Below are 144,179 nucleotides of genomic sequence, written 5' to 3'. Positions count from 1 at the left end.
CACTTGCCGATGACATTCACATATTCACTAATTGATATTAGTACCTGTCCTAGGCTTCAGCGATATCAATGATGGTGAGCAGGATTTGTCATTGTTCCCTTGATTGCATTATGATTCTTAATAATTTTATAATGTGTGGAGGTTTCATCGTAACTTCCACAGCAGTTGTTGGGACTAAGTTGTTAGCCTGGAATTCTTCTATTTTCTTGATATTCATATTGTTTCTTCATTACAAATAATTCAGTGTATGTGATTCATCCACATAATGAACCAGTTAGTAGCTCATTTGTTAGATCTACATCTATTCAGGGCGGGAATACAAAAAGACAATCTGTTTTGCTTTACTTCAGGTTGTCGACACTATAGCTTTCTATTTGCAGCAAGTCAGGAACGGTCACTAGAAGTAGAATTCAAATGAAAAGCAATGATACCTCATTTCCCCCAATTGTTAGAGGTTTAAAGGTCAACGCCATTGTTTTATTTCAGTTAATGTAACCCATTGCTATTTTCTGTTTTTTTTATTCATATCATACAGCACCCTAAACAGCGCCCTTTTTTTACTCATATCATACGGCACCCTAAACAGCGCCCGTATACTTGCTACAAATAAAAGGTAATGGTAGGAGTCAAGATTTTGAGGGCAAGCTATTATTTGCTTGATATCAATCAAGTGTAACACAATTTATATTGATATGCGTGGAAAGGAAAATATATTGAAATCAGTTTGAGGAACATGTTATAATCATTGTTTTAATAAATATGTTTTAGATGTACAAATAAAACGTCTAACACTATATATAATTTATTTGCAAAATGTCTTCATCACTGTCAAGGAAGAGGTCATCATCCCCGTCCTCATCGTCAGTAGCGATGTCAGTGATGACTAGTTCCACGCTCTCATGGTATTGTCCGACTCCTGTTTAAACAAATCATTTATAACTAACTAACCTCCTCAAAATGAGGGGATTGTGTAACAGACCCTGCCCACACTTCTGGGGTGGCCGAGTAACTGTTACCCACTATAGAAATAATTGCCTATTCACACTAGTAAATCTTGCCACGGATCTTCTCGCTTGTAGACAAAGTGGCTAGCCGTAGCACAAATGCAGTCTTGCAACCACGGGGACAATTCCATATCGTGCTGGTCATTATCGAATTTGTTGAAGCCTAGACTGCGTAGGCATATCCATTCACCTTAGTGACTTACTACCTACCTGGTCGATGGGTGGAGTCTCATGACGTGATATTATATTTACGTCACAAATTGTCTTAGGATCCTTGTCTGTGATTTTTATGGTTCCGGCATCGGCGACTTCATTTTACTCTATAAATATCAAAACTATCGGATTTGGGTACTAAATAATACAGTACTTGCCAAATTAGTAGGGTTATAAAATATACACTTGCCAACTTTCACCTTTATCCGATGCTTTGATAAAAAGGTGTTGCCGAAAAACTGTTTCATTGGCTTTGAATCCCTTAGTACAGTAATAGTAAAATAAAGATAACACATAAGTAGGTTGTCACATACTCATGCTTCTATTTTTACCTTGTATCAGCATTGATGTTAAGTTGTATTGCCATGCTATTTAAATTTGCCAAGTTCCGTAAGTTTTATTCCCTTTGCTTGTCAGATCTGAGAGCATCTAACTTAGTGATGGTTCTGACTTCTGATCTCACATTTCCTGGTGACAGTTCATATTGCTTGGATAAGCCTTCCATAAAAACCTCTTCCAAGTCCTTTGGCCTTATACAATCTTTACATCTCCCTTGCAGATTATCAGGCAAAGCCATAGGGTGGGTGACTTGGATATACCTCCACCCTGAAGTACACGGTGGATTTCATGGTTTGGTATGATTTCATGCCCTCAATTTCATATCAGACTTATCTCAGCAACATTGATTTACCATCAAGCTTCTCTTAAGTCATTTTTCTTTGCATGCTTTTGCTCAAAAAAGAAACTTGCCAAAAGCCAAAAATATTTTATGCATTTTTGGGACAGCAGCGAGCTTGCAAAAGACTTTGAGCCTCAAAATCCTAAAATTGACTTTGTTCATTGCTGCCTCAGTTCCTTTTTGGGCTTCTGTTATACATGTTCTACCAAGTTTTTCTACCCTTCAGGGAGGTATCCTTGAATACCCTTGACATCATTATTATTATTATTGTTAATGATTCTGAATAGAACGGGCTTATCAGTCGATATATAAGGGGTCCCAGGTTGCTGATGGAAGAGGATCTGAATTTTGATTATCTCTTATGGCCTGTCCACACTAGCGGGCATGCCTGTCGGGCACTTCCAGCTCTTTGTAAAATCCAAAATTGAAGCAGTTACCAGATAATCGTGACGCTCTGGCTCAATACAATCGGTTTAGTGAACGTGGTTATGGGAACAGTGTTTGCCCGTTGGGCAGTGCCTGCCAGTGTGGACAGGGCTTTAGGGGATTAGTGCCCCTGAACAAAGCCTTGTCCCAGACATTGATGGTTCTACCCATCTCTGTGTGCGCATTTTGGAGACAAGGAGGGTTGTTCAAGTTGGATAGAGGCTAATGATGGGTCTGCTCGCTTGGCTCAGGGATGCCAGTAGGAGGCATTCTAAGTGCTACCAGTGGGAGGAGGAAAGTTTCCTGGATGGTAGTAAGGCTAGGCTTTTCCTGTACAGTATATTGTCCAGAGCCTCTTAGAGGCAGAGACGGCATTGATCAGCCATACTGTCATTAACCCCAGTGTTGGAAATTATATCACTTTTAGTTTTCTGTAAAAGAAAACTATTGTGATGGCTTCGTCTGTCCCCCTCAGATCTCAAAACCTACTGAGGCTAGAGGGCTGCAAATTGTTATGTTGATCATCCACCCTCCAGTCATCAAACAGACCAAATTGCAACCATGTTGATAATGTTTTTGCTTTATTTATGCAATTAAGGCTAGCCGTAGATCATGTGAATGGCAGTGCTTTCCGGAGGTGTGTGACACACCTTAACTTGACCGCATCTGGGGAGCAACTAAGCCACTGGCTGGTCATAGGATAATTTTATACAGCATTATACATTGTAAATAAGCCCTGATTGCGCCAAAGAAACTTCTCTGCATTTTTTATTTGTTTAATATTATAAGCATTCTTAGCACGATTATGTATGATGCCTTCTTTAACGTGGAAGGAGATTCTCATGGAAAATCTCATTGTGGTCATGCCAGTGTAAGTGCTAAGGTATTCTCAGACTGGACATCTGTACTGGTAGGCCACATTAGAAGGGGCTGGGTTGTTTTTCACAATCACGCTAGTGGATCTCTTGCTTTTATAGTAAATTACTATTTTGATCTTTTTCTCCAGATTCATAAGGCAGACGTTCCCTCCTATGATGTTGTGAAGGGCACACTCACTCTCTGAATTTTGCATGAAATGCATCCTTTAAAAAAGATAAACTATAATGTAGGTGGGCATCAGTATCAGTTTTATGCATTTGTCATACAAGTTGTGCATTTACTGTACCATTCTTTCTTAAGTTGCATATGCAATTTGTCGGGGAAATTGGTTAAATTTTTAATGTTACTTGGGCCTCACTGGTCTGCAGAAGGCTTTCTTCAGGGAGCAAATTTCTGAGACACAATGTAAAACTCTGAAATTTATGATTCAGCACTAGTACCAGATGCATGATCATTTCAAAACAATTTTTATCTCCAATATGTTGCTTATTTCTTGGTCAAAAATCTTGTTTCCACATTTTAAAGCAGCATTGCTTGTTGACTTGACAAATGTTCCATTTATTTACCTGAATTTTTGCCGTACTTTTTGTTTAGGAATCAGTAATAATAATAATAATGGCAAGGTATTCAAGCATACCTCCTTGAAGGGTAGAAAAACTTGGTAGAACATGCCTAACAGAAGCCCAAAAAGGAGCAGTGAGGCAGCAGTGAACACGGTCAAGCAGAAATTATATTCTTCCTTGTATAGCATTTTCTGCATGTTGCTAAGGTTGTGGTGTACCAATTTCTGTTGACAGTAATCACTTCCAGTAAATTTGTCCTTTGCAGAGGTTGTGACCTTTCATTTAGATTGTCTAATTGTCTTCCTGTTGAATGTTGTTTTGACTTTTTGAGAGTCAGACCACTAAGGTGCACTTTTAGGATGCAGTTTAGAATGAGGTATGGCTTTATCTGCAACATGTGTTTTGTTGTCTTTGAGATGGCACAGATACAGATTATTTGAATTCATGAGCTTTTCTACCAGATTTCCTGTAAGATCTGGTGATATACAATGGTTCTTAAACAAAGGAAAAATAACTGAGCATTAAAACTGCTTTGGAAATTACCTAAGACGCTTGGCACTTGCATTATCAAGGGTTATCTTCTGTTGCACCCAACACTTACAGGAGGTACCTGGATTTCTGAGGTCCTCATTGGCTCCTCTGTCCATCATTACAGGACTGCGGATCACCCATGTCTTACTATTCTCTTCAGAGGCTTGTGGTTCATCCTCCCTCCAGATTTGTGACTTACTTATGCTAGTTATGAGCTGGTATAACTACTTTTTGCACTAATATTTTCTATACAGATCTATTATTCATATTCCTCACAGCCCTTCTCCTCACGTGTTGGCTTGCAGTTAGTGAGTTTTAACTGGACGTGCAAAGTATGACTACTACTTTCAGCTTGTTGGCGTGACTGGGTCAATTTTACATGGAGTAATGGCTAAGTATGTTCGATAATTTGGTTTAAACACTTATTGTAAAAATATTGTTTAAAGCTAACCAGAGCTTACCTTATATAAATTACTCAGTCTTATACATTAATAATGTCTGAATGTGGAAGCACTGCTGGCTAGTGTAGGATTACTACTTAAGGATGTTTGAATTTTTAACTTGACCACTGTAAATCATCCTGAATAACTGCAAAGTTAGGTCAAAACATAGCCAAGGTTAGAAATTTTCAGCCCTGAACCAAATGTACGTTACTGATTTTCCTGAATTACAGGTTATTAAAATTTTTTAATACAGTACCATACACAAATGAGGACAAAGTAAAACTCCAAAGTAAAGATTTATGCAGCCTCAACTGTATTTCATAAATGGTAAATAAAAAGGACCATTGATATGAATAAGTGTAAAGTATATTTGGATTACCTTTTTTTCTACTCAAAGGAAATAATTATTGAGTACCTTTACTCACAGTAGCCTTATATCTAAAATACTTGTCAAAATTTGGTGCAAAGAAAAAAATTACAAAAATCAATAATAAATTAAGACCCTGAATCAGCGATGCTGCAAATATAAAATTTGGTACAATAAAACTTATGTAATACTGATGAAAATGTGTCCATAAGAATTGCACCACTTATAAAAATAATTAGGTCGTGAAACTCAACCTCTTAGTTGCTATCATCTGCATGAAACTGCTATTAAATCCACATGCACATACTATACAATTAAATCTAGACCTACACTAGCTATGTGCTAAAAACTTGCAAAACTCTACTAAATGTGAACGAACATAACTGCTTTTGCTTTGAAAACATTTTTGAGAATCAATTTTGAGATCAATGTTTTAAATGTTCAATTTCTTATGATCAACAACGTAACTTCCAATTTCTGTGAAAAAGACTGTAGTTCTGCTTGTGTTTACATTTAATACTGTATTCCTAAGCACTGACATTTTAGCACGAAGATTAAAATTGCACTGAAATCTCCACATCCAATTTAGAACCCACTAAAACAGGTTTTATTTCACTTGAATATCTGACAGTATTACAAAAATGAGGTACTAAAAAAGAAAGCAAAATTATTACAAAGACGACCTGGGTACTGAGCAATATGCTGAAAAAGCCTTGAGACTATGACAGCAAGAAAGAGCATTATAACAAGACAGCTAGACATGAGTCAAAACTATTACTATTATATTGTACATTACAGACAAGAAAAATTAAGTTATTGTGAACTTTGTGACCTGAATGAGAAGTGAAGGGAAAAAAGGCATAACACTCAGTTAAAGGATTTGGATTAGGGCCACCTGTTCTGTTTTTGATTAATTTTGGTCATTTGTAACAGATCCAGATTATAAATCTCACCTACCTAGCTTCATTATCATCACAATTTTTACTTTTGTTGTAATTTTCATGTACATCTGTACATACCAAAGTATATAGGAAAGGCCTGGTAACCTCTTTCCAAATAAATAAGTATACGTATGCAAAACTGTGTACTGGAAGATCATACACAAATTTTCACTTTCTGAAACTACTTAAACTACAAAGGCACACATACACTTATCATTAACTCACACTCCTGAGCAATTAATTGGGAAAGTGTCATGGTTCCCTTGGTGAAATCTGTCAACTTGTGCATATTCACAACTAGAAATCAATTTTACACTGGTATGTATGCCTTACATGGAGCGCCTATGCATTCTATTCTCAAGCATTAAGAAGTACCACCTGCACAACCGAGTTATACCGATGTACATCTTTACAAAAGCTGCTGAAATATCAAACACTTATTCATTATTCATAAACAATGAACAGAATCCACATCAAAATACTTCAGTCAAAAGTACATGCTAATGCAAAATGCATTTCAGGGAAACACAAATCTCAGAAGAAAACAGTAAAGATGTGTTTTACATTAGACATGCAGTTGTCTCAGGTGTTCTATTAACCTTGAATTACTACTACTGTACAGTAGTCTAAGATGTATATTGTCAGTTTACACCAATTTAAGACATATACACTAATTCAAATTTTAAAAGTATCAAAAACAAACAAAAGTCACTGTCTGCCTTGACTATCTAGAGCGATGATGTGATTTCTGGCAATGATGCATACATAAAATCTGATTTTTGACCAATACTATCTTCAAATTAACAAAGGCAAGATTTTTGGAGAAAGAAAATTCTAAATCATGCATGAGTAAGTATTCTAATGTCAGGTACCTTTCCAAAAAAACCAAGTGAATACAAAACATCAGTGGTATAGTACAGTACTTAAACAAAGGGAGATAATGTAAACATTAGAGCCTAAATAAATTAATAGTTCTTTGCCAGTAGAGTTACAGAAAACTATATATTAAAAGGTAGCCATACATAATGCAATTAATGAAACCAGGTTTTTTTTTTTTCCACTAATATGAGAATAAATGTGGTTTGCCATGTGTCTTGATTTTTCCACAATCACTCATTCACTAATACTAATTTTTCCACAATCACTCATTTGCTAATACTTTTAACACTTGCCTTTACTTAGTCACAAGTCCACATTAGCATGACTTATATTTCCTTTCATTTGAAGAGGTTTATTGAAGAGGAGAAAAAATAAATAAATATACACAGTGAACATTAACTGCTTTGGTCTTACATGTCAAAACCCCAAGAATATTTGGACAGCAGTATTTAAGGAAATCTTAACATTTCGAAATTATCTACATTTGATCAAACCAAAATATCAAAATGGAAAACCTTTTGTAAACTATGGCAAACCCTAATAATTTAACAAAGTAAACAAAAACATGATTGTTTATTGGACTTCCAATGAATTTTTTTGTAAAGTCTCCAAGTTTATCAAAAGGGAACGTACTAGGAACGGATGACTGCTCTCTTGTAATCCTTGGGGCCAATTACAATATAAAATCAAAGAATGTTTTCACCACTTACCTGAAAAATGATTTGGCTCTAAAAATTGCCCTGATGTATAACTTATTAGCAGATACACCTTAAATTTAATATCTACGAAAAAATAATTATATATGGTTTATATGTATACACTTCTGCTTCAACAAGGTGCAATTATTATGGAATAAAAATCCATTGTCACTAAGAAGTGTGGGCAAAAAATCTGTAAATAAAATGACCTTGAATGGACTTGCTTGTACAACATTGCAATCTAACTTTTCCCTTTTCCCCTAAATAACCTGCATTCTGGTTTCAGTGAAAATACCAATCAATTCTTTATGAAGCACTAACAGAAAGAATAAAAATTTTAATTTTTTTCATAGAGGCACTCACAGAAAGAACAGGGTGTACTACAAAATGTTAACTTAATAACAGCAGCATCTTCATCTACTTTTGTGTATGTTCCATGAGCTGTAGAGTTCACTTGTGTAACCTTTAATGACTTCCTTTATTAAACATTGTTAATCTAGGAATATTTCAACATGGAATGTATAAAAACTTCAGATAATCTTTGCCAAACAGAAGTAAAAATAAGACTAGCATAACAATGCCAGGAGACAATTTTAAGGTGAACCAAAAACATGAGCACCAACACCAATGGCCGGAGTTAGAGAATCCCATTCACTACATTTGCAGGATAATCCTTAGATTTTCAAAACCAAACCTAGTTCCTACTCCTACCACAGGAAACTTACATCACAGCACTTTTACGACTTACAAAACCTTTGCTTGATTTCTAGAAAAGCCTGCATTGGATCAGTAAGTTTAATTACTAATCTGAATTTTTTTTTTTTTGCATTCATAAAAAGAACAGAACTAACGTTGTAACATATAAAATGGACCCAATCTTGTAGTAGTGCCATATACAAGACAACTACCTAGACATCAGTAGCACAACAGAAATTATATTTATTCCTGAAAGAAATCTCATCAACAGCTTTCCTTTCATTTCGTACATCTTCAACACCAAAACTGTTGTATTAGCTGATAACACCATATATACAAAATGAAATATTGGTTAATAATTTTAATGTTAATGAACAAAACAATCCTTCAACTAGTGTAAGACCTTGAATGAAGTATAGTCTTTTGTGACAGTCATCCTGCTGCCTCCTTAGTAGGTGCAAGATTTTCTTATAAGGTAAAATAGGACTGAAAAAACATTAAAAATAAGATCCCAAAATAACTCTCCTACTCACACCGATGTAATGTTGCTTTCTTATCAATGGTACGCTACCTTCTAATCTCACACCACAACCACTTTCATTAAGGTTAAGAGATAACTCAACAATGATATGCAAATGATTATAACCAATTCACCAGCAAGATTTTATCATTAAAGAATTAACCAGAACACTGAGTTTAACAATTAATCTCAAGGAGTTGCCCAAAAAGGACATCTAGGAAAACTGTAATTCTCATACATCTTGTCAAGTTTGATAATTATAAAAAGTGTCTTACTTAAGACAGAATACAGTAGTTAATACCTCAAGTAATTGTCACACATCACTACAGTAAACCGAGTGATTCTTTGTATCATCAAAGAACATCCTACAGTATAAAACTGGAAAAGTTAGTTCTGACTATCATACGTTCCACATTAGTCAGATTAATCAAAAGGAAACTCTTAAGCATTAGAAATACTCTATTTTTGGTAAACATTTCACTTTGGAATTGTCAAAAAAGGTGATTGCCGCCATGCATAGATAACACTAGTATCTACCCATTACTTAGGACAATTTGAACACTTAACTTTCTCTTGGTTGGAGTCACTACCATTACCAATGGCACCACAAAAATGGCTTACAAGGTGACCTCCTTCAACTTGGACAGGATTTCTTTATCCTTTTCAGTTTCATCTCGCACCAACAACATAGTGTGACCCATCCCACATGTGACTTGATAAACATGAGCACCTTCCAAGGATTTGACTTCTTTTGGCTGAGTACTAGATTTGACATTTTCTCCAAGACCCTGAAAAAATAAATAGCAATGGTTACTACCATACTTATATGTATACCCAAAACACTTAAAGGCTGGCCTGTAAGATTTACACTTATTCAATTAAAGTTATGCAGCACTTTCTAAATACCTTGTACAAAATTACTTTCTAAAAATTATAATTACTGGATAAAAGAAGTGTGTAGTAACTACTATTTTTTGTACAATTTTCTTTTATAAATTATTCACCTGTTAAAGGTTACAAGAATTTGGTTGTGCTTAAATTCAAGAAAAAATCTGCTTACTGCTGTTTGTAATACTGAAGTTAAACTTCCACACATGTGTAGTATGTTATTTATCATTACAGTATTCATGTGGGCTAGATTTTCTGAAAATATCACAAATCCTAATTTTAATAACAAAAAAATAAAAATATTAATGTCTCAGAACTTTCAACTGTATAACTATGTCTTTTACAGTATTTGCCATTTCAAATATTATAGATATACCATATCTGTTGCATTCTAAAAAGAGCATAAAGTTCAATAAAATGCATATCCCACAGCACTGAAATGGCCACTTCCCTGACTTAACAATTTCCTTGATTCATTTCTGGTCACCATTAAGTTTGTTTTGCATACCCTGATTTTCAATCCTCTCCTCTCCATTTCACTCTTCCATCTATTCAACATTGCTACTTCCTTGGATTCTTCTGTTAACCCTGCAGGGGGATCCTGCTCATAATCTGGCTTGCAGAACACACAGTTGCATCCCTTAGACCCCATCTGCATTGCTGTATATGTTCTCCTTTCCACCCAATCTCTTTGGTCTCTTCTCACTCAGTGGTCTAACTTCTGTGACTTCACCCTGCCCATTTTCAGTGATCATTTAAGGACAATCTATTAGGCAAAATGTAAGGGATTCTAGCTAAGTGACTAGGTCTCATTAAACTTCTTTATAATAATAACCTGCTGTTAACATTAGATCATCTGCAAATGTCAACTCTCAGGGGACTTTCTTTTCTGTAGTCTACGTACTTTCTGCCGTTAGCACGATAAACGGCAAAAGATTTTAAAATGTTGGACCCTAACATTTATTTAAATTTTTTTTAGTATCCCTGTCAATATTCACTCTAGATCTCATAATTTTTTAAAGCAACATCAGTCCTATAAACCATTCTATATATTGCCCATCTAACTACTTGTCTTGGAACTTTGATAAATGCCTTCTCAAGGTATACATATGACCACCTCTTCTTTGAAGGGTAGCTTTCCTGTAGCCAAAGCATTATATTGGCTCCTTCAGTTGTTGATTTCTCTGATATTACAACCAAACTGACAATTGCTTATTTTAAAAAGTTTGCTTAACCTACCCTAGATCACCTTTCTGGAATATTTATGTAGCATGCTCATGCAATTTTATTATTCTAAAATTTTCCCACTTTGGTGTATCTCCTATCCCTTAGTATATTACTAAGGTCATACATTTTTTCCCCTCTTCTAGTCTTATCCCTGTCTTTTAGGTTTATCACCATTTCTTCTATTGTTACTGCTACAATCAATTGTTACTCATGATCCAGGGGCTTTTTCATTTACACTAAAAGCTTTCTTAACCCATTAAATTGTTAAATTCTCTCTCTCTCTCTCTCATAAAATACCAAAAGCTTCCTAACTCTAGAAAAATGTATATATGAAAATCTAAGATCATCATCTAAAAGGATAAATATGCGGTATACTAAGCCATGAAGGTAATTCAACACAAACAAAAAATTCAGGAAATGACATAACATGATGAGTAGTTCGAAATATATGCAATAGCTTGAAATACTATCATGAAAGCTGTATGAGAAAACTAGGAAAAATCAAACCTATGTCATAAACTTGAATACAAAATGCTATATTTTCCAAAAAATCATCTGGTCTTCTATCCACTCATCTTTCACAATATTATGGAAAGATTTTTCTCGAAAGGTACTTCTGTCCTTCATCATATGTGTACCTGAATGTGCTCATGCTCTACCATTATTAGTCGACTATACTAAGCACACTATGGCACACCACTTCCTTCTACACAAATTGTTGGTGCATTTCTCCAAACATTTCCTTAAAATATTGACTGCACTGATCACTAACTCGCGAAGGGAAAATTTAATATTTAGTATTTCAGATAAAGTAACATTTATGGTCTCCTCGCCAGCAATCAGTCTAGAGAGAGAGAGAGAGAGAGAAAGAAACTTCTATCCTAGTTATAGTGGCAAGGACAAATTCTTACCAGTTCTCCATATGTAGGTGAGGGACCCCAAGCTATTACACTTTCATCTGCAGCAACAACTATTGAGGTAGTTGAACAACCTACTGACCGAATATCCCAACCACAAAGGTCTTGCAAGGGTTTAGGATACATATTAGCTTCTCCAGTACGCTTTGTCTGGCCCCACAAGAAAGGACCCAAGAGACTGATTCCAATTGTGTATGTGGAGCCACAATAAATTTTGGTTACACCACGATTATGGCCATCAAAGTATTTTATCAAACGTGGTACATACTCATCTTTAGGTTCGGCATGACCTAATCTTCCATAACCACCAAAGCCCCATGAAAATGCCCTCTTCTTAGCATCAATTGCAACCTGAAATTAAGAATAATTAGAATTAAACTTTGCAAAAGTTTTCTTTTTAGATTACTCAACCTATAATTTACTTTTAGAAATTTCCTTTGTCAAAACCACACTACACACAGGACACAACAATTGAGTGAATAAAATACTTACTGTATGATTAGCTCCACATGCAACATCCACAATTTGTACATCTGTAACAGGGGTGGGGTGACCATCTTTACTGCGTTCTACAAAGATTGGAACTCTTCTTGGTGTTCTTTCATGCTGAAATGCAAGCTTGTTGCTGGTCAGGAAAAATTTGCCATCTGTATTATGCCCAAGTTGGCCATATTCAGGTAACCCAAAGGAATAAAGGTAACCTTTTTTATCAACAATCATGCTGAACTCTCCTCCACATGCTACCTGTTAAAGAATAAAAAAAAAGTGTCAATATCCCCACCCATTCGCTTGTAATTTTACCTTAAGTAATCATGTAATTTACTGAACATAACCGTTCCTTACCATGTAACTTCAAAATATGTAATTTTAGTTTTACAATACATTTGTCAAACTCTAGACAATGCACTTTCTGTCAAACAGACAGAAAAGCAACCAACTGCCTTGCTTTTCATGTATTCTGGACTGCAAGTGGTGGTAAATCAGCAAGGCTAGCAAGAGAGAACTTTTTGTGATTAACAGGTTTATAAGGAAATCAATCTTGTTTTTCAAAATCAATATTTGTTTCTACACAAACCCATCACTCATACATAAACCAAACTGCAAATTAAAGGGGTTGAGCTGCTGAATGGCCCAGAACTGACTGTGTGTGTTCAAGTATAACAGTAAAACAAGACACTTTAGTTTCATACCAATCTGCAAACATTAACCAACTAAAATGAAAAGGATGAAGTCTACAGTCCCCAAGTGCAGTTGATACTTCATGTCCTAATGAATGTGTAACAAACAATTTGTGAACTACAAGCATAAGAAAAGAAGAGAGAAAAAAAGAAAAAAAACTAATGAAAGTTATTTGATGGGATACCATCAAAATGTAGTTAACATCACAGTTACACTTATTATTCTGGTACATTTTTCCTGTGAGTCTGATACTTCGAAGGTAAACAGGAACACCTCTAACCAGGCACAGAACAAAGATGAGAAATGGCAAAGAGAGTATTGGCCCAGTCCTGGCTAACTTTATTTTCGCTCACTGCCCCTAAAGCCAGTAGCAAAAAGATATGCTTATCAAGTTCATACCCTTAGTATGAATGCCTTTACCCATGAGTGTATGAGGATTACCATCTCAAAGACACAAAAGCCAGAAGACATAGTTTTCAAATGTAAAATTAAGATAGGATGTCTCGTCCAAAATTCACCAGAAAGCTAAGCAGACTCTTCAATACATGCATACGGCCCTATTCAGGGGTTTAAAAGTCTTTCACATTGCCCCTTCAGCTCCACTGAAGTACCACAAGTGGTCCACAAAGCATGAAGAGAACAGACCTATTTTCCTTACAAGGTAAGTATATCACTTTTGAGAACATGTAAACATATATGACACGAAATGCAGTGGAAAAAATGTGATCAAAATAGATCACAGTTAACTTAAAACGAACTAAAAATGAAGAAAAAAAGTATGATAAAAAAATTTTGTTCAATACACTTGTGGGTATGTATGGCATGTTGACGTTAAAGGCCCTTTATTCCTGAAAAATGTGCTAAATTGCAACATGCACTAAGAACTTTACCTAACTCAAGACTTTCCAACCAAGAACTTTACGCACTTTTGACTCTCCTCACCATGTACTATCACTTGTACATATGACCAAAAAAATAAAAACCTGCATACCTAAAGAAAAAATACATGCAGTCTGCAATCTCTTTCACATTAATATGACTAGATTGTAATCATCACAAGGTACTCAAGAGAGAGAAGCTTAAGTATTTCTCTTTTTCCAATATACCAACACCCATCACATGTTTTTGCTCCCTATTGTTAATCTCTTAGGCATCAAGCCAAACTGACCATTATCAATTTTGGTTATATTTCTTAGCCTTTCTACATAGCATACTCAAGTAGTATTATTACCCTGTAATGACTACACTGCAGTGTAGTGTATTCCAATTGGTCCTGGAGCTTTTTCAGTCTTCATCTAATGTCTTTTTAAGACCATGAAAGTGGGCATATATGACTAATGGGCTTGTGATGATAGTACTCAAAGACATCTTTCTGGTCGATGAAGATTTAAAAATTGATGCCTGCAATACAACCAAACTTACAGGAAAAAGTGCAACCTACCTTTGTGATTCTTGATTCTTTAAAGCTTATCCTGCATGGAACATTGATAACAGCAATAGTATTTCCAGTGCCACACTGACCAGACTTATTGTCACCACAAGCAAATACAGTTCCTCGATCAGTTAAAAAGAGTGTGTGATTGCGGCCAACTGCTGCCTGCACTATTGTGAAATCTGAGAGACTGTCAACAGGAACTATTCCTGCACGATTTTCAGAATCACCAACTCCCAACTGACCTTTTTCATTACGACCTGCAGAAAAATAAAAATTACACTTGGATCAGTTTGACGGTGCCTGTTTTAAAATTACACATACATCAGTTTTATGGTTCCTGTTTTAAAAGTCATGTGGGTAACAGAGGTATCGATGTTCACGTCTGGTGTCTAGAAAAAATATAATATTTTGAAAGAACACAAACTGCATTTTTCCTTAATCTACAAACCTGAAAACTTTCATACGAGTACTCTTTGGTGAGTTGGTTAAGTCAATGAGATTTGGTAACAAAGTAGTTGCAAATACCACTGACTCAAGGACTGGTCCTTACACATTACTTGTTTCAAGTGAGAACAATGGTCGCCCCTAAATGTAGGGCATTGCAAACATGAGTTAGCTAAGGACAACATAAATTTACAACAGGATTTTCCATCCTTCTCTGCACAAGTAAAAGGCATGACATTGCAGGATTGCCTAAAAGCATACATGTCAAGATTAATACCCAAATTACAATTAAAATATTAAGAAATGTTGCCAATATGAGGAAAAAAAAATTATAGCTCAGAAAGCGCTGAGAAACAAGGGCAACTGTTACTGTGACAACATAAACAGTGATTTGTTTTCACATATAAGAATTGGGCAAGGGTTAAAAGGTTAGGATATACAGCCCTTACACAAGACAAAAAGAACCCTGTACAACAACTACACATTGCAAATTACCAGAGCTTGAATATTACTGAAATTCACGGAAAATTACCAATACTTAATGCAATGGGACTGAAAACAAAACGGGATATTCAGTTGTTAGCCATTAGGTAAAAAGAAAGAAATATACAACTCACTAAACACTAGGCATCACACTAAAGGGAATAATGGTGAACAAAAATGAATTGAAAATAGTTAATTATCAATGGCATGGCAAAAACTACCCCAAAAACACCACACTGGACTTGAGATGAACAGAGGCAAAACAGTGATGCTTAGCGGACTGATGAGAGTCCACTGGCATGTGCTCAGTGGAGTTTTTCTTTCCATCTCTGTAACTGGTGTTTCTGGGTGCATTTTGTGGAAAAACATAGGTATATGATCAATGGCTTTGTAATAATATAACTGATGGTGTTAACAAATAAAAGAAAAATCCCACTCAAAATGAAAAGTAATAAGCACCTGAATTTCAGCAATATTCATGGGTAAACTACTGTATCTGTAAGTGCAAATATAAATGTGCTTGCATTAAGTGCAGTGTTTACTTATAACAAAAGAAATACAAGAACACAGTCTTACCAACAGTAAATGCCTTTCCCTCCTCTGTTATAATAACAGAATGAGCAGCAGTACAGTGTGATGCAACAAAGGCAACTTTTATCCCTTTAAATGTTGAAATGTGTTTAGGAACAAAGTGAATCAAAGATGGAACACTGTTCAGATTTCTTCGGCCTATGTATTCCCACTGAGCACATCCTGTGAAGAGAACAGTTCCACGTTCTTCAGGTATACTGAGCCTCTGAAATATCAATAAAACATATATTACAAATTAAAAATCAACAGTAATTTATATATGTTTCGTAAACTATTTATTAAAGCACTTCCGTGCACACTTCTTACTTAGAAGTTCAGTATATTTGAAATCAACATTTCTTCAAACCAAGATACATACATTACCCTTAAAAAATATAAACAATGTCTGGAAATCACTCTTACACCTAACCACATTTCATACAACATATGAGAAATTAAATTCTGTCTAATCACATGCTACTGTATACTGACTGTTTAATATTTAAAAAACACACATGAAAAGTCCTATTCATACAATAAAAAATGCTCCACATAAAAGAAAGGTATAATGATTTTAAAAATGCAGAAAATACAAAGTTTTTATAAAAGAATTTATGCACTGGGTCCAGAAATGTAAAGTCAGACAATGTAGCTACCATTTTGTACTGGATTTTGGTATATCTGCATTAAAAATCAAATAAACATTTCCTCAAGAGTGTTTGCAGGGCTTATAGAAGACATATTGCAGAAATAATTATTTTTCCAGTATATCATATGAAAATTGTGAGCTCAGGCCAAAGTATAACATTAGCTGAAACCCTGGAAAAAATATGTAACACTTTCCTTTACTGATGTGCACATTTAATCAAGTTTGATTAGTGGCTAATAATTTTACCAAAATTTGAGTAAAATAAAGACAAAGATATGTTTCAACACATGATATATATAGCCTAAACTCAAGCAGCTAGCCACAGGTTTTGGACAATGTGAGGATTTCATCAATTTTTGTATGCCATACCAAAAAATAACAAAACTTTTATCAGACCTGCATACAAATATTTTCAATGAAATGTTATGTTTTTAATGTGGTGAGAACAAAATGCGAGTGCAAAATGTTAGCTATTCAGTACAGAATCAGCCGAAAAATGCAAATGCACTCACAAACAGTGTATTAAGCCCCCACCTTCTGTTCAATTTGTTACATAATGCAAAACCCCTCTAAAAATTAGCACCATTGGGATACATCTAAATAGAACAGGAGTTATAATAAATGTTAATCAACATAACAACTGTAACTTTCAAAACATACTTTACACATGTATTCCATTCAATCCTTTTGTAATATTTTGTTCCACAAAATTTCTCATTTAAGAAAACTAAAATAATTTGTACCAAACAAATTGTGTATATGTACAGTACTATATATAACATATTATGTCTGGCAGTAGAAAACATGGAGGTGAAAGGCTGAGTAATATTGTTCATAAATGTTGAGAAGATATCCTTTGAAAATTTTAGACCTGATTTTGTTGTCACACTCAGAAGTCTGTAAAATAATGAAATCAAAGAAGCTGGCAGCTGCCAAGAACTGGCTACTTAAGGCTAACCAAAGATCCTTCAATTGCTACAAGTGAGCACTGGTGGGGGTGCCTGTGAAGTACAAGCTTCTCCAAGGATGATCAGCCAAGCTAAGCTGCTTGTCCCTGTTGTAAGACAACACTCAGCCAAAACTTGACAGGAGAAGAGCACACACATAAAGACACATCTTCTCAGGACATAGTTTCCCCATAAGTTTCAACTTAGTCTGAGATGAAAGGTATGAAAGTCAATGCCTTTCCCCCTGACACCAACGATGGCTAGCCCTTTGTCCTCTCATCTGCAGATGAGATTCAAGTGGCAGCAAAGTCACCAAGCGTGTTCACCCAAGGTTGAACCATGGATCTCAGCTCTGTAGCCAAGATAGAAGAAACTTCTTGTCACAGGCTTTCCAAGGGAAGGTCACTACAGCAGGAAAACTTCTGAACTGTGGAGCATACTGCTAACCTTATCCAAGACACTGTGCAAACAGCAACTATGTCTCACCCTCAAAGTGTACTCTAGTTTGCTGTATTGACAAGACGGGTTCAACAAAGAAACAGGTGATATCTTCAGTCCTTGCAGATTCCTAAAAAGCATGAATTGAACTAGTATTATGCCTATTCTCAACTATGGAAGTCTAATATACACTTCAGCCTTACATAAAACATTAATTCTCAACTATGGAAGTCTAATATACAGTTCAGCCTTACATAAAACATTAAGAAGTCAAGATCCAATTCATAATGAGGGACTGAGAATATGCACTGTAGCCCACGCTGACTGTGCAAACTACCTCTACTCTTCATCCTGACAAAGTAATAATGTGCAGTGTAGCAAAGGACTTACTGACAACAAAATTTTGATCAGAGAACATTCATACACATTCACTCACCACCCTTCCCAATAGAATTGAATAGAATATAGAATTTAAGCCAAAGGCCAAGTGCTGGGACCTATGACTCAGAAGGTTTGAAAGGTGTAGGAGGAAGAAAACCTCACAGTTGCACTAAAGCCAGATGGAAGAAAGAGAATATGAATGGAGGTACAGTAAAAGAAATGAAAGAGGTTGCAGCTAGGGGCCAAAGGAACGCTGCAAAAACCCTTAAGTAACGCCTACAGTGCACCACGAGGTGAACTGATGTCACTAACCCAACCCCCCCACAGGGCCTTCCCAATAGCACCAATATAGTACTGTGTAAACAAAAGTTTTTCCTCCAGCAAAAAGAATTAATTACTCCTTGGACTATGCAATAAATATGAACTTGTATGCACACTTGAAGTAGTTATTTGAAAACTATGCATATAGGCTAACCCAGAACATAAACAACACACTGTAGAATGCATATCAATGAGGCCAAATCTTTGTCAAGCATGAGATTTCCAGCTGTATCACCCAAAAATACCTGACAGTTTTCCTTCCTAAAATTGCTTATTTTTTCACGATAGAATTGTGTGCAACAGGAGCAGACTTTAAAATAATTTAGGTATACTACCACATACTTATAATTTTTAGCGAATCTACAAGAACTATAGAAACCCTTCACAACTGGCCTATAGTCCGAAAAATATCCTTACACAACAAATAAAATTTTCACTTCACAAAGTACCGTAAATAAAGAATGGTAAAAATGTAGAAATTTGTTGGATTCCTGCCCTGTAGGCTTTAAAAGAAATGAGGAAACTGACAGACCAACCAAAGCTACAACTATACTTTAAAAAGATCACACATATGTTCCTATGGTAATGACATATCATATCTAAAACCCATTATACTCAACAAATGGTAGAATACATCAAACAATGAACATGATGGAAATCAATTAAAATGTATCAAGCCCAGTGTTGGAATATGGAATTCATCATATCAAAAGGTCAGACACAAACAGGTAATTCTGACATATCATAGAACTGGTCACTCATATGACACATGGATATATGATGAATAGCCCACATGATCCAATGCCTGTATGTACAAACTGTAGAATAGCAGTAACAATTCAACATTTTTTGTGTGAATGTCCAAAATATAATCAACAATGAATGTCAGGTGCTGGAAAAATAGCAGCTAAAAGAAATTTTGTCAGAATCTCTGTCACTTCCAAGTAACCCCAATTATAAAATTTTTTAAGAGCTGCAATTTAGTGGATGAAATCTGAACATTATCATTAACAAGGACAAAATCCTTTGGGGCAGTTACCTCAATGGTATGGTTAAACTGCTTAATAATGATAATGTGGATATGAAAGATTTGACCTGGAGGTACAACTGCCAAACCATTTGCTGAAGCCGACTCATTTACATTCCAGCAACTTTTATAAAACAGACCAAAACTGAACTACAGTAATAGAGACTGCAGACAAACAGTCACATGCACTATTGTGTAAGCACATGCACACATCAGGAGTCTTAGACAGACCAGAAACAACCTGAGTGCCTGCACAATCCAGCAAATGCTGTACCTAGTGATGCTGAAATGTGGTAACCTGTTAAAAGTACGTAAACCCGTTGTCTACACAAACAGTACTGTCAAGAGTAAACCATGTTTACACGTGTATGATCCAGGGATCATGCACACATATGCACAATGAGTTATAAATGAAGCAGACACTGCCAAGGGGTCTGCCCAAACAGATCATTACAATATCCACTGTTGTGCAAGAACCTTCAGTCTGCATGTCCACAACCCAGGGACTGTGCAAACTCCAAGTGAGAAAGTAGCGCCATCCCTTCTCCACATACTCCAATAGAAATGCCAAAAGAGCAAGAATCCAGGGAATTCCTCATTCTCTGAAGGAACAGGGAGACAATGGTTCATGAATCATTTTAGAGAACCCACTGTCACTCCTACCTTTGGCAGACTTCCCACCCAAAGGTGAATAAATGTGTTCACCAAACCTTGGAGAAGGAAGGAGATAATTTAAATTTGACAGGACTTCTTGTAAGGGGGTTTCTTCCTAAGATGGGGCAGAAGATAAGGAGGAACAGGAGGAAGAGCTCAATTATGAGGATGGGGAGGAAGATAGACACTTGCACTTCACCAATTATGTCCACGAGACTTGCTTGCCTCAGATAGAGTAAAGATGTGGAAGAAGCAAAACACATCACATGAGGAGTATGGACTGTGATAACAGAGGTATAGCTCCACAGGAAAGATAATAGCTATAGGAGGCACAAAAGTACTGAGTTCACCAGCAGGAGCAACAGCAAAAGATGGGTTGCCCAGAATACAGAGGGACAGAAACATCTCCAAGTACTCCAGTGACGCAGCCAACAAAGCACGGGCAGGCAGTGGCAAACCACAAAAACATACACACACACACAAGGGGGGGGTCCATGATGAGGAAGCCGAAAAGATATGGAAGTATCAAAGGCTCCAAAGACCCTGTGAACATCTTTCGCTCTTCACTGCTTTATAAACATCTCCACTATGACTGTGACCAGCCAGCACACGTCTCTCAATTTATACTGAGGACACAAGCCAGCCACATATCAGCTCATGCCCATCACACTTTTGTTTCCCTCCTGCAAAAGCAAACAACAACACCATATACACTGTACATGGAAAAACATCTTTAACTTTAAGACAAGCAAAGAGCAAACACACATTCACAACCAAAAACAGGGCAAAGAAAAAACTCCTGGCATATGGCATGTTAAGTGTGTGAATCTCCCCTTTAACTCACCATCCATCAATTAACCACCTCGTTACCAAGCTTCAATAACTGTATCCAACTTCAGCTGAGGAATATTCTTATATAAAAAGCCATGGTTTATATTTCCAAAAGAACAAAACTTTCTTATTTTCAGATCATCATTTCTATAAAAATAATTATTTCTGATATTAAAATAGTCCCTAAAAATGTAAAATGATGGTTGATTATTACTCGAGAAGATTCTGATACCAGTTATGACGGATAAACTGGTCTCCTGTTTGGTCCCAGAATCCAATCCGTGACACTGACTATCCTCCTCCGGGCAGTTTGCAGAACGATGGGAGCAGACTCTAACACTACTTCCAAGCGGAAGTTTAGTTCACATTTGTGATGTTTAGTTTAGCACTACTTAGGGGCTTCGTCCCAGCCAGGTCAGGCATGGTGCCATGTCAGGGTGGGAAGGTAAGGTCTGGTTGGGTCTGGACATGGTACTCTTCGAAAGTTAAAGTTTGTTCTTGCTGGCAGAACCTGTCTTTCTATCAGTTAAGAATATACACCATTAGGAAATGAAATTTTTGGGTGTTTCTAGTAGCCTAATTATTCTGCTCAATAGCCAATAGGCCTAGTAAACAAATTACAATGCTGAGTCAGGCTGATTGAATTCAACCAATCAGCCTGAATTGTTGTCAAGGTCCACCCAACTTCTACCTTAACAGCCTGTTCATTTATCATTTTTATCATGATGTCAAAGCATACACTAAGGCATCCATGCAGAAAAGAGAAATCATAGCCTAAATTAAAACAGGCTATGAAAATAAGAGGTGTTTACAGGACCTCAACAGGTTTCCAATAAAAGTGGGGAACACGATACTATGATGCTACCTTAATTTAACCTGTGCAGTAAAGTGTTAACAGCAAACCATTACATTACAGCTAAAACAGTTAAGCAAAGGAGCTTCGCCACCTAGCTTACCTGCTGGGACGTACCCTATGAATTTGCCTTGTTTCATAGTGTGAGCTGTTGGTCAGTACTGTCCATAGGATTAATTTTGCTGTTAAATAGCTAGCAAATTTCCTGCTAACCCTGTTTTACTTACGTTACATAAGGCACCGACCAGAATATACTAGCCCAGGGTCGAATGTACAAAAAAGAAAAAAATGCTAACCTCGCCGAGCGTCTTAAAGGGCAGCCTTAAGCTCGGCCGGTTCCTTCATTGCACCTCTTAAATTGTACATCTTATCTACTGCATCAAAGCACATTACCTTCTTCTCTGGATCCGATGAGGAAGCTGTATCCGAGGCGACACTGTCTTGACTGGTGTCATCTTGCAGGAGCGATGCTTCTGCAGATCCCTCGTTAGCCGATAGCGGCGGATCTTCTTTCAGTTTCTTAGTCTCTTGCTCCTCCTCATCCTCTGCTGGTCTCTTCTCCGGGGTCATCTTGGGGGTTTAAACGGCGTGAAACACAGAAAGACGGCGCCGCGAGAGAGACTCTGTATCGACACTTAATTTTTTTTTACTATAAAGGCTGGCTGAGCTGTTGTCTTCCCGGCACCCGACAAGCGATGAGGCACATAAGCAAATTGTCCGAAATATTTCATTAGCGACTTCTTCTGCTACACTTATAATTCGTATTTTATTTGAAATATTATTATTTTGTTCAAATTAACTATTCTGTGAGACAAAAAATAACATTTTAATAATAATAACGTAATTATATATTATATTATTTAATGATGATATTATTATATTTATGTTTATTTATGCATATACATTTATGGAAAACGTATAAAGACCCACCAAACAGCACATTTTATTACAATCTCATTCACATGGAGTATCTGCCTTAAAACGAAGTTACAAAATAAATTTTAAAACCATTTATGAAGTGTAATAATTTAAAATGAATAATGATGCATTTAAAGCCGTGTGAACTGTTTCAAATAAGCCACTGACGCTTCCCTTTTCTTTTGTTTACGTTTAGCGTCATACACAGCGCGCCATCTGTGCCTGTCTCTCTTTCCATTTCATTGTGAACTTACCTCGTAAAAAAAAATCAAAGAGAATACTACCATTCACTACTAGATGCTGAATGACAGTGCTCATAACAAGTACTAGACAGTATTACTTAAGATAAGCTAGACTCGCTAAAAGCAAAATGGTGATAAACTAAGCTATTGGTTTATTCATAATGTAATGTTATAGAAAATGTTACATTTTCAGGATGAACTCGCAAATAAATTTGCATGTCCGAGTGAAACATTTCGCTGCACTTTATGTTTCAAAGGACATTGACTTACGATGGGGAGGGGCATCATATAGTAAAATTATGTCACAGTGATACGTCCTGAGGCTTGTTGATAAGTGTAATTTTCCTAATTCGCTCTTTACTTTTTCGTAACACCAAAAATCACTTTACGTAAGACATCAATCTTCTTGGAAGGTAATATCCCACTAATGCGCTGAGCCTCCGATAATACTGAGAATACATATATTCCAGTGTTACGCGGGAATTGTTATATTTTACAACCTAAATTTCTTGAAATGGTTTGTCAGAGTTCATGTGGCAAATGTGTTGAAAGTGAGCGGAAAATCGCAGGTGTGTCGGTAATTTTGTACGTTTTCCAGCATTATCGCCATGCAGAAAAAGGACTGTGTGTTTTCACATGCATTGATTTTATTTTCATCCATACCAGATTAACTTTACATGTACTTGTTTGTTTAATGTAATAACATTGCTGATCTACCTGTAACTCAAGCTGAGCTAGATCAGTTTTTTTTTTTTTTTTTTCCAAACCATCTTTGTACTTACATTGTCTGCCATAATTATGATCTACTGTCAGGCCAGGTGGTTAAAATTAAACCTAAAAAAAATGAGTGCTTAGATTATGTTTAATGAACAGTTTCTTTTGAACTGATACCTAGAAGAGCGTGACACCGTTTGTATTCCTCACGGAGAATTAATCCTATTGAATAGGGAGTCCATGTAGAAAATTTTCAAATTTTGAATGTGCTGTGTCTGTCTGGTATGGCACTAACAACTTTTACAGTACACTGCAAAAGCAACTGCTTAAAAAAGTCTGTAAATACAACCCTTATTCGGTTGTTCCCTATGCTTAACAATAGAAATAATCTTGGTATTAGTCCATTCTTTAGTAATCGAATTTCTCAAACTGTGCAACTGAAGTGTGATTTTGCCAGAGATTGGATTACTGTATGAAGTACACACTCTTCTACCTATTCTAGATTAGTTTAATTTTACTTTCACTTTTTATTCTATGAAACGCTTATTTATAGTCTATTGTTAGTGCTATTACTTTGAAATGCCTACCTGATATGTTAGCAATTTTATGGGTATCATGAATTCTATTTCCATTAATTAAACGAACATATTTTGGCAGATTGGCAAGCCCCATTAATTTTTAAATTTCTGCTACGGCACTGAACGCAGTAGCCTATTTGTCGGTGAATGAACACTACTAGAAACACCAGCCGTTTACCTCCAAGATCGGATTCTTCAAAGTAAAACTTATTTGCAAAATTACTTTAATGAGGGAAGGGCAATTGGTCAGTCGTCCTCACTGTCCTTAAAAGGACTCTTTCACATCGGGATTCCCACATTTTGCTTCATTGCAACAACTCTACTGTCTTAACAGAAGGGGATTGGCCAGGTTGCCTACACTGTTTTATTATGTCTGTGAATGGTAGATCCTTAAGATGAGGGACCATTTTCTGTCACCCTCCATGTCGTAGAAATACAATGTAACCTATGTGGGCAGATCGCCTGAGCAAGTCATCACCGTTTCAAGAGACAGCTATCTCTAAACAGATTCTGCCACTTTGTGTGCTCGTCTACGCTTACCAACGTATTGTTTCTAATCTAGGCTACTTTAGATCCGTAACAGTTGTGGGAGATAACTCTCATGGCCTGGTATTTAATTATTCCGCTTCTGTGTTTTCCAAAATAGTTCCTTCAGATAATGGCTTCCAGAGCGTTTCCTTGTTAGAATTTGTTTTGGTTATTACCATTTTGTAGTAAAACCTGACAAATGAGCAAATTCTCTATCACTCCAGTGAAATAGAGATAAAAGAAAACTAGACATTTCCTTCTCTTCAGTATTGAGGAAATTGATTTTTTATTTTATCTGCTCTCACTTCCCTGAAGGTCTATTTTAATACCAAAATTCAAGGTCTACTTAATAAATTACATATCTTGAAAATTTGAGGACTTGATATATCGAAACTGATAAAGATTCTACCGAATTTAATTTTCGTTCCCTGGAACTCTTTTTATTTTTTTTATTGATAGAATACCACAAACTAGACTGATTTGACCTATTTTAATTCATAACTAGATTTATCATTCCATGACGTGTACGGTTTTTTTTTTTAAAGATCGTGCTTTTCAGAGGAGTTAGATAATCACTGATAGGAATGACTAACTTATTATCTTCATTTCCTTTCATGCCGACAAGGTCAGGGATCCAATACATTTCACATTTCCACTGATTCCATGGAACTTATAAAATAAAAACTAATTTGCTTCAATGGCAACTGGTCAATAAAAATTATGTATTTCCCAATTGGTACTTTTGATCATGATGGCTGGTTTGATTTCACAGGCCTCTTCTTTGAAATCAAAAGCTCTCTCCCGTAGAGAATTTGCTTCAAACAATATGGCTGGATATTCTACACTTGAATGTCTTGGAACAGTAGGTTATAAACTGTACTGTGTTATTGGTGGCGTTCCAGAGTATATGCTTAGTTTTTGATAAGGAATAAAGATGAGCACAAGTTCATACCCGACAAGTAGTCCAAGGAGAAAGTTATACTTGTGGAATTTTAATCCTTATAATGATTCAATAAGACAGTTAACTCTAAGGACTGGAGGATGATTATTCAAGAAGTCTCTGTACAAAATAACTTGTTCATAGTTTCACTGCACTTCAAATATGAATTGGAGGGCTAATCACTCTCAATGTATAATGTATTAAAGAAAAATTTTTAAGGCCAGCAGATTCTCATTGTGAATACGCTATTTCTAATTTGGAATCAAATGTTGATAGACAGATTCAACTTCCATAATCTGGTATTGACATCATTGCTTCAAATAGCAACACTGAACTGTATGTCAAGACAGTGTGCTATTCTTAGGTCCCTATTCTACTTCTTCATATTCAGCTATAGGGTCCCTTCTATAACCTATTATCATTGTGAGGTAATACTTTTATGTCCAGAGATTCCTTGACTTCAAATATGCAATTCCTAATACCTGCTGGATACAGGTTTCATCAAACCACCAGGGTCCTGTTTCCATAGCGTAGTTTTGGCATATTGCTACCACCTGACTTTGAATCACTTATCCCTTCCTTTATGCTGTAATTCTTAGATATCAGAAGAGCTAGACTTGTGATGGGAGATGGAATTTAACACTTAGCCTTATAACATTGTCACAAAAATCAAAGCACTTTAGTGCTTTCTGTAGTTTTGAAATTTGATAAATGGGTCTAAAATTCTCCATTTAAAATAAACTTTAGTCAATGTGATTAAAAAGACATGAAACTCTACTTCCTTTAAAAGTGTAATGTTCTTTCTGTTGGGCCATATTTTCACAGCAAGTCATTCGTGAACTTGCCATGCTTATAAATTGGCCCTTCTTTCATAGCAGAATTTCAAATGATTAAGTGAGCTGCCCTATAAACAGTTGTCAAGTAAATAATAGTTTGACACAGCCTTTCCATAACCAATTTCCATGAAGCAGCTACATGTAAAATATGTATGGCCAATACTTGCCTAAAGTTGGTTGCTCCTGCCCCTATATAGTATTTTAGGTACCAAAGTAATTCTCTCTCAGATGACCTCTTGTAAATTGTGAATTTCTATATATTATTGTTGAAAATATGTACTAGTTTAAAGAGGGTATTTCTAGGTCCAGATACTTTCCCCTCAGAGGCTAACAAGACACATTTCACTCTAATTTAGTCTCACTTGTGATATCACTACTCACTCTGATAAGTAAAATAGTTGTTATCAAACAGTGAGTAGTGTCACAAGTGAGATAAGTAAAATAATTGTTTACTGTATTTTAACATAGAATTAAACTATGGTTCATGTCCATCACCTGGACAAATGTCTTGGGTTTAGAATGAAGGAAATTAATATTCAAGTATGAGAGAGATTTTAAAAATCTAGAGACAATACTAGCAATTCCTAGAACGTACATTAAAATGTTCAGTAACAACAAATATTGAATATTTTAAGCTTTATTGTACAGCACTGAATACATCATTACATTTACATTAGTATGTATATTTTTTTTATTTTTTATAAAATTAATGATCAATATGATCATACAAAGGTGAAAGGTTTAATCTGCAATTTATCAACTTCTATATAAATGTTTTAGAAACAAATACAGTACCTAAAATAATTATTCTTTGAAAAAAATTCCATACCGTATATGAACTATATCACAACTTAGGCATGAATAACAATAACAACTTGAAGTTCAAATGCAACAACTGCAAATGATTTCTATTTTCTATGCCAATCTACATCCTCCATTAAATGAAAGATGTTACCTATATTAAAAAAAATAGGCAATAGGAGAGCCAAAATTGCACTCACCACTTACCATAATGTGAAAAAATACATTAAATAAGAACCTTATTTTGGTACAGCATGAATGCAAATCAAGACACCAAGTTACCAAACTCTGATTATACCTGAAGATGGTGCAACTGGGACCCTAAATAAGTGTAGATTGTTCTTTTCAAGATATAAATATAACACACTTCTATTTCCTTATAAATTAAAGGTTTACTGTATTGGAAAAATTAGAGCTCAGTGCATCATCAAAGCAAACTTAGTCTGTAGCAATAACTTAGGTCATATTCATAACAGTAAATATGTTTGGTGAATTGAATTCTTAAGGCAAAAAATTAAGAAGGCAATTCCATTTACCTTAATGTAGTGAAAACATATTTGTGGCAAAAAAAAATGATACCCTAAGAATATCAACCATAAAGCTTCAAACACTACTTACTAAGGAGAACTTAGTAAACAAATTTGTTAGCTAGGATGAGATGAGATCAATTATATGAATGAAAAAATGACAACCACTAAAACTAAGACCTCCTGCAGTATGCCTCACTGTCAAGAAAAGCAGTTTGTACGCCACACTGTCAAAATGTACCATACCTTTTCCGGATCCAAAATTCACTTCTATAAATTATTTTTGTTACCAAGTGCAAGGCATCATGGCTAGTGATATTAGTACCATGAAAATGAAAATGGTATAGACAATATGAAACAATTTTTCTGGTAGTTTATAATTTAAAAAAAAAAGTTAAAGCTATGGTGAATGCAAAAGTGCACATTATTCTTTTAAACATATGGAAAATGATTGAGAAAAAAAAAAAAATTGGAAATTTAGTTTTAAGAAATTAAACTTGAATATTTCAGAAATTTGCAAAGAAGACAGCAAACTGGATTTAAAAATATTATTAAAAGCATCCTAGTCCCAGGTGAAGGTGAAATATCTTTCATAAACAAAACCTTGAGAAATAATTCCATTTATTCCAATATCACATCAATATCCTACTTCATTTAATAAAAAACTCACCATCCGGTACAGAAAGTTTTTAAGTTAGGTAGTCTTATGTTTTTGAAAAGGATCATGACCAGAAATTAATGCTTTATTTTGCGCTATTTAAAAAAAAAAGTTAAAAATGGTGCTGGGACTCCTAATCTCCTGTACAATATACTGTACAAACAGAAATAATTTTCATCCTAGGAAACCTCAAAACATTTTCCGAATACAGCATCTGGTGGACAATGACAAATCAGTGTTCAATGAAATCCCAAGTTTCTAGTTTCATAATAAGCAGCTTATTAAAAGTAACCCGCCACCATCACTTGTAAAAATTTTAAAGGGATTTTCTGTATAACAATCTACAAACATCTTGCACTGGAGCAGATAACTTCCAAAATTTCCTTAGTCTACACTCCAAGCAAATTTGATCAAACAGGAGTGTCTGATAAATGCAAAGAACTTAAAACATATAAACACTACAGTTAAATGGCAAAATGGTACATCAGAAACAGACTGACAAATTTCAGGTCAAGCCTCAATGTATATAAACTTGAATAACCTAAAGTGCTGATTCATAAGTGGTTTGATGTGAGGAGGTAAGTATATTTTTAGTTTGTTACTTTTCATATGATCAAAATGTAATCATTCTATAAGTTATGTACTCTATTTATTGCAATGGCAGTGAATTCTCATCTTCAAATCTTACTCTACCTCTGAAATCAATGTGATCTGTATTCACATCAACAACCATGCATTTCTGTCATAATGGCCTCAAAATTTAAATTTTCATATCCATTTTCAGCCTTCACTGTGCAAGAATGATCAATCACTGATGAAAACACAGGCAATACTTTTGTTGGAGATGTGGCAGTCATTTGGAGATTTCTTACAGCAGGAAATACAGTGCGGCTCACAGGATCAAACTCCACACCTATAAAAATTTAAAAATGTGGAAAATTAGTTTTAAAGCTTACAATATATAATTTGCTAAAATGCACTTATTCCTTGCTAAAGACTATAACCTATTAATTTTTAAAATATACTGCTTGCTTGTACAGACTGAAAATAGATCATAAGTACTGCAATACAAAATTGCACCAAGCTGATGGGTTGCAGAAACAGTATTTTTAAACCTTCCAATTAGTTTTATTCTTCAAATGGTCTTTTGATGAAAAAAATTGGAAACAAATATCAGTGGTACTATTAAACAGTCTACCAGAATAATATATGTGGAAATGACTATGATTTAAATATATGAAAGGAAAGCTTACTTCACAAATGTATTCTTTGCTTATCTGTACACAACCCTCTTGCTTGCAGCAATGCAAATAGCAATATGATTTAGTTTCATGTACATCCCTAAAAAAAACTAATTACTGCACTCTAACCTAAAATCTAAATATGATTTACAACAATAAAAATATCATGTTTAGTAGAGACAGATTGTTAAATGGCAAACTGTCTCTCTCTCTGCTGCTGACCATCTTCATCAAAAGCATCCTGTAATCTAAGTCCTATGCAAAACTGTGAAAGGTATGAAAGCAATGAACAGTCAAATTTCTATGGTCAATTTTAAGTTATTAAATCAAACCCCACAAACATAATGATCCTTCGGCATTCTTCATCACAAATTTTGTCAGGTTAGGTGTTAGAAAAGTTCTTCATGAACTTTCGTCTTTCCCATACTCTCATCTATACTGTTTCTGTGAATCAGTTCCCCATTACTTCTCTGATTAACTCCTCTTTTATTTTCATCACATGCTTAAATCACCATCAATTATCCAGCCTCTGAACATCACATCCCCAGGTACATCCTCATTTTTGACACTACTCTCCCAATGCACTTCAGCTGTGAATCTTAGGACTACAGTATATGAAATCTTTCTCTCACATCAGTAGAAGCTCTTCACTAACTAAACATGACCCAGCTCTGATTTAGATATTCACTTTACATCTGTCATAAGGGTGCCTTCCTCTGCTTGTTATACAGATAAAACCTCAAGTATTGCTCACAGGAACTTCTTGAGTGTATGGCTGCACCAATCAAGAATACTAATACTGTGTGGAAGTCACAAGCTGGATGGTCATCTAACTAGATCATCTTCCATTCTATTTACTTGAAAATTGCAGAACTCTGTAAATTCTTGGTTATTTCTAAATTATAAGTTGCTTCCCTTGAATTCAAGAAATGGGTTTGTTATCAATTGAAGGGTAAATTCCATTAACAGGTTTTTTTTTTAGTAGGAACTGGCATACAAAAGGTCTCTCCATTAAGCACATACCATGCAGGAAAAAACTGTTTTTCCAGGTGCATGGTGACATCTAATGGAAGTAAAGTCCTTACTTCTGATTTCACCATTCCACAATCTTCAGTATCCATTTATCAAATAAACAAATAATCTGGTATTATCTTAAAGAAGCTTTAGTGGATGTATCCTGACTGAATCACAGAAATGGTGAAACTGTTTTCTGTTTGTTCACTTATGCCTGATGGCAATGCTTACACTGGACCAAGAGAAACAAATAAGTTTCCTAAAGCATTCAATATTTACAAAGTTCTCATTATAATATGTAAGCTTCCACCTACAGTCTATTTACTAAAATATTCAGTTACAGTAAGTTCATTAACATATATTGGTCATCAAAAAATCAATAAACCAACAATGTTAAGGCACTTAAGTGTTACGTACACAGATTCACTTACATTTCTCCTTCTCCAAATTCAAAGCTATTAAAAACGGGAAGCATTTTGTAACAAAAGTTTTTCATACAGCCTTATTAGTATTCACCTATATTTGTGTCCCAAATATTCCAAGGTTCATCGGTCTTTTAACTACAACACAGAAAGGCAATCCCTCAATGCACATGCATTACATGGATCCATTTGTATTTCTCATATAACCACACTTTTCAGATACACTGATTAAAGGCACAATGACTTGCAGAACTGGAAGGGTGGCTAACATATAATATACAGTATCGGAAAAATTTTTTGTGTTAACAGATTGTTTTATCATAACACCATTGACCATATGCAGTATATATATGCTTGAAATGCTTTTTTAGGAAGAAGGCTGAGAAGCTGAATGCCTTTAGAATCAGAGTACCTGAGTGCTAAGGAGTCAGGAACAAAATTTCTTGAAGTTTAGGTATATATAAAAAAAAGTAAAAGTCCAATTTTCCAGCATCCTTTAGTCTGGAAAATCTGCTGGTACATTAGTTATGCCAAAAAGTCCCATGCTGGATTAAAGCTGCCAGTCTGGCACCTTTCCACCAACTGCTGCAATTTACAAATAGTTAAGAATGGTTCCACATTCTAAGTTTTGCATTACCAAATATCATAGCAACAGGTTCTCACTCAGCTTTATTTGGACAACAAAGGCAATATTTTAAATGATGTATTACAGCCAATTCTAATATCTGAAGTTCTTAGGCTCAGATATCAGATATACTTCACAATATCTTATGTGTGCATGCAAACCTATTTGAAAGTGACGCAAAAAACTATAATTTGTTAATGTGAGCTTTTGTGATAAAATGAGCCTTGAGAACTGTACACAATGGACAACAATTCTGAAATAAACACAATAAATACTGGTGTAATAAAAATCCTATCAAAACTACAAGTATGTTTGCTGATCTTTTCAAAGCATGTGCTTGGATACTGATAATGTACCCATCGTTAACCAAACCCATGATTAAGTAAAAACAGAGGCACCTTCATTCTTTTGCTCTCTCTAATGATAGTTCTCTAGATTATTAATTTGTTTGATATGAAACAATATTAACGTAGTATTACTCATATTCTAGAAGCCTTTACAGTATGTACAGTGTGTCTGTATGTACATTAGTAGCTATGTCTTATAACCATTTACAGTTAAACATAGTAATAAGACATTTGAAATAACACAAGTAGTACTGAATATGTCAATAAAAAAATATATAGCAATACATAAGGTAATAATGAAACCAAACTATTTGGAACGTGTCTGTGTACACACATTGTTTTGATAATGTGACATAAATTACAATCAATCAACATGCCCATCAATACAGTACAGTACAGTATATCAAAACAATTTGCACAAAACTGTTCACCCACTCTTCTACTAATGATGTGTGGTCATATTTTTTTTTCTCTCTCTCTCTCTCAAGAATGAACTGTAAAGCAAGGTGCCTCTATCTGTCAAGTCTTTCAAAACTGAAAGGGAAGTACACTACCAACATGCAACACAGTACCTGGAAGTCAGTGTCTCTTAACAGAGCAGTGAATGAGATATGGAGATGAGTTATGATGAAGTGGATGAAGAATCCCAAATTTCTTCATCACAGGTAAAAACAAGGCCCACCAAGACTACCAGTCCCAATGAATAAAAGTCTATCTGTGAGAAATGCCTGTCAAATAAAGGCAAGAAGGATACCTGTACTTAAAATACAAGCTATATCTACACTATGCGTAATAGCACCCAACGTAGAGAGTGCTATAACTTCATGATCTGCACCCTATCTATTCTGCTTTGCCATCCATAACATTAAAATAGACTCACAACATCACCTGGCTAAGCCCACTGGATACATTCTTTGTGACCTCTTTCTTCCTTTAACCCATGAGGAGGAACAGTATGGTGTCGCCTTCTCATACAATGTGAATCTCTCTGACCCATTTTAAAGATGCACAAGTCAGTGTAAAAACCATCTTCAATCTAAGGCACAGCAAAACTTCCAGAAGTGGTTCACATAGAGGATTCTTAAGTGGTTAAGCAGCCAACAACATACCACCTGAAAGTGCTCATTGAGTGTCCGCAATGCCAATGTTTAACCTACTTTGAGCCCACAAAGTTAAAAAGCAAGATAATGGAGATAGAAAACCTGAATCAAGTAATGTGTAGGAAGCTGGCAAGCAATGGTATGGTGGGGTTCACTGAATCAATTGCCCTGCCACCACTCTGACAAAATCTTTACCAACTGAAGACCTGCAAGATTTTGCAATGGCAGCAAAGCTTTCTCTGAAAATCCTCTATCTCCAAGGACATGCTGGATAACCTCCAAGTGTGAAGACAAAGGATGTTCAGGCTGCTGTGGAAACCTTGGAAGTGACAATGCTTGAGGAGTTTCTTCCAACCTGCGAGGCTCCTCAGTTATTTATCAGATATCATCCTTGTTTTGATGGTGAGGAAGATTCATCAGCAAATGCACTCCTTTACCACTGTCCTTGCTATATCCTCCTCTGAGAGCAGCAAAATCATTGGTTGGGTAACTGTTCATGGTACATCTCAAAGACGATAGGCAGCAAACATAACTGACCACAGCTAACGCTATAAAGGAGGTGTGGTTTCTATTAATGGAATAGACATCAAAGCATAATAAGTCAAAGGTGGAAGGCCCTTACAAATAAGCTGGGGCATTAGTGAAAGATACAGCCAATAACCACAAACAAACCACAAGATCAGAACCTAGCAAAATAAGACATAATAGCAGAAAGGTAAAAAAAATTTATTGCACTGGAAAATGTTATTAGCAATAGAACAAACATCATTGATTTAAAAAGTACTTAATATAGAAAAATCGGGTACAATTACATGCAGAAACAGACAATTTACACACTAGTACCAAATTCCCCCCAAAAATACTACAAAAAATACAAAACATCCTTCACAAATCAAACAAAGCAGATCAATAATAATAGAATGACAAGCCCACAAAAAATACAAGTAAGTAAACTGAGGCAGCTACAAAAATACAAAAAATCCACCAAAATACAGTGACAAAGCAGAAACATTGAACACAAGAATGAAGCAAATACTGCTTGTACTGTAAGAGCAAAATTCTCAGGGTGATCAAAAGCTCATTGCTTAACAACAGCCTTACCTTGCGACGGTACGGGCAATCTTGGCACTTGAATGGCAAAATAGAGGAAATCACTACTCTATCATTTCTCATGTAAACTACATTAAATATGACTGAAATAAATGGGCATTAACAAAATACAAAGCATATCACTCAGCAACTGGTGCTGGTACGGAAACCTCTGAAGTAATTGCTCAAGAAGCACAAGTAAAGATGTTAACAGTATGTTAACAGTACCACAGGTTTAAAAAATGTGAGGCAATTGGTTGAGATATATTTGTGGATCCAGATTATGCATGTGGACACTACCTTCTGTCCGACTAACAAAAGACTTTTGAACCTTAGAATATTCAGGACATAAACATAGGCATGTATATGGTTAATGGGGTTGTGATATAGGCAAATTCTCATTTTCAGGGAAACAGATGATTTTTTGAAGAAAAGCTGTAATTTTCAATTATGTGATGCAGAAGAAACCAAGGTAATACAATGGAGGGCAGAAATTGCACAGTGGAGATAACTATTTAAAAAAAAAAAACAAATGTTATAAAGCACAGCACCTGAAAATGTAAAGAACACTACAGTACTTATTTCATCTGTACTCTCAATTGCCTTATAACAGATACTTATCTATATAATATGACATCGTACCTTACCACTGAAAAATTTCTTAAAACTAAATACTTACAATGTTTTTTTTAACTATGAGGTATTTTCATTCGGATTATAAAAATTAGTTAAATATTTCTTGTTTCTATTTGTTAGTGGTATAACTGGCAAATTATGTTTTTTGACCAGTCAGATACTTCTGTTTGCGATGGCCCAGAAAATTAAAGTAATGATAATGATACTAAAAAGTGGACTGGCAACTTAAGCCTACAAGAAGCTCCTACATCGAACATGAAAACCCAGTCAATATATATGTTCATGTCATACTGTACAGTTGTGTATATTACTCATAATACAGCACTAATGTAATGACCATAACAAGTTCCCATTACAAAAGTTGCTTAAAATACTAATTACTGTTCAAAATGCTGAAAAAAATAAATTTTATATAGATTCTTAGGACCATTTGAGAGCAAAAATGAACATTTGTACATTTTTTTTTTGCTGCAAACCCATGCCCATTCATAATGGCATTTGCAAAATGAGATTTTCACCTCCTTCTGTTATTAACTTGAATGTAATCATAGTAATATTGTAATGTTAGTTCCTTCAAAGGCCAAAGTCACCTAATCAACTCTGGTTCATTCAGGATAAATATCTGGCAATAAAGCAATTACAGTACTTCCACATGAGCCTTGTGCTTGTAAATTCCATCAACTACGTTCATTTTGAAAGCACCTGCCTGTTAAATCCTGTTAAGAATGAGGATCCAGCTCCCAAAAAAGAAGCAGTAGTTAGAAAAGCATCTTAAAACCTTCCCTAAGCTAAAGTTGTTTGCCATTCTGGATTTCACAATTACAAGCCTTTCCATGGCACGCCTTGCCCTCTGGACTAGGAATTCATCATCAGAAAAGTTAAGTTCATGGATCATTCTGCATAAATAGCCTCCATCATCATAACTTCTCAGCACAATAAAAACAGCAGTTATACAAGCCTTTCTAGCAACTACGGAGACTCCATCATCTACTGTCTGTCTAATTAAGCTGCCTGTTATGCTGGGTGAATTATTGCATTCTTAGTTCTGCTTCTCTTCTGATACATGATACTTAATCAGGCTCCACTATCACTCACTGGCCCTGTATAAGTAGTAATTTTTTATCCAGTAATGTTTATAATTTGACCCTTGTGTATTGGTAATCTTGATCAGTATAGGTTATTACTATTATTGTAAAGTAGTTTAACGGACCACCGAGTCACAATGCTAGACACTCATAGGGTCACTTGCTCAAAAGGATTTTTTCTCTCGTGAGAACCAAAAGTGAAACAATGTAAAGCGAGGGAAGTTGGAACACTGAGTGAGAAGGGATCCAACGAGTACATGAAAAGTACATCACAGAAAGCAATGCAGCTCAAAACAGGGATGCTATATTTAGTTTTATATGAAAATACCACTGAACCTGTGGTACCATCTACAGTGCTGTGATAGTATACTGTAAGTGATACATCCCTAAAGAGACTAGAGAATCGAAGTTTAGACTTTGATTCTTCCATTCTGCTTTGTTCTCTCCTTCCAACTTTATTCATGCAATAGGTGGTCTTTTTGTCAACTACTACAGCCAAGAGTGTCTGGAATTTTGCCTTAGTCTGGGATGTTTAGCTCTTGGATTTCATTATTTTGGTAACTACAACAACAAACATGAAAACTAGTTACCTTCAGCTGACTTACAAAACCAGCTACATGGTACTGGTCTAGGCTCATTTACAGTTTTATTTATTAATCCCTTAAATTGCTCTCTAATGATTAATAACTGATAATTTTGTACACTACATGCTTTCAAAATATTTTCTTAATTCAATACTTGTCTTTTAAATATGTTATATTCCATTACCTTCTTGTGAGACATTAAAAAACAACTAGACATTACTATGACAGAAAGCAGGGAAAAACTAACTCCCTACACAACAGCAAAAGAAAAAAAAAATAAATTTGACCATAAATTTTTGTATGTTCTTGAAAACATTACACTATACATAATGCTAAAATTCTTGTAAAATAAAATGGACAAACTACAAATATTTGTGTCAGTATTTTGGCAATAAGTCTTTCACAAATTGCATGCTGTCCTATGATACATATTTAATTACTAATTCAGCACAGGCATAATAAACGTAATAAGCCATATGTTAAGATCTAAACTACTCACATACAAAATTAAGGTGACAATTAATGATATACTATACCTTAAAACATGCAAAACTGTCCTATAATCTTCTTCCTCTTCTAAATCAATCTATATAGTGATCAGTCCCAGTAAAGCTATAGATTTCACAGCCATGGGTTTCTCTGAGCATTTCACTATATAGATTATAGACTGGTTCATCACTATGTTCCTTTAAAGAGGAAAATTTCTTGATTTCATATGAGCTTTCCGCATCCATGTCAGAGGAAGATTCGGCAGTCATGTCAAAATTTACAAATAAATCCTTTGGTGTATAAACGCTATGAAGTTTAGCTTCGGAAAGTTCGTGTAATCGCTCACCACCTATGTTTGTTAAATCACAAAAAGGAACTCGGGTTTCTAGGGAGGTTGACAAAACTTGTGAACTGGAGATGCTGGGATTAACCTTTAACAGAGGGCCTGTAACAAAAATAGCAAAACTTACCTCAAGCTTTATGAAAATTTCAAAAGGGCACAGCTGCAATTGGCAAAGGGAAAAAACCACCTTGAAATTTCCCTTGGTAACACAAAATACAACACTAACAAGAAATTATTTCAAATTCTTCAATCTAATCCTTAGGGAATTAGATAATGCCAGTCATCAAAAACCCTGATTTCATTTGTTACTTCTATGGAAAATGTATCTAATTTCTCACCACTAGCCACAATTTTAAAAATTACACTTGGTTAGTCAAGAATAAAAATGGTTTTCTGTTAAATGACAAAACAGAAAGACCATTCAACATGAAAAATTTCCTTACAAGATTATGAATATTTACCTGTATCATTTATAATACAGTACTGTGCTTAAAAAAGCCTACACTATGCCCAGTGGTTACATTAAAAAAAACAGCAAAATTGGATTACAATGTAAGACAATACAGGTCTCAGTACAGCTTTACAGATCTCGCAATCTTAACATGATTTTCATATCAAAAGTCTCAAACTCTAGCCTTCTCATTTTTTAGCCATACTTATCTTAGCTAGCATAAGGTCCTGATCCATAGTAAATACAGCAAAAAATGTTTTAGTGTCCTTACATAACTGAACTACAAAGCATGGTCCACTGATGATGGAAAATGATGGAAACACGAACATAAAAAGCTACATTTACACGAATACCTCATGTCTCACCTTTTCCCCTTTATTTAAAAGAAATGGATGGTAAATTAAAAACTGATGTACAACTAGAAAAAAATAATATTCTTTTGGGCTATGTACAAACTACAGTAATACATCTGTACTCAAAGGTTAAAATGATACATAAATCTCTAACAAACTAACTATATACAGCACTAACAAAAGTGCACATAGAAAAGTAACTCTTAAAAGGAATAACCAAACAGAAACTTACTGATGCCTTCTCTTTCTTATCAGTATAAGAAATTATTATGCAGCATACACACCAAACTGAAGTGTGTCTATTAGTTTCACTGTCTTCCTTATGAAACAAAGTTCACAAAGGTTGATGAATCAACGAGAGAACTTGAAATGATGCTTTCAGTTACTTCCCAATAATATTTATTCACAAAACCTTAAAAAGAAACATGCTTCTATAGCTGAAGCCAATGTTTCTTCATTTAGTTACCAGGTCAAGATACTCAAACCTTCAGAACTGCTGGCCTCAAAAAGAGGAGGAAATCTTCATACTCAGCTCTTTATCAGTTTAACGCAGACCTTGGAAAAGAAACACCTAATAATTGAACACCAACAAAGATATTTGTAATGCAAACTAAATCAAGATATCTTATTCCCCGGCATGAAGATCCAACCAAAAATTTTGAAAAAAAAAAATATATATATAATAATAATAATAATAATTAAATAAATAAAAAAATAAATAAAAAATAAAAAATGTTGCATTTCGTAGCAAACTTTTACTGAACAGAATGCCCATATGTGAAAAAGGGAAACAGAAAATATACACTATTTGTAAAACTAAACACTTCATCAATGGTATACACCATTCCCATGATTAGCTGTTAAAACAAATGGATACAATACCTGTGATCATACCACTGCTACAAATAGCACAGATACTCCAGTCAATTAAACACCAGCAACTACCCAAAACTCATATAGTATAAGCTGTTCACGATCAAGAGCCATAAACATCTTTTCTGAACTACGACTACGAAAAGCACTGCAAATTGGTGAACTAATCCTCTGCTCCACCAACAATGTTGACACGTAGATAAAATCAATTTCACGGAAACTTTGAATACAGTACTACATGGAATAGTAATGTATTGTTTGTCTCAAGGCTGGAGAAAAACAGCCATTTTCCAAGTATCTTAGTTCTAACAACAGTAATGCTGCCTTTACCAGAGTAATGCTGCCTTTACCAGAGTAAGTGTGAATTACTCCTTTTCTCCACTCAGGTTCAGATAGCCAGGTGTCATTCCAGTTGCATCCCCTCGCATTGCACTCTCTCCATCATTAGACATTTGCACCTTCCATGTACTTTTCTTTATTTAGAATGAAGTACTATACTTAGGTGCTCTTTTTCAGGGTAATCCTTTGGACTTCAAGATGACGACGCTTTAGATTAAGCCTCTAAAAATTCAACTCTCATCATTCTTGTTTTGTTTTACCACTCACAGATTCAAACTTTGTGATAATGATGTACCTTCTTGTTTATTTTTCTGCTATAGTTAACTTGTCTATAGGAGATGGTGTGTTAAAATGTCAACTGATTCCCCTTCAGGATACTGTATTTAATTCACTTCTTGCTAACAGTGAGTCCCTTATTTTTTGTATATTGTTCTAATGTTCACCTGCCCTAAGAGTACCTTCAGGCCCATAATGCAAAAGCTGACAAGCCTTTCTAATCAGATTTATCATCTTGCAGAGTAAAACAGTTATTTCAAAAAATCTATTGATACCTGTTGGGACTTGATTGCAATATGTAATACTCCATCTATGAGGTATACAACTGCAAATGGGAATGGTGGTTTAGTGAACATTATAGTCATCAAGGTTTCTTAAGATGCAGAATATCTGAGTCCTTGTATCTAAAATGTAAGCAATCTTGGAAAATTAACCTGTCCTTATAAAATCTTATGAAAGTAGCCTCCTACAGGCCTAATCCACTTCAGATATTCAGGCAAAAAATATTTGAGACCTAGGGAACCTTGGTCAATGTATATTATTGGTGAATGTAGAGGATTCTAGATTACAAACAGCCTACTCCGAGTTGATGTCAGCAGCTCCTGCCCTGAGGGACCAACAGACAGAAAGGATTTTATCTATCTTCTATAAGAAGTACAATTCTTGCCTCAGTCAACAACAAAGCCTAGTCTCAGAGAAAAACTGTCAATGTCATTCTTTAGCAAACTACCAAGAAAGGGGTCATCTGCCATCTAATTCCCAGAGTCTGGCCAACTACCTCTGAAGTTTCATCTTTCTTAGGCTTCAGTGCCTAAATTTCTGTCAACCCACCACCCAACAAGGTTGTGGTGGTTATCAAATATTTCTCATAAATCAAGATCTTTCACTGGCCTTCCCTTTTACTAAAACATTCATATAATGGTAATATTAAGCATCTTTAAATACTGTGTGCGTGCATAAGCAGGAGTTACAAGGATCTGACTGTTTCTTCTCCTTACCAAACCAGAGTGACAATTAACTTTAACCTGGACTGGAACTGAGCAGTAAAGATTTTTAAAATTTAACAAAATTTTGGAGACCACCATGAGAACAGTTGAAATTAAGGAGCTGCATATAATATTTAGGCCAAAGGCCAAGTACTGGGGCCCAAGAGGCCATTCAGCACTGAAAATAATGTTGAAACAAGGGTGAAAAGTTAGATAAAGGAAAATAAAGTGAATGGAGGTAAAAGGAAAGAAAGGGAAGGAGAGAAAGGGGAGGAAAGAAAGGGGTTGCAGCTAGAGGCTGAAGGGATGCTGCAATGAATAAAATTTAGGCTTCAAGATGGCCTGCAAATTACTTCTTGCAAATTATTGTACAATAAAGTAATTGTTTCAGTTCTGGAACAGGTTGCTTAGGCCTCAAAAAGTTACCCTTGGGCACTACTTTTTGTTGCTGTGGTAGCACAAATTGAGTCTGTCTTCCCTCATCCCTTTGACTGTCCTCACACTAAAATCCAGGCCACTAGATATTGGAAGCTAGAACCGAGACTGGCCTCCTAGTATTTTGTCACCTTTTTTATGGCATGATTCTTTCCTTCCCCTGCAGCTGATAAATTGATGACAAATATGTAGACCAAGAAATGGTACACTATTGTTGCAAAATATCACTCTGGAGGAATACAGAAAACAATTGGCCCATTATAAAATAAATGAAACCAAGTCAAGTCAAGTAAAGTCAAGTCAGGGATGATGTCCACTTACCATATGGAGTAATAGTCAGAATTCAGACTGCCTGGCAGCTCATGTTTGTGGAGATAGCATCCTAGGCTAAATGTTACAAATCATCATTTGAAGATCAATAGTACTATTTGAAAAATTATAGGTCTAGATGGGACTCTGAACCCAACTGCTTTATCTCACAGAGCCAATGGATTCTTTATAAACTACATTATTTACACAGTATTCGGATGCTCTATCTTCATGTTTCATATGCTAAGAGTTAATTGTAGGGGACATGTTCCTGTTGTAATAGTCTACTGTGACAATACCTTTTTCATGAGCCTATTACATGGTATTAATGACTGAGGAGTACATATCATTTAGGAGATGCATTCCATTAAGAAATACTTCATTACTAGTTGCAGTTACCATTTCAGTATCAAGCATTTACAGTAATATATGCACCTATTATATCTAGTGACTGATTTATGTGCCTCACTGACCATGAATAACTTCCTTACTTAAGATATAAACCACTATTATATATCCAAAATCATGCTACATATTTCAGGAATTACTTAAGACCTTTATAAGATACATCCAGGTAGATCCATTTACACAAACACTGCACTATTAATCAGTTACCTAATACTACTGTACTTACATTATATGACTTTCTGTTTAGTTTTAATTGCATTTTTACCAGCTTACAAGCTATTGTGAGCATAAAATTTGGTTCTTTTATTTACAGTCTGCTTTATATTAATGCATAAAACTCTGCTATCCATTTGTGCATAACCTATCTTCCTTGAAAATATACATTAAAGAATAGTGGATTTATTATTTCTACGAGTACAACATTTCAACATCTGGAAATGTAAAGTAAAAACGGAGTGATTCCACAAATTTGGGAAACAGGTTATTAATCTCACCTATAAAGGGTTAATGAGGGCTTAAAAAAAAAAACAAGTATGTAATATACGGCATGGTGAATTATACCTCATAATAAAACATGAAACCAGACAAAACTTGTTCACCTGCTATAAAACAAAGGAAAATGGACTAACCACATTCCTAGAAGAAAAGTCAGCATTCCTTTTTTTTTTCAGATAGAGCTGGAAATTTTGATTAAAAGCCCATTATATTTTTTCATACAAACTCACTACTACAATTACAATAACACCCACTCATGGTAAAAAAAATCCTCGACACTTCAAACTCCTCTAAAGAATATGAAAGTAGACGTGGATGCGTACTGGTTGATGTGCACATGAGTTCTTCAGATCCCCAAGTGTACCTGCAGTCAGGCAGTGATTTTTTATGCATTATGAGGACTAATTGCAGAAAAGTGGGAATGGGAGGCAGAAACTCTGTATTATTAAGTAATGACTCTATGAAAAGTTAATTCTACTTAAAAAACTAAGTTTTACAATAACCTACATTTCATAATAGCCCATATCACAGTTGAAGTGGGAAGGATTGGGTTACCACACACCTAAAGTTGTTGGCTGCACTCTTTAGAATTCTTGGAACTGATCAAGCAAGCATCTGTGGCTGTAAGAGTGAGCAGAGCTGTGGCTGACAGGCAGAAACTGTGAGATGATATAAAATTACTTCTTTCTTTCTTTAAATCTTCAGCCAAAAACTGTTAAGAATAAAATTGCCAGATTATAAACCCAAGAGGGCTCCAAAAGGAAATCAGCCAGCAAAGGGAGACAAAAATAAGACCATACACCTGAATTCATGAGAGGTCAGCAGAAAGCAAGAATGAATAATTAACACCTTGCTTAAACATTTGCAGGTCGGCAAATTCCACAACTGCACTAGGCAAAACTACTCACATTAATTGTAATCATAATAAAACCCCTAGCAAGCTGAGTAGTATTAAACCAGCTAGAAAAACAGCTAGGTCATGTAAAGAAGAATGCAGAGGATGTTTGTCGTTATAGTACATTTTATACAAACATAATGGACTCACTTTGCATCTATGCCACAAGTCAACATTAAGAGTTTGAGATGAGAGTCAGCACCCGAAGACCACGCCGGCAAACAGTACTCCAGCAAGGAAGGAAAGTTTAAACACTTAAGATACAAAAGCTTCTTCATGAAACAATAAGAAACACTTCTGCCAGACACCAGATTTTTGAGAAACAGCTGAAGCAACATTACAGATATACTTCTCAAAAGTCAATTTCTCATCAAAAGTTACACTAAAAATTTTACGTCACTGACATTTAAAACTTTATCGTTTAAATGTAAACCAGGTTGCAAGGGCAAAAGTGATCTGGATCAATTACCATACTGATTTTTAGAGGGGTTAAGCTTCATGCCCCAAAGCCTACTCAACTCATGAATACATGCCAGATCTCTATTCAAGGATTCTGCATTCACAGACCTTGGGCACAAAGAAGAAACAACTGCTAGAAGAGCAGTATCACTGGCATATGCAGTAAATTTGTTCACCAGACCTTGTCACATGTTGCTAGTATAGATAAATATAAATAGCAAAGGTCCAAGAACAATACTTTCAGAAACACATGAAATGACATTACTAAAGATACTAAATTAGCCATCAAAACAGACCCTTCCATTCTGCCTAATAAAAATTCAGTTAAAATATTAATAAAAGATCCACCAATTCCCAATAACCTTATCTTGTAGGTAAGTACTTTATAATTCACAGTCAAAGGCTGCACTAAAATCTACACTGAACTTGTTCTATCACACAAAATTCAATTATCTGACTGTTGGTAAACCTGGTGATCGAAAGGATGCAAGATTAAACCTGTCTAATGTAATTTTCTTTAGAGGGGTGCGATGTGTCCGGGACAATTCACCAACCATAAATGAGAACCATTATAAGTAGTGGATTTGTGTACTAAAACAGATATTTTGCACATACTGCGTCATACTAAGACATTTTGCCGTTGTTAAATATAGAATAAAATAAGGAAATATATATACATTATCTACATCTCACATAATGAGATATGTTAAAAAGAAAAATAAAGTGTATAAACAAAGAGGTTCATCACCTAAGATCTACTGGCCTGTCACAATGCACTAACTAATTGCAACATGGGTTTATCATCTATGAGTGATTCAAGAGATGACTTGAGGAACATTCACAAAACTTCATCTTGGTGCAGTATCTGACTTCATTGATACCTTACTTTTAATCAGCATTTACTCATTAGAAAATGCCTACTAAATACAAATAAGTAATATGGGTAGGTTTTAATGAAGCCTCTGCTTATCCCCTCACCTTAAAGGTAATGTCCCATGAGACAGCGTGGATAGTGGGCATCAAGACATCCCATCGTTCCAGAATAGCCAGGAGGCAGAGGTGCTGGTAGAGGAGCAGGAGGTCCACCACATGACCCTGAAGTACCATTAAGTGGTGGTTGTGAATTCTTTTTCCGCTCATCATCAGCATCTGCCACTATTCTCATTTGAGGTTCTACTGTTTCTCTCGAAGTAGAGGGATTCAATGCAGAGGCATCATCTTGCATATTATCATTGCTATCAATTTCTGTCTCAGTTCTATTATAGCAAACATCTGAATATACATCACATTCACCAGCACATTTCCCAGCAACACAATTTTCCACAGCTACAGTGGATGAAGGACTAAGAGATGCAACACTCCCAACATTCATAGCAGAAAAAGCAGAGTTTTCTGAAATGGGAAATTCTTACTTACACGTCATATAGCAACATTTCATGAGGGATAAGAATTAACCTCTTATGAAATTATTAGAGCAAGGGGAAATTATATACCTACTTTATAATAATAACAGCCAGTACTGATAGTTCCAGCAAACTCACAATTTGTGTAGTACAGTACCAACTCTTAAATCCTTTTGTAGCATCTTCATACTATCAAAATCCTGTTATTTTTAAACTACTTTGCTAAGTCTAACCTAACCTACCTACCAGAAATCTAACACATCCACAGAGAGGCATAACAAGGAAGAAATAACAAGATTTCGAATGTGCATGAGACTTAAAAGAACTGAAGGTTATGTCTAAATTTTAATCCTTCAGCGTCACGTCTAAATTGACAGGAATAAATCTCCATATCCTATTTAAATCAAGAGCTGGAGTCTTTTATACAATTATTTCAGTCTACTTAAGTGTTGATATCTATATATGTGCTGCTTATAAAGTTTAATATATTTCACTTAAAGTCACAGAGCCCTCATAAAGAAAATAGTTTCATTATAATTCAATCTTTATGTGACTGACTCATTCTTATTTTAGGTAACAAACTAAAGCATTTAAAAATAAATCAATATAAAAAACTACATAAAATTAAAGTCAATACTCCAGGGAAAAATTATCTAAGTTCATCATCAAGTATGGACACAGATTAGGCCGTCAACTACATTGCACAACAGAATATAAGAAATAAAGTACAGTGTTATGAAGTCATATATGTTAACATCATAAACATCCAAGATTATACTGTAGAGTATAAACATTTTGTTAGAACTGATGTTTTGTTTAGATGAAAGTCAAATACCCACATTCAATATATACAACAAAATACAGTGGGCTCCCCTTCAAAAGCACAATTTTAAAGCCCTTTCTGTGACAAAAATAAACTGAAATTATGTTAAGGATAAATTCCTAAAGCCTTCCCATTTCAGAATCTGACATCTGGATGAGTTGATAGTACTTATGAGTCAGATTTCAAATCCATAATAACTTCTACTATTATCTATTCCAAGATATTCATTAGTTTTACTTCATGAACAATTGTACTCTGTTCTATAACTTTTGGTATCACATAGGTCAACTTGCATACTTGGCAACATACACACATACATTTATCAAACCTAATAAACTATGGTTTCCATGCAAATATACAAAAACTTACTACATATTATTCCAACATACTTATTTGCATCTGGCATGTAAGGCACCTCAGTTAATAATAGGTATTTATAAAAACTATTTAAAATTATCATCATGATAATCTGTTTCTCCTTCAGACTAAGCAAATGATGAAAACTACAGCCTCACCCTATAACTTTAAAACTTGTTTCTTTCATATAAGTTGCTCATTTAACATGTGCAGGGACTTGGAATAAATTATTTATGCAAGTGCACATGGAATACATATGACATACTACACTTAAAAAAAATTATTTCAACATGGTCAACTTGCAAACTTAAATCATCCATTCCTGCAAAAGATGAATGAAGTGGCTATTTTGTGATAGTCTTCTAAACCAAGAGACTCAATTACATATTCAATCCAGAGATTGACAAACCTATGGGCCACAAAAGATGTCATTTCATCTACCATAAACAAACAATCTTTATCTGTAATGCTGGGAAACCAGTCTCAATAAATATCAATAAAAATAAAAAATACCGTATACGATTACTGACTCAATCTACCTCATGTGGCTTAGGTTAGTTACTAAGACAAACCATGATGCCCTTTGAAGATGAACACAATAAAAGGATCGACCAACTGTAAGTACAAGATCATCCAGCACCCTTTCAAAGCCCAAGATTCTCCTCCAAGATGATATGGCATATGGGATGACACCAGCAGTGTATCAATGTATCTACTGGCTCCAAATGAAACTTATAAATAACATGTACAGTATCTGCATAAGGACATTTCTCTTATTTCCGATGCACTGAATATTTTATGTAGAACAGAAAACTGGAAAAACACACATACTGTGTACAGAACTGATAGAAAACACAAATATTACAATAGGTCTGCTCAAGAAAGCAGTATAAGCAGAGTATTTGTGTTTAGCTTTTAAAGGCTAGAATAGCTTCATGTGCACCATATAAAAGTCCAAACAGCACTGGATAAAATATGTTGCCAACCTCACACGCAAAACACCACTGCCAAGAATATCAGTTTATCAGCCTTCAAGCACAAAGACCCAGAATACACTCATACAGTATACTAAGCAACATTCTGTAGTGAGTGAGTGTGCCTTTCTTTAAACAAAGGCAGTATAAATTTCTAGGTATCCAAGAAAAGCACAGAACTCCAAAAAAGATAAAACTCAACCAATCACGAATCAGCAATGGAAACATAATGAGGTACAGAACCAATAAAACAAACCTACAGAAATTGTTAAAATGTTAAACTGTTGTCAACACAAAATCTTTACCCACTGACATGGTGAGAAAAATAACCAGTTATGTTACAGACACAGCCCATTTACACAAATGATTTGATTACTGGGTCAGATTTTCATCCTGAGCCTGAAGAGAAAATAAAGCACATTTAACTGGCACACAAGAAAATCATCTTTAAGCAAAAATGATTTGAATCTATGAAATATACAAATTTTCTCATGCTCTTAGTCTGTATCTAATTGTTGATTTGCACATGCTTGCATGTTATTATTGAGTAGTTTAACCAGACCAAAAAGGGCTGGCCCATAGGATTTGTCTTTATTAATGATAAGGTTTAGATTTGATTTACTAAGCTGCATACCTTTAAAAATAGTTACCATAGTGCACATATATTCACTCCAGCTTTAGATTTAGCAATGGATGCCTTGACTTGCTTTTATCATTTGATACTGTTTGCAAATAATCATAATACTTCATGCAAAAATTATTATCAAAGGACCTCTCGAACTTCCTATGGAAGCCTTTTTTACATAAATTCTACACCAATCATTCCAATAGCTTATTCATATGCTTGTGGGAAGAGGAGGCATTCTCAAGAATTTTAGATTTCCCAATATGTTAGCCTTTAAAGTAGCCTTAAGACATGTTCATTTCATACCAATATCAAGTGATATCAGCACTCAAGGCATTTATCACTGAATCTAAAGCCAAAGACTAAATAGCTCACAATCTGATTGAAATATAAGAAAATAATATTAGTGAAATGTATGTCCAAATAACAATAAAAACCAATCAGTTTTCCATTACGAAATGACACAAATGTAAATTCAACTAACTCCACCCAGAGAAAAAAAAAAAAACTCTGTATCAGGAAGGAAATTACTCTACCTTTTCTTTCCCGTCAAAAATTTTTTTACCTGTCTGAATATTTGTTTGTAATCTATTTTCACCTTGGTATATATAATGTGAATCAATCACCTTGTATAGACCTTTAAAGATGATACTGGTCAGGATTTTTTTTATTATTGAATATATATTATTTAGCCTACACAATTCACAAAACTTAAAAACCTGCACCCGGATGGTTAATACTGCAAAGGCAGAAAGAGGCAACTGTAACTTTGGTTGCAGTCATAAACACACTCAGAACATTTTGGGAGGGGTAAGAAGGCCTTTGTCTGCAGGGGAGCTTTCACAACTGTTATTGGCTTAAAAGCATACATGTCACTTAAATGTCATTATGTTCATCGCTTTTGAGTGGTTGAGTATTGTGGGGAGGGGGTAGGCCAGGGTAAGCATTTATGTGGTGGGAGGACTGGAAGAATTGAGAGGGGAGGATTAGGCAGCCTTCTTCTGCCTCAACTGTCGTCATTTTTTCAGTTTCATTTGAAAAACTGTTTTGTTTTTTTCATTCATCTATTTTAATATCAAATACACTTTTCTAAAGTAGAAATACCAGCAAACTGAAACAACTGAACAGATTACAATAATGTATAGTATCGGTACAAACTGCCTAGCCATGCTGCATCACAACTTTTCTTGCCAAGCAGTTTCAGTCTGTGCTCATGTGTATATGTACACCATGCATGTGTATAGATACAAATATGCATCATGTTGAGGTAAACTACAGTATGCACTTGCTATGTATTTATACGGTACAGCATATGGAAATTTATGAATCCTCACTTGTCCAAAACACACCATAAATCAACTTAGGCAATTATTCATCATTGCTGAAACCTTGGGTAACCAGGTGATGCAATATGTTTACTAATAAACACAATTATATAAATCCCATTTTAATAAAGAATATTAACTTGTAACAAAATAATCATGCACAATGCAAAAGAGAGAGAATGTATTAAATACAGACATTATTACCATAAAACAATTAGGTAGCATTTAGAACTTGTTTGCTGTTTGTCCAGTTGTAACCATTTAAAAACTGCACAATATCTGTTAGCCTTTTGTAATCAACCGAGTCAAATGTAAAATGTAAACTTTACAGTTTCTTACAGAAATGCAAAACTACTTGGAGATATTATCTGTTCAAGCAACACAAACAAAAAACTAAGTATTGCAATTAATTCTTGTTCACTCTTCATTCAATTCTAAATTAGACTGTGTTTGGGCAACAGGTACTGCATGTTCCTATGAATTCAAGACATAAAATGATTACGTAGCATTTAGAAACTTTGCTGTTGGCCAGTTGGAACCATTTAAAGACTGAGTAATATCTGTAAATCTCTCACTCTGCAGGTTTAAAAGCTCTTGCAATCAACTGAATCAAATGTGAAATGTAAATTCTTCACGAGTACTGCATCTCTCTCTTACAAGTATCCACAGGTTGATTTTCATACCTTAAAGAACTCAGTACATCATCTTGTTTCTGTAAGTCGCTCATATTCAAAGTATAGTATGAACTTGATATACATTACGTGATAAAGTTAATACAGTACGTCACCGCTTATGGTGACAGCGACTTATGGCAGATTCGATCTTACAGCGCCTTTTCAGCACCGTTAACAGCGTTTTACAGTGCCATAACTTGATGCTGCATCAAATTAGGGCACTGTAAGCGCCCTTGACGGGACTAACGGCAAGAATAGGCATCAAGTTAACAGTGCTTACAGCACTGTACCTTGATGCAGCATCAAGTTACAGTGTCGTTAAGGCGCCAATAATGGCGAAAAACCAAATTACAGCGCAACAGTTTATGGTGTGTTTCTGATGGTGTCAAGATTTCACAAATTTATGCATGCCACACACACACACACAACTGAATGTGCAGGTACTACCTGAATGCAGTAAAAAATGATAATTACATGTTCAACATAAAATCAGCATGTGTAAATTTACATGTACAAGCATACATAAATGCATCCGTCATACTGCATTTGTTTGTCTTTCTATTTCTTTCTCTGGGTTATTCTTCATATAAAAAGACTTTTCAAATTGGGCCCACATAAGAAGGTTCAGCATATCTCATATGAGAGAGAGAGAGAGAGAGAGAGAGTATACAATGTACAGCATTCTGTGTTGTTTATAAGCATACCAAAGTGTGTCTGCTGTTTATAAGTGTATTTAGTGTATAAGGTTATAAAATAACAACAAGGTAGGGAGAGTTAGGGTATGACATTGCCATTTTACACCCGTACAATGTTTTTTTCATGATGTTAAGAAATTTGTATTATTTGACTGGGCCTTGGGTTTATTAATGCAGATAAAGGAAAGATTACTTGTACATTTAAACTAAAATATCACAAATATGCACAAAATTTAATGATCAGCTGAGGCCAGTGCATCCCCAAATGCTGGACACAAAGCACCAATCAGATGATAAAAGAGCTCCCAGTTAAATGCAAGTAATATCCCTTCTTATGTCCCTAAGGCCCCACCAAATACAAGCTACTAATGGTAACCAGTAGCTGGCATCAGCATGTATATTTTCAAATTTGATATTATATACATATATAATTTCCTGTTCATAATTAAATATTTTTACTTTATACAGTACACTGAATAAAATACCTTATGTTTTGTAAATTTCTCCCAAACATGGATATGCAAGATTTTATAGAATTATACACAATGTTATGTAAATACTATGCATTGTATTGTAACTGGAATAAAGATGCACCTCAGCTTACAGACACTTCGGGGTCTGGCTTTCTGATAATTAACAAAAAACCTATATCATAGCCTACACTTGAATATTTTCTACATATCTTACAGCTAACAGCGATTCCATATAGTTCCTAACCTAAACTAACCTGTAGTACTTTACATTTAAAATTCCTAACCTAAGCTAACCTGTACAGTACTTTATATTTCACATCCAATTTAAGGGATTTATACAAAAAATTTAACAAATCTAAAAAGGTAACAACAAAAAATAATCATAACATAGCTAATCAGTAAATAATTCCACTAAGTTGAGGTGTTAATTTCTTCATGTATTATATAATTACAATTCTACACTGGTTTCCATATAAGCACATAGTGTCTAAAACTTCAATCCCATAAAGTGGTTCTTTCTTTTAATCCCTCGACCAATGACCGCTCAGGCCCAAAGATCACTAAGGTCTTTTCCCTCCAAGAGAGAAAAGAAAGGTCGTGAATCCACATTGTAACTTAGTAGCCACTTGAAAAGGCCACAGAGTGGCAAAACACCTGTTGTGATAAAAAACAATGGAAGAAAGATTCTATGCATTTTTCACTAGAAACTGATGCTTGAGAATCGCAACTCTGACAATATAAAAATTCCTGCATAAAAATTACTGATCCCACTAAAGCAATATCTTTCACTGCAAATTGTAAATATGAATATCTAGTTAAATTCATAACCACCTTGACTATCATAAGTTACTGCATATATATTTTATAAAGTTACATTATATATCCTGAAGACTTACAATATGGATACAGTAAAGGCTATGATAGTGGTAATAAATTATGCATTGTAGTATATTAATTCTGGTTAATATTTGTATATAGTATTTTATATTATTTATATTTATATAATAATTTTGTATTATAGGCTGTGAAGGAATGCGACTTGCAATGTACCCTGTGGTATTAAAAGTGAAGTTGGCTTCTCTGTAGTACATGGTCTACAGTTATTTCCTTAAAACACACCATGTAAATTTATAAGAAACTGGTATGACAGCCTAAACATAACAGCAGTCTCACCAATAATATGCAGTTACTGTACATTGTCTCACATTTATTTACATGGAACATGTAAGAATTAGTTCCACTACTTCAGAGTCACTCAGATCTTAAGTTACTGAGATCTACTACAAGGTCTTTTTCATCATAAAATCTTAACCAAATAATGGCTAAGATACTATAAAGGAGAAAATGTGCCATCAGCAACACTTCACGCAGATACAATAACAGAAAAGCCAGCGCAGATAACCAAACCTCTATATTGGCAAAAGGTAGTCTAAATAATACCTGCACCCTCTCCCAGCAGAAGCTAACACAGATGCATACTCACTGATGTTAAACAGCCAGATAGGTTATTACAGAGGAGAGCAATCAACAGTTAAATCTAGCAACAAATGTAACAATGGCTTGACATTATTATTCATGTAAAGCGCAATCTCGCGTATCGTGCGATCCCCATATTTTCACCCTTAAAAATGATTTTATCATGTATCTCGTGTATCGTGCGAGTTTCTTTTTTGAGAGACTGAACTACAATGGACTAATCTTGTTCCCTCCATCTCTTTATCTATCCTAACTCCTAGTTAAATAAGTTAAAAAAAAGTACAAGAGAAAGATAATAAAAGTATCGTTATTAATGTTATACTCGTTGCATAAATGTGTATAGCCATAAACAACCGAATGAGAAGCAGCAGTTTTGCTATGAACAATTGAATAGGATAACAACAGCCGTTTTGCTTGCAATTCAACCATCGTACGATAGTAAAAAATTACCGTAGTTATGTTACAAATGACGTTAAGTATAACAGGACTGATATATTTTTACATTATACCTTTATTCGCTATGGAGAAAAGACCGGCAAGGAAATACACTGCTAAATTTAGGCTGCAAGTTATAGCTGAAGCTGAAAAAATAATGTTCAAGCTGCTAATGGATGAAACCGTAAACTTCGATATGCTCGACTGTACATAAAATTGTAGAGAAAAGTATTTTAATCAAAACTACTGGGCATGAAAGAACACATTTTACTCTTGTTTTCACGCCGATAAAAGATAAATACATAAAGCTCGTATTATGATGAAATCAAGTGAAAATAGCAAACATAATCTGTTGATTTTTTTACACAAAAGCCATGCCCCCAACACCATTTATTAATGAAAAAAATAACTAAATTTAGTTCACAACGAGACGTGTTTGTCATATTTCGATTTAAAAACACTTTGTATAACGAAAAATAACATTATCCCATATAAATAGAGCACCTAGAGATAATTTACGCTAACTAGAAGAAAGAAAATCGCCCTGAACCGAGTTGAATACGGCAAAATAAACTTACCTTGTAATCGCCCACAGCTGATTTCCGAACCAAAACATTGATCACCATGTTTGTATTCTATAATACAATAGTAATATGAGAATACCTGTACATACAATATTATTGGATACAGTAAAGTAAAACATAACTTTTTCAAAGATCCATGAAAAAGATGCATATTTGTTATGTTTGCATTTTATAATATGATACTAATATGTGCATATTACATACACTAATTTTATATCTCATGTATGATGCGACCCCCTTAAAAATAACTACAAAATTACGTCTCCAAAAAGTCGCATGATACACAAGTATATATGCTAAGCTGATAACAGCACCAACTTCAGTTGGGCAAGAAACATTAAGATTCTGACATTGAGAAAGCAGAAATCCTATCTAGATCTGCAAACTCATTAGGCAAGAACCATATCCAGATTTCAATAAAAAGTGCTTTGAAAACTGGATACTGTATATGTAAGGCAGGAACTGCTTACAGAATTGAACATCAGCTGCAAGACGATGCTTCAATTCAAATTTTCATTAAGGAATAACCAATTAAGTTTCAGATACCATTTGGGCAAGAAAAGGACCCAGAACTGATTACATACTATTCATATAATACACTAGATCTAAATTCACTGATAAGAAAGTTTCTTTTGAGAACCACTTTTTGACGATTACCACGTGATCATGGAAGCACCAAAGAAATTAATTGGCATTCAATTATCCTTTTAGGTTTGGCACAGCATCCAAGTATCCTTTATTTTTATTATTTCCATATGATTTCGAAAGCACCCAAGGAATTACACAACAGAAATTAGACTTCCCACTGGTTAATGGCTAACTACTTTCATATCCTCCACTTACTTAGCTGACTGCTCTTTTCTCAATCTCAATCACACATCCATACTAGCTGTCTTCAAGATCTAAATCTATTCTGCTGCCTTTGAACACACATCTCTCAGTTACATCTTTATTTGTAATGCAAACTTTGTACAACAGTCATGAATCTCAGCATTTTAAGTCATATACTCACAATTCTCTTTCATTTTCTCTGTGAGAGCAATGTTTTGTTGCAGTGAGAAGCAAGCTTCCTAAGTGTATCATTTATGCTCTGTTTGCTAATGGGATACAGTCACCACCCTACTTATGAACATTCAGATATGAACAGACAGGGTCACAAGTTCAAATTTTGCTTTGCGTGCCTACATATTCTGCTCGTAAAAATTTTTGCAAGGAACAGAAAAATGCAAGGAAGAAGAACCTGTTCCTTTAACCCCTTCCCTGATTATCCCAAGTATTCTTGTGAAAAATACCATGAACTGTATTCTTCTTACAATCATGAGAATGCTAGTTCATAGTCCTAAAATATTCCTACTTATTTCTATCATTCTTTGATGAATTCCCATTTTCTATATTTCCTCTCCCCATAGGAAACGTTTATTATGTATTACTGTCAATAGATAAGTGATGTGCATTGTTTACTTTTGTGAACTTCCAATGTCAGACGCTGCTCCTCTGAAATTTTCCAAGTACATAACTTTCAAAGTTATATGAAGTTGTAAAGAAAATACTAAATTTTGAATATTGCATGAATCTTAATTCTATTTTCTTCTTTTTTACCTTTCTAGCATCCAAAGCAATTCTTTATATTACTGCATCATTTATATATGCAGTGAAAATAGTATAATCTATGACTCCAGATTAACTCGTGAATGTAAACATCAACAAAAATTATGCACTACATATTCAAAAACCAACTTACGAACAATTCAAGATATGAACGGCTGTCCAGAATGTAACTTGTTCTTAAGTAGGGTAGTGACTGTACTCTTATTTACCAGAACAATCTATTTCTACTCTAATTTTTCTTCCTACTGCAACAATTTTAGCCTGACAATCCAGTATATTACCAAGATGAAAAACTTGTCTTATCCATCCATCTCTTCACTGTGACTCGGAATGCTAGGAACTGAACTCCACCTAAACCCCCAAATGTTGAGCACCTTCTGCAACATCTATTACAATGAATACTTAATACAGTGTTCTGTTAACTCCAATACTTTACCCACACCCTTTTTCAAGTGGCACCTTCTATGCTTCCTTTACTATCGCCCAAATATAATTCAGGTCTGAATTTAACAATTCCATAATCAATGAGGCTTGGACTAACCACTACCTAAAGACAAACCCTGCTCTATCCTACAGCAGATACCAGATGAGAAGATCATGGGATCAGGATGGCACTGGGTAACCAGTGATCTACCTGAATACAGACCAAGTCAACAAATCCACCCATAATTGCAACAATCTAACTTCTCCTGTAGAAGGCTGGTTGATTGCAAAATGTGGATTACATGAAAACAGCTTCTGCTCACCAAGAAACAGCTAAACAGTTTCCAGACACTATCAAAACACTCACGGAGGAAAAAGTATATTTACCAAAGCAAGTATTCAGTGCCAATGAAACTTTCCTATCCTGGAAAAAAAGTGACACAGAGGACATTTATGAGCCAAGCGGAGAACCATCAAGCACACAGTTTTAAGGCAAGAAAATAATGATGTTGCCATTTTGTGCTAGTGACACTGGACTTATGATTAGACTTTATTTTACCACCATTCCCCCTCATGAAACCTCTACTTCACAAGCTCTATTGACCTGGTGTGGATGCAATAATGTTGGTTACATGGCAGACAAAACAAAGGAGCTGTTTTCAGGACTGACCCTCACTTCTGCCTGGTAAACCCAGGGAATTGCTACTTTGCCTTATAATAAGTTTAGGTCACATTACAGAAGATTCCCTCGAACAAGAAAAATGTAAGTGATAAATTGGACTATGTTAAGTTTTTTAAATAAATAAATTAAAACTTTCTTTACTGCTTTTCTAGTGACTGAATTTTTCTTTTTTTTTGGGGGGGGAAGGAAACAGAAAAATTTTTTTTATAACTAAACCTTACAGAAGTATCAAATATCAGGAAAGGAAATGGACCAAACAGATTTACCGGAACACAAGAATCTTTCCATGGATTTTGAGAGGGCATTACCCTGAGCATCAACAAAAACACATGAAATGGGATCTCTCATTAATTATGAACATCTTATGTGAATTCTTGAATCAAGTATTGTTTAATGATCTTGTCTAAATACAGCCTTCTCCTCACGCCCATATCCACTAACATGGGTAGTGAATTGCACGAACTTTGATAAGGTGACAAAATTGGTTAATCACTGGTTGGCCTGTGTGCACAAGACTAAAACTCTGATAAGCTGACACGACTAGTTAATCATGGGTTTGCAGGTCTTTACAAGCCTTCAGATTTATGACAGTCATAAGTAGATACTGTACTGAGTCTTCAGTTAAGACAGAGAAGTATCAACTACCACCAGTAAAATAAAAATTTTATCATATGGAAACATGCTAACCTAAAATAAATATTCCATACATCAAAAATTTTACCTGGAGCAACCTCCTTTCAGTCCCTCTTAATTGTTACTGCAACAATTGATCCAAGTCACCAAGGCAACAAATGACACAACAGATATAGAGAAAAGAGATTCTCACAGAGATAACTCAATTCTTTTTGCCTATATAAAATACTTAAAAACTGATGAACTGCACATTTCCTTGCATCAAGTATAAGTAAGAGGTTTGTATTTGTGAAACATTATTCAGTTTTAAATTGTTGCAGTACTATAAGTAATATGTAGCAAGAAGAAAAACTACCCTTATCAAGCCACTGGCAACAATTTATCAGCAAGTTCAAGACACACATCCCACTATTAATGAAAGTGGCCCAACAACGGTAAAGCATTTTAAAAATTAGCGTAATGGTGCCATGGTTGGCCAAAACAACAGAGCTGACATAAGTTTTATAGCACTGCATGGTTCTATACGACACCTTTGATCATTGACTTGCCTGAGATTCCACAATTAACAGCTGTGCTGAAATTTTATATGGCCTGTCACAACTGTAATTCATAAATGTTTGGCTTCCCCCATTTTCATTCATTCTTTTCTTTTGAAATGAGAAGTAAGTATCCATTCTCATCACCAACTCTTCAATAATCCTCTACCTAAATAAATCATACTTCTGCTGTTATCAGTTATTTGACAATAATGGTGACAAATTCATACACAAGCTGGAATAATGGAAATTATTCCGCTAGAAAATATTCTGCTATCATATCTGATATCCTACACTTTCCCAGATGAAACATACATACAAGCACTGCCTGCATTCCTTGCTGCATGTCTGTAAAATTCATCACAGTGTAGCCCAATCTAGATATGTAATGACAACAATATCTACTGCAGTCCAAGAGGTAAAATAAGTCTTAACTTAAACTTGAAAGTCGCCAAATCTAATTTCAAAATAAGTTGTCAATGATACGCAACTAAAAACAATGAAAGCTAATGGAATAAGAGTCAGCAACAGAAATCCAATAAATATTCACGATTTACTTAACCTACTGTAATAAATTATCACAAGTATGCTTACGCCTTAATAGATAGGTCTACAAGGGAGTTTAATAGTCTGACTTTCTGTAAGGTGAGCCTTTTCCTAATACTGTGCCTATTCTGTTACCATCTAAAGAGTATTTTTCATTAATATTGTGCAACCAAAAGTTTTAGGAATATCTTATTAAAGCTTATACTGCTACCACAGACAGAAACAAACAATTCAGTATAATACAGTAAAGTTTTCAAGGAAATTATCCTAACCTGAACAGCAATGCCATTGGTCCTAAAGAAATATATTCCTTACAGGTTTATATTTGATCGAATTTCCATAGCTATTTCCTTCCTTTGTAGCCATAAAAGTAGACCATTTCTGCAGGTAAGCTACGGTCTATAAAAATTTGATCATCTAAAGGTAATGCTAATCAGCAGGACGTGGTAGTGTCAACAAATAATTAACATGGTTTTTTCTTTGGTTAAAAAAAAAAAAAAAACTGAATGCCTCCCAATGACACTGAATGTTTGACTTCTATGCATGCACTCAGAATGGTGCAAATGAATGAATATACACCATAATCATATAACATTCTGTACAATCCTGCTAATTTTACCTATGCACTAACATGTCTATCAAATGTGCTCCTTAACACGTCTTCATAATATGTGCGACTTTTAACCAGCAAAAACAACACTTGCAAGTTACCTACAGACAAAATATGAATCTCAGTTCCATCAGCCCCTTCAGCTACTTGTGAATCCACCTAGGCAAAGCTACTAATAAAACTCAATGCTGGTTGATAAATAGTTGTTTCATCTTAAACAATAACTCAAGTTAATTGGCAGCAAGCTTCATTTACAACTTACTTAAGAGGTCAGCCCTAATATTTCTAAACCACCCATATCCACTGCTGTTGTTCTTGTGCACGAGACATAGAATTTTTCGGGGTGAGTGGCTGACTACATGAAGTGTGTGACTGCTCATGAGAAGAGCTTGAAAAAGAGTGAGCGGTCTCCATCATGGTAGTATCAGTACCATGCTGAGCCTCATCCACCACCACTGCTGCACACTCTAGTGCTTCCTGACACAAAGCTGTCGTCTCTACTGTGTTGTCTGAAGGAAGAAAGTAAAAACAAAAATACAGGAAGTCCAGATACTCACAGTCTTATTATATGTGCATCAACATTTACATACAAATGTATATTTGTATATATATGTACATAAAAAATGAAATGCATAAGTGTAGGTACAGTGCAATACACACATACATTATATGCATTCACATGCATACATATTTATACAAACATATATATATAATGCACATAATATACAAAAATACGCATATCCTTTCATTTTAAGAATATTTATTGCAAAACATACCAATTTACCTCAGAAAGATGAAACACAGCAAAGTCAGTCTTATTCTGAATTCTTCTTCAAAATCTGTCTTTTCTTGAATAAAGAACATGGTTTATTTTAGAATGATAATTTCTTGAAATACGGCATTCACCTGTGAATGACTCACTATATATCTCAAAATATTTGAAATCTATAATTCAACAACGGTAATCTTCTGTACTTTCATAAAAAACAGAAAAAAGCTGACTCTTCCCAGTTCCCATCATAACATTCAATTTTTACAGAATATTATACATAACCTAAAGACATAAAACTGTATAAAAAAAACACTGCAGTAAGTAAACCACGTTTCCCCGCTGTCAATTACTGTGTACCATTAAGACCCACAGACTCCAATATGAAGGTACAACTACAATAACAAACCCATTAAACATTTTGAGATCATTCTAAAGAACAGAAGTATTAGCATCAACATTTTCCCTGTATTTATGGAGAAACCACCACAAACCAGTATCTACACCTGGAAACAACATTCACATCATGGAAAAGTCCTCATATATAACCATACAATTACATATTCTGTAGTTCATATAAAAACAAACAATTGGCATTTGCTTTGGATGGATCAACTTGCCACTCTGCATTATGACAGGAACAAAAATAGCACTACTGTAATTGTATAAAACTAAAAATACAGTACTATCAAAGAAAGAGATTTAAATTTAGTGTTAGTATTTTTTTTAATTGACATGTACAAAAACCAAAATTTGCTTCCTCTGTGCAACAAGAAAACCAAACAACAATCACAAGTATTCTAGCAAATCGAGTATGTAATGTAATTCATAGTCAAACAATGCAAGAACAAAACCCAGTGACTGCTCCTTGGGTAACTTCCCATTTCCTTTTAACCTGTGGGTTATGAGCGATATCTTAAGTTGTCCTGACTCTCTGAATCATCATCTGCAATGGGCTTTTATTTGCCCAAATGCTAGGAGGGAAAAATTGTTTTTGTTTGTGCTCTCCATGGGTTAAATGTCAAAAGATAAAATCCACAGATTACATATTTACTGTAGTTTTAATTTATATGATGAAAAAAGAAACTTACTGAAAAATTAACTCAAGTTCTGGTATTACAAGACATCTGACCACTATATTATGCAAAACACCTATCTCCAGAACAGATAAATATTTATTTTTTTGAAACGCAACATTTAAAAAATAGGTTTTGATGTATGAAAAACATATTTTTGGTAGTGCTGTGTCATCATAGAAATTACACTCTCATGGTCCTAAGGGCTACTTAAGACTAACCAACCAATTACAAAGAATTCTCATATAGCTGGTCTTGGCCAGAATAGGCCTCCCCAACCTGTCAAGGAGGCATCTGTATTATTATCCCCCATACGAAGGGTGGTCAGGTTGGCCAGTTTGCCAGAGATCCCTTCCAGGTCCGCAATCTCAGATGAAGGCGATTGCAAAGCCTTTTCCTGGCATGTGAGAACCAGACTTTGTTTAAATCCTACAGCCACAATCTAAGGAATAGATCTATCACTGACTCATACTGTAACAGGCTCAGACTTTGTTCCAATTGTCATTTGGAAAAGTTGGGCTGTGCAAGGAGTCTTCTCAATTCCTCCCTTATTCTGGTGTGAGTGCTGTTGGGAAGAGACAAGTGGCCACGAAAAATATCCCAACAAAGTCCCAGCCTCAGAAAACATCTGCTGGGTGTAAAGTGGGACTTGTTCCTATTAAGAAACCTTTAGACTGGAGTCTGCCAACTACCACTCCCAGGTTTCATCAGCGCTCTTCTTAGGTGGCACAGGACACCAGTTGAATGCCTTCATTTTTGAGCTCCCATAAAATAAATAAGAACAGTACATATAAAAATTTATGCAAACAATATACTTGTTCAAACTTGAAGGGCCAAGGATCACCCTTCATTCAAAGGAATGCTTCATGGGATGCTGAGGAGTGTTGGCATATAGAGCCATCTTTCTCTATGGCCCCTTTTTAAAAGGGGTCTGGTTTTTGGGAAAAACTCCTTTACAGGAGGGAGGTGAGACCATCTCCACCCTAGCCCACTGAAAATTATACTGTGTCCCCAAGGAGAGGACTTCCACTGTACGTGATGCTGTAGAAGACAACCCCAACCATGCAAATCCTATTGGGCTTCAGCTCCTCCCTTCCTTGAACATGCAGTCTGGAAGTTGACTTCCCTTTTCTCTGGTAGGAGCGTCTTGTCCACTTTGAAAGGGGTGCTGATGCTATTGTTGTCCTTTCTTCTGTTGTCAGAATGATCCTTTAGTAGTGACTTTAGGCTTGTAGGGCTCTGATTCATACCAAGCTTTCTTAGGCTAAGGAAGAGGAAACTCTCAAGTGCCATTTTTTCACTCAACATAGTCTTAGTTCTCTTGTGTAAATGACCTACTGCATAAGCAAAAGAGTGCTATTGTTTAGGGCTGAACCCCACTCAATCATCAGGGGAAAACTGGATCTTTAAAATGTGATGATGATCTGCTGGCACCATTAACAAAGTTAACCAGGTGTTCTGAGTCTAATAGCAAAAGAATCTTTTCCCACTACAGTATTACAAATAATTTCTGAAACACTAATTTTCTTTCATACAAATCCATTACTACACAGTGCTCTCAGTCTGCTGTCAGCTTCTCCCAATCACACTTCCACCTGGTCAGATAAGTACATCCAAGCCCCAAAGCGCCTTTCTCACATAAAACTTTACTATTTAATGTTAAAAGAAAATCTGATATAAAACCAGACCATCTGCAGACCCCACTAATCCTAATACAGTATAACCTAAACAATAACAATCAATCTTAACAGCATTACAATAACACCTATTTCTTAATCGCTAAAGCTTAAACATAAGCCTAAATAAACAAAATCATAAGATGACAAACTCAATTTATTTACTTTCAAAGTAATATGAATGCTGACTGAAAGTCATAACCATACCAAACTCAAACGTTTATGAAGGTTCAATAATGGATAACTTACATTGTAATCATCAAAAATTAAGAATGAACAGATGACTCTTCAAGCAAAAGTAAAGTTACAGTTAAGACTTTCTTCAACATTGGCCTGCCTCAGCCTAGCAAAGTCCCAACACCAAACATGTCAGGTCAGAGTGATCATTAATTGCAGTTCTTCACAACAATGCTGCCAAATAGGTAGAATATCATCCTTAACTGAAGAATGGAAGCCCAGCCAAGACATCATCATCCCCTTGGCCATTGCAATGTCCTTAGTTGAGTTGCTTTCCTCAGTCACAGTTCTGGTCCCTTCAACTGCATCCTGGTCATGGCTGTGATCACTGTTCCAATTCCGACCATAGTAAGTTATAGTTGGAGAGCATAGTAGTCCTACTCCTACACTGGACACAGTTCCAAGTGCTACCAGTGGCTGAAACTCTTCTTGCCAAGAAGAAAATCACTAGATGTAAATCACTCCTTTTAGATCCTATAAGGTAATTGACTATTCACAGCCTAGATCATAACCAGTGTCTGCTCATCTGGGGGACAGTGAACAACTAGGGACCAGGAGCAGGATATCATAAAGCTTGGGCTGCAGTTGTGGACTGGGCTACAGTGGAAGTGGTAAAGTGATGATAGATGCATCAGATAACTGCCTTAACTGCTGCTGCATCATGTTTTGAAGAAAAGAGGATAGCTGCTCCTTCAAGCAAGAAATATAGGAGGTGTCAGCCAAAGCAACAATAACATCTACAGGTCAAGCAACAGGCAGAGTGGCTGATAAACAAAACAGGTTAGTTGGTTTGGTTGGTGGATGGGCTGCCTATACCTGGACAGTGAACTGCAATATAATTTGAAGACGGTTTTTTTTTTACAGCTATGAAAGAGGAGTATTCTGCTGCCCATCTGGAGACTGAAGATAACCTCAAACCTGCTTCCCCACTATATATACTTGTACCCCTTTGCATTTTACTCATTCCATACTCTGTAAATATTTGCTAGTGTCCGTTTTGAAATTATTAGAGGTAATAAATGTACAACAGCAACAGTATATCTCTTGATGTCCTTTAGTAATTTTTTATCACTGACCTACTGATCAGAATACGATAACAACAATAGAGAAGGCTCTTCTGTTCATGAATCTAATGTTGCTGAAATGGCAATTGTTTTAAAAAAATACTGCCCTTGGAGAGAATCCTTCCAAATAGTAATAAAGCTGTACTTATATTTGGGGGAAATTTATTTTTTACCAAATAATAACCTGTAAAATAACCATCTGATGTTGCTAAAGATCTGACAATGCATTATTTCAATATCTTACCTGTTCTCAGCCTATAGAAATCAGTGATTTTTAGACTTCATATAAAATGTTTTACAAACCATCTCAAAAGGAGATATGAAAGCTCTAATTCATGAGTAATGGAGAACTCAAGCCTAAACTTAGGGCACTGCCCCTACCTTAACTGCAAGTGAGGGCCTACCATCACTCAATAATCCTCTCGGTGTATGTCAGAACAAGATTTATGCACAATAGTTATTTCATGGATGAAGGGGAGAGTAAAGAAATATACAATATTAATAACCACATACAAAAAACATACTTAAGGAAACGGAAGATCACAAATTTAAGTGACTGTGCAACTGAGAGGACACCTTCTAAAGGACTTTCATTCTAGACTTGAGAGGCAGCAGCAGAACTCACTGTATTCAGGTGAGGAAGTGGAAGTTGACCTTTTTCCTTGAAGGATGTTCATAAACCCCTGAAATCAAGCACTCTTCTTCTTCTTCTTTATATCTTTGATAATCTACCATTAAGGCTAGTAAGACAATGGTTTGTAACTCCAAGCAAACACCAATGCAGGACAGCTAATGAATAAATTTGTAGCTCATAACTGTCCAACCTAGCACAAGAGCACTCAGCAGGGAGCAAACCTCTGGCACGGCAGTGAATGTTACCCTGTATCAAAGAATGCATGATACTTTTTTCTAATGATTAAATTTGCTTATGAAATCTATGTGTTAAATTATTGTTTCATATATAATAGTTGGAAATCAAATTTTAATGTGAATATTTCAATAGTGACAAATTGTAAAATCTTCGACACACAGCAGGTCACAGAATGAATGTATTCACTTTGATTAATCAACAACCATTCAAGACATTTTGCATTAACACAAACATACAATGGCAAAGACTTTACCTCCTCCCAGTTTTGTTGGTGGAAGAAAGTACAACACTGTTATTCATGCAAGGCAGATGGACCTATTTTTATAATGAAGTTACATGACAGAATCTGATATATACTGTAATGAAAAATAAGTCTAATTATCACTGAGTATATAATTAAACAAATTTTTTTAGGAGGTTCAATCAGATAATTGGGACATTTCTAGACTTACAAGGCTGGTCCAAAGGATTTTCACTTAAATGAGATGAAAACTGGAGAATGACAAAAGCCAACAGGCTAGACACTAAGTGACAAGTTCCAAAGGAAACAGATGAAAGGTAAAATGGAGAAAGCAAAAGAGCTGGGGCCTAAAACTGCTTCAAAGAGAATGGTTCATTTCCCAAAATTTGTGAAATTTTCCAATTGGTGTAACAACTAGTTGTGAGGATTTGGTAAAACTTGCTGCTTGTCATGCTGGCAAGATACATTTTCTGTCTTTAAATGTGTTGAAGGTATTTAGCATCGTCACTTTCTAATTTTGTATCTTGCTACAGGTACTTGATATACAGTGCTACCCCACTTTTTCGCACTTCATTTTGTCACGGATTTTTGCGGAACATATCTTTCATGTTTCCAAGGGAACTTTCACCAATTTGCAAATTTTTCTATAGGCCATATCTCTAAAATTATCACTTATTCATTTTTTTTAATTAAATTAGGCAGTGAACTGTTAGAATAGGCAGTTATAAGCATTTTAGTTTAAGGGGTACATGGTATTTGGCAGTTGTAAGCATTTTCAGAGGGGATTTCGCATTTCCACGGTGGGTTCTGAAACCTATCCCCATGAAAAGTGGAGTAGCACTGTATATGATGTAGGGTATCTTTAAAACACTTCTTTCTATAAAAAAAAAAAAAAAAAAAAAAAAAAAAAAAAATTGTTTTCTGAGAAAACTAAAATTGGACACTGCATGCTGGAATTTTTAAACATAAACCATTTCATTTCTTCATCTTATGCAATGACCAGTATGAGGGTAATATAAACTTAGAAATCAAACAGCAAATCAGAGGGCTATTAATGGTTATTCAATGAAAAAATATTTGCTTTGTCCACCACTACTGTGCTTAGATCACTAGGTTATTGCAAAAAATATTGCCTCCCTGACATTACAACCAAATAACCTGGCATTTCCATCTGGACTAATCAGCCTCAAGTTAAGGGACAACATCTTATGCAACATTTTTTGTTTCAACCAATGATGGAAAACTTTAAAACTTTCTCAGAGAGAGAGAGAGAGAGAGAGAGAGAGAGAGAGAGAGAGAGAGAGAGAGAGAGAGAGAGAGAGAGAGAGAGAGAGAGAGAGAGAGAATGTCGCTTTGACATTCATCAGAAATCAGTGACTTTTGATATTCTAATTTCCTGATGACAAAATGACAAACTTGTCAGAGAAACACATGTACTGTACTATGCATCACTCAGTGGTAAAATATCATTGCTTTGTTTATTTATCACCAAAGTCAGGAAGTTTAAAATACAGAAATCTTAAACAATTGCTCTTTCTAGCATCAAAATCTACTAAGCAGAGAAATTTGAGAAATACAAATAATAGTGTAATGCAGTTAAAGTAATAAATTTCTGGAGATATTTCATGATACTGGCTGTGAAAAACACTGATGCATATGTCGCTGGCTACCTTTTGAAAAAATTTGATCTTCATAGTTGTAAATACTGCCAAACCTGTTTGTTTATCCTTTAAAATTACCTCAGAAAAGTTCTCATTTGCAAAAACAGTGACCAGGAAGTAATTTGCTTTACTAGTAAAATTAAAGCTTGTAGTGAGTATGAGCTGGAGGAATTATTCAAAATTTCTCCTTGTTATGCATAATCATTACATAACAGCAAATCTCCAGCAACTTTCATCAAACATTTTCACCTTACTTACACCAGTAACACAAAATATGAGGAAAATTTCCTAACAAACACACTTTCAGTTCCCTGAAGATGTCTAATACTGTAATATCCATCTCTAAATATAAAATCAATAAAAATAGAAAAGTAATAAAGTACCTATCAAAATTATTTGCAATCATTAAGATCAAGGTTACTTCTTTTATCCATTTTTGTTATCTTTGTGTTAATACTTACAAATTTAAGCCTATGCTAATTTACCTCTTTCTGCAATTGTCTTATCTACTCATCCAAAAGTTTCAATATTATGAGCAGCTTATCGATATACCAAATGAACACTCAAGGTTACTACTTTTACCCATTTTTATTATCTTTGTGACAATACAAATTTAAACCTACGCTAATTTACCTATTTCGGCAGTTGTCTTAACTACTCACCTCAAAAGTTTCAATATTATAAGAAGTTTATGTGTATACCAAATGAACACTCAAGAGGGTCTTCACACCCAAGATCTACTCAATAATACAAGTAACTGCTCCTAAGGCTGAAATGTGGTCCTAGCTTGAAAACATGCTGGCATCTTATGCAACATATGAAATTCATTACTTTACTAACAAATTTATTGATGGTGTGATGCTCAATTTAAACAGACCTGTTTAGATGAAAATGCAAAAAGAGATGAAGGGAAGAGAGACAGCTAAACTACTGATAGATAAAATGTCCCATTAGTAGAGAAGGCAGACTTACAATGGGTGCACAAGGCCTGTACTACTCTACTGTATACATCAGAAAAGTGGGTACAGTACTGACAAGGAAAATGGAGATTCTGAAAAGGTAACCATAAACTGTCAAGATGATATGTGAAAAGAGCTGATGAAGAACAGTTAGTTAAAAAACCTGTTGATAAGGGAACAGCAGGATGAAGACCTAAGAAATCATGGAGAAATGGGATAGATGAAAGCCTAGGCCTGATTGGCGTTCAGGCAAAAAAAGGCCAGACAGAGAAGAGTGAGAGAACTAATTTTAATTCTAACCCCATAGAGGGAAAAGCTGGTGTAATGTTTATAATGATAATGATAAAGTGTACTGAGTATATCTTTTTTTTTATATCTAATACTGTACTAGCTACCCACAGTACACTATCAATATAAGAAATCTTGATTTAATGTACAGTATAACGCTTTAAATGCAACATAATTCATGTCCCCATAAAACCATTATTAATAGCTATGTTAAGATGGGAGAGATTTAGCTGATGAACACCCCGGTTTGGCTGATTTAGACTAGTAGAATTTGCTTGAGAGTTCTTAGAATTCTTGGGATCAAGATTAGCAACTTGACCCCATGGCTGTAAGAGAAACGGGAGTCATAAAACTTGTTAATGACCGGTCTTCTAATGCCTCATCCACTTCTGTCTTATATTCAATATGACAAAAAAGTGACATAAGCACTACACCTGCATATACAGATCCCTGGTTTCCCAGCTGTTAACTACCTAACTTTTTGTGTCTGTCATGCTGTTCAAAGATCCCATACCTTTGCTAAATTTCCAGAAGTTTCCATGACTGTATATTGAAACTTAGTTAACTTAAAATACTTAATTCCTTAATATTATCCATTTACCTCATCCTCATTTCATTAATGCAATCAAAACAAATCATGAAACCTAGTCTTTCTTTCAGCTAGCAGTTTATGGCATTTTGGGTTATCAGGTGTCTAAGTTAGCAAGGCATTTGTATCACTGATTTTTTACCTTTTCAAGCAATATATCAGCTGTATTCATAATTGCTTCCACTGAACCTTAAATTGTGTATTTTGCCTTTCAATTTATGATTTCCCAATCACATTCATAACTTCGGTACCCTTTCTGGTTAATATCTGCTGCATGCTGGTGGAGCTTTCTGCTAATTTGTAAGTTTGTCTTTCTGTATTCTGTACTTGCTTTTGATTTGCACTTCCTAATTTTCTGGACTTGGTAGCCTCATCCTCATCACCTTAGTACTTCCCTCATTCACCATTACAGCATCCTCTGAGACACTGAACGTTATGGATTTATTTGCCTCTATCTCTCATACAATTGATTAGTGCTTAGCCGATTTCCAGGAATACCATATGGACTCACAGCCACAGTACATACTTTTAATTTACTGTCATTAACAAGTTTTATGACTCCCGTTTCTCTTACAGCCATGGGTTCAAGTTGCTAATCTTGATCCCAAGAACTCTAAGAACTCTCAAGCAAATTCTAGTAGTCTAAATCAGCCAAACTGGGGTGTTCATCAGCTAAATCTCTCCCATCTTAACTGCGATTTGATTAAGCAATGAGTTTGTAATGAAACATATCTAATTTTTCTTGAATAATTTTTTTTTACATAACTCATCACTTATAATAAAAGTTCCTGCCCCCAACCCCAGTGTCCATACTAAGCAATAAGTGGCCCAGTTAACTGCTGTGGACCCACAAATACACGAACACAGGGAAATTGCCACTCTTCTTTGTATATTAAACGAAAGACAAAAGTGTCTGGGGGGTTTACTGTAAAGACTATGAATGTGAGTTAATTGTAAGTACAGTAATGCATTGGCATGAGTTTTTTTATTCTTTTTAATCTACTGTACATAGTGAATGATCCCTCCCAATACAGTTTCTGGTGTTGCAGACAGTGTGCTGCCCGTGGAACACTGCAGTCAGTAACCACCAAAATCTATTAATTTGAAAATCAAAAGTTTCACTTGTTCAACATATACCTATTTAAAACCATTATTTTTGCAATGTTATATAACTCATGACTAATTAAATTACTATATCCACTGTTAACCGCTGAAATACTTGCACTTTCCGTTTAATCATGCTAGTAGTGAGTTTCCTATTGCAAAACAGTTAAATAAAATCAGATATCCTAAAATCAAACAAAATTCTTTACTCAATGTTGATTGAAAGATAGAACTTACCCAGCAAGGTTATCTAGAGATGTAACCTGAATCAACAGATACTTTATTACTGAACACCATTAGAGTATTTTTTTATCTAAAAAGTTCTCTTAACTATTATAACGACAAAGTTGTCAAAAACTCGATACTGCCTTATTAACATTTATGTGTGCACGCAGATTTTGCCGTTTACTTCCAAAATCCACCTCATTCTAGTGAAAGTGACGATTAAGCTTTTGTCTTTTACATTTAGATCACAACAGAAAATTGAAAATAAACTCATGTTTTTCTTATGCTTTGAGAAATTTGTCCATTTACTTCTACTAAACCCGTAAACTTGAAATTAATTCTAACTTACAATCTATAGCATCAAACTACAGGTATATCCCAAAGTGGAACCTAGGACACATTAAAATGATGAATAACAATGAAGAAGACTTCTAAATGTGTATGTCAATACAGATAGATAAACAGGATAACCCAAATTCATTAACTATATTGCAATAGGATATGTTACAGCTGAATGTCAATATGCATGTACTGTATATTAAAATCAATCTTTTTTTTTTCCTTAAATCTGATAATGTTCCATTTAAGATTGTGATGAAATTTCAAGATTACTGTATATATATATATATATATATATATATATATATATATATATATATATATATATATATATATATATATATATATATATATATACATACATACATACATATATATACATACATACATATATATACATATATATAGTTAATAGCTTCACAACAAAATGCTATTCATATACTGTAAAATGATTGTGCAAAAAGATGCAAAAGACAAAAAAATTCTTGTCAAAGTTAATCAGCCACTTAGACTGCCTGAGTCTTCAGTCAATTACTCTTCTAATCATGAAAATCAAATGATTCTTTGCTATAGGTCTATTCAAACACAACATGTAAAATTTAAAAAAAAGGCAATTCATAGAACAACCAACAAATTAAATCACATGTGGTACACAAGGTGGGAAGTCGCGTCCTTCATATCATTTGAAAAACAAATGCACTTTCCATGAAAAATGAATAAATCATCTGGCACTACAGTAACAAACACAAACTTTCCTGTAATTGTTAACTAGCATGCCAGCTAAGTTAACCAGAACTATTATTTGTCTTTATGAGCAGTTACAATTGCTGAGTTTAACCAATTATACCTTCCTGCATATAGTATGAAAACCCCTTTAATCATTTTGGTATGAAGTCAGAGACACCAAAACTTTTCAAATACCCATACAATATCTAGTTTTGTTATTTATAAAATTTCATATTCTTTGCATTTTTTTTTTACTGTATGCACCATGACCATTATCATTTTTCCAATAATGTCATGACCATGGAAGGGTTACTGGTATAATAGATGTCAATAAAATGCCACATAGTAGCAAAATCACAAATGTGAACTTGAAGTATGTTTGAAAGATCAGCGCCTGCACTGCAACCAAAAAATTTCAACCATCATAAAACATTCTTGAGGAATACATGAATCCATGAATTACTGCAGCATTAATGTCAACCCTGTGCCATTATAAAAAGGCAAAATCTCCAAAGACTAAAATGTCTTTCACACAAACCTAAGTATCGCATGCAAACAACACCATAGCCATTATGGTGGACCATTTACAAGTGGTTTTATAGAAGTATTTTGTAACGGTTAAACTTAACTTTACAGGTTTTTTCGCACACTATAACAGAGAAGTCATTAAATATCACAAACCAAGGAATATATAATTCTTTTGTTTCAATGAATAAGGAAAGGACCATTGCCAATAAAACAGGATCCTCCTGTTTTACCTGTATTCACAAGGTAATTTCAACATTTTTACACCATCTTGTCTTTATAAAGTACAACTTGTTACCTGAAATACAGTACCTATTAGCACTTATCTCATTGTCACCATTCACCTACACATCGTGACTACAGTCACTACCAGCAGGAAGTGTAGCAAACGATAACCACAATCCATAATACTGTAAGCAAAGTATTTCATAAATATAAATTAAAAATTTTATAATTACCTATTCTTCTTCATCACAATGTTGCATACCACATCCAGATCTCTCCATTCTTACATGAAACAATAAGAGAGAACTTGACAGGAAATAGGAAAGGCACTAAAATCTAAACTCTTACCTTCGGTTTTCATGCGCTTCATCTGTGGGACTGTCCCATCCTCTCTGGACCTCTTACAGCCACCAATTGGAACTTCATTCTGTGACACAGCACGACTAAGAGTAATGTCGTCCCCCATTCTAAGTACTGGAGATGTATGGATACCATTTGTCTGTGTTTTTGGCTTCACAGCACCAGCACCGGTGAATCCCATGACAGTGCCAATAACATGGCCATTGGTGAATCCTAGAGTAACATTCCTGGAGGGATTAGAAGCTGTAACAGTGGAACCATTCTCAACAGAACCATTCACATGCTCAGTTTTCATGGCAGGAGTATCAGTTTCCATTTCACAATCATCTCCATTCTCAACGTGACCATTTTTATGTCCGTTGGCTGATCCATTAGCTGGCTGGAATCCATAATAACCATTTGATGAAGTACATACACCATGCGATGCATCATTCCCACTTCCATTACTTAAAGGAGTGCTGGTACCATTATGACTAAAGCCATTGGTGTTATTTTGTACACTAGGTTGTTCTGAAACTGGGTGGTTTGCAAACAGGGCAGTCTGGCCATAGTGAGGAAAGACTCCCCCATTGAGTCCATGAGCTGGGACACTTCGGGTAATAGAACCATTTACATCTGTTGTAACCCCTGTAATGCAAAACTTTCTCTAAAATAATAGCAAAAAAGCATTGCACTATAATTACTGAAATAAAAAAGAATAAAAAAAATCAGTGATATGAATAATTTTGATTCTCAAAAATAAGAATACCAGGTCTTACTGACATTACTGACAACAGCAAGAAATGATAAAATATACATATGCAATAACCAAGTGGTACCAACTTAAAACATGAAATGGGACTATCTCATCGTGACTAGCTGCAGTAAAGGTCAAACTGAATATGAAGCCAAATTTACAAATGAATCTGCATCATGTAATGAATCCAGTTACTGTAAAAAAAATCTATAATTTTATCCCAATTACACGTGACATGTCTGACCTTGCTTTCCTTCCATCTGCAACAGCTGATTGGCCAATTCAGTGAAACTGCACGCATTGGCCAACTGAGCCGCTGTCTGCCCATTATTGTTACGTATCCTGAAAAGGTGAATGAAAAATAAGCAACCTACCCACCCAAGAGATTTGGTGGTCAAATCACTCAAATTTGGAATTTGAAAATGATAATAATCCACAAAAATCAAGGAGGTATATGCAATTACTTTACTACAGTATATACCAGTACAATCCTATGTGACATGACCTATTCGTTCACAAATATACGACTTACACAAGGCTTGCTTTGCTATCCAACAGAACACCAATGCAAGCTGCTGACCCTGTCCTGGCTGCTTTATGAAGGGAAGTTTCTCCAAGATAGTCCTGTCAAATCAATCTCTATTAGTTAGGGAGACCCAAATCTTCTAACTGTGCATTATTCATGAGGTATTCATCGATACTCTACCTCATATCAATACTCAAGATGGACAACATCCTTATGACGAGAAACTGAAGGACTTATTGCATAGTTATAATTCATCAAGTCTTTAAGGAAGGTCAGATTAACACAAAGAACTTAAAAATCAATTATTCACAATAACAAAGAAGTCTTTGGCAAATTTAAAGATATTCTGCAGTTTTTTGTCCTACAAAATCTCAAACAGCTTAAACTTACCACTTTCAATCGCACATTCGTGATTGGTTCTCATTATCTTAAGAACATTTTTTATTTTGTAAAATCACTCCTTAAATTCAACATTCTAATTTGGCACACTGTCTTGTTTACCATCAATACTACAGTCAATCACTTTTCCTTGAACATTATTCTTCTATTACACAGGCAATATTATTTTGGTTCTCTTCATCAAATCCACTCATTTTGTTTGTTTCACATTGTTCAATCACTCTCTCCACCCAGTGCAATTAAAAGATTTTGAATGCCTTCTGAAGGGGAAAAATTCAAGTTCATCAAATACCACATTATGAACAAGTCTGAACTGTCATCTTTAAACGTAATGAAAACCTTACTTAACCGGTTCTTTTCAACTAAAATGCTTTTGTTTTTTTTTTTTTGTCTCGTCTAAGGTTGACATGCATATATTTTCCCCATGTCCTGAGTTTACTGCAGGTCTCAAAATAATTATCCTTAAGGAATTTTTAAGATTAACCAGGATTCTGGGGATTCAACTTCTATAATTTTATTCTTAGTACAAAAAGTACTTCATTTCATATTCTCAAAATTCTAGTCTTGATAAGTGTTTGCATTTAGAAAAATTTCTTCTCTTCATATTACATGTGAACTAATACTTTACTGATATAATACCCATAAAACTTCGGTATATATTCAGTATATTTATACTACTTTTGTTACACTCCAATAAGACAGGATGGTTTAGATTCTAGGGTTTTTCAGTCCCATAGTAGTACAAGTTTTCAAAGACATAGATACATAAGACTAACAAGAGTACTTTATAGATGTATATGAATTCTTCCAGCATTAACTGATTTATCTTTCTCTTTATAATGTGATATATATACTTCTTTATCTGCTTATTTATGAGTACTGTATTGAGTTTTACACTTGCAAAAAATAATTTCATGTTCTTTCTTTTGCTTCTGTATCTTCTTTTATATATATATATATATATATATATATATATATATATATATATAATATATATATATATATATATATATATATAAACAGTGCATACACTTTCACCAGGCATATATATGTTCTTAGTAGCCACAATGACCACTAAAAACATAAGGGGGGGGATATCCAAAATCATCTGGGGAAGTCAAGAAGTTATGAGGTTATTGTGCTATGATAAACAGTGTGTGTATGTGTGCGTGTACAGCGTCAGTGAGCACTAGACAGTATCCATGGGGCAGCATATCTTCATGAATGTCTCCCCCCACCCTTTTTTTATTCAGTTATTCCAACACTCTTCATGTCCTTTCCGACCTACTTCTTTGATAAGCATGAGCTAATACTCCCAGATTCTGTACTTGAATTCTATTACATAATTCATTACCCACTCACTGCCTTGAAAGTTTGCCACTTTTGTTTCCTTAGTGGAAATTTAAATTTTGTAAAATTGATACCTGACACACACACACACACACACACACACACACACACACATATATATATATATATATATATATATATATATATATATATATATATATATATATATATATAATGTATAGATATGTTTGTGAATATATATGGATATGTATACAATATATACACATGTATATGTGCATATATATGTACATATGCCACTAGCATCAATCCTGTTCTTTGAACTCAACATATCTATAGACACAACCTATGCTCATATTTCTGCCCCCTACTCTTAGTTCTTACCCACGCAGGCCTAGGTCTCTCAACTCTTCTGTCAGTAACACTATGTAAAATTATAACAAACACTGAAATGCTTTATAAGAGTACTTAGTTCATAGCCTAAAACCTGGTCAAGACTGAAAAACAAACACTCTGAAGCACCGACAACCAGTCTCCTTCCTACCTGAGCGTTGGGATCTGCCCCAGCCTGCAAGAGCCACTGCAGGCAATGTGGATGCCCGGCAAAGGCTGCGATGTGAACGGGAGTCTGGGTGAAACGTGAAGTCTTCAGACCTGGGTCAGCGGACACTCCATTTCCGACCCCACACACCAGCAGTCTCAGGCAATCCAGCTGCAGAAGGAAAAGCAAAGCACTTGACACTCTGTTAAACAGTACTATAACTACGCCATGCAGTGTTAAAATAAACAAAATCATTTATTTATAAATTGCAGTGCCATATCTTAATGAGCATAAAAATAAAATAAAATTACAATTCCTTGTGAACTCTTAAAAAAAAAAAAAAGCCTGTTGACATTGGCCTCTAAAGAAAGGGATATGGTACGCCATTACTGTACTGGGCTTAATCTTCCTACGAACTAATGAGACGATGTCAAAAAACAGATTTTTTATACACATACAGGTGCATATATATATATATATATATATATATATATATATATATATATATATATATATATATACATATATATATATACTGAATATATGTGTATACATAATACTGTATATATATTTCCACGGTTCAGAAAGTCTGGTCTAACGTGAGAAAACCCAGTAATAAAGAGGAAAACAAACCGTCCAATAAAAGTTTTGCTGTAAAACTGTATTTGAAGCTGGCCTGTGTATAAGCCAGTTTTGTTGCCAGATTGATTTCCTATGGAATTCGCATGATAAAAACGGTGCCTTCCTAGACCGCAGTGTCATACTCTTACCACAGTGAGTTTCACTAAACCAAACTCCGGAAGGTGTATACAGTATTGGCAAATGTATAGTAAAAACGTGAAAATACCGCAACTTAAGAATCCTACTGGCACTGAAATATGAGATTCAGGCCAAAGGCCAAGCGCTGGGACCTATGAGGTCGGCATTGCTGTAATAGAAGGCAATGGTTGCTGAAAGTGTTGATTATTGAATATTAATAATGAAAGAACATAATCCCTCCCATTTATAAACCATTCTGTTGAACTGATACATTCTCGGCAACGCAAGTGCCGTTTACTTAATAGAGAGAGAGAGAGAGAGAGAGAGAGAGAGAGAGAGAGAGAGAGAGAGAGAGAGAGAGAGAGATTCACGAAAAACAAATACTGTGTGTGATAAACTCAGTGAGGGGAAAATAATGCCTAAATGTACCCTACTTCCAATCCTGTTTTTTTCCTCTCTCTCTATTTCTCCAGTAACTAAATCCCTGTAACTTCGGATACACTTGATAGTTAAAACATCCAATTTGGATATACGGCCTGGCATCGTGACCACATATGACATGCGATCTGTTTTTGAGGATTCTGGTCTACACACTTGATGGCTTGCCTTGCTTTTACCATACATGGATTGATCAGAGAGAGAGAGAGAGAGAGAGAGAGAGAGAGAGAGATCAGTCTAGACGTCTGACCAAATGACATCGGCCTAACATCGACCGCTTTACCTTTTTTTTTTTTTTAATCACGACGACTCTTCAATGTATCAACTATATTTTTCAAGATATTAATGACTCTCTTTTCATAGTTTCTGCGAACGAACCCAGCGTGAAAGTGGGGATTCGAAGATCCTGTATAGATGTATCCTGTCTCGGAGAGAGTGGGAATGTATGACTGTAATAAACCTCTTGCACTTGAATAAAATAGCCCTGACTGTGGCCATCAAATATTGGACCTGCATGGGACATACTCGCCAGCATATATGAATATCCATGTCACGAAAACTGTCCACACACACACACACACACACACACACAGAGAGAGAGAGAGAGAGAGAGAGAGAGAGAGAGAGAGAGAGAGAGAGAGAGAGAGAGAGAGAGAGAATAATGAAAAATACAAGCTATAATCCTATTATCACGTTTCTGTTCTGTCCACACACACACACACACATAAATATATATATATATATATATATATATATATATATATATATATATATATATATATATATATATATATATATATATATATATGTATATATATATATATATATATATATAATAATGTGAATATGTACGAATATATACATTACAATGATCAATATTTACTGTATACATCTTTGGGGGCACCAATGATGGAGGCACAGTATAAACAGCGAGCCGCCACCTTCAAGCTTGGCATTCGCGATATTCAACAAATTTGACAAAAGTTGAAACAAATGTTACATATTTAAGTATCCAAGTGAGCATTTGGGTGTACACGTACGTTTTAATCGTTGTAGGTAAAACGCCCGCGCACACGCGGCAACACACAAAGGAGTGGCAAGATGGGGATTCAACACACGATAGTCGATAAACCCTGATCCATCATCAAATAAAATCGTGACGTAATGAAACTATGAGGGTAGATATTCACACAGGGCCACATTTCTCATTATTTCGACGACGCCATATCCACGACGAATGACAAAAATAGTCTATCTACTTTTCGTATCCGGAAAAAAAAGAAACTGGAAACTTTATTTATTCAATATCAACTACAAAACATGAATTTGCTAGTTTGGGTTCGTCTGAAATAAAAGTAACAAATCCTATCAGAATGTTACTCCAAAATTAATTTATAATGTTTGTTTGAAACTGGGAACTGAAGACATATCAGGACGAAAATACTAAGATGAAAAGAATATTGGGTTGATACGCTACACTCTTGCTCTTTTCCCCGCACTCTAATATTAATAACCCCCCTTATGGCCCTGCAAGAACACACAGAAAAATGACCTCTGCATCCTAGCGTTATAGAGACTACTGTACCTCGTCTCTCAGGGGAGTCGCTGGGCGAAACGGTCTACTGACATAAGGACGTAACCGCGCTTCAACGCAACAAGGGAACTTTCGACCTTACCGGCATGTCCGCATGATTTCAAACCTTGTCGTCTTTCTCGTTTATTTCAAAATAAATATTTCTACCTTTCTCTTATCAATTCCCCTCTTGCAACATGTCTCCGGTTTCCCTACATTCAAATCTGAATAAAGGAGAGACATCAAAAAATAATTCAAGTTCAGTAATGAATAAAATGATGAAGGTTTGATCTTTGATATTTCCACTAGGTGAGCACCACCAGCTCCAACAGTTAGAAAACGTGTTCTCAAAAGAGGGAGACTAATATATAAATTTCAAAGCTATACCATATCCATAACCGGACTGATCGCCCTCGTCATTTCAGTAGGAAGGCTTCAGATGGTGGCTTGAGCTGGCTTCAAAGAGACTGATGTGTACTGTAATAATGACGATAATATTATAATAATAATAATAACTGAGCCAGTCCTCCCTGAGATTTCTACCTACACCCTATTCCTCTCTTGGCCTTTCCGTCGTACGTACACACGCACATACAACGGCTTAGCGTAGGTACAGTAAGTAAAGCCTCGCTTAGCAACAGTAGTTATTTCGGGGTCACTTTTTCATCACTAGCAGTCTTCTTTGTTTTGCGGTAAAAACAAAAGTTTTTATCCATAATGTTAAACAGTCATAAAGATGTAAATTACCAAAATTCCCTGTACAGTTTTAAATGCAATGGTCAAGTCATTCTCGTCTACAAAACAGTCGATTGTATTACAGTGGCTAAGAGTCCAACTAGCATAAACAGAGTTGCAATATCGAGTAAATGAGGAAAATAATTGATTTGGCATCAACGGATGACGAAGTCAGCTTCCACGCAACAGATGGCGCGAGTGTATCCCTCTAACAGACAATATTTAAGTTCCCGCCAAACGTTCCATTGGCAAATCCGTTGATTTCCTAATCAACTTGAGATTATTATTATCATTATTATTATTTGAATGGAGCATAATTTAATTATGGAATAAGTAAAAATGACCAATACACATCTAATAATGAGATGCACGGCAAAACTGACCATTATTACACTGATTTTGATGGTAACCCATTTGCGTACGGCAGCTGTTATATTTGTGCATGAATTCCGCACCCGACCCGAATCCCTTAAAAATGAACCCAGACCTCTTGCAAGCAATAGTTCTGGAGTGCCAGGTACCAACTTTCCACTTTCTAAAACTGGGAAACAGATGCTTGGGTGGGGAGGGGGGATCAGCTACGACCACGGATGGAAGGTGGGGAGAGGAAGTCAGAAAATTATTTTCTTTCTATCCTATCTATCTGTCTTTGCAGTAATGACTGTGGTTCTCGTTCAATCCAACACTTAGCGATGAGATCATAAACTTGAATATTGCTCTCGGTAACACACTGATTTATCGTTTGGAAAAATATGAAACGGCAAGTAAATGGGAATTTTTGACATCCACCGAACTCTATGCCCAAATGAGTGAAAATTGAAGAAAAGGCCAATTTTCGTCATACTAATACAGTATTTACACATAGCAAAATAACTCAGGATTCTGCGAAATCAGAATGTCTTGGTACGGAGAGTATACAGGCTGACATCTAAGCGGAAATAATTCAATATCAGATAATGAGAAATTTCAAAATAAGCTTCGGAACACGATTCTTGTTATAGCTGTCCACATAAAAACATGTTCTCAAAATCCAAAGAGAAACTAGCAACAGAGTTTGGAGACATTACCACTTCATCAGCTACAACGGAAGTTAAGTAATCGGTAAATGGAGAGAGAGAGAGAGAGAGAGAGAGAGAGAGAGAGAGAGAGAGAGAGAGAGAGAAATTCGATTAACCAGGAAGACTGAAAATAGCTTTAAAATGTGAAAGCTTACGTTGTCTGCAGTACAGAACAGAGATACTGAAGACAGATAAACTTAATAAATGATACACGAGCCACTGGTCTAAGGTGCCATTACACCGGAGGTGATGGGGTGGGGGGAGGCAAGCTGGATCCAACTCCCTACCAACGAAAAGTGTGTTTGTATGTATGTATCTCAGGGAGAGAGAGAGAGAGAGAGAGAGAGAGAGAGAGAGAGAGAGAGAGAGAGAGACTGGGGAGGGAGGGACTATTCAAGTCACTCAACCACCACCACCACCACCACTACACACCGCTGCTACCTCCTCCACCCCCATCCCTCCCCCAACCATAACAGAAGAGGGAACCATCGCCCCACCTTCCTCCCCTCCACCAGAGCAACCCCCCCCACCCACAAGTCGCCCACCTCCGGTCCAAGGGAATACGAACCATACCCCCTTCCCCCATAGTAGCATACCACTCCACCGTGCAGTGTTATATAACGAAACGACGCGTCGACGTCGAGCGAATGACCGCCGCAAAAACAAAAACCCCCCAAATCGGAAACTCCCCCTCTCTGCAAATACCCCCGCCCCCAACTCCCCACCACTCCCTACTCCAACACAAAATACAGCATTAGGATACGTTGGGTCCTCCATTCAAATGGAACACCTACCTAATCCAGTAACACACTGGATGTATTTTTTTTTTTTTTCATGTCCTTCCCCACTCCTTTTATGCACACGTTCGTGTTTCAAACACACACTTTTATATCTAGAATGGCGTCGCAAAATATTGACGACATCTCCAAATTAAAGAATAATTATGAACTTAAGAACGTCCTTGTCAGATGTACTTGGAAATTTCCCAGACTATGCGACAAGTAACAAATAATAAAAAAAAAAGTCTTCTGAAGCTTCGACCTCTCCTCTCACCATCTCTCAATCTAGGAAGCCCTTCGTGACTCCACGGGATACAAATGACAGAAAATGATGATGAAGTAAAAGAAAAAGAAAAAGTAACAAAATAACGGGGAGCCACGATGTCAGTGATCTTTACCTCAATACCGAGCTCAAATCCTACGGATGAATAATAATAATAATAATAATAATAATAATAATAATGAGACAGAACTGGGCACAGACAACTACATGAAAACAGTCGTCGCCAACGGTAGAGTAAGTCCTTGAAATCTCTATATATCCGTGATCCACGCAAGGTTCTGTCTAGGTGCTTTCAAAAGCGCACACCCTGCTCTCAAGTTCCTGCCATCAGTCGATTTAACTTGGTTAACTGAACTCTGCCTGGAGAGAGAGAGAGAGAATCACTTTAACGGCTACTGAGCTCTCCCTACATAGTACATACGGTGGTTCTTAGTACGTATCGTAGGCTACTACTATCAAATGTATTAACGATTTCTGTACAATGGCCCCCGTTCGATTAGGGAAGCTAAGGGCTAGAAACCAGGGTCTCGCTAGGAACCTCGTCTCCATTACACATACGTGTGCGTGTGAGTGTGTGTGTGTGTGTGTGTGTGAACAAAATTCCACATCTACATCGGAAGTAACTGTAAAGCTTCGGAGAATTTCCTAACCTTTTCAGACCTTTTATTTTTAGCAACAACAAGGCAACACCAATTACTTGACAACTCTTTTTTTGGTTCTTCACACTCACTCTCACTTCATAGTGCTCATCGTGCACTCTGCTGCTTTCTAGCATAAATTTATTAACTTATCCCCGATTTCTGTTAAAAAAATCGTCCACAAAAAAATCTCGCGATCAACTACAAAATATGAGTGTAAATTACATATATTGAATAAAATGCTTCATTGTCAAACTGAGAAACGTGGTAATTTCCCAATCTACTTAGTTTTACCTACCCAACAGGGTAAATTTATAATACATTCATCAAGAATAACAGAGCAACATAACTCCGCAAACCCTAAAATGTCCTGTGCAAAAGTAAACAGTTTGCCCGCACAATCTACGGCCATGGTGCGTCGAGTTTCAGTGTCCTAGCCAACATAATCAATCATTTGTCGCCAGCCACGAGATTCACTTTTTTGATAAAATCTCCGTCAAAACTCATTAATTTTGTGTCATCCTAACGACGGGCAGACAAACAAACAAACCGGCCCAAAAGCATAACTTCCTGGTGGAGGTAACATGCAGTAGTCGTCAAACGACAGCAAGGGATTAGTGTCTGACGCATGTCTAGGGATATATAACAAAAAAAATACAGGTTTTTATTTATTTACCACAAAGAGCAGGAAGTTAAGGACAATTCCAACGCTACAAACAACAACAAAGGCGTTGTTGCAATTGTCGACGCGACAGTTCGTGGTAAGATCATCTGAGCGACAAATTGCCTATGAATATCAACTTTTACCTCTGCCGTGATATACGCATAAATAATAATAATAATAATAATAATAATAATAATAATAATAATAATAATAATAATAATAATAATAAACTGTTGGACGGCTGACATCACTAGACAGTGATACATTTTCCTCCTAAGTTTGATTTGCATTCATATTGTTTACTCTCGTCTTGGCCTTTTTTTTTTTTTTAGAATTAAAAATAGTTCAACTCCAGAAGGAAGCATGCGTCAAAATACTGAACTCATAGAGGGCGAGAGGGGACACGCTCAAAATATTCGCATTGTATACAGGTCTTCACCTGCATTCCTCATGTCTTTGATTCGCCTCTTGATGCCTCCAGCAGAAAAAGCTTAAAGGTAATGGCTATCTCACTCGTACATGCCAATGTATAATGAAACGAGCATTTTAAATTCTATTCAGCACAATTTTTCGCCTAGGTAATCCATTACACACACATTATATACAAACGAAAAAAAGTGTTTAATAGGCCACTATATTTCGGCTAATACAAATATGTCCTCGCCTCGGTGGAAAATGAAAGATGCTACAGAGACAAGATTTATATTGGGTCAAATAAGCGTTTAGATTAAACCAGTTTGAGGCGTTCCAACCGGATTTTTTTTTTCAGAGGATTCCTCGGTGTGCCATTCTTTAAAGGAGCTCGACTGCAGTTATAATCTCTTGTCAGTGGCTAGTAAGAGGATTCAGGAGGGTGTTGTCCACGATGTTTGTTCATTTATTTGGTTGGCTAATGATAGCTGATTCCAGACGCCTCATGTATGGTAAAGCATTTTTAAATAAAACTGACCCATTCAGTCAATACAATGATCACACTCTCTAAGGTGGAAGAAAATTCCCAAATTTCCAATGCCACACCTAACAGACCTTTCGTGTTCCGCTAATCTCAGGGGTGCAGTAGCTGGGCGCGTTGTTGTTTACGGACGGTAACGAATTCTGTCTAAGTGACCATTAAAACAGATTCTTTGTCCTTTGAGGAAAAAAAATGACAAGCTACCTGGAAATCCTTTTGTTGTTTCGTACCCAAGAACTCTACAGGGAGTGCTCTGATTAACGTCTACCGAAATAAAGGAGGATCTGAATCCGGCAGGAACAAGGTTCCATGCAGAGATTGGGAAAGATTTTATGTGGGACAAACTGGCAGTTCGCTATCGCAGAGATTAGCAGGACACACACGATCTGTTAGGTGTGGCCTAGAAAAATCGTGAATTCTCAATTTCGTCCATCTAAGAGATTTTGGTCATCGTATTAACTGGAGTGAGTCACCTTTAATACTACTTAAAAGTGCTTGGCCAACGAAGATTCTGGAATCAGCCATCATCAGCCAGACAAATAAGAACCCTGTCAGAAGGGCATTGGAAGGAAGACATCGTGGACAATACCCTCCTGAATCCTCTTAAAAGGATAATCCAGTCGGACTGACCATCAGATAGCCGTCGTTAAACCAATTCTAAGGTCAACCGTGTAATCCAGGGTCCAGAGATTATAATAATCCATCTTCTATCAAGAATAGCACACGAGGAATCTTCTGGAAAATAAATCCGGTTGGAACACCTGAAACCGGTTCAATCTAAACCCTACTGGGCCCCATTTAAATATTGCCTCTGTAGAACCTTCTCTCATTTTTCCCCAAGACGAGGGCCTATGTGTATGACTTGTTAATTTTTTTTATGGGCTTTCTTAAAACAATAATCTGTTGAATTACAAAAAGCAATCTCATGGCTCAAACCTCACCTCCCATGAAAAGAGACCATGGAAAAACAACTTTGCGGCCGTTTTCTACAATATCCAATGTTTCTCAGTGAACCTTAGCAGTCAGTAAGTACCTGCCGTTAATGTACTGTGATGGGTCGCAGCAAGGGTGGGAAAGGTCAAGGGGTAGCAGCCTCATCTCAAAAGACTTAACTGAGAACCGAAGGTTAACATCCTGCAGGGCCACGCCTGCGAGACAAGTTCCCATCTACCCTTAGGTACTCCCAAAACATCACATTACATAATTACTCAGGGACGGCGAGAGTACAGTACATCCCTATAAATATACAACTAACGGTTCCCGGCGGTGTGGCCTTCCTTTTTGCAGACACTCTATCAATGTCCACAGAAAGGACTCTAAGTGAAGAGGAAAAGAACGTTTCAAAACGAAGAGATCAGCAAATGACTAATTAACTTGCTTTGTATATCCAGTATGTACACGAATCTTTCCACACATTTAGCCGCAAACGTGATAACCCTTATAGGATGCTGCATCAGTAATGGTAAACGATGCAAGTTACCACATCCTACATATAAACTGAGAACATAAAATGGGGATCTGACACTACATGCTCAAATTATCTCATCTCACAGACTGATGAAAGTACAGTGTCAATTATAATGATATGACAGGAATAAGAATTGCAGTGATGTTATTATTATTTTCTTTACAGACCTATGAGTCATTTTCATTCTCGCAGGGTTCATCGGAAGTAAGCATTAATTGCATTTCTTAAAATGGTAGAAAATAAGACATTTTCTACCATTTGAGTAGAGAAACGGCATGTTGTAAAGAACCATTTGTGGTGTCTACGAAACTAACTCGCCGTCTAAAAATACAATGCATAGAAATTATTTTGTTTATCCTTCGCTGATAGACGAGATTATGACCGACATGAATGAAGATGTACATAGACACAGAACAATTTTATGAAGTTTTTATATCAGCCGTTATTATGTTACAGTTTAACTAAAGAACAGGTCCAACTTGTAAGATATAATAAAACACTCCCTGGCTGGGAAAAAAATATCTAGTGAAGTGTGTGAAAGATTGGGAGATAAGGCTACGATAAGAAAGAAGGACTAAGCGGGAATTACAGAAAAAAATTAAATGAAGGGAAACACTAAAAGTGCCGAGGGAATGAGGAGGATATTTCGATTCAAAATCTTTATAGAGGGAGTGTGTGGCTTGACAGGTATTTGCATATCTTACACTAATGCATGGGGTTAGTGAAAAACTGCAGAAACTAGTGAAATAATTTTTAAGTGTTTGCAAGACATGAGTGGGAACGAGAATGGAAATAGATGGAGTGATGAGTGTAAATATGGGCGTCAGAAGAATGAAGGCACTGTACGTGATTTGTAGGTTTGTGTGGGCAGCTGGAATTAGTATATCTGGTGACGATAGAAGGAGTCACTGGAAAGAAGCACTGAAGATGGAAGAATGGACGTGCACGGTTATCAGTGTGGCATGTATCGAGGGTTCACCGTACTGCTGATGAGCCTTTTGAGATGTGTGAAGCAGCCATTATAGTGGAAGCTTTCTGCAAAAGTTGTTCATCCACATATCAGTAGTCAAAGCATGAGTGAGGCAGTGGGAACTATCTCTTGTTTTGGGGCTTACACCCTGTTAGTGCAGAATGGCTAAAATGTTCAAGTGCTTAACTTAACACCCTCAAGTTTAGAAATCAGTCAATTAAGATGGCATCCTTTTATCAGCAGGCTCTGACTCAAGAAGTCAAAATGATGATGGCCTCTGACTTTCCAGTAGCAGCTCTGTATGGCTGCTTTTCATCAGGCCAATGGTTACAGTAGATGTAGACGTCTGGTGTCCTTCCAACACCTTCCTCATGTCAAAGAGCTGCTACAGACTGTAGGAATCAAGGTAGGAGTGCTGCCTGGTTCAAAGAGACGCAGAAGTCTCCACCAGTGTCCAGATTATTCCCACCGTACCTTAAATTGGCAAATTGCATCACACGACAAATTGGCTAAAAGGATCTTAGAAGTACCGCATGACCAAACAAAGGCTCCTGCAGGCTTCATTGCAAAGGGACGTCCCAGACAACGATCAGTGGAATAAGTAGTCATTTTTGCTCTAAGCGGAGAAAGTGAGTCACGAACTACGCAAGAACGGTGTTTCAGTTAAGTTGAATCTTCCAAAGTTCTGAGTTTTTTTTTTTATCTTTTATTGTTTTTATTAGACCTCGAGGGGCATTCGACAAAACCTTTTTTTGAAGCTCTGATTAATCTGATTTAATTGTCAATTATTGCACCGCGGCTATGTTAAATTATTATTACTGAGGGATACATTGTTTAAAGTCAACTATTAAACATACTCAGTCCCCATATATTGTACGTCATTATCAAGGTCAGTGTTATAACACTTCTGCAAGTCTCGTCAAGGTCATTGTGTCGTTCAGTTGTTTAATTGGAACGCCCCTGGCAAATCAAGAGCAATCCCACCTTATGAGCTGGAGTACTTAGTTCTCTTAATCCTTGTGAAAATGTCTGGTGGCTTAATGCGAGTGAAATGACTGTTTAATTACTAAAAGAAATGAAACGCTGAGGCACTGTGTAGGTAGGGGGTGGGTGTGACGAAATTCTTCAAATCAGACATTATTTCTTACACATAACCCGACCAGTTATAATTCGATACAATCAAGAGTTCATATAACACACTCTTAAATACCCCTGAACTGTGTTGCAATTATAATATTGAGCATGAGCTATGGAAATTGAATTCTATGATGAAGACTGTTATTTCAAGTCTAGTGAAGAGAGCAGCGCCATTAGAGATGTGGTCATGAAAAACAACATGAGTCAAGATATATGCAGTTAAGTCCTGAATATATTATTTAATCCCACAAAATCCTGGAAATTCAGGAATTACTGTACATCAATGTGAATTCTGAACTTAATCATTACTTACTTTATTTCATGATTGCTGTGATGAGTCAAAGAGCAACTTGCGTTCATTCTCACTTGCTTTAGTTTCATTTTTATTTTCATTTCTTTTATTTCTTCTGAGTCATTGCCATCTAGTCTTAGTTTGACACTTACTGTTGGTCTTTCGAGCAATTACGGTATATTTTTGTGTTATACTGTTTACCGTTTACATGTTTGTTTATTCCTTTATCCCCTGTTGCTGTTGAGTAGATCAAACTGAATATTAATGTTTGAACACTGCAGGGAGAGATGTTAGATGCTTCTAGAAATGTTCAGTACTGAACTGAAAATGCACAAGATATTTTGTAGAAAGTGACTGAAGTGACCCAGTGGTTGGCTTTATGTAGGCCAATTTCCATAGCTCAATTTTATAGAAAGAAGTCCGACAGAAAATATTTCCAAAAGGAGCATAAGTGATAACGAACTAAGCAATAATAATACATTAAAGTATTATTCATCATCCTTTTACGAGATAAATAAGTGTTGACAAGGCTACAACAACTATAGCGATAATCTTTTTAAGGGGAATAATTTCCCTTCAGAACTGGAATTTTTTTTTTTTTTAATTCCTACATATTTCATACTCCTTGTTAGACATTAGCATTATTGTATAAATTTTTGGGTCAGGGGATTGCAGTAAAGTCAAAGATAACCGGCCTCTAGAAAACATCTTCCTTGTAACCATATCTCTTGCTGTGAAATTTAGAAACTAGAACGAGTCCTTTCTGTTTTTTTGTCGGGAGGATCCCATCCTCTTTCACTATACATATATATATATATATATATATATATATATATATATATATATATATATATATATATATATATATATATATATATATATATATATAGTGTGGAGTGGAATAAAAGTGAACCGGAAATTTCAAGTACCTGGATACTGGGACTGACCAGTTCGTCGATATCCGTTACGGTTAAAAGTAACAAGAGAGGAAATGAAAATTTCAACAGGACCACTGTGTTCTTTGAATTTGAGAATTTGACATTAGAAAGAGAATGAGACCATGCAGGATATCAGCAGCGCATTAAAGTCAAGTCCACAGAACTGTAATTAAAATGTAGACCATAGCTCGACTTTCAATCATTTCATTGGAAGTCTGTAAAAGGGTGGACGACTTAATCCATTCTTTACGAGACTCTAAACGCAAATATCTGTCCTTATTAACTGTTAAATGTGCGCGCTAACGTGCAGCTTCTTCCTACCCTAATACTATTCTTCTTGCATTTTAATACTTTTTTATCTAATCTTTTTTACTTTTTGATAGGTAGGATCTCTCCCTTCTGTATTTCACTTTGCTTCCTCTTACTTCTTCCTAATGAGCCCCGTATTCTTTGGAAACTTGAATTTCCAGACAATGGCCCATGTGGGTTTGTTCCATATGAATAGTTTTCATCTAGTGAATAATAATAATAATAATAATAATAATAATAATAATAATAATAATAATAGTTCAGGATAAGCAGATTCAAAGAAATGCAAAATTTAAAGTTTGTTTACTTGAAAAAAAAAAATCTTTAAGGTTAACATGATACGTGCAAATTTTACAGAGCCATTTTACACAACCATTGGGAGTATGTAAAAGAAACTGAACTAAAACCACTACCAGCTTTCATTTACTTTTTATTAGGTGCATAACACATCTTTCCCCACTTTGTCACCAAGGTTCATGTGATTGATTAAATTAGTTTCCCTTATAAATGTTTTATTTACACGTCAGCAATACTGACGTATCCTTTCAACAATTGTTTTCCTGGGCTACAACATTCTGAGTCTTCCTTAATCCATTTCCGACTAACCCCTCACTATAAATTGCATTATATGTTCTGGCAAGTAATCAGCTGCTTTCATAACTTGACAATTAGAGGTTACGCATGTCATTCAGAATATGACTCACAATAATTCATTAGCCAAGAGCATTAGAATGTTTCCCCCACTGGCCTTTACGTGAAAATTATCTCTATTTGCGACGTATTTCACGGTTCTGTTCACACCAAACTTTCTGGCTGTAAAAAGACGGCACACCTTTGGATAACTTACTGCATGGGTTCTCTAGGTCGTATGAAAGTTTATAAAGAATTAAAACATTACGCGTGATTCAGCGGCTTTGGATTTCATAAGTATGATTAAACACAAAATGGACCACATGCGCAACAAACAAGTGGCTTCGAATCGCACCACCTTCGCTGTGACCGTTGTTATTTCATCTAAAAAGAATGATTATTTACAAAAGCATTCCTTAGAAGTCATACATATATCCACGCATATAATTTCTAACATAAGCAAGGGCGTCGGAGACGGCAAACCTCCGCCAAGGTTTAGCAAACACAGGACGTCCATCCACAGCAAAGAAATACCCTGAGAACCACAAGGAACATTTGCATGATATTTTCGTGAAAATTGGGGAAAGTCTTATACCTATTAAATAATATTCATCTACAGCTGGTAGTGATTTTTGTAAAGTTTCGTTCACATATTTGGAGTGGTTTGTGTAATCCTGCCTAGAAACAAACAGAACAAAAGCATACCCAAATTATCGGAGATGAAAAATCCCAATTCATGGCAGCTAATAATAATAATAATAATAATAATAATAATAATAATAATAATAATAATAATAACAACGGTTTTATGATACTGATGATGCTGTGGACCAGGAAGACTCCACAAGGACAACTGTTTCTTACAAGACACAAAAAAAAAAACTTACATTTTCTATCTTAAACCAGGAAGGAAAACGTCACCGGGGAAATATTGAAGAAAAGAATGCAAGGTCCATTTTTGAAAGACTATGACGACACCGAATATAATTTAGGATATGACTCCTCAGTGGAAGTCGAACGGTGACAACCACACGTAATTTCAGGTCCCATCTGTGTCACTGATCAGCCCATCTCATCACTGATTCACATCCTGCCATATTCTCTAAAATAAAAGGTAAAAGGAAAGATATGAACACTGAGGGAGAAACATTAAACACATAACCGCCCCCAACCCCCACACAGTAAGTCCCGAATTCGTTCAACGGAATGGACAGGTGTTCAAGTGATGTGAACAAGTAATTGACGGAATTTGGCTCCGAATTTTCCTCGTACTGCCATCAGCTAAAGACATAATGAATAAAATAGGGTACCAGGCAGTTAAAATTGGCGAAGATTGGCAAGAGGAATGCCATGACATTTGCACTCACTTCGGACACACGCACAGACGCACACAAAGAGAGAGAGAGAGAGAGAGAGAGAGAGAGAGAGAGAGAGGAGAGGTGGTGGCAGGAGGAGGAAGGAGTGCTGGTGAGAAAGGGGTGGTGGTGCTGGTGAGGAAGGTGGAGGAAGAGCAGGTGGTAGTGGTAGTAGTGGTGGTGATGGTGATGTGGTAGAGGCGGAGTAAAGGAGGAGGAGGAGGAAAAGGTGGTGGAGGTACGGAGGATGAAAGATGGGTCTGAGGAGGCGGTCGCAGTGGAGGGTGGGAGGGAGGGAGGGGAATGTGGAAGGGGAGGTAGGACAGAAGGGATCTTTGGAGGTGGGGGGTGAGGAGGAGGAGGAGGAGGAGGATTTCCTGGCATCAGCATCATCATGCGTGGGTTTAAGTTTGAACAAAGACGCTCTCTTCTTATCTTCTGCGTTAAGGTGACCCTTTTTATATTATTAGTATAAATATTCCTCTTATTCCCTTATGAGTAATGATAATATTAATAATAGAATCCATTAACAACAGAGCTTCCTGGTTTAATGATGTTTCAGGGCACACACACACACGCACAGTGTTCCTGGCGAGGAAAGGAATTGAGAATTTCAGACGCGTGACTTTTTTTCTTTTCGAGGCTGGAAAAACAAAGACCTTTGAAGTCTCGCGGTCACGTGACATGTCATGGCTTAGTTTTTTTTTTTTTTTTTTTTTTTACATCTCGTTCACATTTCATAACCTTCGTTACTTGCGACGTCTTTGGCGGTAAAGTTAAAGTAATAAAAGATTTTCGCAAGGAACAGACGCAGGTGAGAGAGAGAGAGAGAGAGAGAGAGAGAGAGAGAGAGAGAGAGAGAGAGAGAGAGAGAGAGAGAGAAACACATTTCCTCAAGCAGCAGATGGCGAGGGAGGAAAACACATTTTAACTAGAAAACAGCAGGACGAGAGAGAGAGAGAGAGAGAGAGAGAGAGAGAGAGAGAGAGAGAGAGAGAGAGAGAGAGAGAGAGATTCTAACAAAAACAGCGGAGAGAGAAATTCTAACAAAAACAGCGGAGAGAGAAATTCTAACAAGAGATCAGCACATGAAGAGAGACGATAAATGTTTTAACAAGAAAACAGCAGGTGGAGAGAGAGAGAGAGAGAGAGAGAGAGAGAGAGAGAGAGAGAGAGAGAGAGAGAGAGAGAGATTCCAACAAAAACAGCAGAGACCGAGATTTTAACAAGAGAACAGCAGGTGGAGAGAGAGAGAGAGAGAGAGAGAGAGAGAGAGAGAGAGAGAGAGAGAGAGAGAGAGAGAGAGAGAGATAGATTTTAACGTAAAAACAGCATATGAAGAGAGACGATAAATGTTTTAACAAGAAAACAGCAGGTGGAGAGAGAGAGAGAGAGAGAGAGAGAGATCGTACCAATACCAAATCCAAAAGTCCCTCCCAGAAGATCTGCGTGAACTCTAACCTCCCAACTCGTTCTATCCATTTTGGTCTTCTCCTAAAGCACTTCCTACTCCTGCGCCCATCTCACACCCCTACCCATCCGCCCACACCGACCCAATGCCCCCATAAAGCGTATTAGCGAAAACCGTTGCCTTTGGAAATTCAGGTTTTGTTCTTACGCCCAGGGAAGAAGAAGAAGAAGAAGAAGAAGAAGAAGAAGAAGAAGAAGGAGGAGGAAGAGGAGAAAACGACGAGGGCTGACCGGACTAAAGCAATCTCATTTGAATTTACTCCAGCGCACGCCGGGACCAGGTAATTGCTGTTTCTGCTCTCCATTTGTTTCATATACCAGAGGGCGTTTGGATACACCGTGTCATTTCTCAGAGAGGAAGTTAAGAGGCATTATAAACAATGGGATTCCTCACATCATCAGTTAAAAGGCGTTAATGAATAATGTGAATGCGTCAAAGGGTAGGTTTCTATAGGATACAGTGGTTGGTGTATTTCGTAGGTCAAGTTGTTGTTGATTAGATTAAGCTATAGTATTACACTGGCACGGCCTCTTGCTCATAAAGCATCCAACAAGGGCGAGTCAAGGAGAAAATATACGACACTTGAGTAAGACTGAAGCGCCAAACTTGAAATCATCAAGAAGGAAAATGTCTTTTTATTCATTACAAGTATGGCAATTATTGTCGTGGTCATCCCAGTGGCCTCCAAAACACAGCTATCATTTGGAAACGTCTTCAGTTTATAGATCTCAAAAATTAACGATACTTTTGTAATTACATGACTTCCTCGCGTTAATTTTAATTTGCCACATCTTAGTTGAGAGTAGATTGCACTGACTTGCAACTTTAAATCCACACTGCCGTTTCGGCAGGTCATGTGTAAAGTAAAAGACTCCCATAATAAAAATGGAAGCGAAAACACAGACCACTTCTTTCTCTATCATTCTCAACTGTGGTTCCTTGAAGAGGCAAGTCTCAGAAAAAATATCTTTTGAATGATCGTCATCTTCAAGTCTCAGAAAAAATCTTTTGAGTGATCCTCATCTTCCCATTTTTCTTTTAAATACTAAATCACACTTCTCTGTACATCTATACAGCATTTGCTAAGCTTTCCTATTTTAACGTTTCTGAACTACACAAGACAAAACCAACGCAAATTATTTCGTTCAATTTTCACCCAACTTTTTCGCAGTCTGTATTTCAGCATTTCTTCACCTCTAATCCTTTAGGACGTGTTGCTTTCATGCTTGGGATACTTTTGTAGGTAACGCCTCTGTGAGGATGTGAGCGTTCTCTGGTCATGTCTACAACTTATTTCACATCTAGGAATAGGATTGGTGTTCTTTGTAGTTTTTCTTACCGAGAAAGGCCTTCCATCTTATCAAAGACCAAGAGATTAATTCAAATTGGAACACTTGCTATTCCACTCCAATAGCGCCCTTTGTATTTTAGCATTATTATTTGAGAAGATACTCTTGACAGGCACCTAATATTGTACCTCCTCAGAATGTTACATGGCTTTATTTTATTTTATTTTTTTTTTTTATTCTCCCCCTCCACTAGCCTAAGAAAACAAACTAACATGTATTGCTGTTTCTGAAAGGATTGAACTAGATCTGGTTTTCAGCCTGCATCGGTCCCTCTTCATAAGTGATTCTCTGTTTCCAAGGTAAGACACCTCACATAAGATCCGGTAAGTGCTCTTGAGCCCACGCCTAATATAGCAAGGTCTAAAGAATTCCTTAGAGGTTTAAACCATGTAATAAAGTGCCAAGTGACAAATCAGCCGACGCAATTTTTTCCCCTGCTGGGCATAGCAAGATTTGGAATGTCTTTTCTTTACGAAACAGACGAAGAGAGTAAAAATGCACACTTCAATAAGGAAAACACGGAACGAGAAGACCATCAATCTAAGTACGCAGAGTACACATGGTACGGCATATGAAAGGAAACTTCGAGATTGGTGACGGGTTTAAAAAAAGAAAAGAAAAAGAAAGATTTGCAAGCGGCATTTGAGGATCTCGAGATAAATCAAGACATGGTGAAAAGCAAGAGGGATATACAACTGACCAAATCTTGCTAAGGCCAAGGTTGACGTAAGCGAAGAAAGAGCATCGACCATTATAAGTCTCAGTCTTCCCCTTTCTGAAACTGACAGCATTTCTGAGGCCGTGAGATCAACGTGACAGAATACCAGCTTTGACATTGGGGTAGATCTTGAGATAAGAATGCAGCGAGGCAAGTGAGAGTAGAGTAAATTGTGGCGGTATTTCTGTGGCGGGACGAGATAAACGGCATTGCGATAAAAGTCAAATCTGACGTATTATAACGGATTATAACGCAGAGTCGAAAGTGACAAGCAAATTTGCAATTAGATGGAAGATTGTAAGCTATGAAAGTAAATAAATAGCCAGACGGCGAGGGTAAGCTAATATTAATGATAGGTTAAATGGAGGACTTTTACTTAAGGTTCCAATACCAAAAAGGTTAGAGCTTCTGCTACTGAGACCAAGAATGTTATGTGACCAAGTTAATTATACTTCTGTTTCTGTGACCCAAAGGATTTCTGCTCCAGAATCTGAGATCCAGTTTATTATAAAAAAAGCTCTTGTGGCAGAATTCGGAAATAAATTCAGGAAAATAAGTGTGTTGATTCCTATAAGAATTATAGAGTAGATATAAATCAAATTCGTAAGTGACTTGACAAAACAACAGGCAGGAAACCCAGGAAGAAATTGCTTTAGTTACCGTCGGTTTACTGCATCATGCAATTTTGAGGGAAGACAATGTCGGATGAACATCTTTGACAAAAAGTGAGGAGTGAGGAAATGAATTATCGAAAGTGTAAATACGATGAATTACAGATCGAAAGCGTAAATACGATGAATCACAGAGTGTAAATGGAGTACAAACTGAAAGGTTGAAAGTTTATGTACACGAGAGTCAAGATAACAGAGTAGGTGAACCTGGAGATCAAAGTTTATATTTCTTTCAGCTAAAAAATAACGTTATCTTTACGTTTCGCGTACATTATATTTTCATCCTCACCTAACATCCAAAAAGGGAGAGAGAGAGAGAGAGAGAGAGAGAGAGAGAGAGAGAGAGAGAGAGAGAGAGAGAGAGAGAGAGAGAGAATTCAATTACTCTGTACGAAAAGCATCGCCTGGTTTAGTGCACTGACCAAATAAACATAAAAACCCAGACTTTATATGCCCATTTGAGCGCGCTACCCGCCAACTACTCAAGACTTGATACGAACTGGACCATCCAACCTTTGCTTAGTTACATTCTTATCACAATCAGACGAACATATCCCTCTTATCATATCCGTTATAGATAAAGGAACCCAAAAATAATTGTGGTGTTGACGACGACAGAGCAATCAAGATTTTTCTCACTCCTTTCTCTCGGGCGCACGTCAACCTCTTCAGGATAAGATCTCCTTTCGAGATCTTCAACACTTATCAGTTAATGTACATTGTATATGTGAGGATAATAAGAAATGACAATTCAGAGAAAGGAATAGAGAATAACTCTGCACAGAATCAGGGAGCCAGAGAATGGTACCATGAGATAAAGTGAAAAAACATATACATTGTGAATTATACTACATCCATGTATACATAAGTGAATGAATTATGTAAGATAGCAGATTTATCTTTATCAGGTTCAGTGTTGCAAACACACTGACACCAATACCTAAAATCTTACAAAACGAATTGCGTAAAGAAAACAATGAAAAGAAAAGAACTTGGCAACAAAACTGCGTCAAGGGCCATCCCACCACAGTACAAATGACCCACGCGAAGTGCAGGAAAAAACCAACCATAATATTGCAGCACCGGGTTGGAGCCGAGGAGGGAGAGAGAGAGAGAGAGGGGGGTGGATGGGGCTGAGATCGGGACAGCTGGGAGGGGGCGTTACAGAAGGGAGACACATTCACTTGTGCAGTAGAATCCATGCTTGCCCTAAGTGGCGTCCCTCGAATTATTCACCATGGAATCGATTGACTGACTAATTCTCTTAACTGGCGGCACTACATTTTACCAGGCACCGGCTCATACAATCGTCTTCTACAAAGCAGCAGCCTGCGACGGAAAAGAAATGAGATAATGAAGAATTTTCAACATTCATCTTCGAAATATTTCAGTTGAAAATTTTTACTGTAATTACAAAATATAAAACCTGACGGTAATTATTAGAATGGTTGGATGCCATAACACACAATGATCTCTCAAGCGCCAAAACGAAAAGTCCCAGCCGAATTCCAACACGGAAGCGAGGCTATTGAAAGGATTATCAGCCAAACAATGCATAACCGAATTACAGAACACGAGTAGTGTTTGTTCCTTGATATCTTCCGTGTTTATGAAGCGGTTGTAAAATAAGTTAAAATCAGTTATTGCTGCGAAAAGACCTACTGTATAATAAAGCGAGAAGTTTCGAAGTTGCAGTACGATAGGAACATGAAAATGATGCGGTGATCTATCAAGGTTTTATAAGCCCCGAAGGGACTGAAATGTCTTAGGAGACAAAAACAGGTCATTAGGTTTCCTATGCATCGGGGGGGGGGGGGGCCCTATTGATTCCCTCTACATCTGTCAACTCACTGCCTTCTGCTTATCCTTTATACAACTATTTCTCATTGTGAAGGGAGTGAAAATTCCTTTGTCATCTTTTTGCGGTGAAAATTTTTCAGCGCCGCTTTCTTTGAGAAATAAAAAATAACAACCTACTATTTCAAAAGATATTGAGTGAATATTTAAAACACGATACAAACAAAGATCTGATATTCAAACAGATCGATATTTATGTTGAATACGTGACTTAAATCATAACTTTTCTCCTGCTACTGGCTGGCCTAGTGGGTGAAACTGTTTAATTCAGCTACACACGATAAATATGGATTAACTTTTGTAACCAAGTCTGTGCACCATGGTACAGGAATATTCAGCAGATTTGCAGAATTTCCTGATTTACTCCACTGTACTGAAATTGTATGTAGCAAAACTTTAATATTAAAGGCAAACGGTAAATGACAGTGAAGATGCTAAGGTTTAAAAAAACTACTGAAGAATGTAAACATTCTCTTTCAGGGCTTCCTTAGTGCAACTAAAATTCATCGTTAAAATTTCACAAAAATATCTTAAAGAAATAAAACTCAATAAAACGAGTCTTGAAAAGCGAACTGATTTTATCAGAACTTGGAATATGATTTTATCAGAATTTGGAATATGACCGAGACAACGCCTGAACAAGACCACGGACAGCCAGAAGGACAAAGGAGACCACCTACGGAAGACACGTGCGATCATGACGCCTCCTGCATCGGCTAACAGATGATCAGCGGCTACCTCCCATTTCCCCTGTAGCCCCAAGTAGCAACAGCAATGGCCATCCTGGCCATTTCCACTTGCACCGCCCTATCACCTAAGCACCAAGGAGGCCCATTTGAGGACATCCCGTCCTTAGAGCAAAGGCGTCATCTACAAATCCCGGCGGATCCTTCGGCAGCAAGAACCCACGACTCTCTATGAATCTGAATAAAAGCCAACGACAAAAGGCAAACCAGGGAAGGCAAGAATGCATGGTTGACTGACCCACGATAATTACACGCATCTTGGTGTTACGCGACAGGAATTAATACCATGACAAGCGGTGGGCTCCGGCCGTTTTCACGGAGACCATAATTCCCACTCGATGCCAGCGCGTCCTCTTCTTTCTTCCCTCGACAAAGAAACAACGGATTAAAGACTGCCGGCGAGGGCAACCCCTCGATAAGGGATTGTATCAGAGCCCTGGTTTCACCGACCCCTTAATACAACAAACTTCTTTCTCTCGGACGACGTTAAACAAAGCGACCAAGACGACCCAAGAGCAACCCGCGAAACACAGTCTTCCACATGACCATAATGTGCGCAATATGCAACAGTTCTGATGACCCCAGCGAGTACTATGAATTTTGATAACTTCATCTTGCAATGAGGGACCGACCAGAATAACAAAAATACAAAAGTGCGTCAACTCACTCCCCACTTCACCTGACAAGAGGCAAGATTACGAGATAAGACGGAGAGGGGTTACTCGAGTGGAAAATGAATGACATTCATGGTGAATAACATTACTCGGAGAAGCGGCCGGCGTTACCTAAAGACAGTCTGCAATGGATATGCAGATACCTCGGCGGGATTTACAAAAGGGATCGAACCCCTTATTATACAGGAGTCTGTTACGGAGTGCGCATGACAAGGGTGGCAATTTCTGCTTTCATCAGTCAAACGTATGACCGTAAGTCTTTGAAAAAACAAAAATGAGTTTCTTTTTCTAAATTTTCTCTCCCCTCATGCACTCAGCTCCGAGTACTAATCTCAAAACATCTTTGCCACGTGATTTATTAAGCCTATTTTTCCTTATCTGTTCTTGATAAGAGTGACCTACCTTAGATCCCGTGACACACCTGCGCAGTCAAACACCTGTTTTCGTTCGCGTTTGAAGGTCCCCCGTTTTGTTTTCCCTGGCTCTTCTCAACAAAATAGCGCGCACCAGAATTCAGCATCACAGTACCACAGCTGTATTCCATTGCACTAGCATTCAAAGTGAAATTTACGATTCTGATAAACAGATAAAAAAAATTACAAAATTACCCTACACAAACTCACCTCTGCAATTCTGCTTTTTTATGCTGACGCAGAGGGTTCATCAGCAAAGCCACTAACACCATACTCATAATGTCATTCACAATCACACACACACATATACATATACATACATACATACATTGTTATACATTACATATATATATATATATATATATATATATATATATATATATATATATATATATATATATATATATATATATATAGACACCTGGCAAGAGGAACAAGGTTAAGGGCCTGGAGGTATTCTAAAAGTATCCTGAGGAGGTAAAACTTCTTTAACACCTTTAACACCTCGGTCACCACCACCATCATCAGCATCATCATCTACAGAACCTAACACTTCCAGAGCATTTCAGCTTGGCGTCTAAGTTCGCTGTTGTTCAAATGCCTCATTAGAGGCAGCATTAATGAGAGAGAGAGAGAGAGAGAGAGAGAGAGAGAGAGAGAGAGAGAGAGAGAGAGAGAGAGATGAATGCTGCTAATGTTATGCACTCATGTGTCGAGTACGTAATCTGTTTCGCTGTCAAGTATATTTAACTTGCTATTGGGAAGATAATAGATGTCAAAAGCATTACGTTAAAATGAAAAAGTAATATATATATATATATATATATATATATATATATATATATATATATATATATATATATATATAAATTATATATATCGCAATCACAATGACATCATCAATTCTTTTTCTAATAACGGAAACAAAATTGTGTAGTTCTGGCATTTCACCACTGAGGACAACATTCTGCTGGACTTGACAAGTCTCCTTGAAAATGATGATCACGGAATCTGGGTCCATGCACTCTTCCCCATCACTGAAGAGAAAAGCAAAAAGGGCAAAAAATAACTTTTGAGTTTTAGAACTATTCTCATATGAGGAAAAAAGTGGATCTACCACAAATGTCAGTCAGATTAAACTTGGAGAAAAGTCAAGCACAAACATACAGGAATGCTGTCATATGAGTGGATGGTGCTACACTTACCTAACGAAGGTTTCAATTACCTTCTCTCACGAGATCAGACCAAATGGAAAGAAGAACAAAAGAGTCAAACAGCCCAAACAGACAGAAGGATAAAGAGAGAGAGAGAGAGAGAGAGAGAGAGAGAGAGAGAGAGAGAGAGAACCAGAGAGAAACCAACAGCAGGCAAAAGAGCAAAGCAAGAAGAGAAGTCTCCCCTCTCCTTCCCCATTCCTCCTCCTCTGCACCATTCCTCCCCCCATCCCCCCTCCTCCCCAGCAAGTCTTCCCCTTCCCTTCAACGTCCGATCAATATAAGCAACAGCAGAGGCAATCCTTCCAGTCATCCTTTTATACTTACAATCAGTCGCAACTGATTGGTTGATACATCAATTAGAAAACTGTTTCACGATTTCCATTCTTTTGTGTTTTCAGAATACACATATACACATACATATACACGTGAGCGCACTTGCTTGCAAATTAAAACAACTATTACGTGCAAGCACACCGTTCGGCTTAAGTTTAAGAGAAATCCCTAATCATGGTACCCTCTAATGACTTATGTATAAAGCGACGCTGCTGATACTTAATTTCCAAACCAGCTTTCTTTTGTTTTTAGTTTATTCATGCATGTATGAAGCTGTGAGACAGCATATATACCCGTGACTCACCTTAGAGGAAAACACCTGTTACTAAGTACTACCGGTACCTACTTTCTTGCAAGCCTGGACAAGAAACGAGTACTGGATTATTGTCCAAAAATGAAAAAATTAAATCTGATGATAACAACAAATAAGATCATGCAACTACTGCAGAGAGGAAAGTAATTTCAAGAGTCTGTGGTCAAGGAACACAGGACCCGCAACCTTCATCACATATTAACGCGTTATCGACAGTTCTCTTCTCGTCACAGGAGTAGCTGTTATACTGAAGCGAATTCCTCTTTTCCTTGAGGGAAACAAGTTATTGTAAACGTGCGCATTCCGTCTCATAATGAGCTCCTGACAGAGCAATCTAATTTACGAAAGCAACCTTCGACTCAAAATAAAATGCAATCACGTATACAGACTCTCCCATTCACGCAGACATATAAAAGTCGCATAGCCTAAAGTGTCTCAATCAGTCACAAGAGAATTTTCGACGGTCTTAGTCATCGCTACCTAGCAAGCTCCCAACAGGTTACGTAAGACTGCTCTACGCTTTTGCACGCGGGTGATGACCTATTCAAAAGTCACACAACCAGGAATCGTAGGTCGGCATTGATTTTCACATCGCCTCCTCACACGTGTCTGATCACGTTACTATCCCATATCACCCCGCACTTGTGCCGGCCGAGCGCTTCTCTCTCTCTCTCTCTCTCTCTCTCTCTCTCTCTCTCTCTCTCTCTCTCTCTTTCTCTCTCCAAACAAATTCTCATAGTATGAAATTAAAAAAAAATGTTTTATACTCATAAGATGAAATAAAAAAAAAGGTTTTATACTCACAGGATGAAATTTGAAAAAAAGAACAAAAATATTTAACAACGAAAAACAAAACAACGATTAAATAAACGAGATTTTAACAAAGTATCTAAAACCTGACGACTTTCCTCTCCCTTCCAAACGGGAAACGACCGTCATCGATAAGCCGTTACCCCTTCGTCTTGAGAAATTCTGCTCCCAGTTTCTCTCCCTTTACATGTGATACAAGTAAATGGAGGGAAGAGGGGAAGAAAGTGATGAAAAACAAAACGAGGGAAACATCTTAAAGCTTACGTGTTCATTTGCAGACGCAACAGGGGAGAGAGAGAGAGAGAGAGAGAGAGAGAGAGAGAGAGAGAGAGAGAGAGAGATCTCGCCCACATAATCAAATTCAATTATTCACGTGTATATACAATATATATATATATATATATATATATATATATATATATATATATATATATATACTTGTGTTCATTAAATACTAAGCCACAAATATCGTATCCTCTACACATCAGGAATAAATTACACGCAAGAGGAATCATAACTGATGAACAGTTCGTCACCAGTGGGATTCGAGCCGCTGCCTCATTTAGAAACAACGATGTACGGGAATGTGACCACTGAATCCCGCTGGTGACGAAGCACTTATCACTTATAATTCCCCTTCGGTGTAAGCCTTTCTCGAGGTATGGTGAACTGGGTATCAAACGATATTTGTGGCTTACTATCTGCGAATATAAACAATGTAATGGTGTCGGTGACCAAAAAAAAAAATCCTTATGTATTTGTATTAACCCGAAGTCAGGATGAGAAATTAAATGCATATAAGTTCGTATTTCTAACCGTTTAATGTCCGATTAAGGAACATGCAACAGCAAGGGATCACTTCACTTTGTTTCACTTTGATTGGTTTTATGTACAGCCCTCCACAGGGATGATTCCCTCTCTGGCGGGCCCTTGTACGTCTTCAAAATACGGTGCTTCTTTTATTTTATAATTGTCTTTTAGAGTTTTGTCCTCTGTATCGTATCTCCTGCAAAATAGGAGTCTTTAGTTCTTTTTTTACATACTTTGGCGACAAGAGAAATGACGATACCATCAAACTAGATCCACGATTCTAATTGTTCCCATCAACTCGACGTGAAAAACTAACGGAAAGCCAAAACGCACCTACATGGCCTACAGTGACTCACACAAACAAACAAACAAACAGTCCTTTACTTAAATGCTTAAATTAAATCTAATTTCTAGGCAGGCCTTGGATACGTGCCAGAGTGATTAATAGGAAAAAAAGGCATAGGAAGAAAGAATTTCCATCTTGACTCATGTCTTCCTTTCTGCAGTTGAGCTAATTAACAACAGAGATAAAAGGGAAGTACAATACCAGAGGTCTGGGCTCAGCAGAGTAATTCTACGACTCTTCACAAGGTTTCAGCAAGCATAGTGTGTGAGAGAGAGAGAGAGAGAGAGAGAGAGAGAGAGAGAGAGAGAGAGAGAGAGAGAGAGAGATTGACAATAGATTTCGTATCAACGCTGCAAACCAACCTATAAACCTCTTCAGTAACTCCGCTTTTAATACAAAACAATGAGTTCCCTCCTCCAGCTCATCTACAACTCCCGAGGATACGAAAGCAAACGAAAGGCACACCGTTATACATACCATAACACGATTTATCATCATTGCCGCTGTTATTATCACGATAAAGAAACACTCTTGACGGTTGTTCATTTGTTTGTTACTAGTTTCATGATTGCTGACTTTGCCTTGTTTTTTTTTTCTTGGGCATTCAATTCCGAGTAAAAATGATCGTCATATCTTTCCTTCTATTTCTGAAAGTCATATACGTATTACTGTCCACTGCATAAGATTATACGAACGATACGACTACAATCCCCCTACGAGGTAGAATCGTCAACAGCGAGAAAACGCCAATCACGAGATCCAGGATGTGTTAGCGGACATATTGTTGTTGAGACTCACTCGTGCAAAAAGGAGTGGCTGTTCTCGGAAAGCAAACAAGCACGCAGACACAAACGCATAACTTGAGGATAACCTTATGCGGCGTATAAAATATAAACATTCAACGGATATGATGAACACATAACGAAGAACACTCAAGATAAACCTTCCTCTCTCTCATTCTCTATACAAGCACCCACACCCAGCCGATGATGTAACTAACCCACATCATCATAACACGTAACCCAGAGGAACCAATTTACTTTATCATTAAGAAATACAAAATCTCTTTCCATTCACTCGGACTTGTTGGGGGGAGGGAGATTGTATACGTTGTGTGAGCGCTGTGCGTGGGCGTTTATTCACAGCATATGGAGAAAGCGTAAAAGCAAACCAGCTAGATAATGCATGTATTACAGTAGTTATGCCTGCAGGCTTGCAAACGCAGCCTGTTACCAATCCAGCTCTCTCTCTCTCTCTCTCTCTCTCTCTCTCTTCTGCTCTTTTCAGCGCAAGTAAAATCTGTATTCTACTCTTAAAAATAAAACTTTTACGCGTTATTCTCACACCAACCACTCGCTTTCTCTCTCTTTTTGCATCCGACTCAGTGAAACTTATTAATCTCTCTCTCTCCGTTCTCCCACCAGATACTATTCCGATCTCATTTCCGAGAGCAGCACGATTTTACCTATGTTCCAAGTAACATCCTCTCTCTCTCTCTCTCTCTCCTACTTTCAACATCGCCTCCCTCTCTTTCTCTCCCGCAACATCGACAGTCTCTTGGTTCGTTCGAAACCCGGCAAATTTCCGCGTCTATTATTCCGCTCTGTATCGAGCACTAAAAGCACAGTCAGTTTGGTCCACGTACACGACTGACGCTGTTTTACGTACAGTGGAAAAAAGGGAAAGTTATCATGTATTCGCAATGTCAATTAGCGTTTGTTTATATGTATAATTTTTTTATGGAATTTGTGTGACCAACATTGCCCTCTCCCTCTCTCTCTCTCAACCTTGCTTTACTCGGGTTGCAAATTTTTTCCTGCGCAGTTTCCACAATCTCCTGAAATTGTTTAAAAAAAATGACTAAACACCGAACCAACAATTAAGTTCTTTGCTTGCGTAGAGACACACCATTACCTCATCATGTTAAGTCTAAGCAGGAGAAATCTGCCTCGGCCCTCTGCACGACAATCACTCCCTTCGAAAAGTGTGACGGAAAATCTTTTCGGCCGCACGCACGCATCCAGACACCATACACCCAGTGGGAACAGGGTCGGTGTCCTCCATGAATTTTGAAGAGTGACATGGAACGCAAAGCGAAACAATTCTTTTTTTTCTTCATTTCTCTATTTTTTTTTTTTTTTTACTTTCCAATACAATTCTTCGCTTCCACATTGCGTCGACATACACGAAAATGTATTATTCAATTCTTTTTTCTTTCCTCTAAGTTTGACATTCACAAAGGAGTTGATTGGGGGTACTTAAAATGTATTTATTTTTTTATTTACTTGCTTTGTGAGATGATTGCTCAATATATGTTAATCAATTCATACTTCAACTGTTCAATCGTAGATGAATCCCTTATGCAGAAAAACTACAAAAACATAGCCGCCTCGTACACACAAACACATACACACAGTATATACGTAAATATTAAGATTATCTAGAAGCAAACATTCTCAGGATAGCTTATCGGCCCTCAACAAAAATTATAAGAAAATCAATATTTTTTAATGCGCTTTATGTAGTGACTCATAGTAAGTGTTAAATCAAACAAGCCTTTTCAGAAAAATTCCACTCATATCCACATTACAAACCTCAGAATTTAAAACTTATTCGCTCTTTCATTCTCTCAAAATGACCAGTTATCGCGCATGAACTGATCCATTTTTCCCAACCACGTTCACCTTTATACCCCAACCTTTTACACCATTTTTTTTTTTTATTCTGCTTGCTCTACACATAATGCACAGACCTTTCACCTCAATACTCCGTTGCTATTCCTTCACTGACATTCAACAGCCAGCTTCACTTTCAAGAAAATGCTTGACTAAAAATTCTTGTCGATTCCAACTTTCCTTTTCAACGATACTTTCCTTCTATTCCACTCAACTACTCTTATAAGAATCACATGACATTCCTCCACCATTGGAAATACTCATTCCCATTCACCTTCGAGTTAATCGCCATCATTTTTCTATCATCTACATTCATATTCAGCATTCCATCATCCTGGCTTCTATTTACTAAGCAAACTTACTCAAGATAAACATTCAGTCTCAACTCGTGCCAAACGAAATTCTCTAAAAAAAAATTCTCCACAACCACCTGTTACCTTACTGTCATCAATCATTTCGTAATCCTCTCACAGGCTATTCTCTGTTCTACTCTGCTTTATACAGGACACATGCAACAGCCACGGAGATATTATACTACAACTAGGTCTGGGAATTGCTGACATCAAACCAATGATTTACGCGCAATATTAAAACGCAGTGCTTATGGATCATGTTCAAACATGAAAAGGCAGGCCCCTGTTACATTTCTAGGCCTAATCGTAATTTTTTTAAGTACATCAAATTAACTTGGGATACCATTTGCCCGCCGAGAAAAAAAAATTACGGTCCCTCCCAAGAGGACCTCAGGATTATTATCTTTTTTAACGCATTTTACTATGTTTACCATATCCTGGTTCCTATCTGATTTTAATCTAAGCCTAAAATCACAGTCACGCTTCTGATAGCAAATGTTTTCCCTCTCCTTTCACTTGTCCAACAATTCATGATTCCCGGGACCCCGCCTCCCAACTCTGGATGTGTGTGTGTGTGTGTGTGTGTGTGTGTGTGTGTGTGTGTGTGTGTGTGTGTGTGTGTGTGAGTAGCAAGAGAGCCTAGCCTCGTCAATCATACAAATAATCAACTTGTTTATCGTCTCTACAGATAAAAAAAAAAAGAACACATGAATAATAATCAAAACGCCTTGCAATGGAAGCTGTTTGTGCTAGATTCTTTTCATCCAGTGTATTTAGGACAATACAATAGAACCGAACGTTATTCTGTCTTCGAGACAATGCTAGATTTTGATAAATGCAAGACAAGAAGACTAATACAATTGACACCAGACATGCACGCACACTAAAAATGGCTGCAAGCAACTACAACTAAACGCTGAGTAAAATGAAGGCTCCAATTATGAAGAAAAATAGCGCTCTAAAACAAAAAGAAAAAAACCTCCTCGGCCCCAAAACACTTCAGAGCAAATCGCCAAAAATATCAAAATAATGACAAGGTAGACGAACCACCGAAGGAAGGGAAACCCACTCAACTGGCCACCGCGTATGAGGTAACAAACTCAGCCGTCAAAACGCTCTTGTCTCTCAACAGTGCCTTGGCCTGCTTTCCTCTACAAGAGATAGATAGGTTCCGAAAGGAGTTCCGTTTTCTCCCCATTCGTTCTCAGCACCTTCCTCCCCTGATGAACCTATAGCCCCAGATCTCCCCCGGTAGCCAGGTGAACGCCCGAGAGAGAGAGAGAGAGAGAGAGAGAGAGAGAGAGAGAGAGAGAGAGAGAGAGAGAGAGAGAGAAATACACCAGTTCCCCCCCCCCCACCAACTCCAGGGTAGTCTAAGAGAGAGAGAGAGAGTTTCAGTTTCATTGCTGAAAAATATAAGCAATGGGGTATATACATATTGCTTTTATTGTGCCATTTAAACAGAGAGAGAGAGAGAGAGAGAGAGAAACAAGCCTTCCTCAGAGAGAGAGAGAGAGAGAGAGAGAGAGAGAGAGAGAGAGAGAGAGAGATAGAGAGTCCTCTCAACCCTTGTTTCAGGCGTATATATACCGCTGGCATGAGGCGGCGCATTGTGTGGGCGGCCTTTGCCCACGCGGGCCTCTGACCTAACGTGACCAGTTCTTTCCACCCGTGATGCAGTGAACGGAATTCTCTTGCAGGCTGGGTGGGTAGCGTAACTTCATCGCAGCCTGCCGGTTGGAATGACCGATAAAACGATCCGATTTTTCAGGTGGCCAACGAATGTAGTTCGAGGCAAACACTTGCACGCGTGTGGCCAGTCAGTCACCCCATCCAAATATTGAAGCCTTGTTAGCTCTTCATCATCCTTCTTCCTTATTTAGATAATTTTCTTCCACTTGACGCACTGCAAGAGCGCCCTCTGGAGAGGGGAGGAAAAAAAATCTTGTCGGCTCACGTAGAGAGAGAGAGAGAGAGAGAGAGAGAGAGAGAGAGCACTGCCCTGGTCGCGCTCTACTCAAGCCACACGACCCCACACCCCCCTTTTTCAGACTCCTCCCTATCATGACTACTCCCTCCACCACCACCACCACCTCTGCTTTTTACTTTTACCGAATGTACCTTTATTATTCGTTATCGATATTTCAGTCAGTGAGAGAGAGAGAGAGAGAGAGAGAGAGAGAGAGAGAGAGAGAGAGAGAGAGAGAGAGAGAGAGAATGTGCGACTTCGTGTGAACTTACACCGAAAGATCGCCTCATACCATATATCAGTGAACGTGACTTCACGTAACGAAACTGAAAATACCTCTCTACCGTTACAGCTGTTACTATGGAAGCTATACACCCGCACAGTGGCTTTAATATTCAGGTCTGCCAAAGGCACTCACTAAGGCTTAAGGGGGAAAAGCCAGAGCGTCTCCCTCAGCTAAGAGAACAGACTCTCAGCTAAAAGAGCGAAGACCTCTTTCTCTCTCTCTCTCTCTCTCTCAGCTACGAGAGCGGGACTCGCTCTCAGCTTAAGAGAGAAATAGATTCCGAGAGATTGCTGGTACCGGTTCGTGATCCTTCGCGCCCCCGTTGAAAGCTGGTGCTGGTCATTATTTATACTGCTGCTGACTCTTAACAATTTGGATTAATACAAAACTGCATAATTTGTTTTGTATGGCAAACGTTTTATCATTTTACATCCGCCTTGTCACATAAAAACAGAGGTACAGTAGTCTTACAGGAATTTGTTTCTTACGAGAGAGAGAGAGAGAGAGAGAGAGAGAGATCCGGTAGCCTACCTTGTTTACTCTAGCGGAAGAAACTCGGATTTTATAATTCTACATAAAAAAAACAGCTAGCTAGCATAGATGGAATTGATCACGCGTACAAACACACACATACGCATACACACACACACACACACACACACGTGTGTGTTTTCTCAGCCGTGGCTAGAGCACTCGCTTCATCAGGGAGTAGAACCGGGTTCGATTCCGGCCGGACCTACCATATTCTCCTTCTAATTCGAATAAGGCAATGGCAGACTTCCTTATGATTCTTTAGAAAGAAAACTTTACCCGCGAAACATATCCAGCTGTGACTGAGGGCGATACTGCAATTAAAATACTGCCAGAAAATATTAAGAGATTGTGACACCGCTTTCCACAGGCGTGGCCAAATCTGCGTTTACCTCAAGGGGATGGTGAGAACGAAAACATGTATAGCTTTGGGTCAGCAGCTCTGGGTCAACCCTTTCATTACGGGACCTCTGTGCTTTACAGTCGTCCAATCATGAACAACCTCGGCAACACGTAATATATAAAACAAAGGAAATTTCTCATTTTGCAAAGATCAACGCGCCTTTAAAATAATTAAAATAAAATTAATAATGTCAAACATCATAGTCTGAAATTACGAACTAACATGATTTAAAATTACTCTTCCTTAAAGGAGAGGCAGAAAGAGAGAGTTAACTGGAGATAGTCAATATTCAAATATTATTTAATTTTTGATCAAGTCCTCATGTTGGATAATGACATCGGCTCCCAAAGAAGTCTGAACTCCTCTGTTTATAAGAAAAAGGAAACCTGAGAAATACTGCAGAGGATTATAACAGGCCAAGGCCTAAGGAAGGGGTTACAATAATCCACGAGTGACTTTTGAGAAACGGAAATATGTCACCGGTGTTTGCCTGACTTCGGGCTGAGCAGTGAATGAGTACCTGGAAGTTATACGACTATGCCGAGTCGAAATAGTGGTGAAAAATATGTGAGTCCACCAAAAAAATATTTATCTTAATACCTTCCAGGAGACCTTAACTTCTAGACATGAAGTATTATACGGTACACTGTCTACTGGATGCTAAGAAATCCTAAATGGAATATAGAATTTCTTTCCTGTTATTATTCGAACTCACCTTCATAATAAGAAACCGGCTGATTCCTATCCACTTGCTGGCAATGCAAAATATATATGAATTGAAATTGGAATATATTTAAGCCAAAGGGCAAGCACTAGGATCTATGAGGTCATTCAGCGCTGAAAGGGAAGTTGAGAGTAGAATGGTTTTTAAAGTGTAATAGGAGGAAAACCTAGCATTTGCACTACGATTACACGATTCAATTATTAGGAAAGGGTGGAAAGTAAGATGGAAGAAAGATATGAACGGAGATACAGTAAAAGGAATGAAACTGGTTACGCTGCAGAGAACCCTACGGGAGACAAACTTTTAGGTGTATTTCAGTGTCTTACCACGATTCATGTCTGACTAACGTACTGTGTATACTTTCATATGCAGTTTCATATAATCCATACGCGGCTACACAATGTCTCGGCGCAGAAGTTTGGTATGTGGAACTCTTTCCTTCCCGAAAACCCGCTCGTTCAACATTAATCATCTTATTAATTTCCGTCCCCATCTACTGAAAATTGGCACACTGAACATTCCATCACATAACTGGTGCACGTAAGTGCAATGCCCCTATGATTACAACATGCAATCATATCTTTCTTTGGCACCTTTGCTATGAATTACAATTCACACAATCACCATGCTTTGTTGCCACAGTCTATATTATCTAAAAATATATCCCAATTTTTTCATTTCTAGTTTCCTTATTACTTCAAAAACTGTCAGTTCAGTACAAGTTTTCCATCTCTAGTTTCCTTATTACTTCAAAAACTGTCAATTCAGTACAAGTTTTTCCATTTCTAGATTCCTTATTACTTCAAAAACTGTCAATTCAGTATATTTTATATATATATATATATATATATATATATATATATATATATATATATATATATATATATATATATGATTCTATAAACAAGTGAAACTGTCACAACAAGTTTGACAATTTCTTGTAAAGATAAAATCTGAGATCGCGTCAAGGAGGTTCCTTCAGATCGCGTTGATCCTGGAAAGGAAGATGCGACAAGGTACCGCGAATGTTACTTTGGGGCTTAAAAGGAGAAAGCCGTGCCTCTTATAACAAAATAATGTCTCACAGACACCCAGCTGACTTTCCATATGTGGAACGATCCTTAGTAATCACCTAAGCTTGATTACACACTAGCACATGTGCACTAATATTAAACTAGCACATGCGCGCAGCTCTTCCCGCCAATTACTAATATAATTTAATTTCAATTTATTAACTAATTTTTATTCTGGATATAAACCGCATGGATGTACATAAGATAGATAGATGTGTGTCAGTGCAAGCATACAAATCAGGTACGAAACACCCATTACTAATTCCAACCCATGAAAATGCAGAGAGAAGGAGAGAGAGGAGAGAGTTCGGAACTGAACGAAAGGTCAATCACCTGCACCTCCCTATCTGAACCAAGGTCTGCAAGAAGACCAGTTATAAAAGATTCTGAAGCAAAATCTTTCAAATGACACTGTGATAAGAATCAAACCCTAAATAAAAAAACATTTTTTTCTCTCTCCTACTTAAAAGAAACTGGACAAAAAATATATAATTTCCAAAGGACTTTCTACCGATGCCCTCCCTCAACCGGCGTAGCCTAAACACCGTTTTCTTCGTGTTCGCAAGCGTCTTCCCTTGACATGCCATCACCAATAGATGCACATGTATGACGCAACCATACCAATGAAGTCAACATGCTTGCCAAGTCAAGTTCATCGCCTTCGCCCCATGCAACCATTATTATTAGCTTGTTTGACTTCTCCCACAGTTACTGTGGTAAAAATGCACTCGTATTCCCCCGGTATAGCCTAGGGAATATTCAGTCTTCGTAAAGTTTTCAGAGCACAAGGTCTTTCTGACACATTCTTGGCAGTGAATGGGGGAAGGACTGAAACCTGTCAAAATGATTATCCAAGGTGAAAAAATGAAAGTATTTCATTAACAGTGAAAGACGAGAGCCTGTCTGTCTCTTCCTGGTGTGAAACCAGTCCAAGGAGCCTTCCAGATTACGAGCATTATGTCGCAAAGTAGAATTGTTGTCTTAATGGCTTTTTCTGCATTCACTCCAGGTGTTGCCTGAAGGTGTCAGGTCACACAAATCCTTGAACTGGTCCAGAATGAGACAAGAACAATATTATCATTTCGTTTCAAAAACATAAACAAAATAGCACAATCACAACTGCAGGCTTGCATTCACTTATAACCCGGGCTATATCGCATACAATGGATACGTAATTGTTTTAATGACCTCATCTTTGGAGATGAACGAATGAAACAAGTTCAACGGAAAGGAAAGGGATACGATATAACCTTCGCTCGACTCGAAAATGTGATACTATTTAAAAACCGCAGTAGACTAACAAGGGCTCCCGAACAAGTAAAGCGAGAAATCCCACTAAAACATACAAGGGCGGGGAAGGGGGAGTCTACTAATTGATAACCAACGCGCCAGCCTTTGCAATTCAAGAGCCAAATACTTTCGCCTTAACCAAAATGGAGCTAGGCTAATCAATATGCATTACGCTATAGGAGATACTTTAGGGACTTAAGCACTGCAATTCTGTTGTTTATCGACTGAAAACTACGGGAAATTCTTACTGGGGAGTCACTTCCAGAATCAAGATTCATCACATTGAATGGGCCAACGTCACGAGAATAACCTAGACAAGAGTAAACTTGACCATTTACAGTAGGCTAGGATGCCGAAGAGGAACATGCTTTTATCACACCAAAATACATTTTAAGGGGCTTTATTAACCCCATCAAGCTTTCAACATAGATTAACCAAGATATTTAGTCTAATATTAAATCGAGTCGTGTGCTGAGAGAAGGGTCTATGCTATTTACTGTACCACACGGAAAATATCAGGTAATTAATATATACAAAATATGTAACGCCCCTGAAACAACCCTATTCATGAATTGGTCGAGTCGATTATCATTACCATGAAGGATCAAGAAACAGCATCAATAAAAAGCATATTTAGTATTGTGAATGCGCGTTCACTCACAGCATTGATAACAACAAAAAAGCGTAGTACAATAAGCTAACCAAGATCTTTGCAATGAATGAGCAAATTGTATTCAGCAACCGTATCTTGTTGTCTACTGCTGGAATTAGTAAGGTACAAACGACCGCAGAAACAACTTGACAAAACACTCTCGCCCATCAATTGTGCCACGACCGAACCCAGGCTTTAAACGCCTCACCGTCTGCGGGCTCCTTATCGTACGTTATCGATTGGGCATGGCGGGAAACGGGCGTCGTTTGAACGTGTTCGCTCCGTTGTTCACATTCGCCTCTAATTATCGACAGCACAGCAAATGTCGAAGTGTGATAATAACTCGTAAACTCACCCTTCCGAAGTATGCTGCCCAGTGTGTAGGCGTCCATCCGTAATAGGTATCTTCGAGCGTGATGTGCGATGGGGCCGCTTCCTGATGAAGCAACAACTTCAGCGATGCAATGTCCCCGTCGCGGCACGCGCGATGCAGTGGAAACTTTTCCGACAGGTGATTCTCGCTCATCACGCTCCAGCTTTGTCCATTGCATCGGGACACACTTTCAGACATGGTGGTAAATGTTTCTAGTACCGATTCTACGAATGTTATTACGTACTATTCGAAGGAGAGTTTCTGAGAGACTGGGTGCCGAACACCACTTTCGACATGCGTTACCCGGCGCTATCTGAACACCAAGCCAACAACATTGGCGGTCAATGCCGGGCGGGAGAGCTGTGAAGGGGTAACGAGACTTGATTCCCTCGTCAAAAATGTGCATTTCTTTTCATAGATAACAGAGAATTTGGATGTTTTTATATTAATAATTCAAGAAATATATCAATACATTAGCATTTTTCAACTATTTTTACTATATTAATATGTTCAGTGAGCTAAGAAACTGTGCCGCCCACAAAACACCTTCGCAGCCCGTAGCATTTAGCAAGCATGATCTCTTGTATTTAAATAACTTGAATATCTCTGGTATTTGAAGAGGAAAAATACTGTCCAAAATGCCATCTAAATTCTAAATATTTTTAATACAGTTTTAAAAATTACCTAGATTCGGTAAAATCGCTTTAATTTCAAGTTGCTATTGTTGGCATCGGCAATTGGCACTTAATTTATCCTTGAGAAACACTTGTTTTCCTTCGTTGGAAGCATTAATCATAAGTATATGCCATGATAGATCCATATATTTCGACTAATTCCATTAAGGTTACTATAAATAAATATTATGGAAGTAGTGGGCGTGAATCATTGAGGTAAAAACTAAAAACATGTGATCATGAGGTACAAGTCACTTTTTAACATTCGCGAGTTTGTGTTACGAAATTATTGCTACAATTTATATTCACGAACCGATTATCACCTAATATTATGAACATTTAAACAGAATTAGGAGGAAATATGATTTAATCGTGAAAGGAAACGAAGGAGTCGATTCGAAATTGAAGTCGAAGACAGAGACAGCAAGTACATCCGGACAATGCTTCGCAGTGAAAATCCAATCTCGCCCAGCGTAGACTTATTGATAAATCGAAGACTTGTTTTTACTAGGATATTAATTTGGAACAAAGTCGTGAAATATAATCAAAAAACCTTTTATAAAATAATATAGTTTTGATCTCTATGCAAAAGATCATTGTGTATGTAATGAAAGGATTTTATATTGCAATATTTTTTTTAAAAAATGCTACATCACTTATTATAATCAGAGTGGTACAGTATTTCTGCGAAAGGAAAACATTCACTAAGTTTAAGAAAAAAAAAATATCTAAATCGAACGTAACGCTCATTCAGTCCTGTTTGAACCGGTATGTGATTCGACCGCGAAAATTCAAATAAACAAAGACGTGTTTTTCTTCTGATAGTGTTGCCAAGCCAAGACAGCTTGAGAACAGATAAGAATACTCACGTGGACATTCTTTTGCGTGAGTATACACATATATATATATATATATATATATATATATATATATATATATATATATATATATATATATATATATATATATATATATATATATATATATATATATATACTCGTATATATATATATATATATATATATATATATATATATATATATATATATATATATATATATATATATATATATGAGCTGATCTATATAGAAAATCTACTAGACGCCTTGTGCGTGTGTGTGTGACCAGAGAGTAACGAACCGATAGATGCTGCTGATTCATCGAATACCCATACGATCGTTGGCGGCTTGGCGTGGGTGATTCAAATGAGTGCCATACATCGAAGACCCTTATTGGCCCATTTCGATTATGAGAGACCAATCAGCTGAGGTCTATGACCCAAACCAGTTCAGTTTGAAAAGCAGAGTCAGTAGGGAGTGAGTGGTCGATCGGGTCAAGTCGCGTTTCAAAGACAGGGTCGGCGCGTGTTGTTTCAGAGTACCTTCCGATGATTATAACCTTAATATAATTAGTAGCGTAATATTAGCAACAGGGCCCTGTGTAACTATTAAGAAAATACACATGTGTTAATTGTATCTACGCTGTTTCATTGTACTGGTAGAACCCTTATATGATCGAAGATCAGGTCATATAATTTGCGTCAGGTGTGGGTATTGCCGGGTACATAATAATTTACAGCGTAATTGCAATCGCGGAAATAAACAATGCAGACTCGAAGAAAAGCGGCGCGACGGGCGGGAGTGCCAGTACTAGCAGTACCAGTGCTAACAATAACAGTGCCAATGAAAAGGACAGTGTGAATCAGCCGTCAGTGTCAACAATTATCCAACACGCGTTAGAAGAGTTGCACAAATTAACAAAAGAAACGCAAACAAAACAGCCCGTCGACCCGTCCACAATATTGGCCAACGTCGCGTCGTCCCCGCAAGTGCGATCAGACGAAAAAAATAAAAACTGCCTGTGTTAGATGGATCAGTACCTGAGTTTGATAACTCACGCACTGGTGAAGGTTTCTCTCGATCGAGACCTTTTTTAAAGTGTGTTGAAAACGCCACCATTGGCTGGACAGATAGAGAAAAAATTGTACAAACGAAACAGAAGATCATCGGTAATGCAGAGAGACAAATTAGGGAGCTGGGACGTCAGTTATTCGGCAGACTGGGGTACTTTAAACAGCACCTCACTCAGCAGTTTGCCTTACACCGAGAGGAGAAGATGGAGCTAATGGAAGCTTATGACCCCAGGTTGGGGGTGGGAGAGTCGATTTCAGCCTTCTACTATCGCGTCGGTGAAGCCTATGAGTCCCCTCACCCCAATAGAGACCAGACTGTAGAGGAAAAGAGTCCTTCTGTCGACGCATGCTGAAGCGGATTCTTCCCACCTCCGTTGTGGGATTTCTTTTTTACGACAAGAGGCCCTTACACGTCTTGCTGCCGAAAGTGCAACTTCTATTCGACCACGAACGAAGCCAGCAAACACGGATGGGAGCTCAGGCCACCCCCCAATCGGTTGTTGCAACGGTGTTAACCAATCTGACCCAGCGAATCCTCCGCCAGCCTCATCCGCCAACCAGAGGCCAGGGTCACGCACCCAGGGGCCTCCAAGAGGCAAGGGGAAATCGGCTGGGAATAACACGGTTGGCCGTTGCTGGGGTGTGGAGGGGAGGGCCACATGAGGGCCCAGTGCCCCTCTGACCCAGCCACGACGTTGTTTTCGATGCAAAGCAACAGACCACCTCGTGAGCGCTTGTTCAAAACGACGACGGCCAGCGGAACAACGTTATTCCCCACCAAGGAGAGGAAGGAAGGCGGCGTGGAGGAGGAGTCGGGAGGGCCCCCGACTACACCCACGACCGTCGGGTCCAACCAGCGACCGTACCCCCATTTCCGGGACTGCCTGGTTACCTGGGAGAGGAGAGTGAAGATGATATACAAGCATGTCTAGGGATCATTAACGGTGCACCCGACGTGCATACAGACGAGGGTCGCAAATATTGGTGTCATGTTCTGAAGTATGAACATTATTCTAAACGTATCTTTGCACCAACATGCCATGTTCCTTTTTAATCTTTTGTTTTGAGTTTGTGATAATGACTTTTCATGCATAAATTGAGACCAATCGTACTTTCTGTTTCATTTATTGTGTTGTACAAGTTCTTTAATCTTGATGATTGATAGCGATATGTTTGTTTTATTATTTTTGAATTACAGGTTTTGTGTTCCGGTTTAATCAGAAATTAGATGTCTTAAAGTGGAGATATATGAGAGTTTTGTTATTTCATTGATTCATATCTGATTCATTTTTCATTAATGAACATGGTTGCAATGTGATGGAATCCAGAACAGACTTTAAATTGCCAATTGTAACCACGCAATTTGACCCTGGCTTGCTAAGTTTGATTTCTTTTCCAATTCTGCATGAATTATTAATTATTTGCGTTTTAGTCGGTAAGGTACTCAAATAATGGTACAAATGTAGAAAAAAAGAGAAAAATGTATACAAATGAATAAAGAAAAATAGTTATGAGTTTCTGCGGGACGCAGAACTTGGTGGGGAGGGTGAGCTGATCTATATAGAAAATCTACTAGACGCCTTGTGCGTGTGTGTGTGACCAGAGAGTAACGAACCGATAGATACCGCTGATTCATCGAATACCCATACGATCGTTGGCGGCTTGGCGTGGGTGATTCAAATGAGTGCCATACATCGAAGACCCTTATTGGCTCATTTCGATTATGAGAGACCAATCAGCTGAGGTCTATGACACAAACCAGTTCAGTTTGAAAAGCAAAGAGTCAGTAGGGAGTGAGTGGTCGACGGGTCAAGTCGCGTTTCAAAGACAGGGTCGGCGCGTGTTGTTTCAGAGTACCTTCCGATGATTATAACCTTAATATAATTAGTAGCGTAATATTAGCAACTGGGCCCTGTGTAACTATTAAGGAAAATACACATGTGTTAATTGTATCTTACGCGTTTCATTGTACTGGTAGAACCCATATATGATCGAAGATCAGGTCATATATATATATATATATATATATATATATATATATATATATATATATATATATATACATATATATATATATATATACATACATACATACAATATATATATATATATATATATATGTGTGTGTGTGTGTATGTGTGCTTGTGTGTGTGTGTGTGTGAAGAGAAAGAGAATGACACAATAGTCAGGCTGCGTTTATGTTATGACTGATGATTCGTTGACGATTTTGTGCAGAAAACTTTCGCCACATTAGCTACTTCTTATTCCTGCACCTGCAGAGAGCTATATGATTGAGAACTGAGAGTATTTGAGGTTCAGTTGCAGGGCAGATGAGATCAAGTACAGGCATGAAAGAGGACAGAAAAGGTAGCAAGGAAGAGAGAGAAAATAAGGTATGGAAATGAAAAGGTGAGGAAGAACTTTATGGGGAATAAAGGGTTCCACCGCAAGGAAGTAAACATACAACAGAAGGAAAAATGAGTAAATAAAAGGATCCCTGGGCGCAAGTCGCAAATGGAGAGATGATGTCTGAACTGAATGCAGTCCTGGTTTTACAGAGTGAATATTTTGAAGAATAATTGAATCTGAAAGAGAGAAGAGACGCAGAGTGGAGGGGGTCAGTGTGAGTTTGAGATTGCTTATAGAAGTGACTGTTGATGACAAAGACAATTAACAGGCTGAAAAATACAGACACCAAGATGCAGTGGTACAGTAGTGAGATTGTCTGGCCGACTGACCATGACTTATAACGTTTTGCTGGACGAGGGAGGGGTTCCCCAGTAAAAGGTGAGTGGAATAATTGTTCCCTTGTTTAAAGTATAGGTGATAAAGGAGACGGTAACAATTAAGGTGCATAACAGGAAAGTTTTATAGTGAGACTTTGACTGAAAAGTAAGACAGGTAAAGAAGAGATGATATGGGAGAACATCACGGATTTAGACATCGAAGAGAGTGCATGGTTCAAGTGTGTGCTGTAAAGCGAATATATGAGAGGTTTGAAAGCAGGTGGAAAAACACGCATGTGGCAATGTGGACAGAGCATCTAAATTCTTGTGCTTTGACTTCTTGCATCGCTCCAGCCATTAAGATATTAAATAGCCCTAGGGCAGTGGTTCGTAACCTTTTCCAGTGCCTGTGCCCATTGATATCTCAGAAATTTTTCTCGTACCCCCATCCAACATAAATACAATACAAATATATGGTAAATATATAGCACCATTGCACTGGCTATCATGTCTCGTACCCCCAGGTTTAAGGTTGCGTAACCCTGTGGGGGTACAAGTACCCCAGGTTAAGAACCATTGCCCTAGAGATATAACCTACCAACGTCTCAGACCCATATTTACATCGAACCAGTCACTCTTCCACCACACATTTTGCTTCCATAAGAACTTTCAGTCTATCAAAACAATTTATCTACTCGTACGGATCCACTCTTTTTCTGGTGAATTTAGCATAAGCTTTTAGAGGATAATGTATCAGACACACACAACTTTTTCCCTTTACTTTCAAACTTCTCAAATAACTGCTTCATAACAAACACATCTCCCTACTCTCATTCACTCCGGGAACTCCAAACCTACCAATGGGGTCATTTCTTTCTGTCACCTTACCTTGCTTCTGAGTCACTTTGTACACTTTTTTTTTTAATACTCTGAAAACTCACCAGGCCAATATTCAGACTCTTCCAAAAGCGTTTCTCTTTCATTCTCATCCCCATCCGTTCTTAGGCCACGAACACCCCGTGTCAGAAGTTTCTACTGCTGCCTCAACTAAACTTTCACATGCTGTCCTTGAACTAACACATTTCTACTCTGACACCCATCCTAATTGTCATCTGGGCACGACGTGTGCTACCTCTTATTAGTTCTATACCTTTCGTCTACACCAGACACATGTGTTCTTTGTCCTTTTTATTCGCGCATGCATTGCCCTCTTTTACCTTCTTCTCACTAACTTTCAAACCATCTAGCTTTCTCTCCCTCAACAAATAAAGCATCGCACAGTGGTGAGAAATCTAGTAATCTACTTTTTGTTTCCCTTGAGGTACCTAAGTTCCCCCCAAAAATTGGCACTTCTTAGGACAGCCCATGTTGTACCACTTACTGCCACTGCAGTAGCACTTATCAGTAAACAGACTGGCCTGGCATATGTGACTGCCATTGTCCTACAAAGAAAGCTCATCGGCCATTTGGGAAATTTCCTTTTCATAAACAATCAGCTTTAAATAGCTATCTCAACTTTGGCTAGATACTTGAGGTGGCTGCAGGCAGGATCAAAATAAGGCACGGGGCTAGCAACCTCATCTCAAAAGACTTTCTTAGAACAGGAAGATGAACACTTTCTGGTACCACCCACTCTATGAAGAAAAAGACGTATAGTGGGAATTATATATATATATATATATATATATATATATATATATATATATATATATATATATAATGTGTGTGTGTGTCCTTATCATTATTTATTTTGAACTGATATGGAGGCCTTTGTTGTAATCCGAAGAGGAATGGATATGATAGCAGTACCCCACATAAGAGAGCAACGCTAATCATGGAAGCATTAGGCTGATTTACAGTTTACTTATCTAACTAAAGAACAGAGCAGACTGCAGTAAAAATCCTAATCAACATCTCTGAAGAGAGTGAAGGGAGACCAGACTGAATGACGGAGAGGAGGAAAAATCAGAAAGGTAAGGGAACGAACGACCCTGTGGAACGCCCGTAGACACACCGGGGAGAACAAATGCCTTGTGTTCTAGACCGTGGTAAGGCCACGGTCTAGAAAGAACCTCTCACAGTTCTTGCTATTAGCGTAGGTATTGACAGATCTCATCTAAGAATATGGTGTTCACTAGAAATAAGTAATAGAAGTAATGAAAAGAATCGAAATAAAGTGAAAAAAATCTGGTAAATACGTATTTTGTCATGGAACCAAAAGCTCTATAGAAGCTTCCTTGCATCACTTAAATGCTAAAGTAGCGATGTAGCTTAACCATACGCATGCAGTGTTTACTACTGACGTGTGCTCACAGGAAGGAGTGAATGTGAAAATATCATAAAGACAGAGCATAAAAAATTATTAGAACATTCATTACAGGATATATATTTCCGTATGCTTATCAGTCTCAGTACAAATGTTCCTCAGTGAAATACCAAGCTTCTCTCTCTCTCTCTCTCTCTCTCTCTCTCTCTCTCTCTCTCTCTCTCTCTCTCTCTGTGCTTTTCTTTTATCGCACGGAAAAGTGTTATGCTCTCAACTCAGCCATATCCATTTCTTCACGAGGCTCCGATAGCCTTCCTCAAGCGTCATGGCGTTATGTAACGCGCGCCACGTTACGTAATATGAAGCCAAGATCATCCGCGGTTCAAACAACCCATGCACTGGATGGCTGGACGGATGATTAACTCACTCTTTACGATCATAGAAGCAGGTGCGGATGAAACACCTTAAAACATAAACTTGATTCTCTGAATATCACACTCAGAAAGAAAGAGGAATAGAATTATTTTCCCGGCAATATATACAGTATACATACGAGGCAGCTATATTACTTGACAAGGGGAGAGAGAGAGAGAGGTCCTAAGTAACCTTGATAAGCAGAGAAAAGAGAGAGAGAGAGTACTGTAACTTTAATGCGGTGTGGTTTCTCTTTAATCAGGTAACCCTCAGGATATATTAATGACGATGAAAGAAATCTTGACAAGAGATTAGTCAATTTTGACCAGAAAAGTCTAATAAATTCAGCATGCGAGAAGCGTTGCGGTTTCAGGCCTCTCATTGGCTCACTCCCACATGCACAAGACACCTTTATGCTAATCAGCTGTGTCATGTCGTGTAGATCTTCCTGCATGAGTTTGTAAACACGTTCAATCCCGGTCCAAGACTCTCATAAAAGGATTTAGTGATGTGCTTATCGCGAAGCCTTGAACGTGTGAAATCAATAATTAACAAATCTACGCCCTTTGCACATTAATAAATTTTTGTTGTTAGGTAGCCTGTCTAAGTCTGTTAACATCGCCCCCCCCCCCCAGAAGAGTTTAAATAAAAGCAATACAATGAATAAACAGCTTTGCATAGAATCTTTTTATCCCTTAGAACGAACATTTATGATCCGATTTGAAGAACTTGCTTGTAAAACGGAGGCCAGTGGGATGGGCAACCTGATTCCCTTTCCTACATAGTAGAAGGAGGAATGAAGTAGAGGGCTAAGGTCATAACCCCTAAGAATGACGGATCGACCTCATATAGGACAGAAGGATGAGGGGAGACAAAGTGCTGTTTTTTTATTATTCTTTTTGAAAATGTTGGTTTGCCAGCTACAACTTGGTGTGCAGTGCTTTTTCAGCGTTTGCGTAAGTAATAGGCCTACTGATCTTGAAATGAATTTCGTTCCGTTGGCAATGTTGAACAACTTGAAAGATTTTACTTACAGAACCAACTACATAAAACGTTATCTGCGCGAGTACTAGTCTGTGGCAAAACAGTTTTCCTCTGAGTCTAGCTAGAGTAATTTTGGCTGACAACATTGATTCGCTATGCCTTTGACAGTTGCGGCAACTGTTTGACTACTCTCAATGTAAGTTTGCCGTTTGGAGCCTTACTTCTTCGCCATAAAAACTGGTCATTGCATTCTTATCAATCACAATTGAAATCAAAACCTATATAGCACCAGTTCATTTTGTCATTCTAAACATGCCATAGAAATTTAGCAGTGACAAATAGCTAACCACGCTCTCAAGGATACAGCCATTTGCTCCTTGTCCTATCAACGCCAATAACAGAACAAGAACATATTTTCTTTGATACCACCTGTCTCAAGATAGACCCAGCATCCTCAAAATATCTTCAAGAAAAAGATATTTTCCGTAAAGATTAACAAGCTTTCGTCAACAATGTCTTAGGGAACAAAACCTGGGGATAAAATTGCTGGAAATGACAACCTGTTAAATGATATAATACGTATTATCTCTCATAAGCAAAAGATAAAAAAAAAAAACTGATGCGCCGGTCACACGGCTTACGACCAGTTCCCGAACGCTAGCGACCCCTGAAACCAGCGACTTTACAGTGGGCGACAACTGAATATTTTTTGAGATGGGCAACTAGTCGTATGACCAGTGGGCTACTAATGAGGGCTCAGTCGCCCACCATCGTGCAACTATTCTGCCACTGATCGTAGGCATCGGACGACTATATAGGCGCCCACCTGTCACATTAAGTTGACGACCATCACTATTTTGACTAGTCGCCCATCACCAACTACCCAGTCTTTGACAGTCATCAGTGGTCACCACTGGACGTCGAGTTGTGGCCCATCAGTCACCAAGAGGTCGGCAACCACCCTGCTAAGCAATCGACCACACAGTACCACCACCTTCTGGCAAGTAAACATCATAAGGATGGCAGTTCCCCTTGCACCCAACCAATTTCTGCTCTTGGCACTGATGGCAGCACAACAACATGAAGATGCGATTACCTTGGCCAAGGAGAGAGGCATCGGTCTGGGACTGGGTTGAAGGTCGGCCATCAGAGGGTATGTATTATTGCACACCAGTTGCCAAATGAAACTAGAGCTGCTGTTAATCACTGTTCTGTGCCTGAGAGGTGAGTGACCAGTATTGCAACCACTCTTGAGAATGCTGGCACCAGTGAACAACCAGTGGGCAGTCGGTCACCTTGTAGTAGCTGACTACCACTGACCAGTCACCGACCAGTCTCTTATTGCAACCCACGACAGGTGCAAACAGGTCGGTGACCACTACCAACCAGTTACAACCACCAAGTCCCAAACTGGTTGGCCACATGAGCTAACGAGTAGGTGATCAACAGAAGCCTCCAACGACCTTTGTGCGACCTGTGGTCGGGGGTTAGTCGTAAACTGAGTGTGACTGGGTCTTAAACGGTTTCGGAACCTACTCAAGACAGCTAGAGGAGGCTGCTGAGGTGTTATGCACCCCACTGAATTCTCTTCGTTTATTGTATGTTTTCCATTATTTTATTCTTTGCTTATTTGTTTACTTTCTCTGTTGCGTGTGGTCAGTCCTAATTCCTCTACTTTATTATAGTTATATTTCCTAGTCACAACAGCTCTGGAATGTTCGAGAACATCGAGTGAGGCAGCTCTCTCTTTGCTATGGAATGTTCATTACGCAGGAAGATCCCCAAAACTTATCACCGTATTCTAAAACTAAAACAAACGAATGAAAATTTATGACGAAAAGAGAACTGTTCAGGATACATTCGTTAAACTTCATATACAAATAAATCTTGGATAGAGAATTTCACACGTGCCAGAATTGTCTAGCTCACTTCCTTAACTCCATGAAAGATGTTTCCTTATAATTTTGTACACAGCATATCTTGGCGCAAACACCGTAACTATTATAAAACCTTGACCTAATGTTGCTTGAGTCTGAGTTAAACTATGAGAAAGCCCTAAAACTGAGTTATTTGTCTTATGGGCATTTTTCTAGTTTGTACCAGGTGTCTCCTTCTTTTTCCAATGACAACCAAAGTTCTCATACCCTTGGAAAAAGATGCTGTTGTATTCTGTCCTTGGCAGATGCAAACGCGGGGTCCTCTTCCGAAATGGCAACATGTCCTGATCAGGATTCACCGGAGTGACCGGACCCCTAGGCAGCGAACTTTGATTTAAAAAACGAAGTTCTTTGTATTACCGGTAGACTAATGAGTTGATTTCACCCTCTTCCTAGTGCCAAGTCTCGCGCTGGCGTTGAGAACGTCTTACAAATTTCTCTAAAGCTCGGCTGAAACGTTGATAACTCTCTCTCTCTCTCTCTCTCTCTCTCTCTCTCTCTCTCTCTCTCTCTCTCTCTCTCTCTCTCTCTCTCTCTCTCTCTCTCTCTCTCTCTCTATATATATATATATATATATATATATATATATATATATATATATAAACGGTATTGTGGTTTTTACAATTACATACGTACCTGGTAAAAAGTGACCGGTAGATTTAACAAACGCAAACACACATATATATGTCATCAAATTCATTCTAATTCTGCCCAAGAAATCTTGTTTTACATTATGATAGAGTGGATATTGCAACCAGTAATTAATTAATTTTCATTTCATGTTAAATGCAGGTGTATAACTAGTTGCAGTGGTACTCAAAGCGTGTCAGTTAAAAAAGTGTGCAGCATTACCACTCTCAGACTTTGCTCTGGCGTCCTAAGTCATATGTACCTTTAGATGAGCTACCATGCTGGAATATCTGAAGTTTGTATACACATTATATATATATATATATATATATATATATATATATATATATATATATATATATATATAATGTTTAGAAATTTGAAAATAAATAAATATCAAAGGCAATGAAAACAGAGAATAAAAGGCAAAAAAAAAGGAAAAATGTTACTGGCACTTTTACCTAGGCTAACCAACGTCACACAACAAGTAGCACTATAAATTCGATGTGCAAAGCAAACGCGTAAGTCTATTCATGCATTGCAGCTAAGCTAATTCAAGAAACAAAAGAATAGCAACAGAGAGAAAGAGAGAGAGTCACTACAAGCGCGGTTTTGCAAAGACAAAAAAGTGATTTCTTTTTTTGTGCGTGGAAATGTTGGCTGATGTCAAGCGTGCCTTGCACCACGTCATTCGAGGCCTGAAGGTGCTTTTGGTTTGGCAGACGAAAATACAACGTTTGTACGAATCCACAGCTTGATGGTTTTTGCAATGTTGTTGTATTCCGCTGAAGTGGCTTCCGGGAAAATAGAACTGCAACTGAAAGTGAATGACCGGATGCGTATTAACTCAAAGGTTTTCCCATGTTTTGAAGAGGAGCCGGTGACTGGTACAGACTTATAGGCGGCATTAACACATAATTGAGTATTCATATCTTGTCGGTTTTACCGTACACTCACTTTCTTTAAATGCTATTTACTTGCATACCTAGACTCTGGGCCAGAAATGGATTTTTTTTATAATTACACCGCAATAAATCATTTCTGCGGCATCTTTTTTTTTGCAATAAAAAAAGAGAGTCTCTTGGCTAAACTATGCCTGTTAACAGAGGAAGCTTTAAATGATCCATAATATTCACGCCTAATTGTCAACAGTCTAATTTCTCTTAGAGTTTTGGCTTTCTGTCCTTACCTTCGTCAGTGGGGTTGGGCGACGGTAAAGAATCACTTTTCTGTTGACAAAATTTCATGATGAACAAATGGATTTCAATGAAGTGTTTATTAGGTTGCGAGACTGAGCCATTTGCAGACCCGGAATGTTTCCTCCTAGTGTTGTCTATTTGAACTCTGTTTCATGTGTTTTTACAGAATAAAAACATCACATTTACATATGTATATTTATATATTTTGTCAAAAACTGTTGTACATGTGGCAGAATGTTTAAAACAATCGCTCGACAAGTAAGTTTTTTCTCTCGAGTCTCGCTGTGTAGCAACGTGTTCTTCATATCCCCTTCTGCAGACAGCAACTGATGCTGCTATGAATAATGTTCTATATAACCACTGAAACTGCAGAGTGTTGCACTTCCTTTTTCATGTAGTGAGAACAGGCACGTGTAACCATCATAAAGATATCATGTTGAAATTATAAAACTCTAGAATCAATCATTTTCAGCACGCCCAGGACAGTGCTAAAGAGGCAATTGTAGCCACAAAAAGCAAAAAAAAAAAAAAAAAAAAAAAATCGCCAGTTCGTCGACACCATTTTTTTCCCTAGAGAATTCAAGGTTGAAGCAAGATACACATCACTACTGAGACAAAAAGCCTCTGATTCGACTTTGTCAAAGATCTATTATGAGCCTATGTCTGTGAAAAGTGCATAATCCAACACAATTAGGCTGCTTTCTGGTTGTGTCAGATAATACTTACATACTGGAATGAGGCTTGCCCGTCAGGGCCCTACCAACTTTAATAAGAGTTCTGGCTGACAGAGCATCATTGAGGTCAAAGGAATGTGTCCAGAACAATACCTGCTTACACAGTCTCTCATTGATTACAAACATGACAAGTTTAGTTGTATACCACTGAGTTAACATCCTTGCCTCTCTAAGATGTGGCCTAAAAGGTTTGTATCTAGCACAAGCACACCTACCTGTAGAGATCTTCATCTTTGATAAGTCATTTTGATATATGTAGTATTGCAGAAAGGATGGAAACAGCTTGACGGTAATTGCAAGCGGTCCAATATTTTACCATTGATCATCTTCACAAAACACTTGCCATTTGCGATTTGTCTAACAAAGACCCTACAAGAAAAAATACACTGCAAATTTCCCATGCGCGTTTGATCTGAATAAAGAACTTTTCCCAAGTGTATTCTCAGATTTCTAAAACATAATACTGTACCCCAGTTCAAAAAACACTACAAGATGCTAATGATGAAGTATTTGAGCAACCTGTAAGGAAGCTGTTGATGTTCACTAGTTTGAATAAAATCATCACTGTTTAAATAATACCGCCATCTATTTTTACATTAGATGGTTCTATTAGTTATGAAATTAGTCATGTCCAATGCATATTATACCTTACTTCACACTTGGTCTCAGTTTCCATTTGTAATCTTTCTCAAGTATTTTTTGCCTTCCTACTTGTCTGTTTTGCTACTTCCAGATCAACTGTTTTCTAATGCTCCTCTCCTCTCCTCCTCACACGGCCAAACCTTCTCATTACTTGAGATGTTTATTTTTTAACCTCTATAAATTACACCTCTTTGCAACTTCCACTTCCATTTTCATTTGTAAGTAAAGTACTCAAACTCTATATGTGTGGGTACTGCTTATTGCGTATAGGACACTCGAGATATTACTGAAAGGCCTTTGCTGCATCCCTTTGGCATTAAGTGGCATTACTTTTCATTTTATTTTTTAATCTCTTTCCTCTTAGTTTCTCTCCACCTGTCTGCCGCACTTTCACTTTTCAGGCAAGAGCAAATCCTTTGTGTAAGCATAGCCCTGCTGTGTAGGGTAACAGAAAGCTTAAAGATGAATAATAAAATTTTGCTCCTTTGCTAGTGGGATTCCCTAACATGCCAGTGGCTAATCAACCTCTTTCCACTTCAAGATGTTATTATTTTCTCTTTCTCTTTATTGCCCTGTAAAACCAGGTTCACAGTTTCCCTATCAGTTCAATTTTACTGAGAATATGCATGGTTCATATATTTTGCTGCAAAGTGTTTGTTCCTTTGTATTTTGAGGTTTGATTCAGTTTCTTCCACAAATTCAAATACTTTTTCATTGAAACTATACAAATTAACATATAGTGCACAAAATAAAGTATGTCTATAATTTAGCAGAATGTATATGGCTTTGATTTCTTAAACCTTTCAGTTTGTGATACAGTATCTTGATTTATTTAAATCTGGCACTGGAAATTACTTTTCTCATTTAAGAAAACTTATTCCTTACAGACCCATAAAATATAAAAACATAAAGGTTGACTGTGCTTTGTAAAACAATGCCCAAACTTCCAAAACCTTAACTAAACATAAATCTGTATCAGAAGCTACATTATAGGAATAGAACAGAATATAGAATTTAAGCCAAAGGCCAAGCAGTGGGACTTACAAGGTCAATCAGCGCCTAAACGGAAATTGGCAGTAAAAGGTTTGCAAGGTGTAACACAGAAAACCTCTCAGTTACACTATGAATCAATTGTTAAGAAAGGGTGGAAAATAAGATAGAAGAGGGAGAATATGAATGGAGGGGTTAGAGTACAGGGAATCCTTGGCATTAAATTCAACTTCAGGTGTACGTACAATACCTGGACTTGATATATCAAAATTACATAATTTTAATGTACTGTAGTCTTAACACATACGATTTGGATTTCCTTATTTTAAAACAGTGTAATAAATTTCTATAATTGTTTAACCTTGTTTATACCAAACAGCCTTAATATCCTTTCATTTCTGGGGAACTGCCATGGCATCATTAACACTGCAGCTACAGTTAGTTCATGCTACTTTAACGCAGTGTCAACATCCACACACACACACTTCTTTTCCCAAAGATCCTTGTTCTATTAAATGGCAATAAAGCAGAATGCTGTTCTTGTGAGAATTTGGTTAAGACGAGAGTATCCCCAGTGCTATGTTCTGGTGCCTTGCTTTGGTCCTATACTGCAGCTCATTTGATAGTCTATTTTTTTTTATAAATTTTCCAACGTTACTCATATCTGCTGATTCTTTTTATTTTCCACTAAATAGAATCTTGATTATCAAGTTGACTGGTCTACCGGTATTAAATTTTGGCTGTCAAGCCAAGCACTGGAGCACTTTCAGCCATTCTGAATTAAGATAGTGAAAAGAGGGAGTTGGGGTGGTTGAACAGCAATGGTAAAAAGAAGAACAAGGAAATAAAGTACAAAAGCTCTATAAGTGGAACTATAGTATGTTGAGCGTACTAGGTCAAGAGGGTGTAGGGAGGGTGAAGCAGCAATGCCAAACATACTTTCCTCATTATGCGATTTGGCACTTAGAGACCTCCTTGTGATTCTTTAAAAGAAGACTTTATATGAGAAACACACCTAATAATAATTGAGAGTAATTTTGTGACTAAATATTGCTAGAAATAGAATGTGAAAATATTAAGACAATGTGACACATTCTTTCCTCATATGGTTTCAAATCTGCATTTACCCTAAGGGGATGGTGAGGAGGAAAATAATTATAGCTTTGGGTCAGCAGCCCTGGGTTAATCCTTTTCATTAAAGGACATTCATAATTTACTATTGAGAAAACTTTGGAAATATGAAAAATATAAGAAAAAAATCCCCCTGCACAAAAAAAAAAAAAATGACCATCACAAACAAAGAGAAAGATGTAGATTATGAGAGGAAACATTCCAAAATTATGAATTACATGACTTAATATTATCATTCCTTATAAGGAAAGAAGTGCTAATAGGAATTCATACATATTTGCATTTGGTTTATCACATACAGTATCTTCATGTCTGATAATAACTTACCATTTTCAAAAGAAGTGCAAATTCTAAACTCTTGTCGTCTATAAGAAAAAGAAAACAAGTAAACACCACAGAGGATTAAAACAGATCAAGATTGAAGGAGAGGTATCCATTATCCATGAGTTTCCTTCAAGAGACTGAAATATGTCAACAGTGTAAGGTGATTGAGGGGCCCCATTTTTGGCTGACTTCGTTGGTTCACCTACAGGAGAAATCCCCATAGTTGCACTAAAGAAGTAACAGATAAGCACTAACAGACAAGAACACTGAATAAAGTGAGAACATAAGTAAAAAGGCTAAGAAGTGGATGTAGCTAGGGGTTGAAGAGATGCTTCAAACATCCTTTATTAATGCCTACAGTGCACCGCAAAACTATAAGCGCATTGGCAATGCCACCCCACTATACGGGTTAACAAGCTGATACCTTCAATCTTGTTTTAGAAGAATAATAAAAGCTCCAATCTACTTATGTGTGCAAAACTCTTCATGTGCATGTGTTATTTAGTATCGTATAGTGTACTTCAAATTTAAATTAATCCAAAGGAAATTGTACTGCACTGGATGGGAATTCAGGTAGGCAGTGCATAAGACCTGTAAAGAGAAAATTAGCCCTTTAAACATTAAAATAATGACGACGACTTTCTAATAAGGCTCTTCAACTTTGATTCGACCATAGACTTCAGAACTTTAACTCTTCATCATATAATAACAGACATGTAATTTAGGTCCCAATGCATAACCAAACAAATTACTCATTCTGAAGATTCACTTCAAAATTACTTCGCCACTGGCTATCAGAGTTCTAGAATTAGAAAAGGGAATTGAAATAAGAGCCAGTTTTCACCTTGTAAATTTCATTAACCATGAAAAATAACACCTACAAACATATCAAAATAAGAGGCAAATTTTTATAATACTCATTTGACAATAAGATTACTTGAAAGAAATCAAATAATTTTTAAGCATTGGAAATTAAACATTCCAATCAGCCCTTGCAACTTAGTTCTTTTTATGCTCAACATCTGAGTGCAATCGCATCACTTCCTTTGCCATTGGTCCATACAGCAATTTTCCAGTTTCATCAAAGAAGTTCTCAACAGTCAGAACAATGTGAGCTTCTTTGGCTTTCCCTGTTTTGCCTATTTTCTGTGACAAGCGGAGGTGGTATTTGTTGTCAAATCTGAAAAAAACATCCTGAGTTAAATATCAAACCTGATTTTGTTAGTCATCAATGATGCTCTACTTTGATATGCTACTTCAGTCGCCTAAAAAAAAGTAAAAAAAGTAAATTATGAATACTCAAAATAACAGCAACAGAAATATAAATAATTCAGTGGGATTTAATAGCCAATTACTGTACTTGGTCCTCTTTCAGTGAGATTAACTTGCCTTTTAAGAGATGAGGATGCATGCCAGACATCATCTGGATCAATGCCTGCAACATCCTTATTAAGGGCAGTGCAGAAGATTCCTCTTTCCAAATACGTTGTGTACCATGTAAGTATTCCCATCATGATGAAGTATGATATTACGCAAACACACATCACTGTTCTGGAAGGCAAAATTATCAACATAACATACCAGAATTATTGACCTTAGATTAATTACCTTGGGTATATTATTCACCTTATATGACATCCAATTGCTCCAAGATATAACACACCATACCTGACATGGGTTTTGTTCTATCTTAATACAACATAACATTGCAAATTCTGGTAACAGCTCTCAAATATCGCAATTAAAAGAGAAAATTATGATTGTACTGTATATTTTTAATTTTTTTGCGGTGACCTGACATTGTACTACACATCCAGCAATCTACAGTATAAAACAGTGTGTTCTCTGTTTAATCTTTTTAAAGATCACCTATTCTTTAATGGAGAATGGGCCAAGGGGATCCAAGTACTGTATACGGGTGTTAGTGAACTTGTTTACGTACTTCTAAAAAATGGATTCCATAATTACACAGTTATGTACAGAACCCAAGAAAAAGGAAAAAGAGAGAGAGAGAGAGAGAGAGAACACAAGGAATAAATGACTGAACTTGCTTTCAGTAGGGAAAAACACAAACTGTACAGCACTGAGTACACCAGCAATCTTATGACTGGAAAACATTAAAAGAATTAGAACAGAACCTTTGGGCAAGGATGAAACTTTGTAATGCTGAGGTTGCCAAACCAAGATGATGACAAAATACTAGCTGTTATCTGTCTCTAAAGCAGAGTAATTAATTCACTTTCTCCAAACATGGTTTGGAAAATCAGGCTTATTTCAAACTCTGACTGATATCAGGAGATAAAATTTTAACACTGCTTCCAAAGATACAATTTTTTGCAGAACAAAATGAACAGCTCTTTGTATGCAAATTTGATAAATTTACTTACTATAAACAGTGACATTTGTAAAATATGGAATGCAAAATCATTATGACAACATTAAGTGTTTAAACTAAATTCATCAAAGGATTAACAATATCAGAATTCACAAAAAGAAAAACGTTAACTATGGAGTATTTTAAATCTGCTAGCGATATCTTATGTAATGAAATGTGTAAAATTCTATCAACCCACTTCAACTGAATCTTCATTAAACCAAACTATGTTGTAATATACAGTATATAACAGCAACAATATCGCTGATAATAAAATTACTTACCTAGACTGGGGGAAGGGATATAACCAGTCCCAAAGCAGCGCAAAAATGGAAAACCCAACAGCTACTGTAGAGATAATTAGCCTTCCATCCAAAAGTTTGTGACTTTCGACATAACTAAACCGAGTAAGCAGCACCTTGAAAACAAAAGAATGACAATTTTTATTTACGCCAACAAAATAAAACTTCTATAACTCTACGTACAAATAAATCTAATCCTTCGGGCCAGCCCTAGGAGAGCTGTTAATCAGCTCAGTGGTCTGGTTAAACTAAGATATACTTAACTTAATTGAAGCCCTAAGGCATGAATTTTTGAAATATGAGATAAACAAGACCACTTTTTGATGATTTATCAGACTACTGTTGAAAATAGCAATTATTCCAACTGAAAAACATTAAGTTTTTATGCAAATAAACAAATTGTTTTGTCTTTAACTTGAGCAAATAAAAAATTGAGATCAACATCATAAACATATTCATGCCACTTTTTCTTTTAAGGAGTTAAAGACATGAAATGAGTTCTCTCCACTTACTGCTGTCTAAGACATGAAATGAGTTCTCTCCACTTACTGGTGTCTAAGGCACTTTCTGCCAGAATTCCCATCAGGTCTAAGTCATAATTTATCTATGCCCTTTCACCGTGATTTCCTACACTCTCCTGTAGGTCTCTTCTCTTTGTCATGCTATGCCTTTCTAACTCTTTATTCTTTTCTAATAAGCAAGTCTTTAATATTCAATTAGGCTTTTTTTGTTTCTGATTCCTCAACTTCATACTGTTCAAACCTTCTCAATTGCTCATATCTCAAGTCTAATCTTCACCTGCTTGACAAATTTCTGCCCCATCCTCATTATGATCACCCCATTGCTCTTTGGTCATGAATCTTAGCATTCTCCAGTTACACCCATCAAAAAGCAATTGAAAAATCACAAAAAAGTTACCACATATCTGTAGAGAAGGATGAACAGTTATGTAGAAACTGCATTACCACTGTCGTCATCAATGCTGCTCGATGCAATACATGATCAATATCAGTTCAGTACAGTACAGTACTACTATCATGATTATCATTACTCCCTTTGTTATCTCAACTTCAAATATATCAAATCAAAACTAAAGAGAATCTACAGCATTTACTGACACTAATAACAAAGAAAAACACTGCAATAGCTTGTGACACTCAAACAAAAGAAATACCTTTGTGTGAGATCATGTGTGTGCAGTCATAACAAGTAGCAAACCACACACTTCCTTATTTGTAGTTTCATAAAGTAACTTCAGCTGACCAGTAAGTCCCATTTCTGGACTCACATGGCTGGCCTGAAAGATTTGTTCTTAAACAATGGGTGGAAACTGGAGGAAAATAAAATTGCTAAAGTTGGACAGCTTTGTATGAAAGCACTAAAATGACCAGACGAAAAGTAAACGGCACAAGCAATGCAGTTGATCTGAAGAGATGCTGCAAATAACCTTAGTAATATCATACCCCACACAAGGCTTACATTTAAAGACACCATAAACTCAAAATAGCTAACCTAATATACCTCTCACATAACATTTTAAGGGACCATAAACTCAAAATAGCTACTTTATATACCTCTCACACGCACAATTGTTTTCTTTCACAGAAAACTAAAACTGATACATGGCATCAGAGTACTTTTTATGATTAAATAGGGTGATTCTGCACAGTAAAATAAAGCTCTACTATAATAAGATCTGCAGAACAGTAACCACCAGCCTTCCTTATTGGTGACGGAAGTTCGATAGTCTTTGTACAATTATTTACTTCTGATTTGGCAATCAAGTTATCAATTTAAAATCATCCCTACGGTGACTTCAAATTCTTAAATTTTAAAGCACTGGACTTCACCAAGATGAAACACATTTAATGTACCAAAGAAATTTTGGCAAATATAACAATGCACTACATATGTTGTATGGGAGCAGAATAACCAACTAGTGATCAAGTGTGACCCTGAATTTTATGCCAAAGGTGTAGGGTAATCAAACCCTTTTCAAAACATCAAAAACTCATTAGTGATGCTTATATGAACTAGCTAACATTATTTTTCTCCCCTTTGTTTGGTGAAACATGAACAGCTAATATTCTAATTTTTGTACCTTACACTACATAATGTATCAAAAGAAAAAGTTACATCCATACAAACAAACTTAAAATAAACATAAGATCAATCTATGTAATGAAAAAAAATATTGGAAATATGATAATAGCTGTAATTACTGCTCATTTACAAACTTACATCTTTAACTGCATCATCCAATGCATTTTTTAGAGCGTTTCCATCCCATTTGTTAACCTTTGGTGGATTTTCTTCCATGACCTGAAAACAGAAGACAATCATTTGATATGAAAAAATTTACACTATAAACAAGAACCTGCTGTTTATGTGTATATCATACTGTGCACAGTTACTTTCAAACAGACAACATTTCTCAAACTAATACACAAGTGGCTCTACCAGATGCTTCATAAAACCATGATCAAGCATTAAACAGAGTAAACTGAACAAAAGTATTATTAGGTGCTGAATTCAGTAATGCATCCTTAACAGAGCCTTATAGGAACCAAATATTTGTTAACACAAATACTGTATCTGTAATTTGTTAAGCACTCTTAATCTCATCGGAAAGCCCCCACAACAACTGTTGTCATCCTACAACACCAAAAGCAAAACCTAGAAGTTTATCCCATAATGCAATTGTGTTGCTAAGCTCTTGAGAATGAAGGCATGTCAGACAGGCCTTGGCTTAGCACTTAATGAACTGCATAATTATCCTTGAACTCAAACAGGGAGGTGATCACTAACGAGGGAGGAATGGCCAAACCTCCTACTACAAGCAAGACATCACAATATTCCATACAATACTTCTCCTTCCTGCTGGTACAGTCTTCCAGACTTAAAAGTTGATCCAGGCACTGGTCACCCAAATTGCATCTTCCTAAAGATGCTAAGGAGAGGCTGTTCCAGCAAGTATTCAAATATACAACTGAACTAGCATAGAGGTAAAATGTCTACACTTCAAATATATTTCACAACCATTAGTCTAAATTCCTGCTTGGCAAGCTTGACTCCACTACTTTTAATGTCAATCTCCACTTCTTTACTTTGAAGCCATCCAGTAGTTTTGGCCTTTAGTATGTTCTGCCCAAATTGAGTACAGTACAGGTTAGCTCCAAATCATTTATACTGTACCGTATATCTTTGCTCCATACTAGGACCTGTTCTGTTCACATTAAAACCCATTAAGAACATCAAATATTGTCAAGATAATTTGCACTTTTCCTAGACATACAAACCTATAAGTCCTTCAGCAATAGCTGGTCAAGGTGCTGAAGTTTGGTGACAAGGTAATTACTTTAACTAGTGGCAGATGAATGAGGTAATGGGGGAACTACCCATCCACTTACTCATAGGCTTCACTTTTTCCTTTAGCGAGAAGGGCAATTTATGCAGGTATGGTTTAAAGTGAAATTACGATAAAGCACTTCAGGTTTGCATATTTAGGAAAAATGCTAATTACCTTAAAATATTCAGTTTGTTCCCACAATACAAACTTTTCTCTTTATACGGTGACTAATAGGCAAGTGGCACTGTCCAAAGCTAATGACTGGAGTTAATCTCCCAGCTAGAAATGTAAGCTTCCCAGCCACATATGTGAGCACAGTAAGGACTTCTGTAAACCCTGTGAGATGGGAAGACCAGCTCAGAATTTCAGCACAACACTTAAGAATTTCTGATAAATATGCTCTACAACTGTAACCCCCTAGTTAATTAAAAATGGGACAGTGGGTTTAACATGCATCTGGTTCAACCAGCGAGAATACAAGTGTATGCTGCTGGGTGAAAGATGATAAGAGGGAAAGACTACTACAGTAGTCATCTTTCTTACGTCCAAACTTTCACCACCGTAAACCTTAAGTGAGATATGGTTCTGTCCAAACAAACCTTGGGCAGCTAAACAACATGTAGAACAGCCACTGCAGGTCCTAAGGAGTGTATCGATGGAATTGTGGGTGACATCCCTCAGGCTGCAATAGATGAACAGGTGGTCTGGTATGACCAAACACTGCTCTCAGTAGCTGTTATACTGAGGAGTTCAGGCAGAAAGAGCTAAGGTGGTTTGGCAATGCCAAACACCACTCTCAGTACTTGTGATAAAAAGAGGTTCCTCCTTGATGACACAAATGGAACAAAGCCCTGACTTTCTGAGTTGAATCCTGCACAGGTAGTACCATAAAACTTAGAGCTGGAAGTAACAACATCTTGTCTTGATCATCATCTTAAGTCTCAATGCAAGGGGATTGGGAAACTCATATCTCTTATCAAGAGCTGACAGGTTTTGTTTTCACCACAGTTCATGAATGATTAAGAATGAGAGGGATCCCCATCCCTCTCAGTGTTGCTGTAAGCTGACCCTTTGGCTGTCAGGAAAATAGTCTTGAGTGTAACATCTCAGTCTGTAGCCTTCCTCAACATTCATAAGGTAACTGGGAGAGACTCCAAAGGACAAGACTCACATCTCACTCTGGAGGTTTGAGTTTGCAACACAGACAAGACTATTCAAAGCTCCTCAACAGCATGGAAACCTATACTGAGGCAGAGAGGACCAAACCTAAAAGACCTGAGAGAAGGCTAAAGGTTAAGCAGTAGCCCTTAATCACAGAAAAAAGGGAAACTTACTTTGGCAGAGGTAGACTAGACGCTGCAATTGGGTAAATAGTGTCTCTAGCCACAACATACACTTTTGACATCACCAACCCCTTCCTGGTACATACCTGAAGTATATACAGATCAAAGGGAGGATGGGTGTATATCATCCCAGTACACTAATATGAAATTCTCAAATCACTCCACTGATAAATGATCATAAAAAAGCTTTTGGTTTTTGTCTTTTCAGTTTTGTATATTTGCTAATATTTTCACTGAAGGGGAACACTACGTATAAGACTCCAGTATGTCAACACCCAAGTGATTCCCCCTCCAAAGTGGTAAACAATACACTTACATGGCGAAAGGTTTCCTGACCTTTACCTTTACATGCATTACTTCATGTGTATGAATAATTTGTGACTTGGATGTTGGAACTTGGTAAAGTATGTAAATAGAGCATAGAATTTACTGCTGCGCAAACTTTGATGTTTATATGACTAAATGTTATAACTATATTTTTACAGTTGAATTTCCTTTCAACTAATTAAGGACAAACCCTAGATTAGGTTACAATGCATCCATTTCACCAGTTTGATAAATGTAAAGGAGAGGCCACACAAAGATATCAACAATAAATATATATAGTTCCTTGACTGAAGACTATGGAAAAGGGTGTACATAATGCAGTGTAGGCGAGATAATTTAAGAAATTCACGAAGATTACGGAAATTTTGCATCTTTTGTTTTTATTTTGTTTTCATCCCAACGGGGTAGCACATAACCCCTTTTTAGTACCAGCCTCTCAGGGATGAATGTAGAAATACAAACCAAAGGCAGTAAATTTCTCTTTTTGATAATTTCTCAAATTATCTCACAGCTACTATATTATTACACCCATTTCTCTATTGCTCAGTCAAAAAATTAGATTAGGCTAATACACGATGTCTTCATGCGGCCATCTCCTTTACATTTACCACGTTTCCCTGCTTTGCTTCCAAAAAACCCTGGTCCCCCACTACGGTAATCCACTACTGTTAGACACGAGGGTACAGTTATCCGCTAAAACAGGTAGGCTAGGCCTACCCTAGTGGTTTGCCAGCAAATAGTCTATAACTATATACTGAAGGTAAAAGCCTATAAGTAGAGCATTAGAAATGAAACAACAAAAAAATTATTGGCAGTCATGCATTTTTACCAGATTTTAACTACTCTAGCAATCTAATCATACAAATAAGCCTATTCGCAGCACAGGTCTTGGAAAATAGAATATGGGTACTACCCTATAGGCTCTAAGTAGCCTCAATACAAAAGATAAACATTGTTTGGTAAATCAATAATGGTATAAAAAATAAATTCGAGGATGATTTAATGGAAAATCGCATACTGTACGTTTTTCGTAGACTAACTTTAATCTACCATAGGCTAACAAATGACAGCCTAGGCCTAGAGACACTAGGCTAACTATTGTAAGGGCATAAACGAGAAATGACTAGGCCTACATAGAAGACCTCTCTTTACGCCAAAATTAGCAGTGGCAACAAACCATTAATTCCAGCGGCATAAAATGGTTTGATAACTAACTTATCATGTTAAAATAACCGATAGCCTAAAAATACCGCAGACCTTTCAACAGCTTAAATTACAGCTACGAGAAGGTCCAGCTTTACGCAAAACTGCACTCGGTTAAAAAGTTCATACTCTTATCCGGTGTGTAAATTCCTGAGTCTCGTTTCAACTAGACAAACTGATTTGCTCTCACCGATGCTCCCTTGTCTGACATTTCCTTTGTGAATAAATAATTCAAGCACAGCTGTTTGTTACTAAAGCGACCAGAGTACTCGGTTCGGTGTGCGCGGCTCAACGATGACGTGCAAGTTGCGTTCAGTGGTCTGCAGTGACAATTTTTCCCTGATTGGGCATTGACTAGCACGTAGAAAACAATTTTCATAGCAAACTATTGATTCAGATGTTTCAAATAAAAATAGTAGTTCCTATATATTAATAAATATTTAAGATTTTCGATAATGGTGCTGATTCCGCACATTTTACTTCAGCCGACAGACTTATTTACATATCCTTTGTAAATGTACTGAACGAGGCTTCAGCTGTCATTTCTTTTCTATGCCATATTTTGCTTAATTCACGTAAAATCTTCGTTGCCATCGTTTAATTCATCGTAACCTCTTAAAATTTCAAAGATAATCATTACACTTTAAACAAAGATTAAGCGAAATTTACTTAGGTGAGCATCCGTAACGAGTTATCCGTGATAAATTCTGATATCCAGTTTACAGTACAACCCAACCTAAGAGCCCAAATTTTTGTCTTGATATCGAAGAAACGGCCGCTAAAATAGAGTTTTTTTGGGGGGGGGCCAGGTATTTGTAGCACAGTAAGTATTCATGACAATGGAAAATTATTCATTTGTTTCTTACTGATTACTCACCAATGATTTGTAGTAAAAGAGTCTCAGTTTGGCTATTTAAATGCCTTATTGGTAAATAATCAAAGTGCTTTTTTTTGATAAAATAAACATTTTTTATTTTGTTCAATGACACTTCATTGTAACTATTAAGCGATCTAGTTAATAACTGCATGGTTGACCTCCTATAAATTAACATGGAACATGTTGCCGGCTGTCGATTATCATTGGTCATCATTGTAACCAATAGCAGTACCTTACGTACTGTACAATCACAATTAAGAGATAAATAATGATACTACGTGTCTTTTTCTGTTTCTTTCCTTTTTCACTATGTACAGTATATCCTCACAGGATTCAAAGTCGTGTTGCCAAACACAGACATAACCTAAAATGGAATTATGCGATTGATCGTTTATTTCGGCTTAGTGCAGCAACACATACATACATACTTACATACATACATACATACATACATACATACATACATACATAGAGGAACCAGAATTCAATACTATGGCGGGTAAACGACTTAGGTAAATTTTCTGAAAATCTGTTGTGTCCCCGGTGACCTAAGCAGTAAATTGTGTACCTCGCGATTATACATACGTACATACACAGAGGAACCAGAATTCAATACTATGGCGGGTAAACGACTTAGGTAAATTTTCTAAAAATTTATTGTGTCCCCGGTGACCTAAGCAGTGAATTGTGTACCTCGCGTTTAGCAGAACTGGGCGAGTTACATTCTGGACGGAAAGAGCCAAGAACTGACACCTACTTGAACCATCTCCTCAAAGGTGAAAAGGGGTATGGATTTTGCAGATACAGGGTGTAAATGGAATACACAGATCTAGAGAAAATTATGATAGAACTGATAGAGAGGCAACATGGAGAATGTTCAGGAGATATGGAAGAAAGGATAAGTTGTTAAGAGTAATCAAAAGCCCGTACAGCAACAAGAAAACATGTCTTAGAATTGCATAAAAAAGTGTAACAGGTTTGATTTAAAAGTGGCTCTAGGACAAGTGTGCAGAGTCCTCCTCCAGGGAATATATCTGTTACGAGTGAATAGCCTACTTTCTTTTCTCAGGACTCGGTCTTCATTTTTTTGTAGCAGAGGTTATCTCGTTTTTTTAAGTTTATAAGTACTACGTCACTTTTACCTTCCTGAGGAGACACTTTTGCCTCGCTTTTTTTTAAAAGCATCAGTGGAACGGCATTATTTCCCTTCCGGGGAGGCATCTCTGTTACACATATGTACTTTTCGTCTTATGTCAGAAGGAAAGTTTCACAGATGCAGCACTAAAGAGCTGAAACACTTCTGGTACACAGCGGCGTGACAACATGGCACCTCAACACGATGTGGACGTTAGTCGCACTCCCAAGTTTTTTGGGGTGTTGCAACGGTGCTTGTGGTAGTTTCCTATTGATGAGAGTCTTTGGGAAAATGACCAGAGAGAATATCTTTCGGTTATGGTTTGAACTAGTAATTATTGTTAGGAAAAAGGGAAAACCCTCCCCACGGAAATTGTTGAGAAGTCTTCTAAACATTTCATCTGCATTTCGAGTTGAGGGTGTCTCATGATGAACTTTTGTTCATTTCAACAATACTAACAAACATTGTTATCTTCTTGCTTCTTTTTTATGTGGTTATTGTAACCTTTCGTCTTTTAAAATACGAACCTATTTAATCCTTTTGGTGTTACGCCACACCCTTATTCCATCTTATTTCTCTCTCTCTCTCTCTCTCTCTCTCTCTCTCTCTCTCTCTCATGCACCTTGTCTCCAAAAGAAGGAAAAATACTCGTACGTTTTCACGTAAAATCAGATGATGGTTCGCCCAAGGCCAACAGTAGTAGAACCTGAACATGAGCTCAAAGGGGAAGCAGGGGAGGACCGCTGTCCTGGTTGGGGGAAATTGGGAGGAAAATTGACGTGGCTGGAGGAAGGGAGAAAATCTCTGACGACAAGAAGATCGGGTTGTGATGATCATGAATTATTTGTGTATGTATGGTTACAGTCTTTCCTATTTAGTTAGTGACCTTTTTTTATTCCGTTTCTTGTTCCTTTGCAAATCTATAAAATCCATGAGCAATAGGCCTACCATTCTTTAACGTCTTTTATCTTCGTGGCATCCTGCTGATTTAATCTGCAAATTAGCAATTCCAAGCAAACTTAGAAAGTGCAGATGGCATTTTAGAAGACTGTCTCAATCTACATTCCACCCGGTATGACCAAAATACAGGTTATTCACTAGAATCACAAACCGTACAACAAATATTAACACAAAATGAGGTATAAACTGGAGACTGAAGTATATCGTATTAAATTTAAGTGATTGATTGGTAAGTTGCAGTACAAGAAATGGATTTTCACTTAAAATGTAAATACCGAAAAAATATCATACTAGATATAGCAAGAGAGAAAATCGTATCAAGCAGTAACCTGATAAATGCAAAGAAAAGGGAACTAGAGAACGTAAAAAGAGTATTCACAATAAAATGACGGAAGTGTAAAATCAGAGGAAATATACGGTCAGTGACAGTTTATATTAGGAAAACAATTTTTTCAGGTAAGTGTAAAAAAATACATATGAATGAGCAGAGGAAAAAAAATACGTTGAAAACTATAAGAGTTTTGCACCAGCACAATCGATTGTTTATTAGAGAAAACGGAATTAGGAGGGGAATTTCAAAACTGTGGCTCGTGACTACTGTATGTTTCATTGTATTAATTTTGATGACAGATTTTATTTTGTACATGCTTTATACAGCATCTTTATTTCATACTCAAAGATGATCACTATATAGCCTAATTATCATATACACAGTAAACGGAAAAAAATAAGGTTATTTTTCGGAAGACTCCAGCCGCCTCCCACATTACATAATTTGAATTTTTGGGGGTAAAACACATCAAAACAAAAAATTTCTTCTCAATACGTAACCTGCGCAAATGCTCAATAACAAGTGAAAAATTAATCAAATCACAACTTATAAGGTAAGACAATACCGGCACCCCACCCCTCCATGGCTAATACGGCAAAATTGTAACCAGTTGATATTTTTAGGTTCTTTAGGTGCCCTATAATATCATTTCCTAGCCATTTTTGCATGAAAAATCCAAAATGGTTTTTCATGCAAAAATGGCTGGCTGGAGTCTTCTGAAATGGCTGGCTGGATTCTTCCGAAAAATTACCAAACATAATCATACAGGCATGCGCAAAGATCAGCATTTTTACTGTCATACCTGACAGAAAGCATTTGCGCTGAAAAGAGATTTAACCATTATCAATATGATTATTAGATTATTTTGCACGCATATACAAAAAATAAAAATAAAAATGAAAAAATAATTGTTAAGCGCATTTATTAAAAATTCTCTTCATAATTCTGACAATTAATTAGTGATTTTCACCAGTGATTTAATTGAGTTCAGAAGTTCTTCTTTTTGCATTGTGTTGCCTTGTTTCGTATATATGCTTTCATCAAAAAGGTTATCTTTACTTCTTAATAATCTAAACCTCTCTTTAAGGAACTAATGTGAAAAAACGTGCTTTTCATCAGTATTTAATTATCAGTCAAATGTACTGGTTGAAAAAGTTTTCTTTTTTGTGTTTTTAAGTACAATTAAGAAACAAAATATTTTCAGATGAATTTAGTTCCATCATCGTTAGAGAACTTAAGATAACTGAGCTCAATAATCGTGTCGTAAATATTCTATGTTCAGCTGTCTCGTATACCTGCAAAATAATCTTATTGTCAAAATATTAATAACGACATTGTTGAGGTATCTGTTCAGTGCAAACTATTTTGCTAGATATGACCGAACAAAAGACATCCCATTCACTTATATGTGTATATTTTAAACTAATTTTTATGTGAATTAATTGATGATCATCCATTATTACTATTTCGTAAAATAATTATGGATGGTCAATTATTCATAATTATTTTTAAAAAACACTGTGCAAGACAGCATGCCAAACTCTCAGCGCGCTCGAGAAGTGCTAAATTTTTGTGTATGCAAGCAAAATATCATACCAGTAAAGTTAGTTCGAATCTCTGTAATATTTTTTTTAAACCTCACACCTGTTTATAAGCTAATTGGGGCAGATGGGGTGGGGTCGGGGGTTGCCCGGTGTTTCTTGTAGTCCTCTTCCCCTCCCCCACCAAGGTCGGTTTGTGCTCAGATGTTCCGAAATAGGTCTAGGGATGACAAATCTCTTCCCAATTTTGAATTTCAAGTCCATTTCATCTCTTAAATTTGCATGGAAATTAATGTCCTTGAGAGTAACAGCTTTTGAATTAAAAGTCAATGTGTGTTGAGCAATGGGGTGAAGAAACCTCCATCTCAAAATATGATATACATTCTGCGCCTCCCTGAACTGAACAACACTCTATACTGATACGGCAGACAGCTTGAGTGCTTGGTCGTAGTTCTCAAAAATAAAAAAGTTGTAATGATGTTAAGAAGTTCGAAAAACCGAGTAGTTCTAGATTTCGAAGAGAATTTGACTACAAAGGTTTAAGAGATCATGTAGCATGACACTTGTTTCGGTAATTTCTTTTTTAATTTTTCATTCATCGTGTATTCTGCAAAGGATGACAAAATTTTATATAGAAATAATTTCGCTTACATTTCATTCATCGTTATTATCTATGTGTAAAAAAATAATATTTTGCGATATCGAGAATAACACATTTCAAATAATTTAAATAAGAGTATGGGTTTTATTTTCGCCGTACTTAGTTTTGCTAAAAATTTTACCTAGTTTTATTATTTGTAATTTTTAACGGGTGTTAGCGATTTGAATTTGAGCATCAACTATACTCTATCTATTGTGCATGATTTGATGTTAGCGCAAAAAGGATTTATGATTTGAGTTCAAGAGTCAATTAACATTTTGGCGGAATAAATTTGTTCATAGGATTACCAGAATTTCCGTAAAATAAATGTTCCTTTGTCAGTTATTTTGCTCCATTCCGCATTAGGATTTCACTTAATCAGGTTCATGTTCAACAGTCGCTTTCAGGTTTTGCACTCTGCGTGTACTTTGGTTGCCTAGCAACACAATTTTCATATTAAGTCTAATTATTCCACAAAGGGGACGTAATCATTCCGACGCTGTTTTAATAAGACGTAAGATAAAGCACACGCCCAAGGAAGATATTTTGCACACATTTACGTCGGAAACTCGACCAAAAACCAATCGTACAAGTTGATGAATCAACTACACATTTTCACTATACCCTCAATTAAATACTAGTGTATACTGTAGAAAAAAATTTTTAGGTATAAAAAATGCTTATAAAACGTTGCTCAGCATCTTGCGAGGGAGTGGTACCAGTCAAAAATTCATTATACTGATGACTCGCCAAGTGAAGTTAAGTCAAGACAGACATCGATTTTTTGAACAGC

General features: G+C 36.8%; 3 protein-coding genes across 13 annotated transcripts; all 3 read right to left on the bottom strand.

Annotated features, from left to right (window-relative positions):
* Positions 1-5,028: 5,028 nt before the first annotated feature.
* On the bottom strand, positions 5,029-22,812 carry LOC136847259 (protein RCC2 homolog). The gene is made up of 6 exons (XM_067118773.1): positions 22,477-22,812; positions 15,989-16,208; positions 14,492-14,742; positions 12,364-12,615; positions 11,866-12,222; positions 5,029-9,627 (listed from the first exon to the last, which is right to left on the bottom strand). Exons 1-6 carry the CDS (start codon positions 22,651-22,653, stop codon positions 9,457-9,459), a joined length of 1,428 nt encoding a protein of 475 aa, XP_066974874.1. The 5' UTR covers positions 22,654-22,812; the 3' UTR covers positions 5,029-9,456.
* Positions 22,813-27,460: 4,648 nt separating this feature from the next.
* Positions 27,461-112,771, bottom strand: LOC136847231 (ankyrin repeat domain-containing protein 10-like). 9 transcript variants are annotated; one of them, XR_010855673.1, is made up of 9 exons: positions 112,424-112,770; positions 75,410-75,577; positions 73,165-73,256; positions 72,877-72,974; positions 71,885-72,523; positions 59,224-59,470; positions 45,058-45,471; positions 37,505-37,902; positions 27,461-29,738 (listed from the first exon to the last, which is right to left on the bottom strand). XR_010855673.1 is itself a non-coding variant. In XM_067118714.1 (7 exons), the coding sequence occupies exons 1-6, from the start codon at positions 112,637-112,639 to the stop codon at positions 45,059-45,061; spliced, it is 1,626 nt and encodes a 541-aa protein (XP_066974815.1). In that variant the 5' UTR covers positions 112,640-112,771; the 3' UTR covers positions 27,461-29,738; position 45,058. The 9 variants fall into 9 exon arrangements, 5 of the variants coding, with proteins under 5 accessions (XP_066974815.1, XP_066974824.1, XP_066974841.1 ...); XR_010855666.1 differs by lacking the exon at positions 59,224-59,470 and having other exon boundaries at positions 112,424-112,771; XR_010855674.1 differs by lacking the exon at positions 37,505-37,902.
* Positions 112,772-129,841: 17,070 nt separating this feature from the next.
* Spase25 (Signal peptidase complex subunit Spase25) lies at positions 129,842-138,247 on the bottom strand. Of its 3 annotated transcripts, none has more exons than XM_067118683.1 (5): positions 138,093-138,247; positions 133,922-134,002; positions 131,663-131,796; positions 130,394-130,555; positions 129,842-130,184 (listed from the first exon to the last, which is right to left on the bottom strand). In XM_067118683.1, the coding sequence occupies exons 1-5, from the start codon at positions 138,111-138,113 to the stop codon at positions 130,004-130,006; spliced, it is 579 nt and encodes a 192-aa protein (XP_066974784.1). In that variant the 5' UTR covers positions 138,114-138,247; the 3' UTR covers positions 129,842-130,003. The 3 variants fall into 3 exon arrangements, with proteins under 3 accessions (XP_066974784.1, XP_066974789.1, XP_066974797.1); XM_067118688.1 differs by having other exon boundaries at positions 138,032-138,196; XM_067118696.1 differs by lacking the exon at positions 138,093-138,247 and adding an exon at positions 137,957-137,980.
* Positions 138,248-144,179: the final 5,932 nt, after the last annotated feature.

Source organism: Macrobrachium rosenbergii, chromosome 2, assembly GCF_040412425.1.
Source record: "Macrobrachium rosenbergii isolate ZJJX-2024 chromosome 2, ASM4041242v1, whole genome shotgun sequence".
NCBI classification, from domain to species: domain Eukaryota; kingdom Metazoa; phylum Arthropoda; class Malacostraca; order Decapoda; family Palaemonidae; genus Macrobrachium; species Macrobrachium rosenbergii.
The sequence above is the reverse complement of the archived record's forward strand: the minus strand, read 5'-3'. Positions and strand labels throughout refer to the sequence as shown.

Bases quoted from the DNA above. Each gene is read 5' to 3' on its own strand.
- LOC136847259 (XM_067118773.1), bottom strand. From the start codon at position 22,653: ATGACCCCGGAGAAGAGACCAGCAGAGGATGAGGAGGAGCAAGAGACT. The intron at 16,209-22,476 runs GTAATGTGCTTT...TTGATATTTCAG, and splicing joins CATCGGATCCAGAGAAGAAG to AGGCTCAGTATACCTGAAGA. The intron at 12,616-14,491 runs GTAGGTTGCACT...ATTCTTTAACAG, and splicing joins AAGAATCAAGAATCACAAAG to GTAGCATGTGGAGGAGAGTT.
- Spase25 (XM_067118683.1), bottom strand. From the start codon at position 138,113: ATGTCAGACAAGGGAGCATCG. The intron at 134,003-138,092 runs GTGAGAGCAAAT...TTCTGTTTTCAG, and splicing joins TGTCAGACAAGGGAGCATCG to GTCATGGAAGAAAATCCACC. The intron at 130,556-131,662 runs GTAAGTAATTTT...TTTGCCTTCCAG, and splicing joins TATCCCTTCCCCCAGTCTAG to AACAGTGATGTGTGTTTGCG.
- LOC136847231 (XM_067118714.1), bottom strand. From the start codon at position 112,639: ATGTCTGAAAGTGTGTCCCGATGCAATGGACAAAGCTGGAGCGTGATG. The intron at 72,975-73,164 runs GTAAGTCGTATA...TCACCTTTTCAG, and splicing joins GATAGCAAAGCAAGCCTTGT to GATACGTAACAATAATGGGC. The intron at 72,524-72,876 runs GTCAGACATGTC...TTTGCATTACAG, and splicing joins GCAGATGGAAGGAAAGCAAG to GGGTTACAACAGATGTAAAT.